The following is a 116286-nucleotide window of genomic DNA, read 5'->3' on the forward strand; positions in this document are numbered from 1 at the left end:
GAAAACTCTCCATCGGTTGGACGCTTTCCCCTTTGCGTTTCCCGGCGGGGAGCCGATCTCAGCCCATTTGTTTGCCTTTGTTGCTGCCACAACAATCGGCAACGATTCTGAGGCGAGGAAAGTTCAGCACACTCTCCCTCGCCCTAATTAAATAAAATCTATTCCATTCTCTCGCCTCGTCGTATGTATATTTATATATTAATTACGACCTTACAGTGCGGATGACACACGCAAGACGGGGGACTGCAAATATGACAAAACAATAATGAAAGCTTTGACACGACTAATTGCCTGCGGCGTTTGCTGTCTGCTCGAGTTTAACTCTCCCAAGCCCGGCGAATTTGTAATTGAAATAATGCAATTTCCGTTACTCGTTTCAAATACATTTTACAGGAAATCTCAAAGGGCTCGTCGACATTTCCCAGACCCCTCGACCCTCGACCTCGCTGAAAACTTAAACCAAAATTCATTAAAACTTTGCATTGTTTCCCCATCAAATTCTGTTTCCCTCTCGCTCACGCGCCCTGTCTCCTTCTATTTGTGGCTGTGTATGTGCCTGTGTGTGTGCGTGTGTGGGTGTGTGCGTCTCTTATTTGAGTAGGTATCCATTTTATTGTTTATTCTAGACTTTTGGTATAAGCATGTCGCGACTAATTCCAATTAATTCAGCAGACAAATATCCTCGAACGACGGAAGCGCAAAACTTGCAAACTTCCTATCCGCCCCCCACCACCCACCACCCATCACCTCTTGAGCCACCCCTTTTAACTCACGAATTGCTGAGCATGCAACTCGATGGAGGGGCAAGATTTGTCGGCGGGAAGGGGTATTGAAGAACGACGCGGACTCTGAGCTTTTGGCCTCGGCTTTGGCTAGTTGTTTGCCATTGATTCCTGTTGTTGTTGCATCTGCTTATGTTGGCGTCTTTGTTGTTGTCGTTGTTGTTGTTGCCAAGGTCGTGGTTGCAAGGCGGAACAAACAGGGAAGCCTGAGAGTGGTGCACAGTGGTTAGCACTAGTATTGGACGAGCTTGTCAAAAAAAAGGTCTATTTAATTTAAATTATTTGGTAAAAACATGTTTTTATACCCTTGCAGAGGGCATAATGATTTCAGTCAGAAGTTTGCAACGCAGTGAAGGAGACGTTTCCGACCCCATAAAGTGTATATATTCTTGATCAGCATCACTAGACGAGTAGATCTAGCCATGTCCGAGTGTCCGTCCGTTTCTACACAAACTAGTCTCTTAGTTTTAAGGCTATCGGGCTGAAACTTTCCCAAAAGACTTATATCTTGCAGGTAGTATATAAGTCGGAACCAGCCGGATCGGACAACTATATTTTATAGCTCCCATAGGAATAATCGACAAAAAAATTTTAAAACATTATATCTTTGGTGTCTTTTAACATATCCAAGCGTAGGAGATAACGCTTGGAAATAACATTTTCAAGTCAAAATTGGACGACCATATTATATAGCTGACATAGGAACAATCGGAAAATTGGTGGAAAGAAAATATGAAACAAATTATAGCTTCGGTGTTTTTTGATATATTTTCTTATACTATTGGGAATATCATTTTTTGTATTTTTAAGAATTTCGAATTAAATTTAATAATTATAACTGTAAGGGTATACAAGCCTCGGCTTGCCGAAGTTAACTTCCTTTCTTGTTATATTCGTTATTTAGTATTCCTCGGTAAATTTGTATCAGGTAGAAGCAATTGTTTCCCTCTCGGACGTTTGCTTATTGTGAAAGCTTAGAAAAACTAAACAAGAAACACAATAACCAGACATATCGAAAAACGTTCTCCCCAAATGGCTTACTTTTAATCCATAAAATATCACATATATCACAAACTTCAATCTATAGTTTTTAGTTCTTAAGATCCTATTCTGGGATTAAGAATCATGATTTCTGTTCAGACTTAAATTTTGTATTAAGACTACAGAATAAATATTCCATTGCAAAGCTTTATCTGAATATAAAAAGATGATCAATTCCTGATCAGAACCATCTAGTTTTCCATTTTAGAAGGTCAAATTGGAAAACCGTTCATAGGAGTGAGGGGGAGACAACACAAAACGTCAAAGCTGATGATGGTTCACACTAAAAATTCAAAACTCTTTAAAATATGGCACTATTTATTTTTCTAGTTTTTTTTTAATACGTCAACATTAATATTTAATCAAGGAATAAGCGATACCAGCTCCACTGTGCCAGATAACCAAATTGCCGAAAATGCGAGTAGACCGAGAGGGCAAATCGGAAACATTCAGAATCAGAATCGGAGTCCTGAAGTTCTGAGAGTCCTGCCCCGGCATGTGTGCATGTGTAAAATCAGCTTAGAGCCCCCTCCTTTCCCTAACCCCTGCCCTCTCTAGGCTACGTGTGTGTGTGCTGGTTCGGGTGTGCAGCTCGGGGTTTATTTAAGCCAGTTGAAAGTTTTGGCTTGTAAGATTTACCTTCTGCCAGTGGAAGACAGCTGAAAACTTCTTTTTGCAGCACCATTGACTTTTGTATTTGTTACAATTTTCTTCGGGTAATTCAGATTTTAGCAATCTGCAACGTGCAACCTGCCGCAACCAGCTAGCTTCCTTTTCCCCCTCGGGAGTCTGTCTCAAGGATTTTCCCTCTTTGCTGAGTTGGTGTAATTTGTTTGTGCCCAAAATGCTAAGATGCTGAAATGAAACCCACACAGATTTCATTTAAGTGTAAACAAACAAACGGAACTCGAAAATGGAAACAGAATAATCGGGATTACGGCTATACGTTTGGAGTCCACCAGAGGAAATAACAAGATATATACATAAAACTATCGAATAATAACATTACGATTCGATTTTCCTAACTATAAATCTGTATAGCGTGGAATAGAAATTTATCCAGTTTCGGGAAATATATATTTTCGGAAATTTTGAGCCACATACTTTCAAATATCTTTAAGTACGAACTGTTTTTGATGATTTTGGAAATTGTATTGATTGAAATTGTATTGATATCTTTATTTTAAATGGAAATTGTAAACGCAATCCATCTATCTAATTTCCTTATCCAAACCACCCTGTTATCCGCCTACGCAGCAGATTCATTAAGCCATATCCATGCTCATTAGATGTTCAAATAACTTTCAGTTACTTTGAGAGCAAACATAACCGAAAAGTTCTTGGCCTGACGGATAACATGGCCAAGGGTTAATTGGCTGCAGTCGGGCCGAAAAGTGACTGAATTGGCTGGGACGGCAAATCTCGTTTGGATGTTAATCATGTTATTACTTGGCAAGGCAATTAATTAATGTGAGCTATTTATGTATTATGCATGCGCAAGATACAAATGTATCTGTATCTGAATCTGCCTATCAGCACACACTCAGATTCCTTGGGAGGGGGAGCGGAAAATGTGCTGAGCCAAGCTGTCAGAGAGTTTGGTCATATTTGTTTTTATTATTATATGCATATGTTGACATTTACAAAGCCAACAGAGAGCGGAAGAGGAGGAAGGGACTTCAGCTTGTGCAAATAACTTTTTGTATCTATGATCCATCAGCAAATGCAATGGACGACAAAGTTTTTCTTGGCAAAAACAAGATTTTTCGGCACCAACCATGAGCCCTCAGCCCTAAGCCAACCCCCATCCCGAACCCCCTCCTCCACCGCCGAAACCATAAACCAAACACAGTAAAGACATTTAAACAAATCAAGCAATGAAGCTAAAAGTCTCTCAACCGTATCACACATGAGACCCCTTGCCGCCCGAGCACCGAAAGTGGAATGCTTCATTTGGCCCAAAAATGCCGGAGCTTCGAAAGGGTTAACAGCTCTTAGCACGGGGTGGGCAACTGGGGAACATACTGGTTACTGCTGTCTTAAGTGATGAATATCTGGAGAGAATTTGGATGCGCTTTAATGGGTAGATTGCGTTAGAAGAATTAGACCTCTGGGACCAGGACGCAAAATGGAGTTGAGTGGGTAGACGAGTAACCCTAAAGGGAAACCATTCGGGGTTACTCTTTCATTGGTAATTCCGAAAACAGATGTTTCGTTACTTTACTTAATTGACCGCCAAGTGGAATCAATCGAATTACTGAATAACCCTATCCGGATATCCTAAAACTATTGATAGAATACTTTGGTTCCGGTGCCAATTATGCATACATATGTTTAAAAAATGCAATTAGTGCATTATTTTCTGCCAATTATTTTAAAATGATAAGCTATTTCAGAACAGGCCACATCTTTTATATTTCCCAACTGCATTTTCTGTATAGTTTTTATAGTTTTTATAACCGTTACTCGTAGAGTAAAGGAGTATACTAGATTCATCGGAAAGTATGTAGCAGGCAGAAGGAAGCGATTCCGACCCCATAAAATATATATATTCTTGGTCAGGATCACTAGCCGAGTCGATCTAGCCTTGTCCGTCTGTCATTTGGTATTTGACAATTTACTATCCTCCCGCTTGCAAATAAACGAAACAAGAAATTTTTTAGACCTAAGTTATTTTAATAATATTTTCAACTACTTCGTTGAGTCCCCTGTAGATTGAAAGTAGTTTAGAAACTAAATTTTTTATTTTTTTGTAGTAGGCTTAAACATTATGAAGACGTCTTTGTCAACATTTAGCTTAGTAGAAGCACCCTTATTAGAAGCACAAAGTTAAACGACTGATAGTGAACAGCATAAATAATGGTTTTAGGACCGATCCAAATTAAAAGCATTTTGTTATTTGAAAACAGTTTATGCCCAATAAAATAAATTAAACACCCAAAAAACCCAAATGTTGCAAAAAAGAAAAATATAAAAAAAAGAAGGTAGCTCGTATGCGAAAAATAAAATATAGTTTTCCGATCTGTCTTGTACCTGCAATACAAAAAGGTCTTTAAGGAAGTTTTCTCCAGTAGATTTAAAGATAAGAGACGCAAAAGTTGGCGTAGAAAAGGACAGCCGACAAAGGTATGCGAGGGTATAAAAAATCAGTTTCAAAAGAAGGGTTCAAACGCAATACTTAGAGATTACGGGCAGACACTCTAACAAATCAAGCAAATTTTTTGTGTAGGATGTTACACGAAAATATTCATGATAATTAGTTCCTAAGAGCCCGCCAATTAAACTTATGTTAAGCTAGTATATTAGCTCATTTTATTGGCGAAAGCTCTTTCCAAAATTAGGCTATCCAATACTTATAACGTTCTGATTAGTGTTCTTGCTTTTTGCGTTTCCAGCTCCGGGTTCTGGCAGGTCCTGCGGGGGAAAATCCACGGCTCCGGCCATAACCACGGCCACAAGAAGGACCACTACAGCAGTCGGTAGGAACTTCATCTTGACTGTCAATAGATGATTATAGGGCCGCCTGGAGCAGAGCTTTTTATAGCTCCCGTGGATTAGGTGGAACCAAATGCCGGAACTAATTCTAATCGGAGGTTTTACAGTGATCTCGCTCGCTGGGAAGATTTGGTTCCCAACTGGGCCGCGGCAAAATTAAATTATACACATTAATTTGTGTAAGTGGAAACATTTTACATGACATTTAAGCTTGCGCTGGCTGCAGCCCGTGCCGTGTTGCTTGTGGTTGTCTGGTGGTTGCTACAACCCGAAAGATACACCGCACACATGAAAGATACACACACCATCCATAAGGGGGTACGGGGAAGAGCTTTGCACTTTGTCTGCTGGGGCGGAATATGCCGCGTTCAGTTCTCACTTTGAGCTTATTTTTTGGACCCCCGCTCCCCTACTCCCCTGATCCCCCATCCCCCAGCAAACTTTCCACGGAACTGCAATGGTGTAAGTGGTCTCGGGGGAGGCGAATTGTGGGCGAAGTGAGGGAGGCACTCCCTCAATGCGGTCGTGTAGTCAACTTCAACTTCACTTAAAATCCTTTTTGCCATTACGTTTCGATGCATATGAGGTTTTGTTTCGGAAGGCAAGTGCTGCCCCCTCGACCCGCCCTGAGCTTATTTATAATTTAAATTTGGCAAAAACTTTTGCCAGGTTGCATTCCCAGCCATCCGAGTGGGTGAACTTTACTTTTATGTAAATGACGCACACACCGCCCCTCCCCTCGGTTCGATGTCATTCAAAAAGTTTCGCCAGCGAGAGATCGAGTTTTCCAGCCCGAGCCGGAGCAGTCATTATGGCCTATGATTATGGCTATTAGAGTGCAGTTCTGCCCTGGCTGCGGTCTGTGTGTGTGGTCCGACGTCAGTCGGTCACCTGCTGCTGGTCGTCATCCTCCTGCGAGGACTGCGAAATCGACGGGGTTCCTCGGAGAAACACACTAATATACGAGTTTATCTGCGAGGCGGCAGCAGTCCTAAGCACCCGAAAATAAACACACTTTTAACAGCTTTATCAAAGCTGGAAAGCCTGCTATCCAGTCAACGCCGGTTAAAGACAGTTGGCAAACTCCGACCAATAAAAATTAAAATATTTAAGCAAAGCGTAAAGATGCAAAGCTCCGCAGTAAAGAAAGATACATGACCCTGGGTGAACAGCAGGAGCAGTACACTGAAAAAACTGATTGTCCATATCCTTTCAGAAAGCCTTTCTGCAATCAGAAAATAGCAATCTTAAACATTAAAAGCTAATTATCAAATTGATTGCTTCCATGCGATCGGACGATCGATAGGTTGGAATAACTAAAAACATGAAAGGAAGCTATAACCTTGCGGAACGTTCCCATGGGTGCATTATAGGTACAAAGTTTTCCAATTTTCAGAAATCTAAAAAATAATTACAGCAATATTAAGATAATGTTTCATTTTAACTTACTATCGAATATGCTGCTGAAAACGAAATCCTCCATATGGCAGCTATATAATATATTAGTCGGATTGAATTAAAATTAATTCGAAAATCTGAAATAGTAAGAGAATGATATTCCCAAGAGAAGAAGATAAAATGTAAAAAAAAAACAGAAATCATTTTTTTTAATGTATCTTAAAATATTTTTGAGATCATTCCTAATACTAAGTCTGATCCGGCTCGTTCCGACTTGTATACTACCTGCAATAGATATAAGACTTTTGGGAAGGTATCATATCTTTCATACCCGATAGATTTAAAACCGATAGACTAGTTTGCGTAAAAACGGACAGACGGAGGGATTATACTGTCTGCAGGGGTATGAAAATCCTCAGCCCAGGTCTGAAAACCAGTCCATAAAAATGTTCAGTACTTAAGAGGCTTGTAATTTTTATCGCGAAATTTGAGTGACTTAATGCTCAGGTAGTAAACTTCTCCAACACCTTTTACAGTCTGTAAGAAAATCTTTAAGCTTAAAAAATTGGTCGTGTTTTACATTACCTACAATATCTCCAGACCTACCGGGTATAATAATGACACTAATTCATTTCAAATTCACCGATATCCCTTCGTATTTTTCTCCGTGTGAGATCAGAGCAGAGCTCCCAGCTCGGTGGCGGATTCTATGGCAGATTAAAAATTCCACACAACCTGGGTGGTGGCTAAGGAGTGGCAAGGGGAGGATGGGTGGTGTGCGGACCGAAAGTATCATTGCAAAAGTTTCATTCGCTCCTCTGCAAGAGATTTGGAAGCTGCGGTAAAAATGCCTGCAAGGCAGCGACTGGGACAGGGACACCGTGGCTTTCCCTTTGCCCCCTTATCCATGTGCTAAGTATTTTCTCAGTTAATTATGCAAAGATATACGCTTAAAATTTTGCAATATTACGTGCATATTTCAAATACCCAACGTGAAAATTCCCGCTTCCAGCGTAAAAACGGAGGGCCGTAAAAATGCCTCCGAGGAACAAAAGCAGCCGAAGGATCCTGGATTCGAAGGATGCCCGCACACCCACACACACTCGCGTTCTGTGACAGCTGTGCCGGGAAGGAGGCCAAAAGGTTATGCCTCGTACGTGGCAAAGGGCTGAAGTGTTTCCTTTTCTGGGGTGTGGAATGGGCGGGTGGCGGTGGGTTTCGGGTGGTAACTCCCCCGGCACACGACTTTTTAATTGCTCGTTTGCCTTGCAATCATCGCTCGTCGTAACGGGTTCCGTCGTTTATTGTTACCGTTAACACAACCGTTACCACTGTCCCAAAGAGCATTTATGTCTTATTAAAGCGATCCGATTTTAAGGGCACCTAAGATGAATGTTGCACAGGCGAAGCTTTCTGGAAGAGATTTCCTTTTAAATAAGTTAAAAAGAAAATTATGGTTTGCAAGGGGATGACTTTGTTTAGTGTACATTTATATTTTTGTATCTTATGAACTGACTTAAATTTCATATTCGATTTCGTTGGTCTTAGTTATATGTTTAGGCTCTTCAATTAATATAAATCATCTTAAATAAATATGTTCAAAAGTCATTAGCCTATAGGTGCTATTATATAGTAGATTTGTATATATTTGAATACCAACCACCAGTTTTATATATTTAATATTATATTTTTTAGACCTATCGAATGGTGATTCTGTTTTCTTTTAGGTTCGTAGAATCAGTTTCAGTTTGGGTCATAGCCAGGGCCAATAAAATAAAGACTCCGAAGCGATATAACTTATAGCCTCGCATCGGATCGGGTTGAGAGCGAGCAGAATGAATATGAAACTGAAACTAATGTCGCTAATTTCATAAACTCTCCGAGTTCCGTCAAATAGGCCAGAACTTAAACCCGACATGAAAGGGGTTTGGGAGGCGGTCGAGTGGGTGGTTCGGCGGCTGAGCCTGCGAATGCGTGCTGTTGACTGTGATTTATGTGGGGCAGGGCTCCAATTTCGGGCTACCTCAGCGAGAACTTGTGTGTTGTTGGCAACTCAAAACATATGCATAGATAAATTATACGCGGTAAGCGCCCACAAAGCGTGGACCAACCCCTCCCTGAGTTGTTCCCCGGCCACAACAACAATAACAGCCTCGGCAAACAGCGCGAAGAGCAAACATTTTGATGTGACGAGACTAAATTGAGCATGTTGTGCCGTGGGGCGAGGGGGCGTGGCCAGGTGCCGCCCCTGCAACCCGCTCCAAACAATCCCGTGAATGTTTTCAGATTTCCATTATTTCGTTTTTTGGCTTCCCCTTTCATGTCGCCCACCACACCCCGCAACCCTTGGCACTCGGCATCTCGGAAAATGTATTTGTATTGCACGTCAGTCAGTTGGAAAATAGATTTCTGTTTCAGTTATCATCTCGGATCCAGCCGGCTGATGCTAACCAAAGTTTCCCATTTCGGGGGTTATTTCCTCGGCGCCAATGCTCACTGGATTCGAACAATTTTTCTGTTTTTTTGTCGCTTTTAGTTTGATATTTTTAAAACTGCAAGTAATCTTGAATTCTTAACATTTTATTTTAAGCACTTTTTTCAAGTTTCAAGTTGATTAGTTCATATAAAGATTGCACAGATTATTTGCTTGGGACTTGTTGATTGAATATTTTTTAACATGTAGTTGGATATTGATAATTAACCCAAAATACCATCCCGTCCCGCCAAAAAATCTTTAAAAATGTGTAAGCTACACAGGACTTTGCCTGAGAGTGGGCGTGGCGATTTGCTGAAAGAAACTTCCAACTATTTTAACAGAAAAATGTTAATATTATTATTAAATAAAATGATTGAATTATTAATTTTCTTAGAAACCACCCCGCCCAGTTAGTCTAGTTTTTTCTTGAAGAGATAAAATGTATTAATGCTTATACCTAACAGAAATGCAATGAAATAAGTTATTGATGTTTTAGCATCGAGCAACTTTCTAGTACAAATTCTCGTAAATGAAGTCATGGAAAGTTTGTTGGAGTAGAGTTCGATTCGAAATTCCGTTTCCAGTTCGCAGTTCGCTAGAAGAACTCGCCGGCAGGAATCGTTTAAGCCATTCCACAAGAATTAAACCGTTTTGCTCCAAATCTTTTGGCCAAACAAATCACAGCTGAGCACACAGGCGGCGGAATAGGAAACGGGGGAACATGCATAACAGGAGCAGCATCGTTATATCGATGGCTTTCACATGTTTAGCACACAAACGAAATGCCAGAGCAAAAATATGCATACAAATCTATCTGTGCGCATTGGATAGCCAAAATCGAGTCCAGTTTCGGGGGATTCCCGGTCGGCGGAGGGCGGAGGCGCTTGGCACTTGGACCGGAGTCCTGAACTCGAATCTGAATCTGATTCCGAATCTGTCGACTGCTCCACATTTTGTTGTGCATGGCAAACATTGCGATGGAGTGTGTGATGTGATGTGTGGTATCGTACATTGTCTATATGGGTCTCGGACCACTCCTTGCCGACTCCCCGACTCACCGCTCCCAGCACATGGCTGCTGTCCCAATCAATTGTCCAAATGTCCAAACTTCATTTGTTATGCGCATCACAAAAATTGAAGCAAATCATTTTGCCAATCGCATTTTGATTTCAAATGTCGCTTGCTGCTGATTGAGTGGCGAGCGGTGGGTGGTGGTTGGGCGGGTGGTCGACGGCTCATGGGAGGTTCAGGCTTAGATGGGGATGATGGGTCAGCCGCCCCACAGTTTATGCTAATTCCTGTGTATATTTGCCGCCAGCGGCGCCTGAAATTATGCAATGTCTTTATTAATTTATCTCAAAACCAAATGGTATCCACATTCACACATTCCAAGCATAGCGATGAAATCGTGACACGGCCAATGATAAGCTACAAAAACAGGCAATAAAATGAAACTAAAGGTAAATTAAAATTATATACATAAATTATTATTACACAAAAAATTAATAGGCAAAAATAAATAATTTTTTTATTTCAAGAAGTAACGTAAATGTTGCTCATTTTATAGTTAAACTACTAGAAAGTAGTAAGTTGTGTGAATTTTGTTTATAAAAATGGGCCTACTGAATTATTCAACTTTAAGGAAAGTTATAGTTTTCCGAATAGCGGAAAACATTTTTTTATTTTAAAATTTAAAATAACACTATTTCCACCAATAATATTTCTCTTTGAACAAGAGGCTTCTTAACCAAAATAAAGAAAAAGTTTACCTACAAGTACATTTTTAAAGTATGTGTTTCATATTCCTATGAAAAGCCCTCGCTTTTTAGTGCAATTGATCTCAATACTAATCACCTTATTACACATGTTATGGAATTGCGAATCAATAAGTTATTTACCAGGTTTATCGTACTGAAATCTACTCGCCTAGTATTACACAATTTTTATCACGTTCCCATCTCTATAGTCCGCAGAGGCCTGCGGAGGATTTATTTTCGTCAGGGCCTTACATTTTGGTCCCGGCTATTTATGCAGTGTTTAACTTGGCCCGCGGCTCCTGCTCCGGCAGCTCCCACTTCCGCCTCCTGCCCACTCCACCCTTCACTTCTCGTGGGCGACACATTGCCGCGAGGGCGTGGCACTTTCACGCCCCAGTCGCGTAACTCATTTTCGCTCTCCAGACGAGCAAGAAATGTGCAGGGAAATGGGAAAAAGGGAAAGAAAGTTTCTTTTGCCGCCACTTCTTAATTTCTTGCGTATTTTGTCAAGACAAATTGAATTTTTATGAGCGCCGCCGTCGCCGATGTCTTTTGCGAAAAGCAAAAGAAATCGCAAAAGTCGCCGACGACGCAGCAGAAACTTTAAACTTTTCTCATCTTGTGAAATTCATTTTATCACAAGTAATTACTTTGTAAATATTCGGAGGGGCGGGAGCAGCTGCAGGCGGCACCTGCTGTCTGCTGGCCATTTAAAGGGGAACATGGTAGACCCTTTGGGTTTCAGCGATGATCTCTGGCTATCTCCAACCACCAAACGAAATTAAAAGGCATTCGAGTGCGCTTTCGAGCAGTTTACAGGATGTTTAATGCAACTTGCCATTGGGTCCGTCAAACCACGGCAATGATTTGCACGTAGAAAACATAATAGAGGGTCTTAGTGGGTAAACGTCGAAAGCAGAAGCGATGGCCCGTGGGCGCCGCTGCTGGGCATCCTGCATCCAGCTTAGTCGAACAGACCGAAGCCCATGTCATCGTCCTCCTCCTCGGACTCGGACTCGACCTTCTTGGCCTCCTCCTTCTTGTCGGCAGCTCCGCCGGCGGCGGGGGCAGCCGTGGCCGAGGCAGCGGCCGCGAACTTGCTGGGGTCCTTGATGTACTCCTTGATGGTGGTGGCCTCCTTGAACTCCACCTCGGTGGTGGCAGCAATAGCCAGCAGGTTCTTGAATCCGTTGGCAATGCTGTGTGGGGCCGAGGCGATGGTCGGGTAGCCCACGGACAAACAGACGGCGGCCAGGTTGGCCACTCCCTGCTGGAACTTGGCGCGCAGATCCTCGGGCTTGATGTCCAGGATCTCGGGCGAGAAGATCGAGCCAGAGTCGTACACCTGGCTGACGATCAGACCGTACGAGAAGGGCGAGATGTTCAGCATGTTGAGCAGCGTGGCCTCAGAAGCGCCGACCTTGTCGCCGGGCTTCAGGATGGGCACGTCGTTGATGATTTCAATTGTTCCCTTGGAGATCTTGGTCGGGATGGACAGGGCCTGGAAGAAGCTGGTCTTCTCGGGTCCCAAGCCAGTGTTCTGGGCCGGGATGATGACGTGCAGGGGGGCAATGGCGCCGGGACGGGCGGGGGCGCGCACCTTGGACTCCAGCAGCTTGTCGCGCACCTCGGCGAGATCGCCCTTGGTGAACACGAAGCCCACGTTGCCCTTGATGTGGGGCAGCAGCTTCTCCAGCTGGGGGTTGTTCTCCAGATGCCCGCGGATGGCCTTGCGCATCATGGTGTTCTTGCCCATCAGCACGACGGCCAGACCACGCAGGCTGGTACGGATGTTCTGCATCTGCTTGGAGCCCACGTTGTCGGCGCCCACAATGAAGCACTTGGGAAACTCGTCGAAGAGTTCCTGGAGAGGGGATTAACCAGGATTAGTTGGGCGACCCTGGGGCGTGGCGGGGGCTGTACTTACCACAACCTTGATGAAGTACTGAGCCTTCCATGCTGCCTTGTTCTCCCTAACCATTTTGATTGTGTATTAGGGACTCGTCGGGTGAATTTAAGAACTGCAAGAGACGCCATTTCGATTAGCCGTTACCAGGGACAACAAGGAAGTAGTTTTTGGCCGAATACGCTTGGGATGCAGCAGTATTTCGGATTTTTAGCAGCACTTACCAAAGCACAGACTTTTCGGTTTTCGCTCACAGAACGGAAAGAGAGTATGTTGGTGGCGGAAACAACACACCGCACAGCGTGCTGTTGTTCACAGAGTGCTGTTAAGCGCACTACCTCGGTGCTGTTGCGCGCACTGTCAAAGTGAAAATAGCCTTTTTACACTTACGCGATTTATTCACATAGAGGGTATTTATCTCTGTGTCGGCAACTCTACCCGCCCAGCTGTGGCCGACAGTAGATTATCGAACGGTCAGTTTCAGCTTGTGTTGTTTTTAATCAGCGAATGGAATCTCTTAATTCGTAAAGTCCCGGCACCCCGCACCAATAATCGGGACGAGAATCTACCGCTGCTGTGCTGGCCAAAGATCTCAACCGGAGCAAGGAGAACTCCATTTCATCACAATGGGCAAAGATTACTACAAAATTTTGGGCATCGAGAGGAATGCGTCCAGTGAGGACGTCAAGAAGGGCTACCGCCGGATGGCACTCCGTTACCATCCGGACAAGAACGACCATCCCGAGGCCGAGGAGCAGTTCAAGGAGGTGGTGGCCGCCTTCGAAGTCCTTTCCGACAAGGAAAAGCGGCACATTTACGACCAGTTCGGTGAGGAGGGCCTGCGAATCGGTGACCAACCGGCGACCTTTGCCCAGCCCACGTCCGACATGCTACCCTTCATGTGCGCCGTCGGCGGGACCGTGCTGTTCGCCTTCGCCGCCTACAAGACCTTCCAGTTCTTCAACCGGAAGAAGGAACCGGCCACTAACAGCGATGGATCCACATCGGACTGAGTTTACGACTTCATGTTCATTAGGATATAATCTGTGTAAAAGAATCTTTTAAGGAACATCGCTGTAATAGCTTTAAAGTTATCTTCTAGTGATTAGTTGTACAGACCTAACTTATGTTACTTTTTGATATTATTAGTCCTATTAATTAAATGTCCAACAACTGCACAGCATTACATATACTGTTAATAAACATGTTAGAAAAATATTACATACACTGGTTGACCTGAAAGGCACTTTGTGTTTTAAATATGCGTTTCTCATCACACAATGAGATATAACACTGCAGTACCGTTCATCGCTCTTTAGGCAATGAATTACAGCAGAAAGATCACCACCAGGCTCTTTTTCACTAGTATGTATATGTATATCACCTTTTCAGCACTATAGTATTTAAAAAGAGAGATTGAGAGAATTTTATCAGCAAATACAGCACTATAATATTTGTTGTTGAACGTTGATGCACTAAGAGCAGTACAAACAAGTGGCCCAAACGACACCAAGCACGTGCTTGTTACGCGCGGGCCCATTTTTTTCGGGCAATTACGGTTCGCGAGGAAGGTACAGTGGATCCCATTAATATTCGTTTTTTTTCAACTTCAAACGCGAATAAAATGTTGAAATCAAGTAATAACAAACAATCTTAAAATGAAAAATTAAAGCTTTTTTATGACCAATTCATCGAAGTACATATATTATGGTTATATTAAAAAATTAAAATAAATACATACATAAACAAAAAAAAACTCAACATTTTGCGTTACTTTAATATTCGGTTTTTTCTTTTGTTTTTTCAGTCGTTTTGGCATATTGGCTATAATTTTTTGGGTGTATTCCGACCCAATTTTAGCCCACTCTTCCTGAAGCCGTTCTTTTAAGGCCGATATGGACGATATAGGCGTTTTGTGAACACGGCGGTCCAACTCACTCCACAGATTCTTAATTGGATTGAGATCAGGGGATTGGGGAGGCGTTTCCAACAATTTTGGGCAGTTGTACAACAACCAGGACCTTACTTTATAGGCCTTGTGCTTCGGGCCGTTGTCCTGATACGACTTAAAGGTTGGTCCTTTTTGGCGTACTCCGTGGCGAAACTTTCCCGCAGTTTCCGGTTGCGCTCAGCCAGCAAAGGCTTCTTTCGAGCGACTCTGCCGTTGTACCCTTGTTTTTTTTTGGTACGACGAACGGTTTGCGCTAAAGCGGTCTTCCCGTGGTCGGCAAAGAGTTCGGCCTTCAATTCGGGTGCACTTAGTCGAGGATTTTTCTTAACCTTTCGGACTATTTCCGCTTCTTCGCGATCAGTCAATTTTTTGGGTTGTCCTTTCTGCTTTATTGACGCCACTCTTCCCTCATTTTTGAATCTGCGGACGATGTCACCGACCGTATTTGACTTCATTTCCAGGATATCGGCAGTTTCCTTGTAAGTTTTGCCCTCTAGATGCAACTGGAGGACAAGTTTTCGCTGCTCCAAGGACGAATTCTTACTTTTGCGGCCCATTTTAAATTCGTGGCTAAAACTTAATGTTTGCGGCTTGTTTGGTGTCAACTATTGTCGGTCAGATGTTGGCTTTTCGGGGAAACACATTAATTGCGCCAATTTTTGGCCATTTGGAGTTGCCACGGGGCTTTTTTATACGACTTTCGAAAAATACCGAATATTAAAGTAACGCAAATATAGAGCTTTTTTTGGTTTATGTATTTTTTTTGTTAAATATCAAATAAAATATATCAAATCAAATATCAAATATGAAAAGGTAATATTAAAAGCTTGAATATACCAAAAGGCCTAGTACTCACATCGACGAAAACCGCGAGCTAACCATAGGAGTGAGCGAGAGGCAAACAGGCGGCTAAAGCTTTTCGTCGGGTCTGTTTTTCAGCGCGGTACTCAGATGAGCTAAGGAAATACCAGAAAAAATACCAGATTTCGGGAGTGAATTTTCGATGAACGCCGTTAGCCGCGGCCCAAAGAATAAGAAATTTAATCTTTGGCTGTGTTCGTGCAGAAGCGGTGGGGAAATTAAAAATTTTAAATGGAAGAAAAACCCAAAAAAGCGGATAAAGGAAGTCAGTTCAGATGAAAAAGGACGCCTAATCCGAGCTGTTGCCCATTATTGTGAACTTCACTGACAGGAAGCAATACCACAACAGGGGCAAATCCGCAGAATAGTTGACGTGCTGGAGGAGATCCTCTAGAGAATCACAGTGGGAAGGAACATGCCGAGTGGGACTTGACTGTCTACATGGACATCCTGCCGAGCGTGTCCTCGCAAAGAAAGTAAGATCTAGCCAAAATAATTTGGTTGCGTTGCACTAATAGAAGGATCTTTTTAGCAGAACCACCAGTAATATGATCTCCGAAGTCCTCTCCATTAGGACTCCGTACACCACCACCACCACCAGCTACTTGGCAGCTTAAGCGGAGCTGGAGGACGCGGTGGCTTCTATAGGGAGGAGAAAAATAGGGCGCCCGCTAAGGAACAGTTGGAGAAGCCATGGCCAGGATGCTGGGCTGCAGGAATGCAGCATCAGCGGATCAACCCCGTTGCCAATCCGGCTCCCACTTCCTCAAGGTCCAATATGAACATTGGGACTCGGAGCTGGACTGCGGTGGCGCAGCATTCGTGGGACGTTAAAGAAGCTTTAAACTAAAAAATTACATAGATAAAAACATTCGTTGAACATTCCATTTATTATACCCGTTACTCGTAGAGTAAAAGTGTATACTAGATTCGTCGGAAAGTATGTAACAGGCAGAAGGAAGCGTTTCCGACCCGATAAAGTATATATATTCTTGATCAGGATCACTAGCCGAGTCGATCTAGCCATGTCCGTCTGTCCGTCTGTCTGTCCGTCCGGATGAACGCTGAGATCTCGGAAACTATAAGAGCTAGGCTATTGAGATTAGGCGTGCAGATTCCTGAGCTTCTTACGCAGCGCAAGTTTGTTTCAGCAGAGTGCCACGCCCACTCTAACGCCCACAAACCGTCTAAAACTGTGGCTCCTACAGTTTTGATGCTAGAATACAAATTTTAACTGAAATGTATTGTTCTCGTCAATACCTATCGATTGACCCAAAAAAAAGTTTGCCACGCCTACTTTAACGCCCACAAACCGCCCTCAAACTTCAAAAAATCGTAAATATGAACGCGGATATCTCAGAAAATATCAAAGATAGAGAAATGGGATTTAAGATTTAGATTCCGTAGGCTTGAGCGCAGCGCAAGTTTGTTACGCGAATATGCCAAGCCCACCACAAACCGCCCATGCCTGTGGCGCCCACAATTTTCATGTTAGATACAAAATTTTAACTGAAATGTTTTGGTCTTGTCAATACCTATCGATTGATCCAAAAAAACTTTGCCACGCCCACTCTAACGCCCACAACGCTTAAATCTGTCTACCACCGGTAGGTGGCGCATTTCAATCTCGCTTTGCTGCTTGCATATCTCCATTTTCCTTTGGTCCCTTTAGCTGAGTAACGGGTATCTGATAGTCGAGGTACTCGACTATAGCGTTCTTCCTTGTTTTAATTTTACTTTCTTTGTGAACCAGCAGACTCCTCCTTTTTAAATTTTTGTTACCAAACGGAAAACATATCAATCGGAGAAATTTAAAAAGGAGGAGTCTGCTGGTACACAAAGAAATTAAATTAAAAATAGATGGAATGTTCAACGAATGTTTTTATTTAAGTAAATTAGTTGTTTATAGCTTCCTTTTCGTTCCACGGATGCTTCGCCATCTTTCCCGCGCCACCGCAGTCCAGCTCCGAGTCGCAATGGGCATATTGGACCTTGAGGAAGTGGGAGCCGGATTGGGAACAGGGTTGATCCGCTGATGCTGCAGTAAGTCGCCCAGCATCCTGGCAGTGGCTGGACATGGCTTCTCCAACTGTTCCTTAGCGGGCGCCCTATTTTCCTCCTCCCTGTAGAAGCCACCGCGTCCTCCAGCTCCGCTTAAGCTGCCAAATAGCTGGTGGTTATGGTGTACGGAGTCCGAATGGAGAGGTCTTCGGAGATCATATTACTGGTGGTTCTGCTAAAAAGATCCTTCTATTAGTGCAACGCAACCAAATTATTTTGGCCAGATCTTACTTTCTTTGCGAGGACACGCTCGGCAGGAGGTCCATGTAGAGAGCGAAGTCCCACTCGGCATGTTCCTTCCCACTGTGATTCTCTAGAGGATCTCCTCCAGCACGTCAACTATTCTGCGGATTTGCCCCTGTTGTGGCATTGCTTCCTGTCAGTGAAGTTCACAATAATGGGCAACAGCTTGGATTAGGCGTCCTTTTTATTTGGGTCCTTTTTGGGTTTTTCTTCCATTTAAAATTTTTAAATTCCCCACCGCTTCTGCACGAACACCGCCAAAGATTAAATTTCTTATTCTTTGGGCCGCGGCTAACGGCGTTCATCGAAAATTCACTCCCGAAATCTGTTATTTTTTCTGGTATTTCCTTAGCTCATCTGAGTACCGCGCTGAAAAACAGACCCGACGAAAACCTTTAGCCGCGTATTTGCCTCTCGCTCACTCCTATGGTTAGCTCGCGGTTTTCGTCGATGTGAGTACTAGGCTTAAAAGAACAAAATTTCCCTCCGTAAGCCTAGTACTCAGATCGGCTAAGAGTTTCACTAGTCGAAAAATCGTATCTTTGTATTGTGACCGAAGTTTTCAAAGTTCATCCGCAATGCATGTGGCATGGTCTTACTGTCAAGCAGCTGGGCTTGTTGTCAAACGGAAAACAAATCAATTGGAGCAATTTATTTGGAGTGTCGAATGACACCTTATTTGTTGAAATCCGATGTCTCGTTCAAAAGTAATTCAAAAAACAAGATTTTCTTCTTCTTCCCAAAATGAAAATGTTTGTCCCTTTGTTTGTGGGTTTGTATGCATCCCATCTTAGTTTTAGGGTTTTGGAAACCCTATGGGTGTATAAAGTAGCTTGAAATAGAAAACGTTTGTTCTACGACTTTTGGAAGAACCCGCTAGTTTAGCGGAAAATCAAAAACAAAGCCAGATTTAAAATGCTTATAGTATCTAAACAACTAATGCTACAGAAACGTGCTATATATCTCTGAAAATATAATTTAATTTGCTAAATACTCTTCATATAATAAATTGTCTGAATATAATAGATTAAGAGTTATGACAAAAAGTTATTTTTTAAAACCACTTTTTGACTATTTTCTCAAAATTGAGTCAAACGATTTCTTTTTAAATTTTAAATCATATAGCCCTTGAGATTCTCCAACTTTTGATTTATAACACTTTTTGCCCTAAAAATTATCGTTTGGAAGATATTAGGCGTTAAAAAGTGCAACTCGTTTCAGCTCCGTATACGAATTATTTCATACTTATTGGAATAAACAAGAAAAAAAACCAATTTGATAAAAAATATTCTTATTCGATTTTTTCAAACGGAAAATCTGTTATGGTTTTAGGGTCCTTTACTTGCATGAAGCTAATCGAAATAGGAAACTTGATCTATTTGTTCTACCACTTTGGAAAAACCCGCTAGTTCGGCGGGAAATGTAAGAAACGACAGATTTATCTTGGAATCTGAAACTGTACAGCCCTTGAGATTCCAAACTTGTGCTATTAAAAAAGGTAATTGAAGCGATAAAACTTGTTGTGCCTAATTTAAGGTGGCATTCATCTATGATTAGGGGTCGAATCTGTGTGTTTGGTTTTTCAATAGCCAAGCCATATGGGGACGACTCCTAGTCATGGTATTGGGGTACTTAAACTCTTGTGCAAAAAAAAACTTCTGATATTAAGCAAAAACACCTCTTAACGAGGTAAAAAGTAGTGGCGAACGCGCCCTTAGCAAAAATTGCTGATATCAACAATTGTGACGAAAAATGATATTACATTCGATAAAATAAATAAACTATATTAAATTTATGTATTCGGCACGCTACAACAGAAAATTGATGTGTAGGTAAATAAGTATTTACTGTTGCGGGCCGAAATCATAAATTTAATATAGTTTATTTATTTTATCGAATGTAATATCATTTTTCGTCACAATTGTTGATATCAGACATTTTTGTTAAAGGCGCGTTCGCCACTACTTTTTACCTCGTTAAGAGGTGTTTTTGTTTAATAAGATAATATGTCAAAAAACACCGAAGCTATAATTTGTTTCATATTATTTTTCCACCAATTTTCCGATGGTTCCTATGGCAGCTATATGATATGTTAAAATATACCAAATTTAAGTATACATATCGATAAGAACTCATTGTACTCATCCCTAATCGTGTAGTTCTCTAAGTCTTTGCCACCAGCGGTTGTGTCGCGCGTATTACTGAATAAAGTACATATATATTATATTCTTACTACTCGATCCCTCGTCTGATTTACATCATGATGTAGTAGTCCGATTTTGATAAAATTAAATTCGAAACTCAGAACTAATTAAAAAATGTTAAAACTGAGAGACTAGTTTGCGTAGAAACGGACGGACAGACGGACATGGCTAGATCGACTCGTCTAGTCATGCTGATCAAGAATATATATACTTTATGGGGTCGGAAACGTCTTCTTGAAATCAATATACCCTCTGCAAGGGTATAAAAAACCGAATATTAATGTGATCCACTGTACATAGAACAAATAAGGACAGGACAAAACATAGATCAACAAGACTAAAGCAAATGAGCTAAGATTTTAGTTTTTAATAAGGGTTAGAAGTTGAGGAACAAATTATACAGGTTGTTATAATTATTAGAAAGAACGCGAAAGGGCTCGTGCTGACTGAAATTAGATGGACATCGTGGTAAGTTGATAAGATAGTAGTTTCGCATTAGTCTAACAGGAACATTGAAAGTTAGGCGGCTTACCAAATCTACAGAATCAATATCGCCTCTGATAAGATTATTCATAAAAATAGTACCAACACCTAAATCGTTTACTGAGTATATTCGGTCCAGGGACATGTTCTGAAGAGAGTAACTCATGAACGTTGGCGTACCTCTATAAAAAGTCATAACGATGCAAGATAACAAGAGAGATTGAGAGAAGAGTCGGTAAGAGCATCGGCTCTGCCGGCGTCACAGACTACTGCGTGATGATTTTGTGCCAATGCTGAATTGTAAAAGTGCAGGGAACTTACCTTAAAATTTAAACGGTTTGATGGTCTTTTTAGATAGCCAGACATCAACACATCATACACTTTTAGTTGCACTTCTTCAAAAATATTGAGAACTAGGACAGTCGTTAAGGAATTAGTTTAAGCAACCAATAACATCGATTTTGCATATTAAGATATCTCCTAATTAAATGTATTTTAATTTCATTGCATAGGGGATTATTATACCCGTTACTCGTAGAGTAAAAGGGTATACTAGATTCGTCGGAAAGTATGTAACAGGCAGAAGGAAGCGTTTCTGACCCCATAAAGTGTATATATTCTTGATCAGGATCACTAGCCGAGTCGATCTAGCCATGTCCGTCTGTCCGTCTGTCCATATGAACGCTGAGATCTCGGAAACTATAAGAGCTACAATACTAGGATTAGGCATGCAGATTCCTGAGATTCCTGCGCAGCGCAAGTTTGTTTCAAAAGAGTGCCACGCCCACTCTAACGCCCACAAACCGCCGAAAACTGTGGCTCCTACAGTTTTGATGCTAGAAAAAAAATTTTAGCTGAAATGTATTGTTCTCATCAATACCAACCGATTGACTTAAAAAAAGTTTGCCACGCCCACTTGAACGCCCACAAACCGCCCACAAACTTCAAAAAATCGTAAATATGAACGCGGATATCTCGGAAAATATCAACGATAGAGAAACGGGATTTCAGATTTAGATTCCGTAGGCTTGAGCGCAGCGCAAGATTGTTACGCGAATATGCCACGCCCACTCTAACGCCCACAAACCGCCCAAGCCTGTGGCGCCCACAATTTTCGTGCTAGATAAAAAATTTTAACTGAAATGTATTGGTCTCGTCAATACCTATCGATTGATTTAAAAAAAACTTTGCCACGCCCACTCTAACGCCCACAACGCTTAAATCTGTCTACCGCCGGTAGGTGGCGCATTTGCTGCTTGCATGTCTCCATTTTCCTTTGGTCCCTTTAGCTGAGTAACGGGTATCTGATAGTCGAGGTACTCGACTATAGCGTTCTTCCTTGTTTTTTTCAGTGATAAGTTTGCAACGCTGTGAAGGAGACATTATCGACACTACAACTTATGTTGGTATATATTCTTGATCACTAAATCTGGTCTGTACGATTCTATGAATACTAGTCTCTCTGTTACAAAGTCATCATTCTTATACAGGAAGGGGACCGCACAAATTTTAAGTAATAGTAATATTTGGCTGCGAAGATTCGCTATGCTTTAAAATATCACCTAGGTAAAGATTAGGAAATAGCATTATTTTAGGACTTAAACAATGTATTGGTACACCAGAGTGTCCATTTTCCATTGGTTGGGAAACTAAGACCCGTTTCTTTAGTCGAATTTATAAATTAGCTAACATGACAACACTATTGGTCGATTGTAAGTACTGCGATAACAATCAATACATATGCAATGATTATAAGTTTAGCGCCCCGAAGTATCGAATGCATTCGGGCTTAATATATGAGTTTACGAATTTATCAAATCGAATTTAATTAAAAGACTATACTTTTAATCGAATCTAAGACTTATCGATTGGAGAGTTTCAACCTGGAAAATATTAATTGGGACTTCCCACAATTTCGAGATCACACGATCTAATCGAAGGTAAATAAATCCAAACATGCACACGCACATATGTATCTATAGTATTTTCCAGTGCACGATCACAATGAGTGACGTTGACCAAGATCCCTACGATGTTTTGGAATTGCCCAGAAACGCCACGGAAGATGAGATTAAAGAAGCATTTCGTAAGTTGTCCCTGCTATGGCATCCGGACAAAAACCCCAGTGGAACGGAGCAGTTTCGTGAGATCTACAAGGCTTACCAAGCAGCTCTGATGGCCACCAAAAACCGTGCATCCTACGATTCCTTCATTTTACAAACAAGAGACCCCGGGATTCTCAGTACCGTCAAAAACTATAACGTATCTGGTAAACTGGTAAGATTGGCAAAGACATGGTTCCCAATGCCCTCCGGACCCGATGCAGGATATTTTCACAGAAAGCTTAAAGTGGCTGTATTTATCGGAGGCGTGGCTGTGGGGGCCTATGTGACCTACAGAATAATGCAACGATCTCCTCCGTCGATCCCGATCCCAGTTACAGTTCCAGTTCCTGAGGCAGTTATTCCACAAAGTGCCGTCCAGGAACTTAGTGAAATCCACCCCGCCTCCTTGTGGACATTGGTCTCTTGGCTAGCCGCTTTAAGATCCAAGAGTATGTTACGTCTTGGCAGATTGACTTCAGGATCAAGTACTCGACTGTCCTCTAAGGCTCTAAATGGATCTCTATCTTCTGCTGCCGACGCCGTTGCCAAAACAGTAACCCAAGGTCCCCGAGCCGTGACTTCTGCGATTTCCAGCTCGTCCTTAACTTCTGCAGCCAACGTTGTGGCCAAAACAGTAACCCAAGGACCCCAAGCCGTGACTTCTGCGGTTTCCAGCTCGTCTTTAACTTCTGCAGCCTACGTTGTGGCCAAAACAGTAACCCAAGGACCCAAAGCCGTGACTTCTGCGGTTTCCAGCTCGTCTTTAACTTCTGCAGCCAACGTTGTGGCCAAAACAGTAACCCAAGGACCCCAAGCCGTGATTTCTGCGGTTTCCAGCTCGTCTTTAACTTCTGCAGCCAACGTTGTGGCCAAAACAGTAACCCAAGGACCCCAAGCCGTGACTTCTGCGATTTCCAGCTCGTCCTTAACTTCTGCAGCCAACGTTGTGGCCAAAACAGTAACCCAAGGACCCCAAGCCGTGACTTCTGCGGTTTCCAGCTCGTCTTTAACTTCTGCAGCCAACGTTGTGGCCAAAACAGTAACCCAAGGACCCAAAGCCGTGACTTCTGCGGTTTCCAGCTCGTCTTTAACTTCTGCAGCCAACGTTGTGGCCAAAACAGTAACCCAAGGACCCCAAGCCGTGATTTCTGCGGTTTCCAGCTCGTCTTTAACTTCTGCAGCCAGCGTTGTTGCTAAATCATTACCACCGGAACCGCAAATTGCATTGAATTCTACTGCGGAAATAGTGGCCAAAACATTAACCCAGGGATCACAAGCTTCCAAAACAGTTGTCGCAGAAACATTAAAACAGGGGTCATCCTCAGGTTATTCCTCTGCTGCCGACGATCTAACTAAGAAAACTGCCGCAGGACTTTTCAAATACTGGAAATGGACCACACTATCCATTGGAAAGGGCTCTGCTGCTGTAAGCCCGGCCCTAACAAACTTCAAAACATCATTAGTTAAGGGTGCCACCAACGGTTGGAAATGGACTGAACCCAAAATCCTGTCCATTAGATCAAACTTGGAAAGGACATCACAAACATCCATCACTGGCATAGTTCATGGTTCCAGTTCGGCTATGTCTTCTGCTGCAAGAAGTTCCGCCAAAGTCATAGAGAAAGGAACATTGAAGGCGTATAGTTTATGGCGAGTTAGTTTGGCTCCGGTAATATCTTCAAGCTCCTCTGCCATTTCGACAGCTTCCAGGGCTTTTACTGAAGTCATTAAGAAAAAATTCACATCTAAACCCATTTCTCACAAAACACAGACAGCACCACCAATGTTTGAACCTAGCCCGAGTCCTCCAAGTTCTGCGGAACCTTTGAAAAACTTACCACAGACTCCACAGTTGGTTCCAGTTTACAAATTAATCATTGTGCTAGCTCCATTATGTATTGCCGCCGCTTGTGTGCCATACTATATGCAACACAAATTATTTTCACCACCAAAACCAGAACCCAAAAAGGAAATCGGATATTACTCTGCTGCCAAAGATGTAATGAAAACTACTTATAGAGGAGTTAGCAACACCGTAAGCCCGATCATAACGGGAACTACAAAAGTTGTAGTTAAAGGAGTAACCTCTGGTTGGAATTGGACATCTGTAAAGCAGGCTGTAACTGATTCGACAAGCACTGCATTAAATGGTGTAACCACTAGCTGGAACTGGACTGCGTCAAAAGCTGGTTTATATCTGGTGTCTCCGCTAAAGAATATTTATAAATTTACTTTGGACAGGGTAGTACCACCAAAGTCATAAAAATAGGAAATTCCTCATAAAAAAAAGTTCTATGGTTGGCATGGATCTTACAAAAGGCATAATAAAAAAATCACATCTTTTTTCCCACAAGCGTTTTTACGGTTCAAAAAAATGTTTATAAAAACATACGGTTATGGGTGAAAATTAGATGTCGACAACACATTGTAAAGGCAAACAAGAAAGGAAGTTAGCTTCGGCAAGCCGAAGCTTGAATACCCTTGCAGCTATAATTATTAAATTTAAAAACACAAAAAATGATATTCCCAATAGTATAAGATAATATGTCAAAAACACCGAAGCTATAATTTGTTTCATATTATTTTCCTACCAATTTTCCGATCGTTCCTATGGCAGCTATATGATATAGTCGTCCGATTTTGATAAAATTAAATTCGAAATTCAGAACTAATTAAAAAATGTTATTTCCAAGCGTAGGAGGTTATATGCTAAAAAACACCAAAGATAGAATTTGTAAAAAATTTTTTTCCGATTATTCCTATGGGAGCTATAAGATATAGTTGTCCGATCCGGCTGGTTCCGACTTATATTTTACCTGCAAAATATATAAGACTTTTGGGAAAGTTTCAGCCCGATATCTTTAAAACTGAGAGACTAGTTTGCGTAGAAACGGACGGACAGACGGATGGCTAGATCGACTCGTCTAGTCATGCTGATCAAGAATATATATACTTTATGGGGTCGGAAACGTCTCCTTCACTGCGTTGCACACTTCTGACTGAAATCAATATACCCTCTGCAAGGGTATAAAAAAGGCAATTTCGTTGTACAATTTCTTTTAAACATATTTTGTTTAATCAAAGTTACAACGAAGTATTAAGTATTCCTCTTTGTTGTAGGTACCCTAGAAAGGATCGGGGAAATTTTTTTCAAAATACTACGAAGCAGAAAATATTAATCGCGACTATCAGTGTTTTCCGAAAAATGGTTTGTGATGGACACAATTCCGGTTGCTTTTCTCTTTCTTTCTTTATATAAAAAGATATAATATCTGGCATGTGTACAACTTTTCAAAGCTTAATTTCCTAAAAATTCATACTAATTTCCCAGACCTTTTCCGAGACTCACTACCGAATGAGCTGCACGGACTCAAATTTTCTTTGTTCTAACTCTGTTAACCCCCGACAAATTCTCGAAAAACTTTCCGCCAAGCATTCGGCTGGCGGATTTAAATTCGCCAACACGAAAATGAATTGTTTAAAAACCCTGTGCGATAACAAATGATATTTTTAACAAATTCCTTTATGTTTAACGTTTACTAGTTTACTACAGAAAACACCTTTTCTAGCCTTTTTAAAGCTCCAATTTACACTGGTGTCACCCATAAAAAAATTTCCAAAGAACATGGTTTCTTAATTTGTCGTATAAAAAACCATATCCTACAAGCAAAACGTTTGTCAAGTAAATAGATGTACCTTTCCGAGGAAATATCACTTTTTGTGATCGGACTCTAATTTACGCAGATGTTTGCCATAGAAGTAGTAAAATTAAAATTGTTAAGTCTTTTTTAATAGCTATTTTTTTTTTTATATATTTAGTACAGATGGCGGCACGCAATACAATTGAAGTGTTCCATAAGCTGTTGAATTTTGATCAGCTGTTTAGGGGGACTAGAAAACGGACTTCACTGCAATTTCTATAGATTTTACCAGAATCGTCTGTTAAATTTTTTACAGTGCAATTTTTAAGTTATGTAGCTATTTTAACACAGCTATCCGTGACAGCACTGGTGTCTATCGATAACGCGTGACGGAAAGCACCATCGATAGCCTCCGCTCGGACGTGGTTATTCCCATCCATTTGGCAATGCACCAAATTCGCGGATGTGATGAGAGCTCCCTGTTTCCTGGAAATAAACAAACGAAGTGGTTCGAGTCCGCCGGAGATACCTTGCATGTGGATCCAGCCAAGTAGCTAGAGGAAGTCAGCGCCTACCCGCAGTTCCGGGATCGAGGGATCTCCGACTGGTCAGACATTGGTGAGTTTGAGACCCGGATGCGATAAGGGGTTTTGGGGGCGGGGGAGTGTGCTGATTACTGCGCATTACGTTGGTCGAACCACTCTAAAAGATCGTCTTTCACAGAACAAACAACCCAGAAGCAAGCGAACGCCATGTCGACGCCGCGAAATTCCGCTGAGCAAGCGGATTTGGCGGTCTTGGTGGGCAGCAACAACAACAATGGCAGCCGCAGCAGAAGCGCTGGTACTCCCAGGAAATACGCCACTGCCGGAGCTCCGAGCTCCATCAGAATGTGCCCCGCCAGCAATATGAACAACAACCAAAGCAACAAACAGCTAAACTCGATCTGCCAGCGAGCGCAGGCGGGCCACAAGCTGATGATAATCATGCGCGGTCCTCCGGGCAGTGGGAAGTCCACTCTGGCCGAATCCCTGCTGCGCCAAGCCCACCTGCTCGAGCGAAACAAAGTGCACGACTTCGTCCACAGCACAGACGACTACTTCTGGACGCGCCGTGGGTACGATTTCAATCCCACCCTGATCCCAGCCGCCCACGAGTGGAACCAGCGGCGAGTGCGCGAGAAGGCCGCCTGTGGCTGGAGCCCCATCATCGTGGACAACACCAACACGATGGTGTGGGAGATGCAGCCCTACGTTCAGTCCGCCGTGCGTCACGGCTACATCATTGAGCTGCTCGAGCCGCAGACCAGTTGGTGCAAGTCAGCCAGCAAGCTGGCCCAGAAGAATGCTCACAACGTCCCACGGGAAAGCATCCAGCGTATGCTGGAGCGCTACGAGCGCACTACTGCAGGAGATCTCATCAAGGTAATATTCTTATGGTGTTGCGTGGTGTCCATTATTCCCCGCAGCAACATCTATTAAATAAAATGCAAATATAAATTAAATTAAGAAATAATGATGATTCGTTTTTCCAACAGTCGATGAAGGATACAAAGTACTCGGTGGACCTTCCGCAACTGCGCCAACATCCGCCTCTTCCTTCAGTCCCGGTCATTCCTTCATTTGAGGAGAGCAAGCCATTGGAAGGTTCAGCCCCAGCGCCACCAGATAACACCTTTAAGCTGAATGCCAATGCCCAAACGTGGGTACCCTTCGAACAAGGAGCGCCGTCATACTGGTCCCAGACAGCGGATTCCGCAGATTCAGGAGTGTCGGTGGCAGCTCTGGGTGTTCCAGACGCTCCGGCTGCTCAAGGTTCACCAAAGTGCGAAGTCTCCCTGATCGATCTTCTTCGCGACGAGAGCAAGACAGAGGAGGAAACATCGAAAGGGGAGTCCAGAGGGGCAAAGCAGTTTCAGAGGCACTGCTTAAACTGTCGAAATGAACCGGGAGGATTTGCACTTCTGCGACAGATGTATCCCAACAAACAGCTGACGGGCCTCTGGGATCTGTTTGTCAAGTGCCAGGCTGACGTGGACTGGGCTGTCGATATTTTGTTGAAGGAGGACGAGCTTAACGCTGCCACAGGATCCGACCAGTTCGGATTGGAGGAAACCGTGAATTCCGAGGAGGCGTCGCAGTTTCAATGCGATTGCGATAAGTCGGTGGGGAGCCAAGAATCTCCAGTTGGCACTCCTCTTTCCTCGTCGCCAACCCCGCCAGCATCTAAAACCGCTCCTAAGCCGCAACGACAACCACGCAACAAAAGAATTTCGGCCCCCACCAACAAAGAATTGCAACTGCAAATCCAGAATTGCTTTGTTTTAGGTGAGATATTCATATATTGATACAATAGAATAGATGATGAGAAATTATAACTTGTCAATAGCTGAACAAGTAATTTACTAATTGTAAATTGACATTACATATAATATTACAATTTCAGGCGACGAACAATACTCAGAGCACACGCGTAAAATCCGCGACATCCGTAATGGAGTCCTGGATCAACCTATCGTGCCCAAGATTCCAGATGCGCACGAAGCGGCGGATCCGGAAGAGCCGGAGGAGGACGACTCGGAAGACAATACTCTGCTGGAAATGGATTTGGGGGGCACTCTTATTGAGCAGCTGCGCGCCCAGTTCCACACGGACGACGAGATGTTGCCGCCGGAGCAGGTGTTGCCCACCACCACAAAAATATTTGTGCCGCGTCAGCTGGCCAAGCAGCTTTACATGCTGTGGATGGAGGCAGTGTACAACCAGCTGGAGGAACAGCGCCAGAAGACAATGCGTGATGACGAGCAGTTCGCTCGATTGCTGAAGCATCCGGGCTACGCCGATTGCAGCGAGTCCCCGAGCAATGTGGGTGAGCTGCTGGATATGGAGCTGGCCTGGACCATATACAACAGCGAGAAGATGGCCGCCAAGCAGGCCGCCGAGTTGGCGGCTCGCAAGCAACCGCCCAACGACATCGCCACACACCTGACCAAGATGAAATTGTGCGAGACGTTCCCCGAAATCCCCACCGACACTGTTCTCGAGATCTTTGCGGCCACCGGTAGCAACTACGGCCAAACCGTCGAGGTCTTGGACAGCAATGTTCAGAGCGCGCTGAGCGAAGCGGAACTTTATGAAAAGGCTCTACGAGAGGGTGAAAAACTTAGTGCGGAAGTTGCGTTGGAAGAGCAGAAACAGCAGCACCAAAAACAATTGCAACAGAGCTCCTCTGGCCAAGGCCAGCGTTCCAGTTCCAGCTCTTCCACCACTAGTAGATCGCCCTTGCTGCATGAAGAGGCCAAGTGTGCTGCACTCCGCGACTTTGAGGAGACACGAAACATGGCCGCCCATCACTCCCAGCTTAAAGCAGAATGCTACCTGAAGGCCAAACAGGCGGTGCAGCGCGGCAATGGTAGCGTAGCGCTTTATTACTCTGAGATAGCCAACTTGCATAAGCAGAAGATTGACGTCTTCAACCAGAGGGCGGCCAACTGTATCATGGAAGTGCATCGGCACACCCAGAACAATCCGGATCTGCTAGACCTGCATTACCTGCACACGGTAGAGGCGATCAGCTGCCTGGATCTATTTCTCGACCGGCACATTACCGTGCTACGCAACTCCACACGCGTCTACAAGCACGTGTTCATCATCACGGGGCGTGGGCTGCACAGCGTGAATGGAGTGTCCACAATTAAAAACAGGGTCAAGTCCAGGTTGGGCGAGCGACGTTTGCGGTGAGTGGGGAAACCACATTTGTATAAGGGTCAGCTAATTCATTTGCTATTTCAGATGGCAGGAGGTCAACCCAGGGTTGCTACGTGTCAAGGTGTTCTCCGCATCGCGGCATTCAAAGAATTTTTGATTGGAAGCGAACTGCACAGCGGATTGTAGTGGGCTTCAAACTGCCATATAGGACCAAAGGCAACGAACAGATAACCTGGTTTACTACCTCATCCGTTATTTGACTTTGTATCACTGCTTACAAAATTTTGAAGTTGAATCCTGGCCGCTGTATTACTTTCGAATGTGTTCTATAAACTATGAGACATTCCCCATTTTATTACTTAATATTACTTAAAATGCTCGACCCTATTATTTTTTTAAGTTTTTCTTATGCTTCCAAATTAGAATTCGCAATCAACTCTGCAATGTGGTGCTCCAGTATCTTCCAATAAGATATATTCACTAAAATACTTATTTTTATACTATTTTACACAAACTATCGCTAAGGCATGATACTTATAAGTAAAATAATCCTAGCCCTAAGGTACACGTTGTCCAAAAATTACCATTAAATTCAGTTTGGTAGGCAGCTATGATGAGTGTTTTTTCACCAGCCGGTATAATACTGCTTATGCGGTTATTCCACGGCATTTTTCGGCTCAGTCATAAGAGGCTTAGAAAGAGACAAGAGACACGTTTGACATTTACTGGGATTTGTTCGCCTAAGACGACATGCTCACTTTAGCATTTGAACTTTACTTTAAACATTATAGCTCAAAAAACTTTTGAAAAGCTTTTAAAATTAACGTTTAAATAGGTATACCTTTGACGTGTGTTTTGCTTAATACGACTTCAAAATGTTTTGGTGCTAAACAAAGCTTGAAAATGTTATTCATTTCATATCTGCCAGTACTTACTTCGAAAGCCCTTTGAGTTTTTTTTCTAAATGCTATCATATAGTTTTGCCTTTATTTATATAAAAGTTGCTTTTTTGTTGCAGCACCAAATGGCCGCAAGGAGCTGGAAAAATCAAGCAAAAAGCATATAATTAGTTTTTATTCTCAATCATTTTTATTTTCAGCTCTAATTAATGCGAAAAATTTAACTTTTTAGTTTCAATTTTGCTCAACAAACTTTCGGTCCATTTAGTGCCGTGTCGAGGTATTTTAAAATACCAGAAGAACAATTTTGCTCATCAAATAATTGCTTACCAGAGCTTACATATGTCTGCCTTGCTCGTAATAGTTAGTAATATTGTATAGTCTGAGAAAAAATTGCTCTAATGAATGAGCCGAACAATGCCGTGGAATAACCGCATATCCGCTATAGGAGGTAGAGGTCAAGTCCAATAGTGGAACAACTTTTAATTTCTGTGTTTGCGGGTGCGAATTCTAATTTGCAAGCCAGTAAGATACATTTACTTTAGTGCACATATTTTAAAGAACAAATCATTCGAAGGCTCTTTTCTAGTAAAAATGTGACGAAATTTATTTCTTCAATTCTTGGAAATAACGCATCCTACCAAGAGTTTTATGAATATTCCATTATTGTTTTATAAGCAGGTTCAGGTACCGCGGATTAGCCGTCCCTTCTGGCTACCTGCCCAGCAAATTCAACCAAACTTTCGGTTAATGTTTGAAACATGGAAAGACAATCTTTATTACCACTACAAAAACTTCTGGCCTGTCATCGGAAAATGTAGGGAAAGTAGCTAAGGTGAAGGATCAGCCGAGGATACACACAGGGTGTACACCTGTTGGCCGCTGGGAAAGTACCACACAGTCAGTTTAATCGTAACTTAGTCTAAATCATCGATGGCAGTCTGAGCGAGGGCTCCATGGCTTTGGTTGGGGTGGGGTGGGCGGCGTTCACTAGGTGGGGTCCTTAGGCGGCGATGGCGACTGCAGGTCGGTGACTCGCGCTCCCGGCGACTGGTTCTCCTTTCCACCGTGCAGCCGGTTGCCGATGGCCATCAGCTCGATGAGATTGGCGCGGCCGCGTTTGGGTGTAAAGCGGGAACTGCCGGAGTTGGCAGCCTTCTCGCGAGGCGGAGTGCTGAGAAAGACGCCCTCGAAGATCGTCTCCAGGCTGTTGGAGTCGTCGCCGTCGCTGGGCGGACTAATCTGGGCGTTGATTTCGTGCAGGGCGACGTACTGGGGGTCGTGCTGGCGGGAGGGCTCCTCATCGTCCGCAGGGGGCTGTTCCCTCAGCGGCTGCTTGGGCGTCTCGATGTCCGACAGGTTGAGGTCGTCGATGGGCGACGGGGTGCGTCCGTGGGGCGAAAAGGCGCGGATCTCGAAGGCCGGCAGCTCGTCGCAGCTGCCATCCGGGGACTGCTCCTCGCGCTCGAAGGCCAGCGAAAGGTCGCTCTCGCTTTCCATGTCCATGGAGGACACCGAGCACTGCAGGCGCAAGGAGCTGTTCAGCTGGTCTCCCTCCGCACACGTATTCACCGCTTCCGAAGTTTCCATGGTCTGGCTGGTCTCTGCAGGGCAGCTATTGCTTATATACATCACTGGGTTATGCTGCACTTTCTGCCTGCCTGCGTTCTTCGCGGCTGTCTTCGCGGAAATCTGCTTCCGCAGGTAACTAGTGTTTGGGATCAAGCCCTGTCCTTTTGCCGCCAGTCCAAAAAATTTAAATCTCAACAATACAATTCAAGCCGTCACTTTGCTAGGGATGGGAGACAGCCGCGCTACCTGAAAGGGGTCGTTCCCTGTGAATGGCAACCGGGCGTGATCCGATAGTTGCGGGAAAGTAGCTAGTAGTCAAAGCCGTACTAGCTACTTTTCCGCTTGTCGGAATTCAGAATCCCGAGTTAGGAGGACTTGTTCTTCTTTAATTAGAAGTAGTTTTACTTTTCCAGACACGCTGTTGGGGTACAGGGTCCCGAAAATTTAAAAAGGTTGGGTAACATTTGGAAAATATAAAAACTGGACACTAATCTTCTGACTAAGAACGGCATAAAAAAACTTTTAAAAATTTGTACCATGACCAAAATAAGAAATTAATTTCCATATCCTGTCCAGAAACCAATGCCTTAAAAATGCAATTTACAAAAATGATTGTTAATAGAAACGTTGATATCAGAACTTTTTGTTTCATATATTGGGAGCTGATACAATAAATTTCGTATACCGGAATGAGACGTACATATGTACATAAAATTAAACAAATTTTGTTTTTCATGCAAAGTATTATATGTAACTGGGTAAAAATAAGAGTTGTTATTATACTTACCTGAAACGTGTTTATGAATTACAGTCTTAGAATGGAATGGAATTCGATCTTTACACTTAACACCAGAGAATGGCTAAGAGTAAATGGTAAGTATTACTTCGAAACATTTCTTAAAACTTACAGTTAACATTTTTGAAGTTTTCCCACCAAATTCATGTAGAAATGCATGTACTCCCCAGGGATCATTTAAATCGATTGATAATTTTAATTGAAACACAAATTCAAAACAAAATGTTCTTTCATAACTTTAATTCGAATCTGTCTTTTGTTGGTTTCGTTTACGCTTAGCTCGTATTTGCTCGTTAAACAAGTTAATTAGTGAAACTATCGTACTTCGTCGTTAAAAGACATAAATTGTGATATATACGATATAGCATGTACTTGAGTTTATACGTCGATTTTTAGTACTCCATTTCGCTAATTCTGTTGCATTCCGTAAAGTGCAATTAAACATTTATCTATCTTAAGTAAGTTTCGATGCGCAAGCTTTTAGCTGCTCACTCAACACAATTGTTGCTCTGTCATAAAAACAATTAATCAATAAATTATTTAACAAATAGTTCAAAGCGTATTTCAAAGTATACATTAAGTACAGTAGTTTAGTGTTTGTTTACCTACAATTAAATTACATTTAAATACAAATCGTTAAAGTAATGCCTAGAAAACAAATTTTGTTTCTTGGAAGTTTAGCTTACTTGCTTACATATTTTGAGCGCAGATTTAATTTAACTAACACCATTTTTTCCATACACTTAGGGTGAAACACGAATGTTGCCACAAATCTTGTGCCTAAACATTTAATTTAATTTTATTAAATTCAATTTGATGCTTTTCTCGTTTGGGATGTTACTTAGCTTGTGTATATATATGTATCGTTTTAATGGTTATGTAATTCTTTACTATGTAATTTTGATGTTTCTTTATTGGGCGTGTATGGCTGGAGGGATGTCTCCTCATTTGAAACCCAGCACAACCCCTTTCAGTATGAGTATTGAACAGTTTTTCCAGTTTACATTTATTTAAGTGTGCCTGAACTTTCTCTTTTGGCGCTTTAGTTTTCCCCAGCTTGATGATTATTAATCACCATTGATTAAACTTGAAACTTCTGCAACTGAAATGAAATCATATAAATATCATCTAAAAAAAAATTCGAGATGATCGAATTTAAAGTTCTTACAAATCATATGTCTTCCGAAGAAGCGATCAAACGATTAAATAACATTTCTGCATTATTACCTCAAAAATGTTTAAAATTAAAAATATGAATTATCATAATATAATATCAAAAGATTTACCAAAACATCTTTCACTTTTATTAAATTGGAACAACTTAATTTCAAGGCAAACTAAAATTATGCGCTAGAGAAGTTCGATGTTATTTCCCTATCGAAAGTTCAGCACTTGGGGCCCAACCATCGACTGAGATCTTTGATGATCGGTTAAACCAATATTTAAGTTTGGCACACACTCTGAGTAATGCTCTCCCGCTCGAACCTTGGCCCCCGCCCACTGCCCAGGTCCGCCGCCCTACCCCCCACCCCCGCCAGCCTGCCTCAGTTTAGACCCAGCAGCCTCTTGAAGGCCCGCCTGTAGTCCAGGTTGAAAATGGTGTAGATGACCGGGTTCAGGCCGGAGTTGATGTAGCCCAGCCAGGTGATGAAGTTCTTGAACTTATTTGTAGGGCAGCAGCTCTGGCAGAAGGGCAGGATGACGTACATGAGGAAGAAGGGCAGCCAGCAGATGACGAACACGCCCATGATGATGCCCAGGGTGCGGGCTGCCCGCCGCTCCTTGGACAGCGAGATCTTCTGCTTCTCCTCGATGAACTGGTTCACGCCGCTCGGTTTCTTCTGCTGCGGAGTGGCGGAAACGGCGGCGACTCCCGTCGAGGACTGCGGTGGCGTGAGCTTAAGGGACGTCTGCTCGTCCGCCTGAGTCACACAGACCTAGAATCAAGGTATCAGGGAATCAAGGTCAATCACAAAATCAATTATAGGAAAAGAAGGACCGCTACCCCAGTTTACAAAATATCGATTCCCTGATTATGACAAGACCACGCACAATTTTAAATAATAATAATACTTGTTTCGACTGGCTTCTATTACTTTTTGACGGAGACGACAATCTAATAATTTGTGCAACCCACCATAAAAAATATTAGTTTTGAATAAGCTAATGCGGAAACAATATGTTTACATGTCGGCTCCTGGGAAAAAAATTAAAGTTGTAGTCCATCGACCAAAAAAGTGGAAAAACCAATCTTTAAATGAATTTTGACCATACCCAGTTTGATTTATTCGCAGGGCCAACTTTAAGTTGAAAACGTAATGTTTTTCAACGTTTTTATCAAGCGCCTGCGCTGGCGTTTTTTGTCCAATCAAATTGATCTGATGCCAAAGTTAAGGTGTAATCTATCGACTTTGAAATGAGACAAAAACTGGTATACTTGGGGGGATATAAGTCAAGTATAAGAAGAAAAACAGAAATTCCGAGACCCAACACTTAAAAAAAATGTGCCATTGAAAAAAGATAGTGACATTTTTATGAACCATGGTTCAGCACTAACAGAATTTGCCATCAATTGCTTGGTAGCGTATTATTAATTTAATTTTGTAAGGTTGTGTAAATAAAAAAAATGTTAGACGACTATTAAATAATCATTAGATTGGCTATATAATATATAATATAATATATATATATATATATATATATATAATATATAATAAGTAATATAATAAGTAATAAATATATATTTATTATATATAATAAAAAAAGATTGTTGTTCACCTGCTGCCCTTTCAGGAGCAAGGGAGTAAGTAGTCAAGAAGCACAAGATCATAAGGAAACTGGTGTAATGGTCAGCTTGTGGCTGATTTATCTTTGCGATTCTCAGACTGTCTTACCTGTATGCAACCCTTGGGGTCACTCCCGCTCTCCGTGCTGATCTCGGCGTCGGACTTTGCACCTCCGGAGTGTCCTCCGCTGGCACGGCAGCTTCCTCCGGCGGGCAGGAGCTGCTGTTCGCCGTGGGGCTCGCAGGTGGACGAGGACTGCGACTTGCGACCGCCCCGGGCCTTGCCGTGTTTGATCGAGTCCTTGATCTTGGCCCGCCGCGACTTCTTGACCAGCACGACCACGTGCTGCTGCTGCTGCGGATCGCTGTTGCTCTGGGCTCCCGCCTTGGAGCCATCCTGCGTCTGCTGCGGCTGGTGGGTCTCGCTGCTGATGCTCTCCTGGTCGTTCTGGATCATGGGCGTAGCGAATTGGGGCCGGTCCCTGCCGCAGCACAGCCAGCTGGCCAGGAGGCGTGACTTGGAGCCGGAGGTGGAGGCGGCTGCGGGTGAGGAGTTGGCCATCGGCTCCAACTCGGCGGACTTCAGCGCGATCGTGTTGAGCTTGTTGGCCTTGGCCCGCTCCCGCAGGCGCCGCCGCGTGGCCACGAAGATCTCGATGTAGACGATCGTCATGATGGCCAGCGGAATGAAGAAGGAGCCCAGCGAGGAGTAGATGACATAGCCGCGCTGCGAGGTCAGCTCGCAGGGCGTGGCGCTGGTGAACTCGTCCGGCCAGTCGTTCCAGCCGATCAGTGGCGGGCTGCTGATCAGCAACGAGAGCAGCCACACCCCGGAGATAAGCAGCAGGACCCGGCCCACGGTTCGCTTCTGGGCGTAGTTAATCGGGTCCGTGATGGCCCAGTAGCGGTCCAGGGCAATGGCGCACAGGTTCAGGATGGAGCTGGTGCAGCACAGGACGTCGCAGGTGAGCCACAGCTTGCACAGGTGGATGCCAAACTCCCAGCGCCCCAGGATCGAGTAGGCCACGTTAAAGGGCAGCACAAGGAGAGCCACCGTGAGATCGGCCACCGCCAGCGACACAATGAAGAAGTTCTGGACGATACGCAGCGGTTTGTAGGTGAACACACTCAGGATCACCAGGATGTTCCCGATGATGGTCAGCACGATGATAACGGAGAGAACCAGGGCGGTCAGTAAAGCCTGTGGGAAAATTAAAGAAACATAAATGAAGTAAGATATTTTTAAGTTGGGCCGCAGGCTGTGTAATTTGTTGAAAGATCAGAGATATCAAAGAGTTTATTGTTTTGTGTATAAGACAAGAGGGACCAAGGGTGTCGACTCTCAAATATTCGTTACCCTGGGACGAATTTCACAATATATTTATACAGCAATAACACGAGATGGAGATATTCAGGTAACAAAGAGACTGTTCTCAAGATTGCACACTTTATTGGCCTTTAACTTTCTAGTGAATGGTACAATTGGAATAATTTGGCATGTTTATGGGTATTAATATCCAATCAAAACAAAATCTCATTTAAACTTTTGCAAAATATTTTAAAATGTGGCTGCTAGACGGGTTTTAGCGTTATAGGCGTTAGAGTGGGCGTGGCACTCTGCTGAAATAAACATTTGCTGCGCAAGAAGCTCTAGAATACGAATGCCAAATTTTCTAGCATTTATTGTTTCCGAGATACGGACGGACAGACAGACGGACATGGCTAGATCGACTCGGCTAGGGATCCTGATCAAGAATAGATGTGTATACTTTAAAGGGTCGGAAACGCTCCCTTGTACCTGTTAAATTTTTTCGGCGAAATTAGTGTTCCTATTTTATTCTACGAGTGCGAGTATAAGGACCGCAAAGGATGAAAAAAAGCAAAGGATACTTAAACTGAATATTTCTCGCTTTGCTTTTATCCATTACTGTTTTTATTAACTTTAAATATGGGAATGTAAAGTCATAGTTAACTCAAATTGATTGACACTGACATTGATTTAATGACAGAAAATATTTAAAGTAAATACGAATAACGTCATATATAATATTTTTTGACTAGTCTAATAATATTTGTATAAAAACTACATTCTTGTAGTTAACTCAAATATGTAATACCACACTTTGAATTTAATATCCAGATATTCACTTTGATTCTTCCATCGTTTTTCAGTGTATCATTATTATTACCTCCCACTCTGGCACCGCCAGTTGGAGGCCCAGGACGCTGGCGTGCAGCTCCTCCACGGCTCCGTCGCACTCTCCCACGGAGTCCGCATCCGCCGGAGCCGTACTCAGTGCCGCCGCCACGGTGGTCAGGCCCTCCACCAGAGAACCGGTTATGTTGGCCGCCGTCTCCGCTTCCATGCCCGCGTCCGCATCCGTATACGGCCGTACGGCATCGTCGCTTCCGGATTTTGTGGTGCTTACGGCGGCTGCAGCGGTTAGAGCCGCCGCCGCCACCGTTGTGGTGACATTTACAAACAGGATCTGATCTGCCGATGGCATTTTGGCATCGCCTGCCCGCCGCTTCCACTTGCTCCTCTTGGGTCCGCTTACGTCAGCATGCGTCTCGGTTGAATGGCGGACGGAATGTGCGGTGCGTGGTTCCTTTCTGCGGAGAAAAATGTGGAGGAGAACAGGATTAATGTGGCTGCATCGCTTTGGTTTGCGAAGAAATGTCTTGGGAATTTTGTGGATTACGTATAAATGGTAAAAGCGTTTATAATTTTATAGCCTCGCAGAGGCCATAATAACTTCACAGTAAAGGTTGCAACGTTATAAAAGAGGTTCTGAAAATAAGTCGGGCAAGTGAAGGGAATCATCTTAGGATGAGCTGAGATAATAGAGAAAAGGAACATTTAGATGCACCTAAAAACAATAATGATTGGTCTTTAAAGTTTGTATTGTATTAAAGAATTGTTACTTTAAGAAGGATCCTAACTCTAGATCCTAAGTATGAATATACATAGCTCACGCAGGACCAGTTTAAAAAGATTGGGGTATCATCGATTGTTGTTATACTCCCTTTTCAATCCTTGCTGCGGAAAAAGTTTTGCCGCAAGAGTCAAGTAAATTTTATTGGGGGACTTCAGCACAAGGCAATCCGGATCATGTCAAATCCAAATTATTTACAGCTTGTCAATAAACAGACACAAAGAACATTCGAATGATGGGACGGACTTTCCGAGAGAAACTCAATGGCAGCCCGGGAAAAAGGTAAGGTAGCCCTTATGTCAGGCCTGAAAAAACTCGGCCAGAAGGCCATTAACAATTTATATGACAAATCTTGTCGCATTATCTCCGCTTCGGATAAAATATTTAAAACTAATTAAAAATGTCAGGCCAGAACGGCTCGAGACGGATGGCCCTAAGGAAATGGCTCCAAGATGTTAAGGGATTTCGTGGACAATGAACGTGGAGTCCTTTCACTTGTCTTCCACCACCCACTTTATAATCATCGAATAATTGTTGCTCTGCTCTTTCTCTTGACACATCTATATCCGCTAAGCCCTTGCCAACTTTACTGAGTTTTGCTCTCGGACTCTTCTTCTACACCGAACATGCCTGATAGCAGTTGAAAGAACATTAATCAAAATAACCCGCTCATAAACTGAACTCTCCAGCGGAGCCCAGAAAATGGGGAAAGGAAGGAACAACTTTGAAGCAAACATTTTCATTCAGCAAAAATTGTTTTGCGTTTTTTCGCTCCACGGGCGGCTGAAGTGGGGTCGGGCTGCCAGATTGCTAATGCCCCTCAATCCTACCTTGATTTCTGTCTGCAAGAGTAAAGCTTTTAGTCGGGAAATGGGAAATGTATTTTCGGTTTTTTTCAACCTCTACAAATAGGCGGGTACAAAGTTTTAAGCGATTTTTAGTTGGTTGGTCTGCCATATTTGAACACGACTTGAGTTCAGGAGAGACTAAGACAATCTCGCCAACAGAGTCACAAAAATAAACGAAAATAGTTCATAAAACTATGGTAAGTTTTATAAGGGCAATAAATCACTTTAATAAGACAATTAAAGATTATACTTTATGGGTAAATTTATTAACTTAGTTAATAATATTGTACAATATACTTGAATATTATTAATAGTCGAAGGCCCTGCTGCTAGCACTACACCATCTATGATAGTATTAGTTTTGTTAACTTTACTATCATCTTTAATAAATAAATAATACAGAGAATTTAAAATATTATATTGTTTTATTTTTTATTTCAGTATCCACTAAAAAATAATAATTCCATTGGTAAACTGATTTTCATCTGAAAATACGCCGAAAAAAATTCTCATAGAAAAGAAACTATAGTTACATTAATTCACTACACTACTTTCGAAAAATCGATTTTGCGTCGATAAAATAGGTATTAAATTAATAATAAATTGAAATTAATTGTTTTAAAAATAAAACCACAAATCCAAATTCCAGACAGAAATTTTTGATGTGAAACTGTAAGGAAAACATTACATTAATTAGTCTTGAATGTATACTTTAATTTAAGTACGTCCTGTGGTAACTTATAATACAACTTATCAACATAAGTCTTAACATTTCTGTTTATGGGTGAACGCGACATAATTGAATTGAAGGAATATTAAAACTGGTGGCGTGAGGAGGGGATTTCTACTGTTTGTTTCTGGCCTGCCTGGCCGCCGGGCGATAAGCTTATTACAAAAGCTCCTGATTAAGGAACCAGCGCCCAAAAGCAGTCGAGGAATCGTGTTTGTGTTCGCGTGAGTGTGAATGAACAGCTTTGGATAGTTTGTCCCTGACTTGAGTTCAGTTGGGTTCGTTTGGGGAATGGGGAAAAGTTTTTTGAACTCGTTATGCAGTCTCCCGATAGGGAAGCGAAGTGACCTTGACTGAACGGGGTTCCACATACACTTAGCTGAATACATACCTAAAAGCAGGCTTCGGCCCACATGGACACGTCCTTTTTGGCAAACTTGTCATTAGCATTTGTGTGCTTGCATCTGGGAATGTGAGAAGCTAGTGTGCCAAAGTTTGGCGACCTTATTTTTATGGAAAAATCGAATGAAGGGCTTAAAGTCTTTCCCTTACGGTCTCTGAGACATTACATTCCACAACTAGTGAAAGAGTGTACAGACTTCGTTGGCAGCTTCGAAGCTTCATTGTTTTCCTCAATTTTACGCCGTGTCATGCTCATTAAATATGCAAGAGTTCCGGCATATCTGCAAGATACACGCATCCTCGACATCAAACCCACCCGAAAAGCCACCCACAGAGCCTTATTTATAGCCCACATTAGGCACTTGGCCAGCTAAAAATACTGGAGGTCGAATCGCCTTTGATGCTGATCAAGCTTGCCGCACGGAACGAAAAAGATACTAATAAAGCACATGCATCTTTCGGAATTTCTGTTAATTGCCACTGATGGGAGTGAGCGCCACGCCCCTTCTACACACCTTAACGCCCCGCCCCTCATGTTTCATTTCATTTGCATGATTAATGTGGCGTACAACAATTCAAAGAGGCACACAAGTAAAATTTCATCGTTCAAATACAGAGAACCTAAGAGAATTACGAAATTCATAACAAACAAAATGAAGGCAATGAAAATGCTTTGCTTTGATTTCGCGGCGAGCTCTTTGAGATGCGAGAATTTTAAATATTTTACGCGTAATTAAAACGGGTGAAATTGATTGGAAATTATGAAATGTTTTCGTGCCTAAGTAAACATGATTGGGCCCAAAGGAATGTTGGGTTAGAAAAGTGGGGGGTTGTGGTTTCTCTGCGGTTTCCCTCCCACTCGTTCACCGCTTTTTCACTTTCTGGGGCAATAAAAGGCCGCTGATCGCCGCCCAGTTGACAACTGGCCAACCTGTAGATAAGGCTCCAATTTCCACCTGCGTTCATTTACTGTCCTTGCAGTTTCACCCCTTGAGAGAGCTGCACTTGAAAAAGAAGGGTTGGAATATTTAGTCTTGAAATATAATATACAAATAGATAATGGAAAATAATTTTTTAATTTTATACCCAGCTGAAATAAACATGCACTGCGCAAAAATCTCTAGAATCTGCATGCCTTATCCCAACTTTCTATGTGTTATGGACGGACATGGCTATTTCGATCAAGAATATATATACTTTATGGTGCGGAAACGAAAATAATATAACCTTTTACTCTACGAGTATATGTGGGTATAAATAAATAAATACAAATATATTTAAGCATCTTTGCCATTCGTGTGTTCAGTGTACGATGGCGAACTAAACCAAACTGAACTAGGCCTAAATGAAAGTCGACCTGTAGTCAATAAAACGCAATTCGAGTCGAGTTGAGTTGGGCTCGTGAATGGAAAAGCGTGGGCGGTATGGCCAGCTGCAGGGCCTTATCCACTTATGGCAGGCTCTGCGGTCCATTCAGGACACTCAGGCACTGCCAGGAGCCACCCACCCACTTCCAGCCCGCTTTCATGCAGTTTTGCGCTTCTATTGCGCGACTATCGATACAGTTTTGGGCTAGAAATTGGATTAAGTGGGACACTCTCACACTGGGACTCTGTCTGGGTCGCTTTGCCTCCGCCGGGGTGAGTGAAACATTTAACAACATTCAGAGTGCGCTGAGCACTAAATCCGTGCAGAAGTGGCGGGCTTAATGCATTTTAAAGAATCGGAAGAGCAGCCATACATTCAACCACGGACAGGTTGCAAATTTGCTTACATGTTGGTGTGGCGTTCTGTTTGGCTTGTGGATCTCGATTCTTCTTGGGTGTCCTCTCCGTTTTTCCGCTTTCCCGTCTTTGTTGCTGGCTGCTGCATGTGCCATGTGGGAAATTCCCTCGTCCGATGCCGTTTTTCCTTCTTTTTGTTTGGCAATGACAAGAACACGCTGATGTGTAAAGCAATTGGTCGGGGACGGAGACGGGCCGTGAGATAAAGGCATGTGCGGAATCGGGACTGCTTCCCAAATGAGCAGCAGATTGATGAAGCAGAAAATATTCCCCGTAAAGTAATGAGCGCTGCTGCTGCCAGCCGGCTGATTGAACGGAGATGGGACATACAAATTGGGGGAGATTTGTTCTGGTTTTCATTAACTTTTCATTGACTTCATTAAGACAACATTTTTAATTTCGAAAACAAATGGATGCGTCACTTTAGTACCAAGTTTAGTCTTTTATAGAATAAATTAATAGGGTATTCAAATACTTGCAAATACAAAAATGTTCACATAAAATATTTCGCATGGCTTCAACACACCAGCCTACGTGTAAAAATGGGTTCCACTTGTGTAGAAGATGTAATGTGTAATGACTTAAAGTTGGAGTTTTAAGTACTCAAAAAATACTAAAAGGTCGGGCTTGAGTCTATGGTGTTGCTAACAAAAAAGCCAAGTGACACCTAAGAATTCGCGTAGATTTTGTTGCTCTACCTTACTTGTGGCAATTAATATTTTTATTCTTGGTCAATGCTGTTTACAGACAAAAATCAGTTTTTGCCAATGAAATCGCGGTAATATTTTCAATTTTTTTTTTTGGATTTTTAGTTGAGGGCATAGTTAACACTTTGAAGAGGTGACATTCTTGACTAAGAAGTTTGGCATTTACCAAGTTGAAGAATTCGCGTTTTAACCAAATGTTCGGTGAAATCAACTAAGAGAAGACTAAAAACATGTATTTAAATTTAATGGCACAATTTCCTTATATAATAGCCAAAAATAGAAAGTTCACCCAGGGAAAAACACCGTGCTAAAAACAAGTACAAACAGCCTTGATTTAAGAAAAATTGCATGCTTAACATTTAAGAACGTTCGTGCTCAAAAATTCTCATAAAGAGCACTTTTTGAAATTTTAATGTCTGTCAACTCTAATAATTCCCAACTGTTTATTTTGAAAGTACTCGGTATATAAGGCGCATAAATTAGGCAGTGTTAATGCCCTTGAGCGGTAAGTTGTAAGTAAACTTAAAATATTAATATTGTTTATATATATCTCGTTTATTTCGTTTCAGTTTCCAATACCAATTTCTCTTACTAGCATAAAATAAAAACTCATTTAAATTTCATAATATTTATATAGTGACTTAAGAATTATTCGTATTTAAATCATGCTTGCAACTTTCTTACTTTATTATTAAATCGTTCTTGTTTTTAGTCCAACTATGACTTGATTTAAGAATTATTCATACTTGATTGAAGACCGAAAGGTTCTTAAATCTAGTATTTTCGGTCTTGAAAATTCGTGCTCGAAAGTAGTATTTTGTTCTCGCGTTCTGTATTTTCCATGCTTGGCGAAGTTTTGACACCGAAAATACTAGGTTCAAGCACGAAATGCTTGATTTTTTTTCTGAGTGTTGGCTTTATTTTTTACGTTAATTTTCAGCAACAATTTAAAAAACAAGAGCGTTCACAAAACACTTTTGCAAAGCAACTGAATGCCTTAATCAAGTTTGTTTAGTGATATTCGTGTAAATTAACATTAAATTACAATTATTCCTGAAAGTTAAATCCGAAACCTATAAATTTTTATCAAAATTTGTTCATGTAATAATTGGCGCATTTGGTCAGATAAAATCTTGGAATTACCAAGTAAGTATTGTAAAAGTAAAAGGAATTATATAATGACCAGAACAAAATATATAAAGTAAAAGAAGAAAGATCAACTATGTTTTTTTTTTTAACATCTTTTTCAGTTTGTACAGTAGAATTATAACTTTAAAACACTGTTTGATCGGCTTAACATCGATGTCCCATTGATCCAAATTATCTCAATTGTTGGCCGGACGTGTTGAAATGTCAGCAATTTGCGAGCTATCCAGAGTTCCTGCCCTCGGATCGGGAACCCGAACCTGGCACGTTTCTGGGAGTTAATGCGGGCGAGCTATTCGAAAATTGATGCGTACCATGGCAGAATCGCAGCGGCATTGACAGAAAAAAGGGAGAAATGTCAGTCCGGCGGACAGAGGACAGACAGATGGATGGATGGCTTCAGGGGGAGGGAAGGGGCGGCTAGTGCATACCTGCAACTGATAAACATGAAAATCATCATCATTGGCAAAAAGCAAACCAGCCATGTAAACTGCTAGCTATATGTGTGTGAACACGAGTGTTTCGATGTGGGTGGGTTTGTGGCCACGCCCAAATAAGTACAGTCTGGCTCCGATAACTCAAATCTTGGCATGTGCTGTCTGCAAATTAGCATTTCAATTGATACATTTCATTGCTTTTAAAAGCGAAGAACTTTGTTAAACAAGAGGGCCATTTACTTTAATATTCTTACTATATTACAACCTTTTGAAATACCCATAATAATTATGATTTTCCATAATAAGATCGGTGTGCTCAAAAGGTTTTCGCCCTGAATTTGAGAATTTGGGAGTTAAAAGAGTATTTGGTTTTTATGACTAGTAAATTACTTTGTTTGGTACAAATTAACTTCAGGTGGATATTATTGTTATAGCATTTCCACTAGTCTTAAAGCTAAGTATAATAACTTTTAAGGATGTTTGGGGCTTGAGTTATTAGTTTTAGTGCCCTAAGATAACAATGTTGTAATACTTTCATAAAAACCTCTTGTCCATTTTATTTGAACCATTTTTATTTTGACCTTGAATCGAAATTTCTTTTTCAGACTTCAAACAATTTAAGCAAACACTGCGCGGAGTAATCAATTTTGCCGCATCTACAGAAATTTCGGCAAGTGGAAGCTCCTCTGTTCGTGTGCACACTCGCTCTGCCTACACACACACAGGCTGTCAGTCAGTCAAAAGTTGCACTCCAATGCACATTTTGTGCCCTGCGAATCGAACGCTATCCTGAGACCCATCGAACTTCGCAGGACGCGGACTCGGCTTCGGCCAGAAGGATGCGACGTCCTGACAGCGGACCCAGAGTTGCAAATGGAAATGCATTTTCCGCTGGCACTCGTCCAATGTGGGCGCTTTCAGTGCAGATTTCTCCTCCAGTGCTCGGCGACTGGGGATTGTTGAAATATTTGTAGGGCTCTTGCATATTTAAGCCTGATGAGCGTGTGCTTAGCATGTTTTTGGACGTCCTTTGCTTATTGCTCGAGTTGGCATTCGATTGCCATTTTCGCTGTGCTAGTCAAAGATTCAGTGACAAGACATGAGTGAAAATTAAAGTCAAAGCTAAGCAAAGACGGGCCGAGGGCGCTTTAAATGGTTTCCACCAACAATTTGCCCACGCTTTGATGTGTCTCACACTTTTTAATCGACTCAACATGTGTTTGTTTTATGGATGGGCCTGTCTGGCTTCCTGTTTCCATTAATTCCCAGTTAGCCGACCCTGAAAGATTTGTTTTTGTTTGGGCTTACGCCAAATGTTGAACTATTCATGAATCGATTGACCTTTTCCCGTGTGGCACCGAAATCAATTTGTAAAACTAATTAAGGATATCATCTTTCGGCCCGGGCTGTGTAAGCTTGGAGTCGCTTCAATTAGCTAAGAGCTATGAGTGTTCTGCCGAATGTTGACCAAGTGGAGTCCGCTTATCTATATTTGCCGGCCAAAAAGTCAAACGAACGGGCGAAGCGTTCTGTGCCTGTGTTTAGTTTTCAAACATGCATGGCTTCAATTGATTTGATTTGATAGATTTGATTTCACTTTTCCCGGGTCCCCTTTCGTTTTTTCCGTACTTGATCATTTGCCACTTTTGATTTTTTGCCCAAACAAATCAGAGTTCCCACAGCGGGGGCATTTTTTCCATTCTTTCCTAAATGGGTGGGCAATTTTTTTGCTTTGTTTGTCTGCCGATTGTGTTGCGAGTCGTCATGGAATTGCAAATTGCGTTCGAGTGGGTTGCTTGAAAACTTGTTTGATTGCAATTTAGCTGCGATTTGATTTGATATACAGCAGCAGATGGTTAACTAGCATCTGGCCAATCAACCTGGCCGATTCTGTATCATATTCTCAGTCAGTATCCCAGTGCCACTTGATGTTTTCCTTGGTGACCCCATCGATTTCCTATATGAACCAGAGACCAACTGCCAACATCTGCCGCTCAGTCCCCCCATGAGCAATTTCCTAGCCCATCCGCCAGCTGCTCTGTGCATTATTTTATTGTTGCTGTTGCTCTTCACTTAATTAAACATTTTCGTTTAAACAATAGACTTGGCCACTCGCACTCGCACAAGAAAAACAAAATACAATACAATATTGGCTTTGGGGTCCGCAAGACTAGAGCTCTATGACGTTCGTGCTCCAAAAAGAAAAGGAGCGAAAATGTAATAAGCATTGTTATGGGCAAACTTTCTGCTGACCGACATGGGAGCCAAGGGAGTCCTATTTGGACCTTTGTGAACCCAATGCGTACGTGTTGAGAGGTTTGATTGAAAAGCTATGGTCGATCGATGCAGTCATAAAAACTAAAAGGACATCGGCGCCACTTTGCGCAAGCTCATTTGTAGGCAAAGTGCCCACACGCTGGCTGAAAGGGGCGACTCCCAGTCTACACTGAAAACAGTTTTACTATTGGATTTTATTTCATAGATGGGAGAATAAGGTTTGTTGGATCAAACCAGTATTTGGAACATTTTAAAGTGGAACATTTGTACAACAAAATTCTACATTTCGCATTGATATCAGCATTAATCATTTAAAAGTACTTCTTTTAACAAAATAGTTATAAATTACAAAATAAGAATTTTAACAACTAATATTAAATACTATTTCTTTAAGTAAACTCTAATTGTAATCTTATTACATAGCCGCATTGTTAAGATTAATAGCTTTATCTAGATTTCCGGTTTTATGAGTATTTTATGTTGCTTTTATTAATTTGGTATTATTATTATTTATTTGCCGCAAAAAAAACTTGAGGCTGGTCTTCAAAGTAAATAGCAATTTTAAACTCAGCAGCTTTAAAAAGATTCCAGCCACCTCCAATATCAATTATTTTCTTCATTTCATTTCAACAATTAATGAATTATAATTCACTGTGCAATACATCAATTTTTGGACAGTGTAGCTTATTCGGTCCCCCAGACGATTGCAATTGCGAATAGCACACAGCAAAAATACAGAACATATCCGAACAGAACTGAGCAGACGTCCCCATTTCTATAAAAGCTTCTTCAGCGCTCAATAAAGTGGGTCTGTTTATGGACTCTGGCATTGATTGGGGACATGTCTGGGCGTTTGGCAATCGAAAATCGTAATGCGACTTGAATTGTTTCGATTATATTTATATATTTCTGATTGCGTCTTGATGCCTGCAAATGTGGCGTAAGAAGTAACTGAATTAACGCTCAAGAAGTTTTCCACTTAGCTCGCTCATCATTTCTGGATTTTGCGCTCCGATAAAAGAGACTCCTGCTCCCTCCCGTCCTCGTTGCCCATGAATAAATGCATCAAAATCAAAATGAAGTCGAGTCGTTTCTGTTTTTCCAAATTTCCCTTTGCCCTGCTGGCTTGCTTTAAAATTCATTGCATTGCTGTGCCATCCAGTCGATAGTTGATGATGATCATCAATATGGGGCCAGAAAGCAGAAAGCTGCAGCTCGGATCCGGAGCCGGAGCCGGAGAAACTGGAGGCATCCCCGCAGTGGCAGCTTTGACATTGAGCGTATTTGTCAGGCACACAGAGTCGAGTCGCCCTCTAACAATTCCCCAATTGATAGTCGACTTGCTCGGTGTTTGTGAGCTGATGGGGTGGACTTTTTCGGAGGACCGGGCTGTGCTCGGTACGTGCCTGGCAGTGGGAACTCTTTGCCTTTGACGTTGACTGCATGCGACAAAATTTACTTGTTCGCATTTATTACATGCAATTTGGTGGCCCAGTGGTGTTGCCTTATGTTGTTTACTCAGCCAACTACATTCCTCCCAGTTCCCGGAAAAAGACCCAGAGAGATGTGATAACTTTGTTGGGAAAGACGAGGGGTTGAAGGGAGGGGAGAGCAAATAGTGGATTCTAGGACGATCCGTCAATTGGAGTTACGTATGGTCACGTGGTCACTCGGAAAGTGTGCTGTGGGTGTAAGAACTGTAACTAACATGTAAAACCGGATCGATTAATTTGGGGAATTGTTGGTTATAAAACAATGATATGGGTTTCCTAATATTTCACAGAGCTTAAATGGTTTCAAGAAATAGCGAATGAAAATATGTTTAGTCCTAACATCCTGGTTTTAAACAACTATCTTCTTGGAAATGTGAAAAATTTAGTTTATGACAGCTCCGGAGATGACAATAAACGATCGAATTCTACTCAATGCACTCAATAAAATGTTCCGATACATTTCCCACTAAAACAACCCATTAAGTTAATCTAAACAAATGAATCGAAATGTCAGAGCTGCAATAATATCGTGCACCTGACAGCTGTCAGGAGCATGATGGATTAACCATATATGTTCCGACTGCGGCAGATAGCAATGTTGAATGATATTGGCCAACAAGGGGCTTAAACGGAGAACCGTGGCATTATCTATAATTTCCCAGAACTTATCACAGATAATCTGTGTGCTTCATTTCATGGGAATAATCAGTGCCCAGTATTTTGAAATAAATGTCACATATCGCTTAGAAATAAATCCATCTGTTTGAGGTTTTTCTTGGACCATAAATTTTCCCCTCGATTTTTCACAGCAATTGCCTGTCCCATAGTGCGTATATATTTTCTCTGTCATATTTTGTACTTTCGCTAGCTGTGACATGGACATGGCCTATAAATCATATTTGGCAGCCCATTGCCACGGTCCACGCTCCGACTCTCCCACTCACTCTATCACTTTCCACTGCCATTAGAAGTTTGTTGATAGGGAAACTTTGCATACCCGTACATCCATTCCTAGGGGGTCGGTTTGGGTGGAAGGCAGCCAGAGTTCGGTTCCATGCACTCACAAATCACTTGAAATACTATAGTGCTTCGAACAATTTGTATGCATCAAATGCAAATATATAAAGCAACGTACGTCTGTATGATATATATTACACAATTATGCCGCCCGATTGTTGTTTATTGTGTGTTCGTCTGGCAGTGGCTTCCCTTCTCATCTCGGCCGCACATGTCCGCCTTATTTTTTATTTGGACGAACTTTTTCCTGGCTGTGATGCCGAGCAGCTGCAGGTGTCGTAGCACTTGAACGTCAAGCAACGTGTGTCAGCTAAGAAAATATACAAAGAACAAGGAAACTTGGCCTATTATAGGTAGAATAATATTTCTGCTATCAATGGTCGTGCGAATTTCCCAACTTTTTGGATGAAAAGTCGAATAATCGATCTAAGCTCATGGATGCAAATTCTTCATGAATTACACAGTAATGTGTGTGCTCCGAATACCCTAAAGTAAAATTCTTTTCAAGATGCCAAGATTCTTGTAAGCATTTCTAACGAATTTTCTCGTATATTATATCGTATTATCGTATAATAGTTTATCTTCAAACCTTGGTTAAATTACATCTGTTACACTAATTTAATTTTCTTGGTTCGCGTGTCAAACTCTTTATAGGTCAATCGATAGGCATTGACGAGACAACTACACTTCAATTAAAATTCTTTTTCTAGCATAAAAACAATGGGAGCCACAGTTTTGGCCGGTTAGTGGGCGTTAGGGTGGGCGTGGCACATTCGCGTAATAAAGTGGGAGTGGAAAACTTTTTTATAATCGATAGGTATTGGCAAGACTAATACAATTCAGTTAACATTTTTCTTCTAAAATGAAAATGGGTCCTACAGTTTTGGGCGGCTTGTGGGCGTTTGGGTGGGCGTGGCACAATAAACTTGGCGTAATAAACTTGCGCTGCGCACAAAGCTACGGAATCTAAGTCTGAAATCCCAAGTATCTATCTTTTATAGTTTCCGAGATATCCGCGTTCATATTTACGATTTTTTTAAGTTTGTGGTCGGCTTGTGGGATTAATCGATATGTATTGATGAGAACAATACATTTCAGTTAAAATTAATTTATTTATTCTAGCATTAAAATGTAGGAGCCACAATTTTGTGCGATTTGTGGGCGTTAGAGTGGGCATGACAACCTGACGAAACCAACTTGCGCTGCGCAGGAATCTCTAGAAGCTGCATGCCTAATCCCAGTATTGCAGCTCTTATTGTTTCCGAGATCGCAGCGTGCATAGGGACAGACGGACATACCTAGATTGACTCGACTACTGATTCTAATCAACGGAAACGCTTCAGTCTACCTAGTATAAACTAAACTAGTATACCCTTTACTCTACGAGTAACGGGTGTAAAAGAATCTGTTTTTTAATCGCGCATGTAGATATTTTTGGCATTAACAGCGGATATGTTTAAAGACCGTTTACTCTATTATTTTCAGTGCGTACTTACGATTTGTATAAAACTTCTGTGTATCTCAACGGCCTTGTTTACGACCAGCAATCAAAAATTAATTTTTTCATAACTCAATTTATATTTATTGGCCTGCCAATTGGCCGAACTTCCTTTGTATGCTTTTCCAAGAATGCCTATCTGCCCGTGATCACTGATTTTCCAATTGAACTAAGACGTTTTGCAAAACATTTTCGCCTGATTTGACGGCTGCTTACTTGGTCAGTCAGAAGCAGCCCTCCTCCCCATCATTTAGCCCATCTGCTGTCCGATACAATTGTCTATATATTTAGCGCTCGGTCTTTCGGTTTTATTTTTTTGCCCCGTGTGCATGTGCCGCAGAGCCAAAAGAGCCAGAGATATCCATAAATAACTGATTCGATTTTTTAGGTACCGCCAATGCCTCAAGTAGTGTGTCGACAACTTTACGAGCCCACAAGGATTGCGATGAGGAGGGGATGGGGGTGGAGGTGGGGGGTGGACGCCTCAAGTGCTCGGTGCTGGGAAACTTTTGCTTTTCGCTTTGCTTCGCTTTTGTTTTTCCTGATGAATTCAACAAATATTGACAACGTGCGTGCCAAACACAAAATAAATCATAGTCGATTCTCGCTTTTATTTTCCATTTCCCCCTTTTCCTCGCTTTTCCTCCCGTATTTATTTACATGCCGGAAGAAGAACGCCGAACGGGAACGAGAATGAAAATGAAAACGAAGTCGACGGCGACGGCGGCAGCGACGCACGTCATTAACAGCTCGTTTTCCCAGGGGGAGGGGTGCGCGGAATGGTATGGTGGGTGGTTCTAGGCTGTGAGTGGGTGGGGGCCTTAGGCGCATATCTCTGTGTCATATTGGGTTCGCCTCTTGGGGCCATCTAGCAAATGGAAATAAGTTTGTACATTGGCATGGAAACTATTTTGTACTTAGCATTGAAATTGTTTGCTACTTTGATTTGGTTCTGCAAGATAGGAAGCGGGCTGATTGCTTTAGTGAAAGTTCTGTTTGTCAATGCAGCAATCGGAACAGTCAGATGTGGGTTCTTCATATTCGGCCGGGAATGGGTTACTGAATATATACAGCCTTTCTGATTGATGTGCTCACTTGAAATGTTTACTTATCCCTTCTGAGGGAAATAATGAAAGAGATTTGCATTTTTAAAAGGGAAAGGCAACATATCAACATCGAATACCCATTTAAACAAGGAAGAACGCTATAGTCGAGTACCTCGACTATCAGATACCCGTTACTCAGCTAAAGGGACCAAAGGGAAATGGAGATATGCAAGCAGCAAAGCGAGATTTAAGTGCGCCACCTACCGGCGGAAGACAGATTTAAGCATTGTGGGCGTTAGGGTAGGCGTGGCAAATTTTTTTTTGGATCAATCGATAGGTATTGACGAGACCAATACATTTCAGTTAAAATTTGTTATCTAGCATAAAAATTGTGGGCGCCACAGGCTTGGGCGGTTTGTGGGCGTTAGAGTGGGCGTGGCATATTCGCATAACAAACCTGCACTGCGTACAAGGCTACGGAATCTAAATCTGAAATCCCAATACTCTATCTTTGATAGTTTCCGAGATATCCGAGTTCATATTTACGGTTTTTTGAAGTTTGTGGGCGGTTTGTGGGCGTTAAAGTGGGCGTGGCAAACTTTTTTTTGGGTCAATCGATAGGTATTGATGAGAACAATTCATTTCAGTTTAAATTTTTACTCTAGCATCAAAACTGTAGTAGCCACAGTTTTGGGCGGTTTGTGGGCGTTAGAGTGGGCGTGGCACTCTACTGAAACAAACTTGCGCTGCGTAAGAAGCTCAGGAATCTGCTCGCCAAATCTCAATAGCCTAGCTCTCATAGTTTCCAAGATCTCAGCGTTCATCCGGACAGACAGACGGACAGACGGACAGACGGACAGACGGACAGACGGACAGACGGACAGACGGACATGGCTAGATCGACTCGGCTAGTGATCCTGATCAAGAATATATATACTTTATGGGGTCGGAAACGCTTCCTTCTGCCTGTTACATACTTTCCGACGAATCTAGTATACCCTTTTACTCTACGAGTAACGGGTATAAAAACGTGGAAAGGATGTACAACCTTTACATATAATGTCCAAAGTAAAAATTCGTTTCTATAACTATTTACAAGAAACGTATAATTAAAATAAGCTTAGCCCTTGGGACTTCCTCTTTTTATGAAATAAAAGAGCTTACGTAAAATGTTGACTTTATTAATGTCTCACGGCTATTTAATATAAACGCAAATATTCTAAGTCCGAAAAAAAACCATTAGGGGTCACTTTCGATTTCCCCCACATTTATATTTTTCTTTCTTGCCTCGCCTTTTTTTTCTTGTGCGTGTTCTCAAAGTTTTTGGCCCGACTGTCCCTCAATATCGGCTGTGGCCCAAGTTTTCCCATAAAAATTAACTAAATTGGCTTAGCAATTATCGCAACTCAATAGCAATTAGTTTTGGAACCACTGCTTTTGGGCGGAACCTCAAGTGGATTCGATTTTTCTTAAAGCTTTGCTGTGCGGAAATGCTTGGCTCAATTTAAGCTGCATATCTGCGGGATTGGGGAATTAATGAGCCTTGAATGTTGGCAAATTATTGATGGCATCGGTGGACAACAAATGCAAGGTCCGACTGGATTTCGCTCCTCCTTTTCCTGCTTTTCGATCCCAAATGAGCCGTGTGGAGCACACAAAGCAAATTAGTTACGCCTAATTTGCAATTCATTGCAGGCAACAATTGACTTTGCCAATGATACAATTTGAATACGTCTAACCCATCAGACCCCGACCTCCGACCCCCTCGACCTTCGAACCTCATTCCACATATCGATGGATGTTGGAGGCTGTCTATGAGCTGCTCACTTTCCATGTGAACGCCTCGAGAGCCGTCTAAGATGATTGATTTTGTGTGCCTAAGTGAAGCGGGGAGCCAGGAATCAAATTAAAATTCCTCACACCAAAGAAATTGGGGAAGAAGGAATTTATTCACAGTAGAATTCAAGGGCCATCAGAATTTAAAATTTTTGACGATTATGTGTGGATGAGTTACTATTTCTTTAAACATACATTTTCAATTTTAAGTCTTAAGATTACTGGGTTGTACGAAAGAGTTAAAAATACTTAGAAAAATGTTTATATGTGTCTATACAAAATCTATATGTCTTTATCAGGGTACCGGATTTAGGAAAGTTCATGAAAATGCAAGGGCCTTCGCTGCTGATTCCAAACTTTCAAAAATGATATATGGGCAAATCCGCCAAATAGTCATCTAGGTCCGAAACAAAAAATCTTCAAAATCATCGTATTTTTTGCGTATTTCCACAAATAAATGGCCATATTTTCATAGTACAATGAAACAATAGCATATTTCATTAGATTTGTTGAAGAAATTTCGCTGAAAACTAAAAAAATGTACTTGTTTTTTCATTTTTAGCTACTTTTAAAGACATTTTTATGATTAATTATTTCGCAAGGAAAACATATGATTTGTTTGCACTTTTTCTACCAAATCTCTTTATTGCAATCTAATAACTAGATGAAAAATCAAACAATTCAACTAACTGTTAATAAAACAACATTGAAAATTCGTACCGTACTTAATTCAATAAAAGACAAGAAAGGAAGTTAGCTTCGGCAAGCCGAAGCTTATATACCCTTGCAGCTACAATTATTAAATTTAAAAACACAAAAAATGATATTCCCAATAGTATAAGATAATATGTCAAAAAACACCGAAGCTATAATTTGTTTCATATTATTTTCCTACCAATTTTCGGATCTTTCCTATGGCAACTATATGATATAGTCGTCCGATTTTGATAAAATTAAATTCGAAAATCAGAACTAATTAAAAAATGTTATTTCCAAGCGTTGGATGTTATATGTTGGAAAACACCGAAGCTATAATTTGTTTCATATTATTTTTACACCATTTTTCCGATCGTTCCTATGGCAGCAATATGATAAAGTCGTCCGATTTCGAAAAAATTTAATTCAAAATTCAAAACTAATTAATTTTTTTTTTTCCGATTTTTTAATCCGGCTGGTTCCGACTTATATACTACCTGCAAAAGATATAAGACTTTTGGGAAAGTTTCAGCCCGATAGCTTTAAAACTGAGAGACTAGTTTGCGTAGAATCGGACGGACAGACGGACATGGCTAGATCGACTCGGCTAGTGATCCTGATCAAGAATATATATACTTTATGGGGTCGGAAACGCTTCCTTCTGCCTGTTACATACTTTCCGACGAATCTTTTACTCTACGAGTAACGGGTATAAAAATGATATATTACAAAAAATAATTAATATTATAAATTTAGTTTCCTTACTGACTGAATTTTAAAGTATTAAAACTTGCATTTCAACTTTGCTTATCTTGACCGAATGGTAGTAAAAGTCAAAGCTTTCAGCTAAATTCGATTCGTTTCGGGCTATTACTTATAACCAGAGTACGCAACATAGTTTTGTTGGGAGCTGAAGTCTTTTGGGGTAATCCAATAACCCCAGGAAGTATGGGAAGGACAGAGAAAGAGAACAATGGACTATAAATTGTATTGCCTGAATTAATTTAGCTCCCGGGCAAAGCTTGCAACTTTATCACCTGCTTTAACTGGTTCTGGTGCCAATGGCAATTCCGATTGCAAGGACACCGTCTTTGCGTCTTTGGGGCGCCATGTGCAGTTGGTATATGCAGGGTCGTGTTTCCATTTAGCCAATGCAACTCTCATCGGGGTAGTTGCAAATATTTAGCTAAAATATGCCACACTTTAACATCCTCAGACAGCAGAGAAATGCAGAGTGCTGCAGCTCCCGCCCTGCCCCCGGATGTGCCATCATGTCGTCCTGCCTGAGGCTCCTTTTGTTGCCGACTTGGTTGTGTAATTTAATAAGGTCTGGTAAAAGGTATTGGCCCAGGCACCGGGCTAAAAGGAACTTACACACACCCACCCATGCACGCACTGGTAACGGGCTCTGTTATTGCTGCACGTTTTGTAGTTTTCGACAGGTGGGCGGTGGGCGGATGGTTAGGAAATGGGGAAAAAGGGGTGGGAATGCATAATTTCATTATGCTAACCGAACAAAGGCTCTGGGCCAACAGGAGACGCAGGCTCGAGGGTTAAAGATGGCAAAAAGTATTTAAGGAGGAATCATTAGGAAATTTGCATTTTCTGTATTAATCATCAAGATATGTAAAGTAGTTAAGGGAATTTTCAAGAGCATTTTAGTTTCCTTTTCAAATTCCATGGCCGCAGCACCTAAACAAAGGTTAACTGGCAATCTGCCAGATCTGCGTCTTCATCATTAGTCCGTTTGCCGTCCTTTGTATGTTTTATAGTATTCCTGCCCATGTCCTATAAATTACTTAGTGCTTTTCAGTGCTAAAGTGTTGCTGTGTGGGTTGGCCAGCAATCTGGCATCTTTCCCTGGCTCTTCCTGACTTTCCTGACTTCCTAGACGCTTCATAAATTTCAATTTATCTTTGGAACCCGTTCTCCGCCTCACTCGTCGCCTCAGGCCATATTTATTTGCAGCTGTTGACAAGTAACATTAGGTTTAAAGCAAGGCAGAGTTGGGGATACAAAACGCCCCTAATGTATATTGTGCCAGGGGCAAAAGGCTAAGAAAGGCATACTGGACACTAGGAAGGCAAACGTTTTTTACGACAGGCCATTAAATTTATCAACCTTCTAGGCTAGAGCAAGGTGAGAATAATATAGCTTCGACAAAGTAAGTGCATTGTAGGTACATTATCTTCAGACTTACGCAATTGATCATCGATTAAATCGAATGTGAGTGCATCTCTTGAACTATACCACCTTTCCTTTTAAAAATTGATGGGAGCCTTTCTGATTATTTTAAAATTTTTTAAAATTTAAAAATGTTTGTAAGCCCAATATTATTCCTTAAAATAAGCATGCAAGTCCTGTATTTGAGAATAAACTTAAGAATTAACCCCAGTTGAACATGATATCAATCGATTAATACCGATAGAAAAACTGAAAACTTAATCCGCTCTTGTTTCGATGTTGAACTTTTTCATTAAAGTTGTTCCACCTACATAAAAGTTTACCTCTTGAACGAGAAAAAATGGGAAATGTGGGAGAAAGTTGTACTCATTAGCATGCGGTCCGGGGTTTTGTTGAGGATGTCAGCTTCTGGTAGCTGGTTACTGCTTATGCGTGAGCAACTTTCAACAGCTGACAACAGTTTTGGCTGCTCAAGGGTTAAGGGGACAGATCCCGGACGGTGCCTTAACCCCTTGGCCCCAGACCCCAGATCCCAGGCGAAGACAAAAGTGAAACAGCACGTAAGCAAAAAAAGTTTTTCTATGCCGGGACCAGACCCAGATCCTAGGGATGTCGTTTTGCGGTTGCCTCGGTCTCTGCCTCTTCCCACCGAGCTCGGTCCGCTTCTTCCCCCGGTCTGAGTGTGTGCATCTGATGTTCTGTCAAAACTGTCTGCATCAATGAAAGCGAAAACTAATGCCACCGTACACTAGAAAAATCGGGTCGAAATTCAAAGATCGAGTGATTAAAATGCCCATAAGTAGTTTTTGGTCATGCGTGTATTGAATATATGTTTAAGAACTTACTTTGGCAAACAAATATCTGGCAAATCACTTCACAAAATTAAACGTTTATAGGAACTGACGAAATATCCTTATCTTCTAGACATATTTCCTAAGAAGTCTTTTACTTTTAATTTAAATATATACTTAAGTCATAGATTTTTATTGACCCACGCTTAAAGTCCTTCATTTTTTCCCGTGTGTTCACCCACTTTCCTTTGGCTTTCGCACTTTCCCCACTGCCACCGCCAGCTCACTTACCAGACAAGTTGAGAGCAATCCACATGCATAGTTTTTCGAGTGCAATTAAGTGAAATTCGTATTAGTTAGCGCAGGCGGAGTGAGGGGATGGTCGCCAGGACATGTGGCAGCTAAGAGTATTAGCTAAAGGATGGGATGACACACACAGAAGCCAAACTTGGACACGTTGCCATGACAGTGCTCCACGTTGAGCCACTGAGCCACCGCCGAAGGAGCTGCGCAGGATTCCGGGGCTGGGCCAAACTTGTCGCTGCTGCTGCTCCTTTGATAATGTGAGTCACATGTAGCACGCGCTCGCATACAAAGCACGTCATTAAAAGTTTCTCCACCTCCTCTTGGAACCCCGAGTGCCCATGCTCATTTGCATTGAACACCAAATGGCCGCTTCTCTTAATAATACAACCAAAATTTTATTTATACACAATTGTTTTTCTAATAAAATAAAAAAACTGAGTTTTGTCATGTTTAATTATCTTTTAAGCAAACTTATAATCAATTAAAAGCCAGCACTAAAAAAGTTAAGGAAAGAATCTATAATTCAATTTTCCCCAATCATCATATACCCATTAATCATGCCTTCAAACACATTTACAAAATTGCATAATATTTCTACTGCAATAGAAAGCGTACAAACAGTTTTAGTAGCTGATAATTTAATTAGGTTAATCCTAATACGAGTAGCATTTGCAAAAGTATTTCAGGTAAATAACTATTTGGAGTTCATAATAGAAGTCACATTTGTGAGAAAATTAACCGAATTCAAAGCAACCATTTTATGTTCTAAGTTGGAGTTCTTTCCTAGTTTTCAGGTTCGCCAATGCACTGGCTTTAAATTCATCGCTACCCAGCATCAAGGTTACCTCTCAACATTTTTAATAGCATTTGCTCTCAGCAGCCAGAGCAGGACAAGCCATAACAGCCACAGCAACTGGGCCATCACATAAAAAAGCAAACGAGCCCAGACAAAATTACTCGAAAATATGTTTGCACATCTGGGTCGGGTCATGTCCAATGAGGTTCGTCGCAGCTTTTGTCGCCGGTGACCAGGAGTGCCTGCGTGTGGCAGGTGTCCGTGGGTCCGTTTGTCCAGGAACAGGACGTCGGAGGCGGAGCTCGTTGGTCGCTTGGCTGGCGTATCCAATTCCATTAAAATCAATTTGTCTATTTATTTAACCGATAATCTGCCGAAGCTTCAACTGCCGGGCTGTAAAGTTGTGGCCCGCCCCTTGAAGAGGGCGGTAAATTGTACATGCATTGAAAGGATACGACAGGTGACAGTGACAGCGGGGGTCAAGGAAAGCCGCTGGGACGAGCAACCACTACTGCCAGCCGGCTGCCCCGGGAAGGCTCTAATTTGTCAACATCAGGCCAGGTGAAATGTTTTAATTTTCTGCTCACACTTTGGCGACCGAACGTCGATTTATTATCATCCCACCCGAGCCCCTAACCCCCCTCCGCCCGGCTTCCTCCCAGTGGGGTCGTGGGGTCACCTCTGGGTAGTCAATATTTGCGTCAAAGGAGAGCATCATCTATGCAGGTGGGACAGGTGGTTTGGGGGCTTTGTCGTAGTTTTACGACACTATTAACATCATTGTGTATGTGTGATTTATGTGGGGGTGCTGACAGAGCCAGCCTTCCATCCCGCCCCCTGGAGTAATCGTGTCTCACTCGAACTTTGATGGCATTCCTCCTTCGCTCAACTTGTTCACGGCTCGTTCTGGCCTGGCCCATAAAAATTGACTTGGCGCCCGGAAAAGTAGGCAACATAAAAAGCATTAGGCCAAGAGCAAACACAAAGGACGATGGACAGACCGCCGAACAGCTGCCTGCGTTGATTTTGACATATGAGAACCATTTGCCCTTATACACGGCACTTAATTATATTTCGGGAACGGGATTGTGACTGTGCTCTCCCCTGCGGTCATTTGATGATTTCGGTTCGGGTTCCTTTCCGTTTAGTGTCCATTAAACGGCTAAGATGCGTCAATGAGCCTTGATTACATATTGACTCTTCGGTATGAGCCATTAGGCGTAATCATGTGATTCATTCTCGATTAAAACAAACATGCTATACAATAAGACCTAAACTAGAAGGGGCGCTCTGAGTCACATGCCCCTTTGACTGTACATTTTCGATAACAGAGTTAAGATCTTTAATAGTTGTGACTAGCGCTGTAATTTATAAGTCTTAGAACTTGTAGCGTTAGGAAGCCTAAAACAATAAATAATAATAATAATGATAATAATAATAATAAAATGATAAATTAATTGACTCTAAGTGGTGCTTTCTGTTCAAAGGTAATCTAAGGCATGTGCCTAGCTACGGATAATACAGTGTATGAGTTACTTTGGATTTCCTCGAAAAGCTGACATGTCCACTCGTCTGCGCTCAACAGTTTGAGCTGGCCTTTGTAGGCTTTCGCCATTTCAAACTTTCTTGCCATTTTCCCGCACATCAATCAAATTCCTTTCGAGCACTTACCCATCGCCGAGGGAGAGATGGTTTAAGAAGGCCACAGCTTTCGCTTTAGTGCGTTCGTTGACAGATTTTCTGTCCGTTGGCTTTCCCCGACATTTTTTCTTTTTCTACTGCTGGCCACTTGAAGCGCGAATAATTGAAATTAATAAATTGAATTTAATTGACGAGCATTCGGAGCCGCCTGCGAAGGCAAGCACTTCAGTATGGGGAAAGTGGAAGGCGGGGGTGTCGAGTCAATGAGTTGTGCGTTTTCCAGTTTGCTTTGCTTTTCACTTCCCTCAGCTGTGACTGCCTTGCCCTGATTTCCCCGTTTTCCCTGCTCGCCTTTCAATTTCCGCTGCATAAATCTCTTATTGCCGGGAACTTTGCACGTCGAACGCAGAGCAGCCAAAGCTAATCGTCAGGAGCATTTGCTAGCCGTCTTGCATTTGGCCATTTGCTTTTTCGGTTTGGCTATTTCCATTTCATTCCAGTGCGTTTGGCTGCCTGCTGCTGTTGCAAGTTGCTGGTTGCTGGTTGCTGAAGTAAATTAGCCAACAAAGCATGGGAAAACCAACCCAACGCCCCTTTCTTGCCAGCCCTGTGCTTTATTTATGCACTTTGGCCAGGGTGACTTTTTGCTAGTGCACAACATGGCGTATACTTGACTTAAGTTCGCCCGATTTGACAGGTTTAAGGCTGAAGTTAAAGGAATAAGATATTTTTCTCGGGGTTGGATGATTAATTGTGGCTGGGGTCAGCGAACTCAATTAGTTGCCTGGCATCAATTGCTGGAAACAATCAATCATGGCGGCCGGAAAACATTTGGCCACTGCAGATTTGAGTAAGAGAAATGACCCAAAGGCATATTTTTGGCCTCAGGAGGGGGCACTTAGGTATGCCACCAACTCTTCTTTCATAATTCCCTTAAGCGGGCTTATCTACCCCCCTCTGATTAACCACACAATTGGGTTTGCTCCTTACACTTTAGTTGATTTATCCTATTAGCTGCGCTTAATAAACACTCTTAAATTCGGTCCTGTGCCCAAGCAACTTTCAACATAATCTACACACACTTGGCAGATCATAAGTCCAACCCCCGGATCCTCCCAGGATGTTTGAGCAGTTGGCAAGCTGATGGCTTAAATGTCCTGATGATGGCTTCGCTTGGCGTCATTCTGTCGGCAGCTTGATGGCTTGATTATATCCCTTTTGCCAGAGTTACTGGCACGGCTCTTTGTTTTAATTGTAAACCCGTCTGGGATAACCCCCCGCCTCCCGATGATTTATTTGTAACATTTTTGATTAATCGGCTGGCCCGATTGTGCGCCAGTGATTTATTGGCTGGCACTTCGCACCTTCACGCTCGACAGGTGAACCAATTGATGGCCCCGAAACTGCATCATAATGGGTCCACAGCCACCTTCCACATACGCCCCTTCCATTTATACACATGTGGTTGGAAAATATTGCGACAAAGGCGCCCTGCCAGGAAATCTGGCAGACAGGCAAAGTTTCCTTCGAGGTTCGCCAGAGACAAGAAAGTTTTTGCTCAATTTCCAAATTGCCGCGGCCTCTTTCGAGCCTCTTATTTCTAGATAAGACCCGCAGAAGCTTCCATTCACACTTCCCGGGAGCTTAGGCCCTAAGACTTTGCCAAGTCTTCAAATTAGAATATCTATAATTTTGCTTTTACGCTGGAAAGGGAAGGCATCTGATATGGCAGACGTCTGCAAATTTGCTTTCTTGTAATTTTCCTTAATACTTTTTAAAGCACTTTTTAAAAAGTTGGGTTATATAGTATATGATGTGTACCCTACAATTTTGATAGAATATAAAGATCAGACTCATTTGCATCTGTATTTTTTGCTAATTTTTTGACTAAATGATGCAGAAATGTTTTTTGTATAACAATTTTTGTTCTGTAATTATTGCATAAAAGATACCACGAGCGTTAGTTTATAAAACTTTTATCGATAATAAATAACTCTTTTACCTACCAAGCACTAGCATTTTATTTGTTTCACCCTTTTAAAGATTTACTGCGCACATTGATTGGACTAGCATTTCTTGTTTTTCAAAGATGATTCTTATTTATCGTTAAACTACAGATCATTCTTGAAAGCAATTTCCTTAGGCTTCTGAGCTAGCTTGCTCTATTCCTTCTCTCTTGCAATGCTTCTTCTGCGCTGGTCTTAGACCCATCCATTTTCACATAAGTTTCTTGGAGTTTGATATTTAACTTGGTGTCAAGTCGAATGTCCCTTAAGCTCAGCCAAATTTTAAGATATATAATAAAACGTTCGGAAAAACACCTGCAAAGAGTTTGATTGATAGGGGCAGGAGCAGCAGGCATTAGGCAACCGCTCACTTTGATTGCAGGAGGGTCTGATGTGCAAATCATTTTCTTATTCGCTTCCTTCAGTCGCCCAGAGTCATTCGACACACGCCACCAATTTTAGGGGAATTTCTTTTCTCAGCTGCTCGTCATCATCATCGCGTGACATCAGTTTTGATGACGCTGTCAGGTGGGAAAGTGAGGGGGCGGGGTCCTACCCTCCACGTATGCCAGTCAAAAATGCAGTCATGCGTGTCTCAATTTCTTTCACTTTCTTTTCAGTTGACCCGTCAACCTCTTCTCCTTCCATCAGCCGTGTCTCTGACAGTTGAAGAAAGCCGAAACAGCGACGACGGAACAGGAAACTTAATTGCGAAAATAAACAGTTAAGAAAAATGGTGGGGGAAATTTCATTTTTAATGATGGCAAGGCTGAAAGTAATTTATATGAACAACTTCGCATGCTGATTTACTCGGGATCCTCAATAAAAATACTTCAAAAGCCCTTATTCCCCATCACGCAGCTCCATTGACTTTGGATGGCCGCAAATAAAGCGCCTGATTGTCTTCATTGATTCCCTGCATATCCTGTGGAGAGGTGGCAAAGTACTCCATTCCGCCCGATAATCAGCCGCATTTATATGCCATGTCGAGCACAAAGGTTGCGCGGAAGGAGCGTCAGCAGCAGCTGCCGTCATTTAAAATGAACATAAATTAAATCATAAATTGCAACAATTTCCGGTGAAAACATTTACCAAAGCGAAGCGCGAAAATCGTTGGGCGAGTGCGACTGGGGAAGAAAGTTAAGTGAAATGTGCTGGGGAAATCGAAAGGGAAATTGTTTTTCAATGACTGGCAAATAATTATTGTTGTGGAAAGTTCAGCCCACTGCCAATACCCCCTGTGACCTTCCGCCCTCCGTCCTTGAGTCTGCTCCATCAAAATCCAATTAAAAGTCAAACTAAAAGTGTCTCAGTGTCGATGGCCAGCTGGCTGTGACAGCTTGTTTTGGCTGAGGATTGGCCGGATGGCTAACATCGCCCTCTAGTCTGGGCCATTGTCTAACCCACTCGAAGAGGTGTCGCTTGTCATTCTGCACATAAAAAAGGAGCACAAACAGAAAAAACAACCCAGCAACATAAATCCCCAGCGAAACAGCGATGTGCTTCACAGGATGCGCTTTTTATGATATTCTATCGGGTTTCAAAAGGGGATATTAGTGAAAAATGTATTCAAAACTGATACATTTACCGGTATTTCTATTTTGCCAATTTATCTCTTGGGCAATTTGCTTAATTTAAAATATAAATTCACCTTCAATGATATTTCTAGGGAATTCTTAAGACCTTTTGGATTCTTGTATTGGTTAGTATACTTTTAGCTAAAGAAGTAGGTTGTGTTCAACCAACTTTTTGGACATTTTTTAATTTTGGGTTTTCAGTAAGTAAAATGTTGACCTAGGTAACTGTTTGTCGACTCCTCTGGGATTTTCCACCAGTGAATATGGCTGGAAGCACGTGACGACCTAGGAACCTTCACACCCACATGAGCAATGATTTTGCCTCATATCGCGAACGACTGTCCTTGTCCTTACACTCTACCCTTTATCCTTTTCCCACCGCCCCTGCTGTCCCGATGCCGCGGGTCCTGACGTATCTGAGGTGCATTGTTTATGTGCTTTGGCCCGGTAAGTGGGTCTCTGATTGCGGAAATTAGCGGGTTCCAAGTCGAACCGAGCGGAGGTCCTGTTGTGTGGGGCGCTGTTTTCTTTTCATTTGATGGATATGCATGCAAACCGTTGTGGGCCAACTGCTGTTGCACTTGCTCATCCTAAACAGAAGCCAGATGGCTGGTTTGGTTGGGCTGGCTTTGGTTTACGTCGCTGCGGTTCGCGGTATTTACGGTTTCGCGGTTATTAAAAGTGTCAAAAGCGTGCAAATAACGATGACAGCAACAAGAGCAATTTCCGCAGAGTGTGTGGGTGGGGTGCTGCTAGTGAGTAATGCCATCCAGGTGTCAATGTTGTGGCAACGGTTAAAGAGCCAGCTCGTGAATGATGATCGTCCGATTTAATTGGTTCAAAACAAGATTTTTGAATCATGAGGATATTTGTATTGGAATTATCGTAAATAATAATAATTATATATTTATCTTTCAATTCCTCCACATTTATACCATACATTATACTACATTTCTGAAAGGGAATTTTCTGTAACTTTTTTTGGTAAATTGTACGTCCTTGTGGGGTTATATACACTTATAGCGCCTTTTTTGATACCCGTTAATCGTAGAGTAAAAGAGTAAACTAGATTCGTCGGAAAGTATGTAACAGGTAGAAGGAAGCGTATCCGACCCCACAAGTCGATCTAGCCACGTCCGTCTGTCCGTATGAACGCAGTGATCTTGGAAACTCTAAAAGCTGCCATAATGGGATAAGGCATCCAGATTCTAGAGATTCCTGCGCAGCGCACTCTAACGTCCACAAACCCGCCAAAACAATACCTATTGATTGACTGCAAATAAATTTTCCACGACCACTCTATCGCCCATAACGTTTAAGTCTGTCTGACGCACACATAACCATATATTGAGATCGCGGGTAGGTGGCGCATTAAAATTTAGATTTGCTGCTTGCATATCTCCATCTCCCTTTGGTCGCTTTAGCTGAGTAACGGGTATCTGATTTATGTTATGTTTTAATTTACAAAAATAAAATTTTTTTCAAAAATTGAAGTACAAATACTAAACAAAGGCTATAAAAAATAAACGTAAAAACGTATTTGTTCAGCGACAAAATTATTCCTTTTCTTGTACTTTTCCCGGAATAGTGAACAGATCTTATATAATATCGTTTAAATTGCGAATTTCCTCTTGAGTAGCCAGAGATAGTTAGCTTTGACACGCCATATCTTAGGTCCCAACGATCATTATGATTTTTTGTTTGTTGTTTTTTTAAAACCTATATACTCAAAGAAAAAGAACAAAATGTAACTTAGAGTGGGTACAAGTGAACGCAACCCTTAAATGGAATGTAATTAAATAGCCTTTGTATGTTCCCACCACCTCTCCTTCCTGTCTAATTCAATTCCATCCTTTAACTCCAAATACTTTTAAGAGCAAAAAGTTGTATAGCGCGACGGCTCTTTCAGCTCTGTTCCGAGTTCCGATGGCGCCGCGTGTTCTTGAGCACCCGGCATAGGCTCGAAATCGTGAATAGACTGAGGCCAGGGGCGGTGCAGGATGTGGGTGTGCGGGCGTGAAATATACGGGGCACCATTGAAATTGTTGGCAATGTGTCTGTGTTTTCGCATTCCCATTTCAATTTCAATTCCGATTCCGCTCGCATATTTGCAACAATTTTAAGTGCCCCATGGACCTTAAAAGTAGTAAAGAGGTTAAAATACACATAAAGCCCACATGGTTGTGAAATTCTATACGTCTGGTGCTTGCTTTGTGACTCCCGATTATGGGGCCAACAAAGTATGCAATTAAAAGTCGGTCGAATTCTCAAGCTCTCTCTCTTATTTTGAGCCCGCACTGGGCCAATAAAAATCGCCTGCCAATCGCAAAAGGTGCAGTGATAATGTTATGAGCCCCTTGCCCTTTGACCCCTCTCCCAACCGCATGGTATACATATTTTTGCAAGCAAAAGTTTCGGGGGAGAAGGCCTGAAGGGCTGTTGATGAGATGCCTTTGACTGCAGCCTGCCATGGCCGCGATGGCATATTGTAAGTGTCCCGTTCCCGTTCCGCCCTCCTCCGCTCGGGGAAAATGCAAAAGAAAAGCGGTGAAAAGCAGCTGCCGCCGTCGCGTCCAAGCTGAGTGAGTGATGTGGCAACCATTTTTTATGCGTTTGCAGCAAACAGCCAGTACAGTGCAACTACAGTGAGGATTGGCTTAAGTTGGAGGTGCAAATGAAGCGTGAGGAAAGCTGATCAGCTGGAAAACTATAAGAAAATGGGTTGGTATGGTTTTAAGGTATGGTTTTACAAGTGTCCAAAGTGCCTTAAGCAATCAAAATACTGTATATACTTTTTTGACGAAAAGTTTTAACATTTTGACAAACATATAAACACATTTTTAGAATTTTGTTTAATTTTGCACACAATACTGATAAAATTCCGATACGTTTGTTTTATGAATTGAATATTTATTTGTGTGTGTGGAACTGTAGAGGTAATAAATATCTGATTCATACCAGCTATCTTCGCTTTCAGTCCTTTCACATACCATAATCTTCTCTGTACTTCAGTGCGCAAAATATTTGTAAGCATCATCTTCTGCTTTATCGCGCACAGACACACGAGTTCTGAAGCAAAAATTAAAATCTTAGCACAGAAAATTGTGCGCATTGAGTCGGCAGAACCAGAGGCAGCTAAAACAGATGAAAAGTTCAGGGTCTAGTTGAAGAGCCCGCACATGAATTGGACTGGCTCGAAAGCTGATGATTAATGAATGATTTATGCGCTGGAAAGTGTGTCGTAATTAGCATATTATGCAAATCAGGGAAACCAGCAGAAAAACTGACCAAGGGGTTCCGCTTTCGGATAAACGGAGCAGAAGAGGTCTAGTCAGATTAAGGGCTGTCAGTCAGCTTGTGTTTTCAATTGACATGCAGCACGCTCCATTTACCCGAGTCCATAAGCAGGAAGTACTTCTCTCAGCCCTCATAAGTATGCAGGGCCGTCGGTTCTGTTTGTGTTCGCTTTCAGCCGAAACCGAGCTAATGTTTAATAATTGCTTTGTTGTAATTAAAACTTCTGTCAATGTTTGCGCTGAGGAGGGGCTTTCGAAGAAGAACTCCCTCCACTCTTAACCCCTTGGTGAGTAGTGTCCCGATTGCATTGACAGTAGGCAGAGCGGATAGAAGAAATGGAAGGAAATAGCAGTGGGAGTGAGTGGGGAGAAGAACCTACAATTGCTAATTTGTATCTGTGTTGCGGTCGAGTGGCCAGAACGGAACCAAATCCACCGAACTAAGTCCATCCGATCCTGCTCACTGACGGCGGCACGTACTGTGGGCCAGAAGGCAGTCGGCTGAGAACCCAGAACCGCATTCTTGCCGGCCTTGGCCATCCCATTATTATGCAAACCGCAACTCAAACTTTACTTTCCTTTATTTTACTTTGCTCCGCCTTCGAGTTCTGCCAGTGTTTTTTGGCCCTTAAAATAATTTTCATCACGCCCGCTGATTGATTGATTGGTGGATGAATGTCCCCGCCCGTTCTGGAGCATTCAATTAAATGAATGCATTAAAATTTATATGCATCAAGCAAGAGGGCGGATGAAAACCTGAAATTGTGCATGCCAGATGAAAATATTGAATCGAAATTATTTCCTCTTGATCGAATTCATTGTTATTGCGTTCGTTAAGAGTTTATGAGGATATTTTCTGCTGCCGAAGGAGCTTTTGGGCTTAGGAAAGCAATTAGGCGGCATTTCAACGGGTCAACGAGGCGTATGCGTTATGGAAACGAAAATACCGCAATCAGTTAAATAGTTTTGTGGGGCCAGCACTTGAATTCGAGTAAATAAGTGGTTGCTTGGCCTGTGAATGCTTTTAAAAACAAACTCGGTTGTGTGGCAGCGGGGCGTATACATTATTTCAAATGAGACTTTAATGGATGGGTATTTGGGTATTTATTGGTCGAACGATTGAAGCTCAGCGGGTGTCGAGCGATCTCCCCGCAGAAAGCACAAGCACATTCATTCATTAAATCATGGGGCATATTAATGCAGATGAGCTCAAAGAACTTGCAACTTAATTTGTATATTTAATTATTTTTCAATTACCATTTTAATTGATTTATACGACAACATCATTTACAATTCCGCAGCCACGTCGCAACATTTCGCATCGGGGTTTAATGTGTCATTACAATTCGATGACCCAACATCTTCGGGACGACAGCGTAAATCATTGCCAATTTAATTGAAAAGATTAAACATTAAAAATATCAATATTTCATTGATTACATTGCCGGGCTTAACTGCATTAATTTTGATGGCCGTGTAAAGGTCTCTGCCTTTCCGTTTATGTTTATTTATTTTTTTGCGGCTTGTTGAAAGTAAATAAAATGTCAGTTTGCCGCGACTGACAAACACAATCGAGCGAATCAGATAGCAAGCCGTGCTTCACTTATAGATAAGTTAATCTCTTTAGGCGTGTGTCCACTCTATTTGATCAAATACTCCAGGGGTTAAGAAAGACTAATCGGCTATAATTCATAAAGAACTTATCCAACTTTCCTTAATTAATTTATGTTAAAGGCTTGCAATGAATTCGCAATGAATTTTAAATTTATAATCTGCCTAAGTATTTCAATTATTTTCTAATACTCCTTTTCTTGTAAGCAAGATCTCTTAAAGAATATTTTTGACAAAAGCAGGGAAAAATAAATTCAAACAAATGCTTAAAGAGTTGTTTGCCGCCTTGACAGACAGGCAACAAAATACAAAGTTGTGAATTATTAAGGATGCTTTTAGAGTTGTTCGAGTCCTGAACCTTCGTTTACTAAACGACGCCGGGTTGTAGGTTAAGTGCAGGCCACATATTTATATACTTTGCCATATATTTACTTATAAATAGTTCATGTATTTATGCACGTGGATTTGTATCTGTTACTGTGTTTATGCTATGCCTATTTCATGAAATCAATTCATGAAATGGGCAAATTCGTGTGTGTATAAACACCTTTTCATGAATTCGATAACACACGAAAGTTGACTATGAATTCAGTCCCAATGCACGAAATGTTGAGGCACAGCCTACTTCACAGCCTACTACTCTATAGAGCTCTATATCAAATTCAAAAAATTTGACAGTTTTACTAATATCATTTCATGAATTTGTCTGTGTTGTATAAACAGGGGCTATTCTAATTTCATGTATTGGAGAATGCATGAAATTCATAGCATAAACATAGTATGTGTCAAAGTCTTATTGAAATTTTCATGAGGCAGCAGTCCGAGCAGATAATGTGGCCTGCCGTTTGATTAGATTTTATGTAAATACTTTCTGGGCAACGAACCTCAAAGAAGGAAGTGCTGGGTCGAAGGAGCGGTTGGAAAGAGCAACCGCAAACCGGAAAAATTAAATAAATATATAATCACGAGGTTGGCGCGAAAGTAAGCCGCGCTTTTCAAATTGGTATAAATGCGGCACGCTCTGGGACAAAAGGGCCTCCGTGGGTCGCCGCCCCCCGGGGCGTATAGCCAGGATTTTCGCCATGCGATTGTGCTAAGTCTGTTACTTAAAAGCCACAACATTAAATAAAATAATAATCATGCTGCTAAAAGGCGAGTTCGCAGCCCCACAAGAAAAATTCTGGCACCTGAAAGTACTTCCGCAAGAAGTTTTTTTGGTGGCACGCACTCGGGAGCTGTGCCGTTTAATTAATTAAAGGTGTTCAAATAATACATGGCGTTGCACTTGGGAAATTTTCTTTCACTTCCCCCATAACACGTTCTTTTTTGGATTTCCCAGTGTGCGTAGGTTATTTCTCCTTGGCGCATAGCTTTTGAACATTTAGAAAAGCTGCTTGTGGGATCAAGCAAGTAAAGCGAAAAAATCTGTAGACGTAAATCGGATACTTTGTTTGGCAATGTTTTTTTTTAATATTAAAATTTTAATTTGTACAATATACAACAAACCGACTTTCTTTTGTCTTTTTTTTATGGAAATATGTTGTGTAAGTATTGGATGACCAAAATTATAATAATTATTTTTAGAAATTCTTTATAATGATTGGTAATATTTTCTGTATTTTTTAGAAGGAAGTTATTCTTTGTCGATACTTAAAAGTCTTTTAAAAATAGAATGGTTCCTTAGATTTTGATTTCTTTCCCAAGGATTGCTCATTTAAAATGCTTGCTTATGCTTTCCTAGTGTACTGCTTACCTGCTATTACCAATTATAAATTTCTGGTCGAGCCTTGCGGCTTCCTTTGAGTTTTCTCGCCACTGCCACAACCCGTTGCACCTCGTCTATGGTCTCTCGCTTTGAGCTGCAATTGCCGTAAACATTTTGTTGAACATTTTATTTGATTATGCTAGAGTGGGACTGCAAGTTATAACTGTTGGCAATTTATTTATTACACAAGAGTAAATTCTGTTAATTGGTTTAGCCCGTCGTTAGCAAACTCATTTGCGAAAATTTTGGTTTGATTTCGGTAGAACTGCCACGCCAACGGGCCAGAGAAACTTTTTCACTAAAACTTTATAGTTGGCTTCTTTTCCTCTGCGTAATGAATCGATGAAGATCGAGAGACAATCGAATCGAATTCAATTTGCGTTGACTTCGTCGGAAAGTTGCTGTTGGCTGGCAAATTGTCACTTGAACTTTTGCGGGAACCTCTGAACTGGCAGCTATCTAATGCCGCATCGTCGCCAGAGTCACGAGAGATGGAAGAGCTTGTTTATAGAGACGCCGCCTGCTTTCCGCGACTCGCGTTCAGATTCAGAGCAATTTATTTATTTAGCAAGCGCTCCAGCTCCGGCCGCACAGAAATTCAAAAACAAACTGCCACAAACCGTTGCGAGCGAGCTGAACAAAACGTAAGTGTCAGCCAAACGTAAGCCACCCGCAACAGTTCGCCGCCTCTTCGTCGGCTCTTGGCCGGGCCGAAACGGTTCGGGTCGAAACGAGTGGTCCGCGTCGGCAAAGCAGGGCACGGCCTCTCTTAGCCAGGCTCTCTTAGTTGCCAAACTGTTGATTCGGCACGGAGTCGAGAATTCGTTCACCAACGGAATTGAATCCAAAATACCTTCAAAAATACTACAGTTCTTACAGCGAAGAAGGTTTAGACCTTCTTGAATATAGACAGCATTATATTACAAATCAAAGAAAAATGTTTTTCAACTAGGCAGAAAATATAATTTAATGGCAATTTGTTTTTGATTTAGAAACACTTTAATACTGAAAGTTTAAATATTTAAAAAAAAAGCTTACACTGGTCGTTATAAGAATTTTGACGAAACAAAAGTTAAACATACTCAAAATTTGAACTTACTTCTTGTAAACTTTGGCATCAATGGAAAGGTAATTTAAATGACGTTTGAATGATGCAATACTTCCCTTAACCCATTCAGTACTTATTGAAAAGGACGAAATTGTGGGAAAATCTACATTTAAAACTTTTTTCCTCGACTTGAAAACATAAAAATAGTTTCTCGAAACAAAAATTATAGTAACTGCAAAAAGAATTTTTCAAAAATAATTTTGCTTATATTTTTTATGATTTTTTGAAAATGTTTAGAAATATGCATTTGAGCCATTTCTCTTTTACATACAAATTTTTTGCGACATTGTCCCCTTTAAAAAATCATAAAAATAAAAGCAAAATGATTTTTGGACTGAAAGGGTTAAGAAAAGTATTGCATCATTCAAACAGCATTAATATTACCTTTCCATTGATGCCAAAGTTTACAAGAAGAAAGTTAAATATTTAAGAATATTTAACTTTTGTTTCGTCAAAATACTTATGCCGACCAGTGTAATTACAAAAATGTTTTTCCTTAAGCTTTTTGTTTTTCAATAACATATAGTTAGTTTTACTTACACAAGGAGTAATTAGGTAAGATTGTTCTCGAAATATGAGCATTTTTCCCTTATTGACAATAATTGGAGTGGATCTTGATTATATAATTCATAACGCTTTTATAAAAAATATTAGACGTTTTCAAACAAGAGAATCTTAGGATTATAACTTCTTGGAAGTTGAGCTAAACAGTAATGTCTACTTAATATAAATAATTATTTAAAAACATAAGAAAAAACAGTGTAACTGATGATTGTTTGGAATAATCTAAGATTGCTCTACTTACTTACGAAAGTGATTTTCAATGAAAAGATAAAGCAGCTTCAGAAATAAGAGAGCAGACTAGCTTTCCCCTTGCCAACGAAGTATCTTGAACACGGATTTGTAGTACTTTCACTTCTCGACAGACCTTTGCTAGTTGCTCTGGGGAAAATGGCATTTACATGGAGAATCGTACAGAGGAGCCAGCTGCAAGAAGTGACAATTCGCATCAGACATTCATGGGTGGGTGATGAGCATGGGGACGGTTGTTGTTATTCGCACACTCCGTTATTGCAATGATACAATAATTTTCTGATGCTCCTGCTGCTCCGGTTATTGTTCTTGCAGCATGTGCTGGCTGCAGGCAGAAAACTCAATTATCTTAGAGCATGAGTCTGAAAAAGATGAGAAATGCCGCCTGGTTTATTTTGAATTTCCAACCTTTCGGCCAGCCGGATATAATCTAAGTCTCAGTTGTTGTGGGCCATTCCATGCTCCCCTGCGGACCGCACCTCCTTCCGGCTGTTGTCAATTAAAGTTTCAGAAGTTGCATGTCACAGCAAATTATCCTGCACACAGGCATACGCAGCAGTGGAAGCCATTGGAAACAGTGACAAAAAGTAAATGACAAACTGTGTCGAAGGTCCTGGCCAAATCATAAAGCCAAGTGCCAAGTTGCAAGTGGAGAAGCAGGCACGGAACCAAATTTGCCAGGAGCGGGGTGGGGCGGTTTTTCTTCATAAACATTGGCAGTCTTTTATAACATGGCCAACACATTTAAGTGTGTTATTCACATGTGGATTGTTGCTTGACAGACAGGAGGCCGGGGCTTCAAAGCCTCGAATTACCCTAGCCACACACTTACAGATGTCTGCCTGTGTTTGTGGGTCAGGACAATTTGCATACCATTGCCAAATGAAAGCAATTGCAAACCTAAAAACACAAATAGCAGTCGCTCGTCTGGAACTGTAACTTATATAGTACGCTCCTCCAAATTAAGCCTATATTGAGTGTTGCATAAGGTTGTGACTTCGCATAGGGATTCAATATCCAAAGTTACATTTATTTTAAAAGACGGAAATTAAACTAATTTAAAATGTGCCGAAATATAATGTATCCAATAGAGCTCCAAAAGTATTGGGTACTCCAGTACTATTTAGGATAGGTTAACCCGGACGGCCCTCTCGGTTGATTTGTATGAGCCTTGAGATGGGTTAAGAGGTTTTCATGTCCACAAGGATCGAGGTGTTTTTGGCGAAGGCAAGAAGTTCGCCTGGTTTCCTGCTGGAGGCGTCTCCTAGTGATGCCAGTATTGGGGCCCCGAGGTATCTTCTTATTGCTCGTGAGATTGCCGGGCTATTGCAGATGAGATGTTCCAGTACTCTTAGATACTATCAAAATACAAACGGTAACTATGCTTTTAATGAAAGTCTTTCAAACCTTTAAACGGGCCATTGATTTTTTTATGAAAGGAATTTGGTGTTCGTCTTTAGAATCGCTATCAGTAGCAAGTACATATTGTCAATTCCAGCTAAGTTTCATATTCTTTTTTTTTATATATTTAACCCAATTTTTTGAGTTACCAGTTTACACAAACCAAACCAAATCAACGGCAACTTTTGTTTTAAAATCTAAACACTATCGTTAGCACTATCGATTGATTCTAAATGAGTAAAAATTCGAGTCCATGCAGCTTAAACATCCATGTAATAGGATATTTTTCAACAGCTGGAATTTTATGAAAGGAATAATCAAAGGTGAAACAGAAATCCTTTCAAACGGAATCGGGTGTAGCTTGTGCTTCAACCTGCTTTCTTCTGATTTTTCTGTGTCACTCCCAAACCTGTCGGCATAAGCATGAAAAAACAAACGCTTTGGGTCACATAAAAACCCCTTTACAATAATGAAAGTATTTCGAAAAACAATCTTTACCTTTCAAGATACTTCCTTGTTTGATTCCTTTCAATATTAACAGTTGAATGGTTACCAAAGAAGAATTTATGCAAGCCCGGAAACAATTTTCTTAATTTGAACCGAATGGAAAATCCACAAATTATTTCACTTTTCACTTCGACTGTCAACCCCCAACAAATGATAATTTATCTTCGGTCGCAAAAAATGGAAAATGAAAAGTTGCAAATTACAATGGCTTGGATCGATAGTTGGCCAATGCACAGTGTGCATATGCATATGCATTCTATATCCCCGTGCGGAATATCCAGTATCTTGTCCCTGCTTTATTGTTGCTGCCATCCGATTGTGTTTGTAGTTGTTTATGGCACAAATGAATTGGCATCTTTCGAATACTTTCGGTTGGCCTGCCCTGCGGAGGATTTCCACGCTGTTCCCCTTCAGCCAGTCCATTTCCGACTTTTCCCGGTGCCGCTCTTTTTCACTGCATAATCGCCAGAGATGTTTGCCTGCTTGTTTGCTATTCTGTGTTTTGGGTTGCTGCTCGGCTGTATCTGTGTGTGCGTTCTGGCAATGCATTGAACCAGAAATATGTAGATATGCCAATGAGTTCCTTTCATTCTGGCCCTCTTTGTGTGCCATTAGCCGTTTGTGAAAGCGCAGCGCCTGAAAGTGGGACACGAGTTTCTGCCGGTAGCTTTAAGGTCACAACTTTCGCTGCAAAACGCGAAGCAGAATTATCTTGAAATGTAGTTATATATTCAATTTCAGTGGTATTGTTCCTCCACCACTTTTAGCCATCAGCGGACCTCGTTGTATCGATTTTCACTGACCTCCCCCAACAATTTTCCTGTCCAGTCTTTAAAGATTCCCCGATGAAATGAATAACCGCCGAAATCGCTATTAGTATTGCGTTCAAAGGTCAACTGCCTATTAAAGGCTTGTCAACTGTCAACATGTGGGTCGAAATTTTGGATTACTCTTGAAATAAAACATTTTAGAAGAGGCAACCTAATTGATTCACGGAAAACACATTTTTTTAGGTAACAACGTACTTGAGCCAATTATATCAAAGGTTTCTCGTGATATTAGGAAGTTCTTGGATCAGTGGAATAGCAAACAAATAAAGATGTTCCGAATCTAACATATCTTGATTCAACTGATGAATGCGGACCTAAAGAATTCGCTTTTGTGGTTGCGGAATCTCATAAAAGATTAGCCACACAAATGTTGGAGCCCCAGTTGCGGCTTCTTTTAATTATGCGAACAGGGATTTCTTTCATTTCTCTTCTTTTGTGCGGCTTGTTGGCCCATGAAACGCTGAAGTTGATGGCAGTAGGCTCAAGGAATTCCATTTGGCCTGAATGCAATAAAACAATTTAATTAAATTTTATGTGATCCAAGCGAAGCAAATGAAAGCAAATAAACCACAATAAACTCGTGGCAGATGGCACATATCTGGGTTCCCGGCCTGCCTATGGATTCGGGCTGAAGATAGCTTAATGTGGCAATTATGAGCTTAATGGTGTCTCTAAGTCGCTGTCCTTTTTCCTTCCCCTACCCCATTCACATTCACCCGCCCATGTATTTTCAATTTGCCACAAACTGTCACACATCATCGGCACAGAAAAGCCCCTTCCAACTTTATCCATTTCTTGGGTCATTTCAAAACGTTGGCTTTAAGAACTGTTTGTCGAATATTCCACCACGCTTCCTTGGCCCCGTGTCCCTGATTTATGCATGTGCTTAAAATGTTTAGGCTGTGCATAAATTGTTAGCAAAGTTTCGGCAGCACCAGGCTCCTCCATATTTCCTGCATCAGCCACTTTGGCTAGGCCATCCATCCGGGGCTCTTCCTGTTTTGGGCTCATTGACCACTTTTGTTTGTGTTTATGTTCTGGCCTAGAAATTTCCTTTGTTTGCTGATTGAAATTGACTTTCAAGGGGCGCCAGTTGGCCTACTGAGAAAAAAAGAAGCCGAAAGAGCAGCAATGAATTGAGGAATGGAATTGGCTCTTGCTGGGTCATTGAAAAGGTCAAGACTTGGGGGATGTGCCGCATCCGAGATGATTCAAGTCATTTGTCTAACCATTACCCATGACGCGAATTTATACAAATCACACATATTTTAGAAGTGGCTTTGCTCATTTAAAAATTTGAATCTGCTAGCACCTTCGAATACAAACTAAAATCTCTGATCTACCTCCTACCAAATGATTTTTTAAAAATTTGAAATTTCTTTTTCAGCTTAGTAGGAATAAAATGACTGAAATAATACATGAATAACCTTATTAATGATTGGAAGTAATTTAATTTACGCAATAAAAATCATAAGCAAGCAACACCATTATTGACATAAATAATATCAATGAAACAGCAAGGACCATTAATATGCCCATTAGATTTTATGTTATTTCCATCTGTTTTTCAAATTCTATAATTAAATCTATTAGTGCCTTGTCAATTCATTATAGCATCCTTAACTTAATCTGTTCTGCTGTTGTTGTCCTCGCACTTGGCCAATTAATCCTTATGTCGAAAGCACTTCATCTAGAATCTATCCCAAGGATACCTACCCATTGAATAAGACTTATCTAATTCAAATGTGAGTCTTCGGCCTCAATTAGTTGTAAATACAAGCTCTCTTGACCAATGCTCGACCATGATTATGGGAAAATAACAAGCATACGCCAGGTGTGCCTGGAATGGCAGTTGGATATAGCTAACATTCGTGAGACGTTTTTGTAGGGGGACTGTGAATATCAAGGGTGCTCGGGGTTAGTTCGTAAACAAAGCCAATTAACAGCGGCAACAACATGCCATTGCAGCTCAAGATGTCCAATACGAGGGGCTTAAATCCATCTCCTGGCAACTAATCTCTGCATGACTCCTTCCATATTGATTGTGCGTAGTTAAACAGGCACGTATAAGGACAGTGATAGGAACTCGGTCAGAAAATGGGGAAACCAGAAGTTCAAGCACAGCATTAAATTAGTCCTGATTTCGATTCGTGCGGCACGTTTCTCTAGTTGGTTTTCTAGAACGCATTTCTAGCTTCTTTCTTTTCCTAACTTCACATTTGTATCGGTTGTTGCTTGGTTAAGGGAGAGAAATTATGAGTAGATTTAATTTAATATTTATGTGCCAAAATTATAAAATTAGTGATTATTTTTTTAACTTTCCAAACTGCTACACAAATATGTATACCCCTTGTAGGAATTTAATGGAAGGGCATAGAATCAAAGCTTTAAATAACTTAAGCCATCCGTCGGTAAATTACCGTGAAATGTCAGCCGTTTAACAGGCTTAGCTCCACCGATTCACATGGCGAATGGGTAATGAAACGTCGTAATCGCGGAAAACTCCCATTAGACCACCTGGACCCGCTGAGCTATGAAGATCTCCCTGGTAGGCCTTTGCATCGTCACGCTGGTGCTGCTAATGTGCTGCTTCGCCGTGGAAACAGAAGCCAAAGCAGCAAGGAAGTGTAAGCACCCTGCTAAGTTCAACCTGAAGCTTAAGAAATGCGTTAGACCCATCAGAAAGAGGAAGATTACTGCAGCAGGAGCCACAACGGCGGCCGCGGCGGCCGCGGCAACAACGGCAGCTGCAGCGTAGAACGATGTGCATTTAATGATCCTGCATGAATAAATAAATGGAAAGGGGATGAGCACATTCCAATCCGGACCTTTTTCTTTGACAGCCAAAATGGGGGATCTTCTGTTTGGAGGCCACGTTCCCAATACGGTTCTGCCCCGAGAAAATTGAATAAGCCCGGCCATTGGAGCATCAAAGGTCCTGTCCGTCCACCGAGCTCTCGAATGCTCTGCTCGGGGTGACGGAGGACTGGAATCGCAAAAGGAGCCCCTACATATTAGCTGCACTCACATCGTGTGGGGCACGCAAGGAAAAAGAAATGCCATTGCAATCCTGCTCCTTTGGGCCCTCGCTCGCACTTAAACGGTGGCTTAGGGAATTTGAATTGATTGAATTTGAATTGCAGGGCAGCCGGAGGCAGATGAAAATCTCTTACGTGTTTATGGGAAACTTGAGGCTTAGTGCCAGCAAATCCTTGCTCCAAACAGTTGTCTGCCGGGCCAGACTATTTTCGTTCTGCAGCCTGTCGAGCTCAAATCCCCTTGCCAGATTAGTGACCTGAGTACTGGTGGCTAAAAACATTTTATTTGACAACCGGAAAATGCGTTTAGGTATAAATCTTATTGATTCTTCGTTTAAAAACAGTCTCTAAGCTGATTCTGAACTTATCTACATAAAAATTGAATAATTACCTAACCATGGTTGATGGCTTGAAATTTGTTCACAATTTCTGCCAATGCACAAGGAAAATTTATAAAACTAGACTAATTATACCCGTTACTCGTAGAGTAAAAGGGTATACTAGATTCGTCGGAAAGTATGTAACAAGCAGAAGGAAGCGTTTCCGACCCCATAAAGTATATATATTCTTGATAAGGATCACTAGCCGAAAAAAGTTTGCCACGTCCACTTAACGCCCACAAACTTCGTAAAATCGTGAATATGAACGTGGATATCTCGGAAACTATCAAAGTTCTCATAATTAGATTCCGTAGCTTTGTACGCAGTGCAAGTTTGTTACGCGAATATGCCACGCCCACTCTAACGCCCACAAACCTGTGGCGCCCACAATTGTTATGCTAGATAAAAAATTTTAACTGAAATGTATTGGTCCCGTCAATGGCTATCGATTGATCCAAAAAAAAATTTGCCACGCCCACTCTAACGCCCATAACGCTGGCGCACTTCAATCTCGCTTGCTGCTTGCATATGTCCATTACCCTTTGGTCCCTTTAGCTGAGTAACGGGTATCTGATAGTCGAGGTACTCGACTATAGCGTTCTTCCTTGTTTTTTAATTAATTGTATGTCATCCATTCATTTAAAATGTTCTTAAAATAATTAATGCGGAATTGTACTTGTTTTTTATAAATGGCTAAATTGACCGAAAAGTCTCAGTGTGAGACCCCAAAATATGTTAACCAATTTAATAAAACTTAACTTAAAATGCATATTATAATTGATCAAACAAAAACACCTTTCAAAGAGGTAAGGGGTCGTGGCGATTACGCACCATCAACATATAAAAGTTCTGATGTCGACTTCTGTGACGAATAATGCTTGTACTTGTTAAAACTAACTTAACTATGTTAAAAGCCGGGGGCATTTATCCCCACCGACTCCAGCACCTCCCGTTTTCTAAATTTTCCTTTTTACACTTTCACCGCTTTATCTCCCAAACGAATTGAAATTTCTAAAGTCTTGGTATGCAATCTTCTTAGTTTTTTGATACCTTTTAATTGGTGTGTCACTTGTTACGATCTGACCATCATAGCAGATTTTCAATTCTGCGGCTATATATTGTAGTTGTCTTCGCACACTCACAGTCAGAAGTCTTTAACGCTAGCAAATTTAAAGAAATATTAATTAATCAACTTATTCAATTAATCAATCAATCAAATTTATCAAACTTGTTATTTTTTTATCTGTTGTAAATAAAAGTTGCCTTATTTATGTAGGCAGTCTATCTATATATCAAGGCAATAACTCTCATTTACCTTAAACAAATTTTGATCAACATTTTTGGCCATTTCTTGAACTAGTTATTCTTCATTTCTGTTATACAAATTAAATTTTAATTAAATTCTCCAAAATGATTCCCATTGACCCGCACAACGAGATGGCTTATTCTTTCGTGGTCTTCGGGGCCTCGGGGGTTTTGGCCAAGCAGAAGGTGTTCCCAGCCCTCTGGGCCCTCTACCGGGAAAATCGGCTGCCGCAGGGCACCAAGATTTTCACCTTCTGCCGGACCCCGCTGCAGACGAAGGCCTACCGGCTGCAGGTGCTGCCCTACATGGATCTCGACAAGAACCGGGACCCGAAGAAGTACAACCTCTTCTGGACGAACGTGCACTGTCTGCAGGGCGAGTACGACAAGCCGGAGCACTATGCAGCCCTCACGGAGGCGATGGTCCGCCAGGAGGCGAAACACAACCAGGTGCGAGCGAACCGGATCTTCTACCTGGCGCTGCCGCCGGTCGTCTTCGACCAGGTGACGCTCAACGCCAGCCGGAAGTGCAGCTCGCCCACCGGCTGGACCAGGATCATTGTGGAAAAGCCCTTCGCCAGGGACGACATCTCTTACCGGGTCTTCCAGACGTCGCTGTGCAACAGCTTCCGGGAGTCGCAGATCTACCTGATGGACCACCTCCTCAGCCGGCAGGTGATGCAGAACTTCTTCGCCCTGCGCTACTCGAACCACCTGTGGGGCGAGACCCTAAACAACCGCCACGTGGCGGCGGTGATGATATCAGTGAAGTGCGATCTCCCGGTGCCGGCCAGCCGGGCAGAATACTTCAACCACATGGGCATCATACGCGACTTGATGACGAACTACATGATCCAGATGATGGCCATGCTGGCTATGGATCAGCCGTACGCGAACACGGCCGACGACCTGAGGGTCGAGCGGCTGAAGGTGCTTCGCCAGGTGCTGACCCCCAACATGGGCGACGTGGTTCTGGCCCAGTACCGCAACAACCGGCGGGAGGACGACGCGGCCAAGTGCGGCTACACGGAGCACAGCTACATCCCCAAGGACTCCTTCACGCCCACCTTCGCCCTGCTGGTGCTCCACATCAACAACCGCCGCTGGTCCGGAGTGCCCTTTATCCTGCGGGCCGGGAAGGCCCTGAACGACAGCAAGTCGGAGGTGCGCATCCAGTACAAGCCGGTAGACTGCGACTCCTTCCACAGCGACAGTGCGGACGTGCGGAACGAGTTGGTCCTGCGGTCCTTTCCCACGGAGGAGGTCTTCATGCGCATGCGCCTGAAGCGGCACGGCGAGGACCTCTGTCTCCGCGAGAGCGAGATCAACCTGCGGGTGGACGATCGGGGGCCGAAGGGCATCCAGGGCCTCCCGGGCTTCCTGCTTAACGTCTTCCAAGGCGACCAGACCCTCTTCATGCGCACCGACGAGCAGTGCGAGATCTGGCGGATATTCTCGCCGATCCTCAACTCCATCGATTCGGATCGACCCCGCCCGCTGCACTACGACTTTGGGTCCCGGGGACCCTTGCTGGCCTACCGCAAGGCGGAGCGCGCGGGCTTCGTCTTCTTCGCCTCGGACGAGTGGCACCAGAGCGAGGAGACCCTGGAGTACACGGTCAAGCGGAGCAAGCAGCTCATCGGGCCCTACACCGCCCTCAAGCCGGTCAGGGAGCCCCGCTCCAAGAGGACCTCGAAGCAGAGCTCCTAGTCCTGAGCCGGAGGGCTAATAAAATCAGCAACGAAAGTTTTTTAATTAAACAAGTGCAGCCTGCTGGGCTGCACCAGCTGGCCACCTCTGCACCTTGACCGCTCCACTGGTTCAGTCCAACCCATCAGCACATTCCGTCCCGTTCGGTACTGTTCTGTGCTGTGCTGCAGTTGTTGCCAATTTTGCTGGTGAGGATGTTGCCCCGGGAGGATACACACAACACGCATGCCTGGGCAATTGTCCGTTGGTCAGCCAGAAGTTGTGGGACCTATTGATCCCCTGGGAAATTGATATCTACCAATATTTGTATTCGTACAAACAACATTTTTCAATGTCTAATAAAATTTTAAAATGTATTAAATTAAGATTAAGATTGTCCGTCTCAAAATAACTCCAAGCGAACCTAATAAAAGTGCCACTATCACCGATTTCTTAGGTTGAATGTTTTACCTAATTACATTTTGTAAGAGACTATTCGCAACATTTTATTTTAAGGTAAGGAATACATATCCCAAAATGTTAATATACCAAACTTATTTTGTTTCGACATCATTGGGTATTCAGTGGTCCTCGTCCAGGCAGTTGGTCAGTTGTTGTTAAACTGGCAAGTTCTACGTTTCGGAGAAAGTTTTCAATAACTATATAGCAGTTGATGAAAAAAGTACACAGATACGGACATATATACCCAACTTTGGGGAAAGGCGTTTGCAATAGTGGGGAAAGTTACTTTGATTTCTTAAGCGCAACTTTGGCTAAGAAACTTTGAACTGCTCAATCACCAGTCTTTGGCTTCTTGTTTACCCCGTAAACTTTGCTGTGGTCACTTGTTCCTGATGATGATGATGATTTCGCGCTGATTCAGCAAATATTCGAATGTAAATCGGTTGCGGAAATGTGATGGCAGCTCATTCAGTGTGGGCTACACTTTCGGGGACATAGTCTAATAAGCTAATGCAGTAAGTGGCTAAATTGCATTGTTATCTTTAGCATACGTTTGCTAAAAAGATTTCCTGCCACGCAATCGGGGGAGATATTTGGGGGCCACTTCCCAACCTTGTATTTTCCTCTTCCTTGTTGATTTTCCATGGCCTTTGTTGCTCTGTGGCTGGAGCCACCCACGCATATGCTTTGTGTTATTTTCCTCTCTCTCCGCTTGTTTTTCCGCTTTCCGCCGGCTCCAATCCCTTCGGCAGCCAAAAAGCCAAATAAAAAGATTTTCCTCCCTCGGAAAGATTCCTGCGCTGCGTCTGGGCCATGAAAATCATTAAAAACAATATTGTCGCTTTCAATTGAGATTGCCTTCGCAGTTTATTTATTTTATTTACCATCCTCTTGCCGTCGACGTCGTTTTCATATGGAACTTTTGCCGTTCCGGTTGATTGTTTGTGATTGCCTATTTAAATTCCTATAAACATAAGAGGGGTATTCATACTGGAAGAGCGTCGTAAACCGATTAATTTGGCGGGTATTCCGAAAAATTAAAGAGCAAATTAGATGTGCTTAGATCATCGTGGCGTAACCTAAGGCGGATGGCAGCGTACCTAATCGACCCTAGCCAAAACCCGGGCCGAGACCAATCTTGGCGAATCTCAGGCATGGCATCCAATGCCAGTTCAATTTTGGCTTCCCCTCGCTTTCTGTACACACATATGACTGGCATCCTTCTGTGTCGGCTTGGGGTTTCGGATTCCACCATTTCACTTTTTAATACCCCACAAACAGGGGACCCAAGCAAACACACCTGCGGGGAAGGGAGCAGGAAGGACGATAAAAAACGAGTCCTGGCTGCACACCTAGTGGCAAAAAGGATTTCGTGTTTGGAAACCGTAAAGTGAAATTAAAATGGCTGGGCCAGTGCTGAGCTGACCGAAGCTCGCCCTTAGAAGGGCGATATCCAGAGGGTGGGCAATGGACGTTGTTGAGGTAGTAAAGCAAATGGCCAGCGCGCTTACAAAACACGGGCAATCAAAAAATTGTAGTTAGTTGGCCATCGACTCATCCTTCGACACGGTTGGTCCCCCCACTCGGGGGTCCTCCGTATGTCGGTGGGGCTATCTCTACTGCTATTGCCACTGGTCCTCCGCCGGTCCTGTTCCTGACCAAGTTACAGCCACCTACAACGAGCGATTACAACCCGTGACACTATACACAAGTTGTGGGCCAACATTTTGCGGTCTGGAATGGAAGTAAGGAAAAGGAATGAAAAGATTCCCTGGTCAACATTTCAAATTGCTTAATTTAAAAGTGACTGGCAAAAAAGGAGCAACATGGCGAGATATGGAGTTGGGCACTGGAGCTCGGGAGTGAAAAAATAGTTAGCTAAATGTTGACCAGCTCAGTAGTTGGGCTTGTGGCTTTGGAGGTGTTTCTGGTTACGGTGCTGGATTTGGTTCTGCAACAAGCTCGTAATCAAAGCAAACGAATTGGGCAGATTTTCAACGCCTGTCTCACCGAGGGAGGTGTGATGAGAAACCCTGAAGTATGTTGCTGAAACATGAAATGGAAATGCAGACGGAAAGTGTTGAGTTTTATTTCAAATCGGACTGGAAGGGTGTGAAATAATGGGATTTGTGAAGTGGGATAGTTGACATGATGCAGGGAGTAACATGCAAGACACGAGAAAAGTGTGAAAAGTAATATGAAGAGAAAGTAATCTGCAATTTATGAAGAGATGGTATTGGGATTAGGTTTGCGGTGTGGTGAAGTGGGAAAACGCAATGTGAATTTCGAATTTTCATATTTAAGACTTTTATTAAAAGGCTTGATGAACATGTTTTTTGGAATTGTTTCTGAAAGAAGCATGGACCAACGATAATAAGCTCTGTTCACTTGATTAACTTACTGAATATTTTACCTTTTATCATCTGTTGGTCTTAATAAATAACACAATAACGTTGAGTCACAAGCCTCGTTCGTGTTTTTGAGCTAGGAAACTTTTCATTCAACCTCCGCTGGTTCGCTGAGCCAAACATTTTCAGCACTGGAATTCCGTATTACTTTTGCTGCTGCAATACTTGACTGCTGATACCCGCCTCTAGGGTTTTATTCTGTGTATACTGATAATGTTTCATTCACTATTTCTCACTTCACTTAACCTGAATACCAGAGCCGCAACTATACGAGAAATTTTAAATTTGTAATTTCAAAGATATTGCCAAGTAATTGCTTGTTTGTCTTGGCCACTTGCATTGGCAGTGGCTGTCCTGGAACATCTCTTTTGGCCATCGCCTGCCCCGAGGCATCAGCTTAAAGAGTTTAACGGTTAGCTGCGCTTTTAGATCCGGCGTCCTTCCTCCGTTCCCGTGGCACGTAAAAATGCGGTTTATAGTCCATGCGCACTCGCGGCGCCATCTCGGTTCCTCTCTCCACGCTCATCAACGTCTTGAAAATGTATTAGAAGGAGCTGCAGATGCAGTATAACCACACAGCGAAAAAGTGTGTCAATTTTGTATTCGCATTTTTTAGAATTTGTATTCACCCGTTATTATTGATGAAAAGTATGTAACAGGCAAAAGAAAGAGTTTCCAGTCGGGCTGATCTAGCCATTTCCGTCTGTCTATCCGTTTTGAAAATAATAATAATAGCTAGAGATTCAAAACGCAGATTTCCAAGCTTCTGATTCAGCGAAAGTTTGTTATCACAATAACACGCCCGTAACACTAAAATCTTTTTGGCGGTCACATGTTTCCAGGTTGTGCATAAGTGTAAATGGGAATGTTTTTTGTTTATCTACATACATGCCAAAAATTGATCCAATTGGAAAATTCATTAAAAAGTTATGTGTAATCCGACTTGGCGGTCGGACATGGTTCTCTTGTAATTGAATTTCAAAGTTCCTGGTTTTGATATGAGAAACAAGGGTGCATTATTTTAATAAGTAGTTATAAAATTAATTAAATTTTTAAAAGAGTTCCTATAAACCTAATTAGGGTTTCAAATGAGTTCCCATTTTCTTATTATCCGATCGTTCCTATGGCAGCTATATGATATAGTCGTTCGATTCTGATAAAATTAAATTCGAAATTCAGAACTTATTAAAAAATGTTATTTCCAAGCGTAAGTTTCAGCCAGATAGCTTTAAAAATGAGAGAAAAGATTGCGTAGGAACGGACGGACAGACGGACATGGCTAGATCGACTCGTCTAGTGATGCTGATCAAGAATATATATACTTTATGGGGTCGAAAACGTTTCCTTCACTGCGTTGCAAACTTCTGACTGAAATCATAATACCCTCTGCAAGGGTATAAAAATCAATTTCATTCAAGTGGTTCTTGTTCTTATATTATAAAAATTTTTGAGTAAACTAGACTTTAAGAACCAATTCAACTTTATTCAAACTCATTGAGAACACTTTGAACCCAAAAGACGTCGATCTATTTTTACGAACATTTTAAACTTAGATAAGAACGCCAGAAATCTTTCTGTGTAGTACTTATGAAGTCAATGGACGGAGTTTATGTGAATTTTCCTCATTATCTACAATGTTGTTACCATTGAGTAATTTTGACGGAATTCACCACAATTTAAATGTAACTGTAACAATACCAATACTTGTTGTTAAGAGTAAAATGAAACCTCTGAAATGTTTTTATATACATTTTAAAATATGTGCATCACTGTGGTTGGGGCTTATATTGTTAAAATAACTATTGTGTGCTGACCAACTGTGTCAATCTGAGGTATTTCAACTTAAGGTGGAGTCAACCGCTAACCCTGTCTACCAATTATAAATCTCAAATGTTAATAAATAATGCTTTTTTTGTCAACCATTATAAAAAATGTTAACTAAGGCATTAAATCAAAGAAATCAAAAAAACAAAAAGTAAGCTGTCATATTGAAACAAGTGCCCTATGTTTTTCCTAAGTGCATTAGACAATGGGTGCATGCACGCTTTCCGCTTCTGATGTTGCCGTGGTCATGGTATGTGCCTCTGTGCGCTGTTCTCTGCATTTGCGCTGGTGTTAAAACGTGTCATTTGATGCGTAGGATGTCGTAATATGAGCTAGGTGCTTGACTTTCCTCCCCGGGCTCAGCTCCTTTTTATGTGCTCACTCAGTCAGCTGCTTTCACCCCGCAGAGCCGTCTGAAAAGTCCTGAAATACTTCCCCTTGAATGCATACATATGCAAATTGTCTTCGCCTTACGACCGGCTCCTCACTCATGAATATTTATATGCGAAATGTTTTTCGGCATGCTTTGATAATTTAATAATCTAATGTCATCTTGGTCTGACTGAAAAATGGTTCCCCCAAGATCTATGAAAATCAAGACTACATCGGAATATTTCAAATGAGTGAACAAAAATGTAGAATTGACATTGAATAGTTTGTTTAATGTTTGTCTTACACTACTTGAAGGCCTCTTTGCGTTTCTATCCTTAGGTAATTGTATTCCAATGATAATAATTTACTTAATGTGAAAATCAGACTGAAAATTAGTTATTGGTGACACGCTTGCTTGTTAAGCTCTTATAGAATAACAATGCCAAGTTGTACCAACCCCTATGGCAACCAGTAAAATATTTTGCAAGACAAACAACTTTGTGGAGCTTGTAAAAGTTTAGCCCACTCCTCATCGCACATCTACTTCGCCTTTACTTTTTTTTCATACCCTTGCATTTTACGACGCATTTTTATCGCACATTAACGTCATATGGCTCGGTCCAAATCCACATCCGAACCTCTCCACCCTGGAAATCGGTTCTGACTTATTAGAAATCACACCCAACGAATGTCGATTGTCGAGTCATCTCCATTTGATCCGGGGTCCTTGGTTAAGTGAGGTTTAGCCCTATTTGATTATCTGTTTTGCTCAAACAAATATTATGCGACAATTCGCCATTTATTTCCGGATCGTAAATACGGTTTTATGTTGCACGTTGACGAAATATATTTGTTGTGCGCCTTCGGTTTTCATAAACAAGCTATGAAGTGCTTTTCTCGGTTCTCCCACAGCTGCTCCTCCTATTTTTATTGACTGAGTTGAGTTATTGCCGATGTGCGAGGTAGCTCAGTCTAAAGTTTATTTCAGCTCTGATGCCTCCGCCCGAGGGCGCATTATAATTTGAAAGTAGTTCCGCTCACCACAGTTCGCTGAGCATCTTCATAATGGCAATTTCGGTGTGCAAATCTAAAAGATGCGAGGGGCGGCGTGTGATTCGCCCGACTTTAGTTATGGCTGCATTATAAATTTCAAATGCAAACCCAGACACTTGGCTGCTGAACCTGTCCAGGAACCGAGTCCCATTTGTCAGGGTTATGTGCTCCTCGGTCTCTCGCATAAGTTGCGGTTTATGCACATGGCAATCTGTGGGACTCGACCGCCCCATTTCCGCCCGCCATCTTGACTCCTTGTGCGACAATCGTCTGGGCTGCATTACGCTAATAACCTAAACCGTGTGAGTTATGGGAGGCTAACTGCAATTTTCGTTTTGCCAGGAGGCTAAAGAGTCGGAGGCAGCAGCTTAAGCGGAATTTGTGATGCAACCCACTAGAGGGCAGGATGAGGGGGCTGAGCTAAGCTGCTAATTGACTCAATGAGTTCTTTTGGAAAACACTCGGATCCCGCATCAGGTCCGCCTGATAAGCAACTTTGCACGGTGCGTGCTAGGGTGCATAGAATTAAAAGAGAAGCTTAGAAAAGATTGAGAAAACTCTACAAAGTTTAAAGCATTGGGAGGTTTGACCTGATGGGCTAGTACAGAATCGTTTTAGTTGTCTATTTCTTTGTTGGCGTCACTTCAGAGGACATCTTTGGACTGTAATGGCAGTGTGGGTTTAAGAATTTGAAAGTGTTCATTAAAGCAAGTTAAACCTCGCCTTTGGATTATATAAATGTGGGACTGGTATGTGATTAGGTTTCCAAATAACTAACTCACAATCCTTTTGTTTTATTATATTTATTATAGTTGTATTAATGTTTTTTCTGTATTAGAAGTTGGTTTAGTTAAACTGATTAGTCTGTGTCTTAGATGTTTGTCATCACTTTATCCCCGATGGCGTCGTTTCACATACGTCTTTTCTGTCCTCTTCGCGAATTCTTTATGTCTCTCCGTCTTTTTGCTTGGCAGGCTTTCCATGTCGTCAGTTTTCCCATTCCTCTTTGGCATTTTGAAGACTAATTCACTATAACTGCATATGTAAAAACTTTATTTTGCATTTTAACTAAGTCCTTAAGACATGCAAGTATAATTTTAACCGGCCCTTGAGGTATGATATTGACTTCGAATACTTACATTTTGTTTATTACATTTCATGAGTATGTACAAAATTTTGAGTTTTTGATTTTGAGCTGTGTGTTCTGTTAGTGACGGTTGATTTCTGGTGTTCGGGGCACTCGACTAAACCGTTTATTCTTGTGCACTGCCAGTGGAATAACTTTGATCAGGTGACACAGCGGGGCAAACCTATCTTCCCACCCCGTTCATTCCTTGCCCCTTCCGTTTGTTGACAGCATTCAACGGCGACTGTTTGGCACACTTCCGGTTGCCTTGAGGCGGAAGTTGACCAAACGCCCGAAGGTCGTCCTGTCAGTGTGTGCGCTTATGTGTGTGTGCGTGTGAAAGAAACTTCCGTGGCATGTCCTGGGCCAAGGGTCGTCATTGTCATGTGCCACGCTCCGTTTTGCGAACCCTCTTTCCTCCTCAGCATATTTGCTTTTGACAGTTTGTGGGCATATCAATGACCTCTGTCCTCTTAGCCAAATCTCAAGTTGTAAGGAGGCGCCCAAATATAGTATACGCCAAAATATTAATCCAGTATATGAATGGGTTCTCATCAAATTGCTAGCCTTTTTAAGGATTTTCGCCAAGGCGAAGCACCATAAAAGTTGATGATGGCCACATCAATTTGGTTCCACTTAATTAGTGGTGGATGGTGTGCATTTTTCGCTGTGGGTGAAAGCACAAAAGTGAGCACAGTTCGCATGCCAGAAAATACTTGGGTACCTCTGAGTTAATACCCCGGATAATTTGTAGATCACGCTCTGCATTTTAAAATAATGGGTTTGGCCGAGTAATTTTACCAGCTCAAAAGTCATATTATACTTAAACTATCGGAAGTCGCTTCAAATTTAACCGCAGCTTAACGCCGAAATTTTTAGTCGAGCTTCTGCCTAAAAGTGGTATAGCTAAGTCCAATGATTTCATTGCAAACTAAAGGAATTATTAATACATTCTCATTCCCCCACAACCACAAAAGTTAACTTAATCTGGGCATAAAGTTTCGGGATTTATCTGATTGTTGGGCTTAAATAAGTTTGCATAAATCACAACTTAATGCGCTATATATGATCCGCACATATTAACATGTCAAAGTCGTAAATTTTCGGTACAAGAGAAATGTATAAAAATGGTCGGCATGTTCGTCTATGGCCCCGGGCCAAAAGTCGAATGGAAAAACACCAAAGACCAGACGGTCTGGACACAAAAGCCCAAAGACACTGCACGCGTACGGCCACAGGACGAAGGGTCCTTTGGCGGCTTTTTTGGCTTTGTTGGCCCTGGCGCCATGTGAATTTCGACGGAGGCTGGGCTGGAAATCATTTCAAATTTGGAACTGTCTCAGCCCGGAAAGCGGTTCACATCTAAGCCTGCCAATTTGGTTTATTGTTGGGCGAGGAAAGTTTGCCCGATTTGCGGTTGCGTTAGTGCAGATGCCCCAAACAAAAACCCCTCCGGCAGCAACTCCTTGTTGTACTTCTTTCCTTTGATGGCGGCTAATTCGACTGCAGGTGCGGTCTCCATTTAATTGCATTTGCCGCTGCCGGAGCCGCTGCATTCGGAATTCCTTTTACGCATTATTATTTAACTAACAAGTAACTAGAAAACTTTTAATACTTGGGCCAACTTTTGTCCTTAAATTGTTTGCAGCGCGCAGCGGCAAAGGACAAAGCTGCCGTTGACAGCCGGAGGGCAGTGGGGGTGGTGTGCAGAGGGGGCGAGTGGAGAAGGACAAAAGTATGGTTAAATTAAATAAGATAAAATCTCATAAAAATGAAAATAGTTTTCCTGCGTGCGGAGGCTTCTTTCCTGGCTCCGGTTGCCCTGAGTCTTGCAAAACAGCTTAAATCAAAAATTTATCTCATTAAATCCGTGTCTCTGGCGAACTTTGCTCGGCAGTGTCGGCCTCTTTGACACGTGTTTAATATGCGAAAATATTTTCTTAACTCAGTTTTATCCTCTGCCTTGTGTTATTCGATTGTGGCTAGAAAGCATGAGTAAAATATGCCGACATATGACTTTCCGTCGTCTGCCCATGAATTATTCTGATTCTGATGTGTGTCTCGAGATTATCAGTGGATTTCTTAATTTACTTTTGACGCTGGGAAAATACAAATTTCCATCGGCCTGAGAGGGTTTCCCCTCTCGCATCTGCTCCCCCGAGGCCCCTAAATTATTCTTTCACATTCGGGCCACAAAGGCTTCCATCACCGCTTGGCTGGGTTTCAATTAATGCAATATTTGCCTGCAAGCCGCATCAGCAGCTACAGAAACAATCGCTAACGTTTTTCCCGCATTCAAATAGGCATCCCACTCAAATTGGCCAGCATTCCCCGGGCCTCCCGTTCATTTGCTCGCAGCGAGATTTGCTGGCAGGATAAGGCCCCTAACAATTTGCCGCCACTGCCGCTGGCAGGAGGAGCTGGCTGGAAATGTTCGAAGCTAAATGGAAAAGTGCAGGATATGTGACAATTTGCATTTTTATGCAAACTGTTTTAGCTCAATTATGGGCAGGCCCCACCCTCATCAGCTCAACTTGCCCCGGAGGTTGGCCTTCTCCTGGGAACGATGTCTTTGCAGCTGCATTTGTGCTTCGGCTCGAGGTGAGTGCGTGAACTCAGGAGGAAAAGTTCAAGAAATCGGTGTGCGGATTTTAATTAATGAAGTAGAGAAAATCAGACTTGAGATCTATTTCATGGCCGTAGCCCCATCTATTCAGAGTTTCTAACTTTCTTATTAAGAAATAGCATTCTATTAAGAAAGGAACCCGAACAAAGTATAAGTAACTATGATTTATGTGTACAAAAAATGAAATCTTACTTGGTAATACTGTGCAAAAAATGTATAATGTATGTAAGAGCTACCTTTTTTTGGTTTCCCAAAAATTAATACAAGTATTACTTCTGTATGGTAGCCAGAAATTTTTTGAACAAAATTCCATTTCTCCTTCCCAACTTTGACGAATGTATTGAAATGTTTTTGTTAGGAAACTTAAGAAGTTCGGAAAGGTGACAAACAAAATAATATATTTGATCAAGGGCAACAATGCGTATGAGTTATAAACATTGAAACCAATTCGCAGACCCCAAATCGCGCTTTATTCAAAAAATGTGTTTTGGAATACCCCGGGTAAGAGTAGGACCTTAAGAACTTCAAATGTGGACCCTGTACATATAAATAAATTAATTCGATTAAAAATAATCGTAATTACACAACAGATATTTATTTGTCGTTAGAGGCTAGTCGAAACTATGGAGTAAAATAAATCTTGACTTACTCAAGACATCTTTTAGGATGGTATAGGGGTTATTCCGGGGCTCCTCACGAACCACTCACGATCGGAGGATCTGCTCACGCCCCCAGCTCGGCTTTCCATCAGAGAGCGTTAGGCAGGCATGCGAGAAACTCATTTTGTTTTGGCATATAAAGCACGCGCGGCTGCTCATGCAATTCGCAGAAGGGGAAGTCGGGGTTTTGGCCAAAGTCAGAGCTTTGCGCATAGGCCTGCACATAACTTTGCATACTTTGTGCGGCTCTGACGTATGTGCCTGCTTCCCCGCCACAATCTATATGTTTATAGGGAATTTATGCATTAGTCGCACCTGCCACGCCCCCACGTGGGCTGAGTTGTGGGGCAGGAGGCGCGCAGTCGTGCGCAGCTTTACGGCCATCAGACATGTAAATTAACATAATAACCATCAAGAACCCGAGCCTGAGGCTGAGTCAAATCCAGACTCTCTTCCGTGGCTCCGGGCTCATGTCCTGGGGAGGGTTGAGGGTCCTTCGGCTTGAAATGCGCTTACGGTCTGGCGAGGCGACGCCGCAAATTATGCAATGTTTTTACCTTCCGACTCGCTCTTCTGCCAGTTTGTTTAGCATTCTGGAATAATGTAAATCAAATTATGCTAAACTATGCAAAGTCTGTGTGGTGGGAGGGATGTTTGAATAAGGGATTTAATTTTCACTGGTTTTGTCCTTAATTAGACTTTCTATTTAGTGGCAGTTATTAAAATAAATGGAACTCTACCGCGTTGCTCATACATATGGTGCTTTTACCGGCGGCGTCTTGTAAATATATTTGTTCTAATAACTTATATAACCGAATTGGAATTAATCATAAATATAACTAAATGGCGAGCAACATTCTCTTACATGGTATAAATATTATAAACTTCACTCAACGAACTTAAAGCCTCATGTTCGAGGCAATCTTTCAATCAACTCAGTGCACTCTGGACGGAGTTCAATAAGTATTATTTTTCCCTATGTGCCTCCTGTTCACGTAGTATCTCCTGCCTTGCTCTGCACCGTTCAGTCCTTTGTATCACTTTATAAATCTGCGTGCTTGGCATGTGTAAAAAACCAAACAATCGCTATCCCTTGTTAATTAATAGCCATCGCATTGAGTGCGCAAAAAAGCGCGAAAGGAGGGGATTTAAATCCCACTTTACGAGCTGCGGCAACATCATAATAAGCATCGCGTTAAGCGGCTCGTGTTGCACATGGCAAAAAACCCTTGAAAATCAGTAAAGATCAGGCCACAGGGAATGCAGCTGAAAATAAAGATTTAAGGCTGCAAACTCGTTTAAGTTCACACGAGCGCTTTAATAAACGGTTCGACATTATTTATGCTCGGGCGTTGTGTTGCTGTTGGTATAGCTGCTGTTGCTGCTGTTGCTGCTGTGCATGCAGCTTAAATATTTTTAATTGCATTTCGCGTAATCACCGACACCTACGCAACACAAACGCCATCAGCAGCAGCGCCACGCCCCCTCCATGTCCTTGTCCCCGCCCCCGGACCCAAGAGGGGCAAGCGATGCGAACATTTTTCCAATAGTTAATGGCAATTTGCTGTTTTGCTATTTACGCCAATTATCCAGCATTTCCCAGCAACAACATGAAAGCCAAGCCAAGTCAAGTCAGCCGGCGCAGAGCAGCCGGAGCAGACCATCCAGACCCACGTCGGAGTCGGAGTGGGAGTCCCCTCCCGTGAACTCCACTGAATCGTGGCAAAGTGCAAGTCGCGCTGCGGTTGTAGTGTGCCTGTGAAGCTGTGTGCGTGCCAGGGGCTCCCGGAAAGGGGTTATACCCAGCATAACCGAACGGGTTTGCCAACTAAATAGAAAAATCAGGATTTCAGGGAACAGCATTTCACAAAACCTATTACCACGAAAGCATTCCATTCGCCGAATCAATTAAAAACCCTGGTTCTAAAAGTTTGTGTTTCACTACATGGTTTGTCTACATTTTTGTTAATACGAATATTTAACTTGTTATTGAACCTTTTTACTATACGGAATTGCCGCTTAAAAACCCTGTTGTTAAAAGTTAGTGTTTCGTTACATGATTTGTATAATTTTGCTACATAGGCTATTAACACGATAACATTCCATACACCTAATCAATTTAAAATGGCTCTTACCAAAAATTATACATTTGGGGTATACAAATTTTTGGGGTAATAATAAAAATAATAAAATAAAAATAAATCAAAAATATATTGAAAGAACAAAATAAAAAAATAATAAATGTATATTAGAAATAAGCATAAAAATAAACATTGTAAATATCTAACCATGTAGAAAATAAGCTAGATTCAAATAGACCAAAGAAAACAAAATGAAATGATACTAAACCTAAAGAGCTGAAGGCCTATAGCTGCTATAGCTCATGCCATTTGCTAGCATTTAGTTTATAATTACTTGTTAGCATTATATAAATAAATAAATAAATAAAAATATTTGTACTTGTTAGGGCCTATATAAACAATTTCAAGTTAGGGTTTTGGATTTTGGAATTGACAGAGAATAATAGGATGTTATTGAAGTACAACGTATTATAGTATTCCCATATAACATCTAATATTATTTTAGGTTCAAATTTCAAATCAAATTAAAATAATGCCTAATTATTTCGGTAAGTAACAATTATGTTAAAGTTCTATAGTTCTTGTATACCGTCATAAGTGTAATATATACATCTGCCTTAAATAAACTTATACCACTAGAGTACAAAGTAATATGGTAGTCCCATATAATATATAATTTTCTTAGGAAAACAAGTTATGTACCAATATTTAATTAATAATGTGTTAAAGGATTAAAATGAAACATAAATATTTCCGTGGGTAAAGTTCTTCAACTTTTAAAAACTATTAGAAGTGTAAAATAAACATCTGCCCTGTATAAAATTATACCCTTGAATATTCTTAGAGCCCCCTGGCGAAACTACTTCCCTGCGCAATGTGCACCGCCACACGAACGCTGTGTAAAATCGTCATAATTGAAGCCTTCAACAAGTTTCACATACAATTACGAACACCTTTAGCGGATCCTACGGCTGGCTGGTCCAGAGCAGTGGGCGCTGAGGGCGACGGCCTTGTTCTTTGTGGACCCCTTTGTTCCGGGAAGTGCGGCCCGGGCGGTTAGTCGAGTGCGAATCGGCTCTTTGTCATTTGGCCGGCCAGCGGTCAGTTGCATCAACCATTAAGTGAAGGAGGAGTCATAATTTCGTGTCTGGATGAAGTTAAATTCGAACCGAACCAGACCCCATGCAGCTCATTAATCGTGTTGACCATTTAACTGCGGCTTACGCATAATGAGTTCACCTTTAACCTTTGACAGCGCTGCTTACCCAGACCCAACGTTCATAAAGCCATAAGTAGAGGCAGAGCAACCCACATTTATTTTAATCCACTCATAATCCTCTTGGAGTTTATGCTAATTGACAATTTGCGCCGTGTTGGTAGGTCTGCCATGGGTTTCGACGAAGTGCTACCCCACCCCTTTCTATCGCTACACAACCACCTCTTTCGCTTGGCAGTAATCTAATTAAAGCATTCAAGTTTTGTCTAATTTGTTGCGCACAGTTAGTTCTTGTTGTGGAGCTTAGTGATTTTATTAGCATTCAACACAGAGCGCCAATTAATTCCATTAGTGGTGACGAGGACGACGACATTTGCGCTGTCCGGGCTCCTTGTCGACTCCTTCCAGGACATGGTGCGGCACCAGCGCGGAATTAAAAGTAAACAGCGCCCATTGAGCGCACTGGCTGATCGAATCAGCAGAAATAAATTCGCCACACACAAATCATTCCAACTTTTTAATTGCTATAATTACTCGTGCCAGGCCAGCGGGCGGTGGGCGGCAGTCACCTTCCTGATGTGATTAGCAGCCTTGGGCTTTAAAAATTGGCATCGGTGGAGAGTCCGGGTCCGGAACAGCTTATAATAGCACATAAAATTTCATTTTAATTACCTAATTTATGCAATAAAATGAGAAAGACAAACAATGTTGTTTCTATCGATCGCAAGGTTGGAGTGAGAAGTTGTGACATCATATTTTATTACCAGATTATTCTCATTGGTATGGTTATCTTCCTGTTGATTTAGGAACTAATTCTGAAATTGCTTCGATGGAGAGAATGGAATAAAATAATGGATTTAGAGGCAGCTTCAAATGAGGTCAAGGTAAGCACATATTTCGAAGGAAACCTTTGTTATAAGATTCCCCTAAAGTTGGATTATTTTGCATTTTTACTGCATTTTTAAATGGCTTGTAGATAATTTGTTATTAGAGTCCTGCATGAATGAACAGTCTGTTTGAATAAAACGAAGCATACGAATCCCTTATGTCAACTGAATATACATATGTTTCGAAACATATCGGTGGGTCTCGCAATATTCTAAGGTGACTCGAAACATTGTGGAGGCTTAGTTTTTACATTATAGCAGTTTAATTTGTTTGTTAAAAATTGCTTTCAAAAATGGAAGTTGATATGCCAAGTGGCTTCGGCGATTCTGTGAGTATATTTTTAAATTGAATAAAAGAGTCAACATGATAATTTTGCATACCTAGGCCAACCATATTCAAAGCTAAGCTTGTTTTAGAAACTGTATTAGATGTTTCGAATCATTTGAATCTTATTGTGGAAAAGTTTCGAAACATAAAATGTCTCGCAATCGGTTGATTCATGCAGGGCTATATTTCTTATATAATGCAAAGCATTATATTTTCAAATGTTAATTTTTTTTGAGAATGTATCTAACTATGAAATTAGCCTCAACAATGATTCAGCTTTGATTCCTTAATACTTTAACAACTCTGATTGCATTTATTTGACTTTGCTCACTGGTGACATTCAATTGATGCAGTGACTTAACTCCTGTATCGTCAGCAAACATTCGAACTGGCTGTGTATGAAATATGATAGCACTCGACTTAAAAGATTAAAGCGGGGAACGGGAAGCCGCAAACTCTACTTTCCGCCCTCGATACAAGCCGGGGCACCCTGCTTAGTCGCCCCTTTCCATTCTGTTTGTCACACTGGATTTATTACTATTTGATTGGTTTTATTTATTTACTTTGGCCACAAAATGACAACTGTTGGGCAGACCGACCAGTCGAATGCGTCACAATCACATGTGACAGTTTGTGACTAAATACTTTCGGTCGGGCGTTTGAGTTGGGCATTTGCATGAATAATTCATTGCCCAGGACGGGAGGCTGTAAGCCAAAATAAACATGCTGCAATTATCCAGGGCTTTGGCAGTGCCTGCACTTTGTTTATGCATTTGCGAAATTCAATTTTGATGGTTCTCTAGCAAAATTTAACAATATCGTCGCTCGGACAGGCTCCATGCCATTATACACACTTGACAAATGCCTGTCGTTAGCACAATCTCATTGCGAATGCTGTCTAACATCAATTTGTGAGATTAATTCATCCCCCTGTATCTGTCTATTTAAACATAAGTACGTATGTGTTCCTCGTGTGCTCGGAGCAAACAGACAATGCCTGTTGACATTTGTGAGGGGAGGTCGGTGCGGGCACTTCTTGGCCCGTTTATCGAACTGTGTAATTTATGGCATTTGTTGTTAATTTGTCTTGCCAATTGAGCCCCTATCTCCGCCTCCCTGTCAGCCTAATACTTTTCGACCGAACAAAGCAGGAGTCAAATAGTCGGGCAAACAGTGCGTATACTTGATGTATGGCATACAATGGTCATTCAGAGCTTACCCCGATCCCGTCGGCAAACCTCACGCTCGTTTACCCAACCTTTGAGTTATGGCTATCAAGCGTTAACCACAATATAAACGGCTTATGCAGGTCAACTTTTGACTGTGTAAAATGTTGAAAAGGTTGGCTTAAATTAAAAAAAAATCGATGTTGTTCTAGGTACTCGAATAACAGTTTAAAACATAAATCAAAAATAATAGAATTTTTCCTTATTACCTTATAAACTATGTTTAACACATTCTTCTTAGCACTAACTGTCTAAAAACTTATAACGAGTATAATAGTTCCAAAGTGTATTGCTAAGTAAACTCGATTTTAATTTGGAACGTGTAGATTTTCTTAAACTTTAGAAAATCAAACTTTCGTTTCTAAGTGTATTGCATTTAATTAACTTAGAAGACCAGTGTTTTATATTTCATTTGTCACACTTCCTTAACTGCAGCTATATTTTGTTTTCTAAATTAGCCCAACAAAAACTGTGTTCACCAACTAGGTGAAAAGATAGATTGCATGTGAAAAACTAAACTCACTTGTGTTCCGCACCACCTCCCGTTAAAGCGAACCAATTTTTCTTTCCATTCACGTTTCAAAGACCACTCGTAATTGCATTTGAGCTTTGGCAATTGATTTTCTAAGGTTTGGGGCCAAAGAATGTGGGGAAATCGACTGGAAATTGATTTTCAGCAGCAGCAAAGAGCGCGCCAGTTGGAGGCCCTCAAGGCGCTCTGAAGCTGACTGAGATGGAAATTAATTTAACAATTATATTAGCTTAAACCTGGGCGTGTAATTAGCGATCTGGCGAAGAAAGGCAAAGGTGAGCCAATGGGGAAGCAGTCTCAAACTTTGCTGAACACACAAAAACACTCTGCCTAAGTTTTATTTTGCTCCGCACTTGTTCTCATCAGAGGGCTCTTAGTGTTGTTCTTGCCGAGAGGCTGCAAAGTTGCATATTCACATAAAAGGAGGAATAGTCGAGAATGCTTGGGGAATTGTTTCTGCTGCGTGTTTGCAACAGTCTTCATTGAGCTACATAGTCATGGGTTCATTCTGCCGGGGCTGGGATGCCTGAGCTGTTCTGAATGCAAATGAGAAAGGGGGTGTGGATGAATTTAATATTAAATCCACCTTAAGGAGGAAAAATCGGAGAGACTCGGACAGGCGTAACTCTGTGCTGCTCGGAAGGTTTTTATTGGACATCTTACATGGCAGCACCACATGCATTTCCATGCGCACTATTGCCTGAATATTTTACCAGAAAAAGTAGTCACCTCTGCAGGGCCGAAGTTATGACCAACAAGGGCTCTGGGTGTTGTCGGGTCCCTGCCCATATATCACCGGCAAGTTGCAATTAAAACGTTGTCAATGCTGAATTTTATGTGACCCTGCAGCTACTCGTATCTGCATAGTGGCAAGGAATTTTTCAATATTTATATTCCTTTGTGCCGGCTGCGAGCAACGAAATCCTTTGCGCTGCCAGGACCACAGCGAAGCGCTACTTGGGAGACATGCTCCACCCAAGGACCACCCCCCTGTTTACACAAGTTCACACAGCTCAGTTTGCTGTTTGTGTTTGCATTTGCTGTTGATCTTCAAGCTTGATTTTACTCTAGCCCCGAAAAACTGCGCGTATTTTCCGCTCCTTGAATAAGGATACGGGGTGGGCGGAATGGGTGGCCGCACTTCAGCTGCACGCGCTGTTTATATTGTTGATGTTAATGCCATCGCCAGTTGAGCGAAATTCCTGGTGGGGCAAATGCATTTCGCTCATAATTGGATGGGATTTGCTTTCCGCATTCAGCTCTGGCTTCGGGGTTTAACAATGAGTTAACATTTGCTCTTATCCCTCGAGCGAAAGGGGAAAATTCCGAATAATGCCCCAGAAGATCTAGCAGCTCCTGGGTGGCAGCAACTGCACTTTAACCTTATCGCCCTGACGTTCTCCAAACAGTATTATACCTTGCATACTTTATTCAAAAAGAGAGTACTTTAATCTTTTCCTTCTAAAATTCCACAAAGCTTAATGGCACAACAGCAGGGAGCAAAACAATGCGAGTGACAATTTAATTAACACATTTCATGCACAAAAAAGGAGACGAGGAACTGCATTTTGTGGCAGCAACAATTGGTTTCCCTTTGGCATTTTAATTATGCATTTGTTGGCTCACTCCACTCCTGGCTGCCGTTTTTCAGATAGCATGTTTAGTTAAACAATTTAATGGGTCCACCGATAGTGCGCTCGGGTGAAGCAATTTATGACCGGCAAACTATGGACACCATAAATTAACACGCAAACAAACGCTTTGGTAACATTTTGTGGAAATGTTATTTCTAATGTGTCTGCACCATATAAATTAGTTCTCTAAAAGCTTTCTACTTCGCGCAGAAGCTAAATCTTAAATAGGCCACTTATATATTATATACATTTGGATTTGGGATATACATGTATTTTCTACTTTTCACTCAAGTATCCAGACTAACGTACTTATTTCTACCTACATTTTCAATGCTCTTACCACCAATTTTAAACTAGTTATATGCTGTTATTGTTGATTATTGGCGAGTCTAAACAATAGTACCTGAAGCAATTACTTTTATCCAGTTAAGAGTTGTTTGTTTGTAGGTCGATGTTGTTATTATTCAGTGTTGCTGTCGACAGATAACAAGGATTGCACGTCATTTGCAGTTTCACTGGGCACTGGAATGTTGTGTTGAAGCTGTAGCTGAATGACAGGGTTAAGCACGAGTCGAAGGGTGCAACCCAGCGAGGACAGTTAGCAAGGAACTCAAAACCCGTCCAGTTATTCAATAAGCTGCGGAATCCCGAGGTTAAGCTTGACAAGAAGCAACGGATATTAAACTTTGAGCGTGACATGTGACCAAATACCTATTGTGCCACAGTTAGCGTGCCCCACTAATGCAAGCTCTTCTCGTTGCTCTTCGGGCTACAGAAGTCCATACATGTGATTGATTACTGTTCAGCAAAATGTTCGTATCGACGTATGTTAATACCGGCAGAGTGACTCAGCTTCCGATTGACAGACAATTAGTGTGTGAGCCCGTGATTGATGAATCTCAGCTCAGGGCCCAGTGTTTCCAACTAATTGCAGTCCGGCTAAGCAAGAAACTGTTAATATACTTCAGCCAAAGGAGGAGCCAAGAAACTGAAACAGGAGTTTGCATATCCATGGCACGTTCTACAATTTAATTGCAAAATTGCAGGGCGAATTAGTCGACGCGCAATCATAAAACAAACTGTCTGCCAGGACTGCGAGTTCGCCAGCTGCACGCAGCTCCTTTTCGTCCTTCTCCGGTGTCCCGGATGCCGGAAATGGCAGCCAGTTGAGTCAACAATAAACGACGCTGGGACTCGAGCACAAAGTTTCCCCGCAGCTCGGCGCGAGGAGCTGCTCCTGGCAATGCGACTGCAGCAGGACGACAAGGAGGACGACATCCGTTGGCAACATTTCATGGCATATTTAGTTGGCGGGCTCAGTGACTTTAATTTGCCTGCCGGGCCACCTGGGGAAACGCGACTCTTGCCCTTGCCTTTGCCGGTCCGCCTACGGATATATCGAGTCCATATAGAAGGCGGAATTGTTTGTCGCTTGTTTTATGGTCTCAACGCCGGGAAGGCAATTAGAGAGGCAAAATGACAAGCACATGGGGCGGTCTCGCAACTTTTAAAAAGGACGCAGACGACAGGATATAGTAAGAAATTCTTAGGACTAACTTTAAACTTGCAACAACCGGAAAAGGTTCCACTCTCATTGCTTAACACTTTATGTTAAACTACTCAACATGGAATTGTTCTTTGTAATTCGGTGAAAAGTAGGTTCAGCAGGTTCATCAGCGAAGTCTAGTCAGCCATGCCTACCTTCCCGCCTGTCCATTCGAATGAAGTAGAGGTGTGTCTTAACATGCAGAATGTACTCTAGAATGTTCCCAAGATTCCGTGGCACCCACATTTTTGATGAACAAAAAACATTTTACAGTTACAATAGATTCCCTTATATGCCCTTTTTTTCGTAGAGTAAAAGGGTAATGTTAATTCGTCGGAAATTGAGAAACAGGTAGAACGAAGCGTTTCCGTTGACCATGAATGCTGGGATCTCGAAAACTATCGAAGCTAAAAAGTTGCGATAAGCCATGGAGATTCAAGAGATTCTTACGCTTAAAACGCTGAAACCTATCTAGCAATCACGTTTTGAAAGGCTCTGTAAAATTAATTTGTTTTAAAAATCAATATTCTTATACATACCAAAAACTGTTCAAATCGGACCATCCACCAAAATGTTATATTCAAGTAAAGGAATCGAAGCTAGGTGGCGCTGTTGCGGGTTGTGCAATCTTAAGAACTGTCCCTTTGCTGTTTTCATATCTCCATCTCTCTCTCGCATTCGATTTAGCTAAGTAACGGTAAATTGAAAACATTGTTATACATATATATCAAAATCTACAAGAGTAGATCTATCTATCAATCGAGACACAGGATTATATAGTTTATTTTTGTTAATTACTCGAGTTATTAAAAACCGAAAACTTTCCCTTTGTGCATTAATAATTTCCAGGGCCAGGCTGCGAGCACTGGATAATTATAAAATCCCTTAAGCTTTATTATTACCAATCAATTGGTTCAGCTCCTCAAAAAAATGGTCAAAGAGGAGTGGGTGGTGCCAGGGGAGAGTATTCCAAGCGTATCCAATCAAGGCATCGCCCACGCCCGTCAACCGTCCCAGTCATATGTACTCTAGTACCCCCAGCAAGGCCCCTATGGCGGCACGCCCCTCAGCCACCGCCTTCACCCTTCCACCCACAGTCCCCCTCCCCATCGCCTATCATCACACTTTGTTTGCCATGTTGCCACACACTCATTTAGCGCTGAGTTTGTTTTGTAATTGCTTTCCATTGTTGGACTGAAAATTGCAAAATGTGTGCACTACACTCGCAGGATTCTCATCCTGCGAGCAGGGGAGGGCAAAAACTCTGTTTGGGGGGCGGGGGGAAGCCAGGGAAGGGCCAGGGGCGGGGCCCAACCTCCTTATTTGACTACCGGTGCGCATAATTGTAGACTTGGCAACGCTAAACGGCAATTGTCGACGGCCCCGCGAAGCATTTGCCAGGAATCAACTTTAATAATAAGCTGCAATGCTCCAGCACTCCCGCGCTGCCTTTTATTAATAAAAGGCCCAACAGCTGGTCCAGGACAAAGAGCCAACCTTTCAAATTATGCACAAAAGGTGTTTTATTATTAATAAATTTACCTTGCCATCCGGCGAATACACGCAGTACAGAAATCCAAGTCGCGACTGTCGATGACACCCGCCAATTGTTTACGGCCCTTTTAGCCAGACCAGGTCAACGAAAATAAGCTCAAGTTCAGTAGCCCTCGAGGTCAGAGGGCAATGTCAAAGATTGTCGTGCTCCTTAATGGAATTTCCTGCCGCTTTCTGGCTACTAAGCACCTTGACTCCATTAATTAATGACTGATTGTTCGCCTCGTTAGGCCGTCGAACCAAAATGAAGCAGTTAATGAAGCCCGAAAATGCTTACATTTTGGGGCCGCATTAAATAAAGTTATTCAGTTATTAAAGGATTCGGGATGGGGTAATAGCACAACAAATGTACCAATTGCCAACAACATTTTGAACACAAGATACAAGTAAAGTTTATGGTCGTATTTTCTATGTGAGATGTCTTTAGCTGTTCTTTCTGAGTACCAACTAATTTTTTACCGCAGCGGAAGGAGAAGACATTTCCGACACCATAAAGAACATATATATGTACTTTCTTCGTCGTTTAATTAATAAGTCTGCTCTATTAAACGAGCCGAACAATGTCAAGGAATGAAGGCTAAAAGTATCTCTAATTTAATACAGTTTACTTAATGCCTTTTTATTTTCCTATTGGACACTGCGACGGGCTTATCGGAGGTCTAGTTAAAAAAAAAACCTCTTAACGTGGTAAAAATAACAAGTGACATCAACTTTTGTGACGAAAATGTATTATATGATCTTCCAAATATACGCTACATCAAAATTGCACAGCTTTTAGCGACCATACAGGCATATTATATGGCATATTAATTTCAGTCGCTTTGCTGCATGCATATCTCCATCCCCCTCGCACTGCCCTTAGCTGAATAACTGGTATCTGATAGTCAGGACCGCCGACTATAGCGTTCTATCTTGTTCATTCTTTGCACAACGACTTACTAGTTGTTAACCAAATTCACTAAAGAGGTTTCGAATTTATACTAGATTCGTCGGAAAGTACGTAACAGGTAGAAGGTAGCGTTTCCGACCTTATAAAGTATATATATTCTTGATCAGGATCATTAGCCGAGTCTGTCTGTCTGACTGTCCGTTCCTATAAACGGGATGGGATTTGCCATGCAGATTCTTGAGGTTCTGAGACAAGGCCCACAAACGCCTACCGCCGACGCTAAATCCTGCACCCACACAATTTTGAAAATTTTGTAAAAGTGTAAACGCAAGTTTGTTTTGTTTATCAATATACACTGGTCGGCATATGTATTTTGACAAAATAAAAGTTAAGTATACTCATAACTTGAGTTTACTTCTTGTAAACTATAGGCATCAATGGAAAGGTAATTTCAATGCCGTTTGAATGATACAATACATTTCTTTACCCATTCAGTACTTATTGAAAAGGACGAATTTGTGTAAATCAACTTTGAAATTTTTAAAAAAAACTTTTTTCCTCGTCTTGAAAACTTAAATTTTTTGATGCAAAAAGTTTCTTCAAACAAAAACAATAGTAACTGCAAAAAGAATTTTTCAAAAATCATTTTTCTTATATTTTTTATGAATTTTTGAAAATGCTTAAAAACAGGCATTTGAGCCATATTTTTGTCTTTTTCATACAAATTTTTTCCGACATTGTCACCTTCAAAAAATCATAAAAAATATAAGCAAAATGATATTTGAAAAATTCTTTTTGCAGTTACTATTATTTTTGTTTGAAGAAACTTTTTGCATCAAAAAATTTAAGTTTTCAAGACGAGGAAAAAAGTTTTTTTTTTAAATTTCAAAGTTGATTTACACAAATTCGTCCTTTTCAATAAGTACTGAATGGGTAAAGAAATGTATTGTATCATTCAAACGGCATTGAAATTACCTTTCCATTGATGCCTATAGTTTACAAGAAGTAAATTCAAGTTATGAGTATACTTAACTTTTATTTTGTCAAAATACTTATGCCGACCACTGTACATCTTCATTAAAAAGTTTTAGGCAATGAAAGAATAGACTCTAGGTGTCGCTGTTACGGGATCTACAATATTGTGAACAGTCGTTTTGCTGCTGAGTAACGGGTATCTGATAGTCGAGTCGACTATAGCGTTTGCTCTTATTTCTTTCTTAGGAATTAGTCGTACAATGACGGGGAATAACACCATCACTATATTATCCATTAAGGTTGAATTAATAGTAAACTTTTCGCTCATTTCACGAAATGATTGCATGAAAAGGGCATCGCATGAAGACAGTAATAATATCCAAGTTTAAAAGATAAATGTCGGGCCTATTCAGTTTCATTGTCAGTATTTTATTAGACCAGAAAATATTATGCGTTAAATAGTATGCGATTACCGAACGCAGTTTGACAACGAAATATACATCTTGAAAACATAAATAAACCTTTACCCAAACCTCCTACGGCTTTTCCTGGAATACGCCACGCTCAAGTGAGCACCGAAGTCTTGAGGCAATCAGCCGTTTGGTGTCAAAGGTCATGACATCGTCTGCATAGAAATTCGTCGAGGGACCAAGGCCAGAGGCAAAATCGAAATAATCAAAATAAATAAATAGGTTTCTGGCGCAGAGAAAGGCGGGCCAGACAGAGATTTTCTGGCGGGGTACTTTGTGCCGTCTATTTTTGGCCGACCACATCAATCCCACCGTTCCGCAATAATTTTCATTCATATTCATATCGAAATTTGAATTCAGATACTGATTCATTCGCAAACAAATACTCGCGCGACAAAGCAATAAAAATTAACACATGCCCGTTTTCCATTTCCCTTTCCCAATTTTTCAGCGCTTTCCACTGACAAGATATGTTGACTCGTGTAAATAAACAATATGCGCATCATACATGCACAATAAAAGGCCATAAATAATGCAGTCTCGCAATTAGAGTAGCAAAAAGTGTTGTAGTAGGAATTTCTAATATATAAAAGCTAAATCGAATATGGTGTGAATGGAATTTCAATTGCCGTGCACTACGTTTGTTTAACTCAAACAGGGAAACCAAATCGAATAGGAAAAACCTTTTCAACATAAATGTATTGGAGAGTAAACAAAGTGCTGCTATGCATTTAAATGGAAATGGAAATTAAAAATCATTGAATAGCAATGGAATGGAAAGGGGCGAGCAGAGTTTCCTGAGCATCTATTAGAAGTATTGGTACTTTGGAACTTGATGGCCACTCACTTGCCGCTTTCTCCGTTCTGGGCCAGAAAGATAAGAAGTTCATTAACTGAGGCCACGTGGAGCCTTTGTTCCAAATTCAGTATCAAGACCGCCTGATAAAACGCTCAGCATTTCGCGTGCCATCATTCATATCCCGACGCAATCAATCTCGCCCTCTATTTGGCTTCCCATTCATTTGCATGCGACCGCCGTTCGTTTGCTCATTTATAATGGTCCACCGAACTGCCCTTGATACTTTCAGCTGGTCCAAACAAATCCAGAGCCATTTGTAAACATTGTGTCAAATTTTTGCTGCAATGCTGCAGAATATTTATAAATATCTCCCATGTTCGCCTCGCCTATACATCATCATATTTGTCTGCTGCCATGCCAGATCCCCGGTTTCCCTCGGCTCGTTGGTATTTATAAACTGAACGACAGTTTTCCTCTTTTCCTTGCGGACACATGTACACAGTTTGTTGACTTTTGATATGGGTCAAGGAAGCCGGGAAACTTTTTCCTTTCTTTGGAGACTGATGCGGCATACACGTGCTGGAAATTAGTCTGTGATGGGCCTGCTGAACGTGACTGGGCGGCGATTAGGGGAAGTGAATTCGAACTTTGTGGATTAATTTGCTGCCTGGAATATTTCCGCAATTAGTTTGATTAATTCCGCAAAAGTGTTTTGCATTCTCAATCCGATGAGTTCATGCATACCCTTTTTGCACCTGTACCCGATCGGATGTCCTTTTCAGACCGCTCTGTAAATATTTGACAATCGCAAACATTTTCGCTCCACTTGGCTCGCCGTCCAGCGGCGTTGCTCATACGCCAAGTCAGCCCCTCCACCCTGGATTATTTGCTCAGAATTTCTGGAATATAATTTATGAGCTCCGGCTTAACTTTTATCCAACCGCAAGTAAGCCCCACAAAAATTTAAGGAATACGAGCGAGAGCAAGAGAAAGAAATGCGAAAAAAAACTTCCACTTGGCGCCGGGGGAAGGCTAATTTTGGAAGCGGCAGCCACTTGAGAGCTCGGCACTTGCACACTTTTAATTTCCTCGCTGCAATTGCTGCCCGGTCCTTGGGGCATGCTTAGGTCGGATAAGCTGGCCGGTCTGAGCCGTGCTGACCCGAGCTGCCCCCAGGTGACCCTCACCTGGGCAACCGGGTATTTAGCCCTCGGAGGAGGGTGCAACCTTTTATTTCTGGCGTTCATTACTCCCTGGCCCTTGACCGAGTGCCTTGGCTGCCGAGCCTAATTAGTTGGCCACTAAGCCAAACTAAATCGCCGAAAGTTGGCTAACCGCTTGCAGCCGTTTCAATTGAGACTTAAAGCCGCATTTATCCAAAACTGTGGTGTAATACGATGGGGGGAAAGTCCGTGCGGTATTTTTAGCATAGTCCAAAATACTTTAATTAATTAAGAATATTTGTGAAAGGAACCCTTTTTTCTTTGGCAAACAGCAAGTCTTAGACAAAGATGAAAAATGGCCGCTAAGTAGCGCAAAGTATTCGCAATGAATTTATGAAACGGAATAGGGGGAGACGGAAAAGTAATGGATAACGTTTCAAGGATGTCTGCTCGGAACATTAGACTGGGTCTTCTTGAATTTGTGGAATTTTAATTGGGTTCGCCGGGCTGGAAGGTAGAAACCAGAAGAAACTCCTTAAAGAAAAGGCGTTGTGGGATATATAATGGCTGCCCTGGAAATTGGCGGCGGATTGTGCGACTATTGGAGAAGGCTTACCTCATTGGAAATAGAAATCCAGGGCGGATCTTAGTGATGCTTTTCCATTTGCCTCCCATATTACTGGCCTAGGCCGGCGACTTATCAGCCCAGGCCCATAAGCCCACGAACTGGGGTCCAATTTGCCCCTATCCTCGGGGAGCAAACATTACATGGAACGCATTCGGCAGGAAAAATGGCTAGATGGACAGGCAAATGTTTGAACATGTCCGGCCATAATTTGTGCTGCCAAAAACAAACAAACAAACAGGCAGCCGGAAAGAACTTTGGCCGAAACCAGTGAGAGACGTCTAATAAGGCTCTCGTCCCTGGGCTTTTGATTGATTAAGTGCCTGCATGTGACGCGCCCTCGACTGCTGGACTGTGGGAGGCTGCTCTCGGATAAAGTTGTAAAAATCTATAAAAGCGTGCCCGCTCGGAGGCCTAAACACATTGTAAACATTACAGCTTTACGAGCGCCGGCCGTGGGGGCACTTCTATGCACATTACATTTATTACTAATACGCCACGTAAACACTTAAAGCTCGGCAGAAAAAGGCGGCGGAGCTGGGCAAACAAGCAACTTCCGTGCCATCAAAATGAGCCGCACGAACACAAACAGACAAACAAGCCGGGCGGCAAATGGTGGGTCAGTGTGTCGGTGCCGGGAGCTCAGGAAGTCGCACAAAGCCCGGCTCATAGCACGGCAGCCCCCAACGTAGGCTCTTTATTTAGATTGTGTGGGGCTGCCGTACATTCCGGTGGAGGTATATGCGAATGGAGCTGGGGAATGGAGTGGCTAAATTAAATTATTTGGCTCAATCTGCTGAGAACAGTACTACACCATTTAAAAATTCGTAACAGAAAGGCTTTCAAAAGGAAGTCTGAAATGAAATCTATTGCTATTTAATCTTAAATATCTTCCATAACTGGTGTTTTGTTACTTTGATAGCTGTTATAAGCCATCTTATAACATATTTTTTCCCAGCAGCACATATTTAGGCCCACATCTGGCTGTGTTTTATATTTAGACCAAATTTATATGCAGCAATCCACGACCGCAACGTGACATTGTCGAATGTCTGCCTCGGATCCGCAGAAGGTGTGTGGTATGTGGTGTGCGGTGTGTGTTGGTGCGGCCGTCTGTGCGGATGTGTGTCAGTGGCAGGAGCGGAGTAAGCAGTTCCGGGATCAGCGGTGTCACACACACGCCAAGCCAGTCAAGCGACGTCTCCGAAAAAAGGCAAGCCATAAACCCATAAACTGCGACGGCGACCTCCTGGGCTCGTTATTATGCAGCAGAAATAATAACAATTCCGGCTGGGTTGACTGGGGGAGCAGGGGGCAGGTGGGCGGGGACTGACAAATAGCAGCAGGTGTTGCCAAAACACAGAAGAGTAGAATCAACATGAAAGGATTTCGGCTTGCCTTGCTTTTATACCCCTTGAATGTGGACTTCAAGGCTATAGTGTTTCTGCAATCCCTTTGTTCAAATCGAAAATCAAAGAAGGGGAGACAATACCTTGATTATTTTGCCTGAAAACAGAAATCCAATTTAAGTGTTTGGGTCAATGAGAGACTCTTTAAAGAGCACACAAAATTTTGATCTAAGGAAGATGTGGAAACTGAACGAATACCTTTTCACACACGATTTCACCAAAGCGCCAGCTGTTAAATGACTTTCATCTGTTCAACTCTGTTTTAAATGCTCCAAGCACCGGTTAACCCTTGGTCGGATACCTCGACTAAAGAATTTATCCTTGTTTTTCCTGGATAAAGGCGTAGCAGGCCAACAAAAATTCCCTCGACTGTAGGTGCCTTGCAGCGAGTCGGGTCCTTGCAGTTGCTCATCTCGCTCCGTCGCTCTGTCATCCACCCGTAACCCTCCCGAATCCGGACTTCTCCCGTACCGCCTGTCCATCTGTTTGTTTGCCTGGCTCTGTCTGTTGCCGGTGTTTGCTGAAGGCAGTACATCAGCCGGATGCAGACACGACCGGAGCAGCATCATCCGATGGGCAGGACAGCTTTTGCATTTTTGCAGGCACTTATCGTCGGAGGGATTCTGGAAAACGGATTCCCCACCCGGGCGGAGATGGCCCTGCAAATATTGGGGGACCAAGTGAAAGTGCCCGGGAAAGCGTTCCGGGGAATGCCATCGGCTGGCGTATTACCATTTCTGGGCCGTTTTCTGCATGTCTAAGCTGGTGCTGCTGCCGGAGAGCCCTCCATTCTCGGATTTGCCGGAATCGTCGACGGGACGGGGACTCCCCGTCTGCGTTAAGTGTGTGTTAATTTTACGCCTGTGTGGTGGGTGTGCTGGGGATATCTTTTTCGGGAGGGCTCCGCACATGTAGAGGTTAAGTTTCGCAATTTGAATTAAGTGCACGCCCTCGACAGCCACCCACTCGGCAGTGGCTGGCCTCAGAGATGTTTTTATTGCGGCTAATTGCTCATTTACAGCCACTGTCAGCTGGGCGTCAGGCGGATGCCTTCTGGCCACGAATTAAAGCCAACACCTCCGTCCTTAATTATCGGATCCCGAAATCGTAGATTTATGCAGCCGACTAGAGGGACTGGATATCGGAGGCCCTCACGTGGACGACTCTTGATGACGGACAACAGACTTAATGCGTTTTTAATTTGTAGCGTTTTTATGGTCCACCGTCCCGCTGAGCAGCGGCAGAAAAAGCCAAATTAAATGGCAAACCGCTGACTCGACGAGGCTGCTGTAAACACTTAATGTGTAGGTCGCGTTCAGATACTCCGACTAGAGGCACTTAAAAGCACTGGGCAGGGGCTTCCCCAGTATCTCGTTTCGAGGGGGGCAAATCACCTCTTACTTTAAATACTTTAAAAGAATACATAGCTTTAAAAACGTATTTGATGTTAGGCATTATTATCGACTATTTAATCCACTTAGCAAGGGTCTTTATATCAATTGATATAAATTTTGCTATTGAAATGAAGTGGAATAACATCAAAGCGAGCAATTCTTAATCAAAATTATTTCGCTATATTTCTTATTTAATCGTAGCTTTCAAGACCCCACAGAAAGCTGCACCTCTGGGCTCAGAGGACCCACCTCCCCACTTTGTTTGCAGTTGAATATTTTTCGGACAACGACAACAGCACCAACAACAAGGTCAGCAAATTTGCACACAACGTTTATGTAAAATAGGCGACATTTGTTTTATTGTCGTGGGCCGCCTCATGTCATGGCATCCCAGCCGCATCCCCATCCCCAGCCCCGAACCCAGGACCATCCTTGTACCACTCCGCAGCCGTGGTCCGTGGTCCAAATGCTGGAGAGCAGCGAGCACGCTTTCATTTTAATTGCACACATGCTTATCATTTCAACAACAGCGCAGCCAGCATCGGACAACATTTATACCCCCACGAATGTATATATACCTTATAAAGTGGCTCCCCTACCGCCCAGTTCCGCAGCAGCTCGTTAGCTCTTGAGGGGAGTGCGAAAGCCAAAAAAATGTTGCCAGGCTATTTCCGCCATCCAATTCACTTGTTCCACGGCTCCCCTCGCTTCTCCGCGCCTCTGTTGCCCAAATTTGCAAATGGCAACAACGCCGAGAACAAGGGCGGACAACAACTGTTGAATATATATTTATGTACGAGGGTAAAGGAAGCCTGGTCGAAACCAGGGATCCGGTGAGGGGAATACCCTTTCAGATCAACTACTTGCAACTACACTTCAGTTATAAGGAAATACATACTGTCCCTAAATTTTAAGACAATTATTGTCTTAAAATATTTTAGAATAGAATATCATCTTTTTTCCTATAGGAAACAAGCTTATTGGGCGGTATTTACATTGTATATCTCAGCAACTAAAGAATTAGTCTAGTCTGTAGTGTACAATTATCAAAACGATGTTAAGTAACCTCAATTTAACTTTTCTCTTCTCACAATTTTGTTTTGATATTGAGAACATTGATACCAAAATGTACATACAAGGTTTTTGAGAACGAATATTCTCAATTTAAGAACAACGTACTTGAATATATCTCGCTATGCATTTGGAAATATTAATGCTCCTAAGAAATTATATTTTAGGTAAATGAAAATCCCAAAAAGAGTCTTTGAATACTTATATATTTGCGTCATCAGCACTTTAAATTGGATTTATATGTTCATATGTTCCAGTCAATACACTTTACCCAAGGCATCTATAAGACAACCGTTGTTTTTACAGCATGCCATGAATAAGGGATGTGTGCAAAGTATACCCTCCGCAAGGGTATAAGTATGCATACATATAGACCTCGAAAAGACTGCAGGCAAAACCATAAAAGTCAGCTACTTAAACGCAATTGAGCTTTAATACGGCGGCGGGTCGAGGAACAGGAGCTATCCCGGGGCATTCAGCAAATAAACACCCAGCATGAACAGATTTTTCTGCGGGAGGAGAGCCCGCTCGACTATAAAAAAGATTTACTGTCTACGAATTTATGACCCCCGCCCGCATCCTGGGGGGAGAAATAGAAACAAGGTTAAGCTCAAGCTGGAACAAATTCCGCTTTGGCCTGTCCTGGCATTTTAACTCGCATTGTAAATCTCAATTAAAGTTATCCCGTCCTGCAAAGTTGTTGTCTGCTCTGCGGCTGCTGGGAATGCTTGGCATGCGATGGCCACTCAATATAATTGAACTCCAGGCGCTTAACGCACAAACCAAAGCAAACAATGTGGCCTCGATGGAAACTTCAATCCTGGCAGCGGCAGCAGGTGACTGCCTTTGTTATTGTAATGAACGCGCAATCTCGTGGTGAGCCAAACAAATGGAATTTAATCCTGTTGAGCTTTAGGTGTTTTAGAGTAAAGCCAGTAAGAACAAATCGCTTGAAACCTTACATTGTATGTACACCTTTTTGGAACCTGAAAGCTTCCTTCTTCAGACCCCATTTAATACTCCCTACCCAAATTGTCGGCCTTATGAGACTCCTGTGAGGGATGGCAACTCATTAGACTCCTAACCCCAAGTCCCATTTATCGCCACCCCGCGAACCGTTGACGTGACCAACCTCAGTCTTATCCCCAGATCTGTCTTAGCCCAACCGACCTGTATAGTTATTTGCATGCCTTTCGGCTCATCCCCATTTTAAGTTAGGGCGACCATTGTCCGGTAATGGGAAATCTCCATCTCAGTCGCCAGTTAAACATTCTTTGAGCGCAGCTCAAATTGCGTATTCCTTCTCCAGATTTCTTGCGGCCTTTATTCCTGCCAGAGTTTACTTTTCCCCTCCTCAAACTCGAAATCCAACCTCAATCCGCTCCACTTTCCGCCCTTCGAATGCCGCCTGGCGTAAATCGTTTTAATTTCTTGCACATTTTACGCGCTACTCATCTTACCCGCTCACTCACTCGCACACAAAAGCGTGCCGGATGGGAAAAAAGATATGTACCTGGGGTAGTGCAACGGTGGGATTGGGAGTCCTGGCTCCTGGTGTCCTGCAAGAGGCAATGGCGATGGACTGCGACTGGAGGGCAGGCCAAAAGTGTTTGGTTCCTTGGTACTTGGCGGCGCGGTGTCCGTGTCAACGTAACTTTTATTTCCCCTGATGGCTGCACGTAAAAAGAGAGCGAAAACTCAAGCACCCTCACCTGCCTGACGCCGCCCACAACCACCCACTGCCGCCCACAACCCCTCATTGTTGTCGGTTTTTTATGACAAAGAGGCGCTTGCAGCGGCCCCCCGCGAAAACTGAAACAGTCAAATGGCGTGGGTCCCTCCACACAGAGAGAAAATAGGGCAAAACTGGGATTTTAGAGGTGTTCTAAGAACAGTTAATAAAGCGAACCATCTCATAGATGTTCTTCTGCATTCCATAGATGGAAAAATAAAACGGTTCACTTTACCAACAAAAATGCAGAGGAAACCTATAGAACCTTTCTTCCTGTGCAACTGAACCAACTGAATTGGCCGGGCAAAAACCTGTTTGCTAAAACGGAACTAGCCCCCAATGGTGGCCACTGCATATGTGGGTAATGGTTCGGTGGGGATGGGCTTGGATAGCCGAGATATGCACGGCAGGGGCCGAGCCCACGTAACCAAATTTATGATGTCGTTATTTACATGGCATAAACTTTTGCTGCCCCGTTTCGCCAGTTGCAAATAGATTTCACGCTTTGTTTTATATTCCAACTCGACACCCTATTCTTTTCACGACCGGCCTTGTGGCACATCGGGCTCTGTGAAGAGATTTAAGGCGGAGGGTCTTTAAGGAGTGGGTCGCCATCTATATCAGCAGAGTAATATTCGATTGAGAGCCAGCTTTTCGCAAAATGCCACTTCGCAGCGCCGTTTTGAAGAGTGTTTGCTAGTCTGCCGGAACCATCTAGTCATCTAGTCTTCTTTTTTATAAATTCCACGCTATTTTAATTGGATTTTATCTTCCCGCTGCCACTTTCACAGCTCCGATTTCGCGCTTTTCCCTCGACCGCCCCTGTGCTGTTGTCGTTTTCATGCAACGTTGATTTAAGCTTGAGGGAAATTGGCAAATGAAATGCTTCGTGTAAATAACTGACACTGGAAATCCGCCCCCCGAATACTGTTGTTCATCGCTTTGACATGTTGGGGCAGCCGCAGGGTTCGTGGCCCCGACCGTTGAATGGCAGCCACTAAGCCACAAACACGCACGGGTACTCCAGATACGAGGGTTCAGCGGGATGCCATTGCCATTGAAGTTTGGCCCAAATCAATTGGCCAATTGGTCAAACTTTCTTGGCCGGGTTCGGATAACTTTTCCATCGTGGACCATATTTCCTTGCCAATTTGGCTAATAAGCTGTGTGTCAAAAGGGAAAGTGATGATGGATCATTGGCTTGAACTATCCCACTCCGATTGGGCCAGAAATTTGTTTAACCCTCTCCATGGGATGTGCCAACGTAAGCAATTAAGTCAGAAGGGCGAGGAGCGGGGCGAGACTCGTTACACAGACCGCAACATACGGGTGGGCGGAATGGAAAACACATTTTTCACTTAAAGTGTCGCCCCCAAACAGTCCTGGCCAAATGACAATTCGATTGAGGCACATAATAGATGGGAGATGATAACTACAGGCATTTGCGATGAGCGGGAGCCTGGGAGGCCGGGGAAGTCCACTTAAATTCATACAATTTGTTTTATTTCGACAACGGAGAAAAATTGTTCAAAGCAAGACAAATGTTTCCTTTGTGCGTCGAAGGCATTTCCGAAATGAAAATGAAAACGAAAATGATAATGACAATGCCGATGCCGATGCCGAAGCCGGGAAAGATGATAATGGTAGGGGACTAAGGGACTGGGAGGACTTCTTCCCCCTATAAGATGGATAAAGAAGCAGGCGGAACTGTAGGAAAATGTGTTTTGCTAACATTTCAACACGAAGTCTCGGGCTTCTGGGGGTTCCCTAATGGACAAACAACAAGAATTTAAGTGCCGGCTTCTCACAGGAGGGAAATGATTAAGTGGGGGGAGCAATCGAGGAATGGCTTCTGTTGAACATCACTCACAAAACCGACAGCGATGTCCTAAGTTTATCCAAAAGTTTCTTGACATTCAGCTATGACTTTCTCTTGCGTCAAGATACGCTGATTTCCTAATTGACTTGGGGCTTGCACATATCTACGGACAAATTTTGTCTTTGTTTTAACGTTATGCATTGTTGGCATGCATTTCTACAACAACGATTCGGTTATCTATTCGGATTTCCTATCGATCCGAAATGTATGTTAAGTTTGTTTAGAAAAAACTCAAAATTTTATATTCATGCTTTTGTAGATTCTTTCGGCTTCAAACTTTTTGCAT

General features: G+C 42.1%; 8 protein-coding genes across 10 annotated transcripts; 5 read left to right on the forward strand and 3 right to left on the reverse strand.

Moving 5' to 3' along the window:
* Positions 1-11746: 11746 nt before the first annotated feature.
* LOC119554082 (60S acidic ribosomal protein P0) lies at positions 11747-13207 on the reverse strand. The gene is made up of 3 exons (XM_037864826.1): positions 13080-13207; positions 12877-12970; positions 11747-12813 (listed from the first exon to the last, which is right to left on the reverse strand). Exons 2-3 carry the CDS (start codon positions 12928-12930, stop codon positions 11914-11916), a joined length of 954 nt encoding a protein of 317 aa, XP_037720754.1. The 5' UTR covers positions 12931-12970; positions 13080-13207; the 3' UTR covers positions 11747-11913.
* A 98-nt stretch (positions 13208-13305) lies between these two features.
* On the forward strand, positions 13306-14073 carry LOC119554083 (dnaJ homolog subfamily B member 4). Its single transcript, XM_037864827.1, has one exon. It carries the CDS (start codon positions 13482-13484, stop codon positions 13866-13868), a length of 387 nt encoding a protein of 128 aa, XP_037720755.1. The 5' UTR covers positions 13306-13481; the 3' UTR covers positions 13869-14073.
* A 6091-nt stretch (positions 14074-20164) lies between these two features.
* LOC119554589 (A-agglutinin anchorage subunit) lies at positions 20165-25267 on the forward strand. Of its 3 annotated transcripts, none has more exons than XM_037865573.1 (3): positions 20165-20181; positions 22518-22598; positions 22651-25266. In XM_037865573.1, the coding sequence occupies exon 3, from the start codon at positions 22663-22665 to the stop codon at positions 25024-25026; it is 2364 nt and encodes a 787-aa protein (XP_037721501.1). In that variant the 5' UTR covers positions 20165-20181; positions 22518-22598; positions 22651-22662; the 3' UTR covers positions 25027-25266. The 3 variants fall into 3 exon arrangements, with proteins under 3 accessions (XP_037721501.1, XP_037721499.1, XP_037721498.1); XM_037865571.1 differs by lacking the exon at positions 20165-20181 and adding an exon at positions 22354-22370; XM_037865570.1 differs by lacking the exon at positions 20165-20181 and having other exon boundaries at positions 22415-22598; positions 22641-25267.
* Positions 25268-25780: 513 nt separating this feature from the next.
* LOC119553321 lies at positions 25781-30722 on the forward strand. The gene is made up of 5 exons (XM_037863651.1): positions 25781-27022; positions 27128-27828; positions 27942-28731; positions 28850-30140; positions 30196-30722. The coding sequence occupies exons 2-5, from the start codon at positions 27157-27159 to the stop codon at positions 30266-30268; spliced, it is 2826 nt and encodes a 941-aa protein (XP_037719579.1). The 5' UTR covers positions 25781-27022; positions 27128-27156; the 3' UTR covers positions 30269-30722.
* A 1035-nt stretch (positions 30723-31757) lies between these two features.
* Positions 31758-32803, reverse strand: LOC119553323. The gene has a single exon (XM_037863652.1). The coding sequence runs from the start codon at positions 32640-32642 to the stop codon at positions 32001-32003; it is 642 nt and encodes a 213-aa protein (XP_037719580.1). The 5' UTR covers positions 32643-32803; the 3' UTR covers positions 31758-32000.
* Positions 32804-34899: 2096 nt separating this feature from the next.
* Positions 34900-71581, reverse strand: LOC119554793 (tyramine/octopamine receptor). The gene is made up of 4 exons (XM_037865842.1): positions 70978-71581; positions 38353-38776; positions 36273-37364; positions 34900-35315 (listed from the first exon to the last, which is right to left on the reverse strand). The coding sequence occupies exons 2-4, from the start codon at positions 38668-38670 to the stop codon at positions 34923-34925; spliced, it is 1803 nt and encodes a 600-aa protein (XP_037721770.1). The 5' UTR covers positions 38671-38776; positions 70978-71581; the 3' UTR covers positions 34900-34922.
* Positions 71582-78152: 6571 nt separating this feature from the next.
* On the forward strand, positions 78153-78469 carry LOC119554599. Its single transcript, XM_037865582.1, has one exon. It carries the CDS (start codon positions 78182-78184, stop codon positions 78404-78406), a length of 225 nt encoding a protein of 74 aa, XP_037721510.1. The 5' UTR covers positions 78153-78181; the 3' UTR covers positions 78407-78469.
* Positions 78470-80354: 1885 nt separating this feature from the next.
* LOC119553641 (glucose-6-phosphate 1-dehydrogenase) lies at positions 80355-82384 on the forward strand. Its single transcript, XM_037864119.1, has one exon. It carries the CDS (start codon positions 80477-80479, stop codon positions 82079-82081), a length of 1605 nt encoding a protein of 534 aa, XP_037720047.1. The 5' UTR covers positions 80355-80476; the 3' UTR covers positions 82082-82384.
* Positions 82385-116286: the final 33902 nt, after the last annotated feature.

The sequence above is a fragment of the Drosophila subpulchrella genome, chromosome 3L, assembly GCF_014743375.2.
Source record: "Drosophila subpulchrella strain 33 F10 #4 breed RU33 chromosome 3L, RU_Dsub_v1.1 Primary Assembly, whole genome shotgun sequence".
NCBI classification, from domain to species: Eukaryota; Metazoa; Arthropoda; class Insecta; order Diptera; family Drosophilidae; genus Drosophila; species Drosophila subpulchrella.

What these genes read in the sequence shown, in the direction of transcription:
- LOC119554082 (XM_037864826.1), bottom strand. Translation starts at nt 12,930, where the DNA reads ATGGTTAGGGAGAACAAGGCAGCATGGAAGGCTCAGTACTTCATCAAG. An exon ending in AGTACTTCATCAAGGTTGTG is followed by an intron (nt 12,814 to 12,876) that starts GTAAGTACAGCC and finishes TCCCCTCTCCAG; the next exon opens with GAACTCTTCGACGAGTTTCC.
- LOC119553323 (XM_037863652.1), bottom strand. Translation starts at nt 32,642, where the DNA reads ATGTATATAAGCAATAGCTGCCCTGCAGAGACCAGCCAGACCATGGAA.
- LOC119554793 (XM_037865842.1), bottom strand. Translation starts at nt 38,670, where the DNA reads ATGCCATCGGCAGATCAGATCCTGTTTGTAAATGTCACCACAACGGTG. An exon ending in TGGCGGTGCCAGAGTGGGAG is followed by an intron (nt 37,365 to 38,352) that starts GTAATAATAATG and finishes ATTTTCCCACAG; the next exon opens with GCTTTACTGACCGCCCTGGT. An exon ending in ACCCCAAGGGTTGCATACAG is followed by an intron (nt 35,316 to 36,272) that starts GTAAGACAGTCT and finishes CCTTGATTCTAG; the next exon opens with GTCTGTGTGACTCAGGCGGA.
- LOC119554589 (XM_037865573.1), top strand. Translation starts at nt 22,663, where the DNA reads ATGAGTGACGTTGACCAAGATCCCTACGATGTTTTGGAATTGCCCAGA.
- LOC119553641 (XM_037864119.1), top strand. Translation starts at nt 80,477, where the DNA reads ATGATTCCCATTGACCCGCACAACGAGATGGCTTATTCTTTCGTGGTC.
- LOC119554599 (XM_037865582.1), top strand. Translation starts at nt 78,182, where the DNA reads ATGAAGATCTCCCTGGTAGGCCTTTGCATCGTCACGCTGGTGCTGCTA.
- LOC119554083 (XM_037864827.1), top strand. Translation starts at nt 13,482, where the DNA reads ATGGGCAAAGATTACTACAAAATTTTGGGCATCGAGAGGAATGCGTCC.
- LOC119553321 (XM_037863651.1), top strand. Translation starts at nt 27,157, where the DNA reads ATGTCGACGCCGCGAAATTCCGCTGAGCAAGCGGATTTGGCGGTCTTG. An exon ending in CTGCAGGAGATCTCATCAAG is followed by an intron (nt 27,829 to 27,941) that starts GTAATATTCTTA and finishes TTTTTCCAACAG; the next exon opens with TCGATGAAGGATACAAAGTA. An exon ending in CCAGAATTGCTTTGTTTTAG is followed by an intron (nt 28,732 to 28,849) that starts GTGAGATATTCA and finishes TTACAATTTCAG; the next exon opens with GCGACGAACAATACTCAGAG.